The sequence below is a fragment of the Schistocerca piceifrons genome, chromosome 1, assembly GCF_021461385.2.
Source record: "Schistocerca piceifrons isolate TAMUIC-IGC-003096 chromosome 1, iqSchPice1.1, whole genome shotgun sequence".
Lineage (NCBI taxonomy): Eukaryota > Metazoa > Arthropoda > Insecta > Orthoptera > Acrididae > Schistocerca > Schistocerca piceifrons.
Genome location: NC_060138.1, coordinates 1,242,365,266 through 1,242,509,444, shown reverse-complemented (window position 1 = coordinate 1,242,509,444; position 144,179 = coordinate 1,242,365,266).

The window sequence follows — 144,179 nt, the reverse complement described above, 5'->3', positions numbered from 1 at the left end:
AGGAAATAGGTAAGGAAAATGGGGAACCTGAATCTGTTGAAAGTCAGGCTGAAAATAGATTCTGAAATAATAGTTGAACAAAAGCCGAGAACTTCTAGTGATACTTTACGATGAGCCGAACAAGGAATAACTTGGCCGGCCGAAGTGGCCGAGCGGTTCTAGGCGCTGCAGTCTGGAACCGCGAGACCGCTACGGTCGCAGATTCGAATCGTGCCTCGGGCATGGATGTGTGTGATGTCCTTAGGTTAGTTAGATTTAACTAGTTCTAAGTTCTAGGGGACTGATGACCTCAGAAGTTGAGTCCCATAGTGCTCAGAGCCATTTGAACCATTAGAATAACTCGGGTTGGGGAGCTCTCCAGTCGAGTAGAGGAAGCAGAAAGGCAGTTGCTGGAAACAGGCAAAGCCATTAGGCGTACTCGGTTAAGTATATAGCTAGCTTCAACCACAAGCTTCACCCAGAGTTAGCTCAGCTTACCTCGCCAGAAAACTCTGTAAATAAAAAAAAAATGTAATACAGGAGTAAGAGTCATAAATGGAAATTGTGTTAGCCACACTCAACGAATTTCTACACCTGCTGCGAAATATAGGCGACAGGAATTCCGGATGGAGAATGGCAGCGACCTAGCTAACCGTTCCCTGGAATTCAAACTTGAGGGTACAAGCCATCCAATAACTTTCCTGAGGACGTATGAGTACACATTACCTGCCTTATACGATTGTAAAAAGAGAATAAGATTAGTGATCAGTCATTTAGAACAAAGACAATCCAATGGAAGGTCATTAATGATAATCATTTTAATAACTGGAATTGTATGACAGCCATTTCAGTCATAAATACAATTTTTCTAGGTTGTGTGTCTTATAACTAACTGAAGTATAATGAGTGATACTGTGATAGGATGGCACTTAGTAGGCGAATTTTAGTTTTACCCTGAGAAACATCACACTCTTTGTGAACCTGCAGCTGATAACTACAAGGCCCCAAGACAGTCGGTGTATTTCTTCTGCTTTCGGTGTCCGCCCCCGGTAGCTGAGTGGTCTGCTTGACAGAATGAGAAGCGTAAGGCCCCGGGTTCGATTCTCGACTGGGTTGGAGATTTTCTCCGCTCAGGGACTGGGTGTTGATCATTTCATCCCCATCGACGCGCAAGTTGTCGAAGTTGCGTCAAATCGAAACACTTTCGCCCGGCGAACGGTCTACCCGACGGGAGGCCCTAACCACACGACATTTTCTGCTTTCGGTTACCGTAAACTAATCTACCCTCTAACTATAATTGCTTAGGCTTCCGCGGCCAGAGTCAGTCGACATAAAGGTTTTCTGGTTATGGTACCGCGTCATAATGTATGTACCAACTATTCTATATACCTTTTCCGGTAGTTGCTTTGACCATCAGTTTGTATCGTAATTACTTAAAATAGGACATGAGCACAAAATTGAGCACATTAACCCTAAAGAAGAAACGAAGCACAGGAACTATTACACTGCATTGTGAACAAACAAGGTACTGTCAAAATCTGAGGACTTTTTTTGGAATATGTGTGAAACAAGTCTCAAATGTGCGAAAGTGTCGAGAAGAACTTAAACCCTCACAGAAATCCAGTCATTAATATTACAATAAAGGGTAAAGGAATGTTTCGTAATTTCTGTAGCGCCTGTATTAGATGTTAACTTTCAGAGAGCAAGGGTTGTTGTGTAATGTCTTACGGATTATTTGACAGGGAAACACCTTGTCGATTAATACTGTTGTTAAAGCAGGTCTAATGAGTGGATATAACCTGTGTTACGTAAATAGTTAAATAATCTGTGGGGGACGTATTCGATCGATTCAGTTGAGGAAAGGTATGGCGGGAACCACTGTTGAATTATTTCGGAAGGACTGCTGTTATTAGATTGGGAACTTCTACTATTCGGAAAAATAAGGGAATCGTTATACGCCATGAGGCCGATAGCGTTCTAGTTATAGCGGAAAGGATATTTAGCCGAAGGATGGTGGAGGTTTAAAACCGCAGGTGTAGTTTCACACTGTATTAGGTACTATTTTTTCTCTATGTGTAACAGTCTTCCCAGCAATATGACACGTTAAGTTACTATCTGATGTTTTCTGCACGGTCGTAACTACACCACTAGGTGGACAACGCCTGTCAGTAGACTTACCGTTTTACGTCCAGATGTCCACACCTCGAACCTGAACTGAGCCCCAGGGAAGAATAAACATTAATGGCATTAGTGCTTGCTCATGCCACATGTACTTGGAGGTACTAATCCACCTAAGAACCTACCTCTCCGAATAGATATAGTTATTAGTCCTCAAATGATGTAAATACTGATGTAATCTCGTTCAATACATTGTCCTCTCGTCACCAATAAAAAATACCGTTACATCCTGTATATGTACTTGATACCAATTCCCATTCCGAAGTACTGTTGTTAACAGGACACAGGAGTAATTAGTACCTCTAGCCTGTTCCTTCAAGAAACTGAGTAGTATTATAGTCTTCTTAGAAGTAAACATTGTTTGTACGGAAATGCTGCGTGTCGGGTAATGCTTTTACTACGTTTGCACTCGTCGGGAAAGAAATTGGGTGTCCTCAAATTGGGACCGATGCGATTAGTCACAACAATGCTGTTCATCGAGTGGAATGTCGATTGTGTAATCATGTAATTCACCCTTGCTTAACCATCTATTGCTTATATGCTAGAAAGCATAATTTAGCCTCGACATCGTGTGTTTTGAGGATAAAAGATACATTTTGTTAGTAACAAAAAGTTCAGTATGCTTCTCGTGAACAATGGATTCTGATGGTATTCCCCAAATACGTCTGTATTAAAGTGATCACGGGCTGACCTATGTACCAGTGATGGTATACACGTAGTCAGAACTAAAAAAATTTGTAGACAATACCAAACGGTACATAATGTTTTTAGAATTGTCAGAAACAAATCATTAGATTATGTATGTCGCCTCTTCTAAGGAATAATTCACATGGGAATTTAAAGTAAACGCGTGTATAAAATGATATTTCACGTAAGATAATGGAGCGGATAAGGACGAAAACTGAAATGGCACTGACGTAGGTGATCACAGAATTTGCAAATTAACTCGCTCAACCTCTCCGATACTTGAAATGTTTTGTTTTACTTTAAATGGAAATATGTTTCTCTACCAATATTATTCTAACTAGGGCTACTGGAAATTTCAAGATGCCTATGCTTGCTTTGTGCACTATAACTTAACATACCTGAGCAACCTTCACTTTGCTTCTGATACTGTACTGTTTACCTCTGTCACACAAACTTTGGCAGTCAGTGGGCGAGAGTAATCTTGCATGCAGGCTTGAATGTCGCATGTAATATGACTAAACACATAGAAAACAAAATTGTGCAAATTATCAATGAAGCCAAAGTGCACTTTCGCCTTTATTGTTTATTATTGTTATGGATGAAATCCTACAGCAAGTATCAGATGCAATTGGAGATCATAAAATGAAAGCAGTGCTTTTTGCCGATGACCTGATGTTATGGGGAAATTGCGTGAAGGAGGTGCAAGAGCAGTTAGATGCATGGGAGGCAACGGCAGCACAATATGGAATGCATTTCTCTGCAAAGAAAAGTGAAATAATCGTCACAACAAGGAAGAAGAATAGGCCAAATGTGGATATAACTTGTGGAGGGGAAAAACTACAAGTGGTAGAGAACTTCAAGTACCTGGGAAGCGTGATTGAAAGTAAGGGGGGAAACGCAATGGAAATAAATGAAAGATGCAGAAAAGCAGGGCAGTTCTACAAATGCATTAGGGGGCTTATTTGGAGCAAGGAGGTGCCACAGAAATCCAAGGGAATTATATACCGAACCTACTTTGTCCCCATATTGACATACGGAAGTGAGACATGGGTAATGCACAAAAGCGACAAAAGTAGAATACAGGCTAGTGAAATGAAGTTCCAGAGGAGCAGGTTGGGTGTAACAAGACGAGACAGATTGCGTAATTTGTATGTGAGGGAAAGACTAAAGGAGGAACCAGTACAGGACAGGATAGAAAAATCAAGACTGCAGTGGTATGGACACATGAAGAGAATGGATGAGGGACGAATTCCAAAGAGGATGTTTGATCTGCAACTGGAGGGGAAGAGGCCCAGAGGAAGACCAAGAGATAGATGGGTGAAGGGAGTGAAGGAATGTGTGATGAGAAGAGGAGAGAACTGGACGAAGGTGGAAGAGGGGGAATGGTGGAAAGACAGAACACGGTGGAGAGGCTTGTGTTCCCGACAGACCCAGCCAGTGGCTGGAAACTGTCCAAGATGATGATGATGATGATGATCAATGAAGCCAAATAGCTGTTGAGTTTTTTACGTCTAGAGTTGCTGATAAAATAACTAGCCAGCAAAGTAAAATAAGTAAACAGAAGAATGAAAAGGGCCTGCAGTGTGCCCAAAATGCAAAAAATTGGAAGTAGTGGGTACTAATAGATTTTGTTAGGGCAGTGAGACAAGTGCTTGTAATGCCAAACTCATTCAGCCACAAAGGGTCAACCAGCCAGCAATTAAAAGGCCCATGTACACAAGGAGAGTCTGGAAAGCAGGAGGAGATTGTAGTGGAGTGCGTAGCTATAATACTAATGAAAAGAGAAACGGAAACAGAACCGAACACTGTTTGGACTACTTTTGGATCGGCGAAAGGAGCTCCCTGAATTGCAATGTTCTGGACATGGCTGCTTCGCGTGCTTGCCACAACCCACCATGTAACGCGATTTTGTACATGTGTCTACGGCAATACCTCGGTGTTGTCACAGCAGTAAGGGCTACTCTTTTCGCTTACAGCCGTTTGCACTATACGACTGGAAGCCAGCAATGGTGCTGCTAGCTGCCAGGGACCTATACGCCGACTAGAGTACAGAATAAAAGAAAAGATTAACACAAAGTATTTTTCACCTCTTGAAAGAGCACACTGTCACTGTGGAGTGTTTTATATATATATATATATATATATATATATATATATATATATATATATATATATATACACACTGGTCAATGCAACTAACGACGAAGCTATAACCATTTATTTCAATTATAAAACAAGCTGCGGGCTTGTTTTTCACCTGGAGCATACTGAAAGTTCGTAAATCATGTGTAAGTGTCATTCCTTTACATAGAGCGCAGTCAGATGGATCGACACGGGGAGGTGACAGAAGGGTAGAAACGCACTATCGTGTTTGGATGTCCCCAAGAACACAATGTAAGTGTCATGCCCTGCTTGTTGAAGCATCAGTGCGGCCTGTCCAGATTGCCTGCAAGGCATGCTGTCATCACTCGCGGCCACGTGACACCGCGTAAGAACAATTGAAGCGGGAATGTGTGGATATCGCCGGTTACATGTCAGACGTGCAGTGAGCCCACTTCACTGTCGCGCCCACGCACTTTGTCCAGGGTGTAGGCTGTGGGGATGGTGTGGTAACGGGAAATTGTAAGTACACTTGCCAAAATTGTATTTATTCCGCCGAAAGAGTAAATGAACAAGTGAAAAAAATGAAATTACATCGCAGTGTCCATTAACCGGCGATCACGTTAATTGTGTTTGCGTAACAGTGCCACTCGAACACCGACCCCAGAGGGTGTACATTCCTCGGTGACGAGCGCTTCGAGCGATCGCGTGAGCGTGGGAGAATAGTGGACGTCTATCCGGAACTGAAAGAACCTTTGAAAGGGTACAGTACCGCCCGACATTGAAAATAGGTACAACATACTTCATTATTTTTGTCAGAACAACACATTTTTTCTAATAATAACTCAATTTCAATTAATACAGCGAAGCTGGATACCAGTGTGGGAAAGAATGACAATTTAATTATTTAATTGATCACATGTGCACTCCCACAAAATGAATCCCTACATCCAGTTTGGTGAGATCTGTGAAATGAATGAATGTATGGTCGTCTGCTAACCGCAGATTGTGAATGTGAATATATGATCATCTTTGAGACGATCCTTTGGCCACCTTTGGTGGCACCAAAGAGATGAAATTTACCTGAGCTTTGAGCGCCTGAAATGTGGCTGACCAATACGGTAGCAAGGTGCTCCCCCACTTCGACAGAGGTGCGAGAGGACATGAAGAACGGCCATGTTTCAGCACTCTGTCGCTGGATCTTGTGTTGTTAAGACCTGTTTTAGGTGTGCTCCGTAAAGACAAAAGAGTGGAGACATGGTATGCATGTGGAATATTTAAGAGTAGTTTGAAATAATAATTTCTCTATTTCAGGAACTTTTGTGGGGAGAATTAAATGTCAGGCAGGTAATATTAATGGGATCGTAGTAATCTTCGGAAGTGACCAATGGTCACAATGAAACCACGTGTAGCAATAAGTTGAAATACTTCCGTGTGCTTAAGTTAAGCTGAATTACTAGCGTGTGTACAGTAAGTTGAAATGTTTAAGAAATAGCGTGTGTACCGTAAGTTGAAATATTTAAGAAATGGCGTGTGCAGGACTTGAAATTAGAGACGATTACTTCCACGTGGTGAGTACTGTGTGAGTCTCAATCTGTGTATGAGACAAAGGATAAAGAGAAGTACTCGTCCATGGTATCAGTTGAGGACTCGCGTGTGTGATGAATATGTTCTTAATATTACTTTGCATGATATGATTCCGTGTGACGCTAGATTCAAACTCTGAGAGAGAAGCAAGGTGAGTCGGCCGTCTATCCAGCAACGCCACTTGGCTTGCATTGCACAGGAAGACGTGCATATATCTCCAGAGTTCATAGTAGGAAAGTAGAATTACAAAGTGGGGCAGTGTCGTGTGAAACTGGGATAAATACTAATTGAAGTGGGAAAGCTGAAAGTGATAGTGTTGTGACTATTTATTGTATTGTATTCCATGTTGCAGTGTGGTGTATGTCATGTAATTTGGGTATGTGTGGTTTGCATGGGAGAGTAGCAAGGTAGTTTCAAAAGATTAGTGGGTTATGCTTGTTCCTTCGGTACCGCTCGGTCTGGAGAAAAGTTTCGTGATGATGATTGTGAGAGTCGAAGTGTGAGGTATAATAAAAGATCCACCATCCAATCTAGAAAGTGCACTGTAGGGTCAAATAATTACGAGACCATAAGGCAGAGAATCACCAATGTAAAGCCATGCCCACTGGGCGGAATTTCTCATCTGTTATTGTTGTAGGTTATAGAATTTGTGTGTTTAGGTTATAGAATTTATCGGAATAAATAAGACAGTGGAAAGAAAAAGATTGTGGCCTTTTCCTTCGAATTGTATGTTGTCATGATATCCAGAATTTATAATGTGTGCGCCACTCATATTCAGTGCGATGGCCACGTGTTGATAAAAGCTGTTAAATAAAAAAAGAAAAAGAAAATGTGGTATTGCCAGTGCGTAGTGAACAGTCAGAGTTCTGTAAATTACTGATAGTCAGTTGTGCGTTTCCGTTGCGTATTATTCATATAGAAGGATAATTTGTAACTTAGTTGTGAGTACGAGGGTTCATGTTACTCGGTAAATAAGAATGAATCCACTCGCTTGGCAGACCACTCATCTTGCAGGCCTGACTGCTTGATGCCACAGTATGAGCAAGGCATGTGGGTGCCTCTCACCTTTTTCTCGTGATCGCAGGGTGCCGTGTATTTCGCGGTCGCGACGAAACGAATGCGGAGAGCACCAAACAAACTTCCACTTTGTTTTTTTTACTGGTTTGATGCGGCCCGCCGCGAATTCCTCTCTCAGAGTAGGACATACAACTTACGTCCTCAATTATTCGCCGGATGTATTCCAGCCTCTGTCTTCCTCTGCAGTTTTTGCCCTCTACAGCTCTCTGTAGTACCATAGAAGTCGTTCCCTGATGTCTTAACACGTTTCCTTTCATCTCCTTATCTGTGTTTTCCACATAGCCATTTCCCCTCCTATCCTGTGCAGAACCTCCTCATTCCTTACCTTATCAGTCCACCTAATTTTCAACATTGATCTGTAGCACCACATCTGAAATGTTTCGATTCGGTTCCGGTTTCCGCATAGTCCATGTTTCCCTACTATACAACTATGTGCACCAAACGTTAATTTTCAGGAATCTCTTCCTGAAATGAAGACGTCTCTTGGCCAGGATTGCACTTTTTGCCAGTGCTAGTCTGCTTTTGATGTCCTCCTTCCTCCGTCCATCATTGGTTATTTTGCTGCCTAGGTAGTAAAATTCCTTAACTTCATCTGCTTTGTGACCATCAATCCTGAAGTTGAGTCTCTGGCTGTTCTCGTTACTACTGCCTATCATTACCTCTCTCTTTCAATTTACTCTCAATCCATATTCCGCTCTTATTAAACTATTCATTTCATTCAGGAGATCATGTAATTCTTCTTCAGTTTCACACAGAACTGAAGTTACAGACTCGAAAAACATGTCTGTACTGTACGGCCGCTCACTTCGCACTGCCACTACGGGTAGACAGCGACTGTAAAGTGATGCTAACTGACAGAGTCCAGACACGAAGGTCACGCCGTGGAAGTGACAGTCCGTTTCAAATTCGATAGGAATCGCTACTGCCAGTCTAGGCAGATCCGTCTCAGTTTCCAACTAAACAGTGAGAAAAAAAAATTGTACAAAATGATCGTTTGGAGATGGGGAACTCACAAATGGTCATTTCGTGTAGCGGCAAATACAACAGCACGGGTTCAGTAGCCCATACAACAGAGAGACTCAACATTAACTAAGCGGATGCGCATAGTGTAGTCTGATCAGTCGTGATTTTGCGTCCTTTCAAATGATGCAAAGTGTCGAGAGCACCGACGTTCCAAGGAAATGTACGATCCGTGGTGTTTGCAGAGTGTAGTTTAGGACGGCGGTGGTTCTGTGGCGAGGCTTTAGAGGTATTTTTCGTACTATTGTTCGGGCTCACTCGTTCAGATTACTGTGAAGATGAACTAGGATGTTTATTTCAACATTTTAGGTGACCACGTGTTGCCCTTTCTTCTACATTTTCACGATGAGTCTGCTATGGACTGTCCGGTCTTCGAAGACGACAACGTGGTTGCACTTACACGTCCCTGGTTTGAAGAGCGCACAGGCGCCTTATTGCACTCCAGACCTCATGATCGTAATCCCATAGAAAATTTTTGCGACACCTTGGAACAGTGGTTGCAATGCATCCATCAATAAACTCCTGTTTGAGATCTAATCAATGGAAAGCTTCAGCCACTTACGGAACACGCGAAGAAACTGTGTAAGGTGGCGTAATAAATGAAGGTCAATTTCGCACCTTACATAAGAGTTCATACATCGTAACGGAAAGGTGAATATGTCACTTAACTTACTTCGACAGTAATGAGCAGATTTGCCTTTAAGTATGTAATGCATAAGGGATGACACTCAATCGATGGCTTTAACACACCACTCCTAAATAATGCATGTCAATCTACATCTACATCTACATCCATACTCAGCAAGCCACCTGACGGTGTGTGGCGGAGGGTACCCTGAGTACCTCTATCGGTTCTCCCTTCTATTCCAGTCTCGTATCGTTCGTGGAAAGAAGGATTGTCGGTATGCTTCTGTGTGGGCTCTAATCTCTCTGATTTTATCCTCTTGGTCTCTTCGCGAGATATACGTAGGAGGGAGCAATATACTGCTTGAATCATCGGTGAAGGTATGTTCTCGAAACCGTACCGAGCTACTGAGCGTCTCTCCCGCAGAGTCTTCCACTGGAGTTTATCTATCATCTCCGTAACACTTTCGCGATTACTAAATAATCCTGTAACGAAGCGCGCTGCTCTCCGTTGGATCTTCTCTATCTCTTCTATCAACACTATCTGGTACGGATCCCACACTGCTGAGCAGTATTCAAGCAGTGAGCGAACAAGCGTACTGTAACCTACTTCCTTTGTTTTCGGATTGCATTTCCATAGGATTCTTCCAATGAATCTCAGTCTGGCATCTGCTTTACCGACGATCAACTTTATATGATCATTCCATTTTAAATCACTCCTAATGCGTACTCCCAGATAATTTATGGAATTAACTGCTTCCAGTTGCTGACCTGCTATTTTGTAGCTAAATGATAAGGGATCTATCTTCCTACGTATTCGCAGCACATTACATTTGTCTACATTGAGATTCAATTGCCATTCCCTGCACCATGCGTCAATTTGCTGCAGATCCTCCTGCATTTCAGTACAATTTTCCATTGTTACAACCTCTCGATACACCACAGCATCATCTGCAAAAAGCCTCAGTGAACTTCCGATGTCATCCACAAGGTCATTTATGTATATTGTGAATAGCAACGGTCCTATGACACTACACTGCGGCACACCTGAAATCACTCTTACTTCGGAAGACTTCTCTCCATTGAGAATGACATGCTGCGTTCTGTTATCTAGGAACTCTTCAATCCAATCACACAATTGGTCTGATAGTCCATATGCTCTTACTTTGTTCATTAAACGACTGTGGGCAACTGTATCGAACGCCTTGCGAAGTCAAGAAACACAGCATCTACCTGTGAACCCGTGTCTATGGCCCTCTGAGTCTCGTGGACGAATAGCGCGAGCTGGTTTTCGCACGACCGTCTTTTTCGAAACCCATGCTGATTCCTACAGAGTAGATTTCTGGTCTCCAGAAAAGTCAGTATACTCGAATCAGCAGAAGGTGAAACAAGCAGCGAGAGGAAACGTTTGGTGTGGAAGCCAGCGTGGGCAGACGCAGAAGCCGCACCGCGGGAGGCACCACAGAAGCTCTTCAGGGGGCGTGTCCCATGGTGGGTCACCGACCGGACAGGTGAAGCATACTGCAGGGCAAATAACGGGCAGCCAGGAGTAGGACAGAAAGAAGCTTTAGAAGACTGCGTTTCGGAATTCCAATTGGATATGAGCAAAACCAGTGAGGCAGTTGATCATGTGAACAGTGAGTGGTACACATGTGATGTATGCATGTAACTTTTAGGCGTCTGGAGCAGGCACGAAACGTCCGATTGGCGGGAACGCACCAGGAAGGAGTCAAGTGCTGGGATTTCGACACAGTTCAATGGTAGGACCCTTGCCATTGGTAGAGAGAGTTTCCACAAAGTAGAGGGCCGAAAAAAGCTGTGACGGAAAGACGAGAGCGAAATTTTCGTGGACTCTTCTCTGACCTGGCATCAAGTGCAGAATGGAGCACGTAATGCTGTACTGGGTGATCAAAAAGGCAGTATAAATATGACAACTTAATAAACCACGGAATAATGTAGATAGAGAGGTAAAAATTGAAACACATGCTTGGAGTGACATGGGGTTTTATTAGAACAAAAAAAAAAAAACAAGCAAAGTTCACATAATGTCCGACAGGTGGCGCTGGGCAGCAAACCTGCTACCGTGACGGGTGAGAGGTACGCCGATATGTTACAGAAGCGCATCATCCCCAGCCTGGCTGATAAACACCTGCTGGAACGCACGATGTTTATTCAGGATGGCGCACCACCCCATATTGCTAGACGCGTCGTTTGGTGATGATCGTGTGCTCAGCCGTCACTTTCGTCATGCTTGGCCTCCCAGGTTCCCAGACCTCAGTCCGTGCGGTTATTGGCTTTGGGGTTACCTGAAGTCGTAAGTATATCGTGATCGACCGACGTCTCTAGGGATGCTGAATGACAACATCCGATGCCAATGCCTCACCATAAACCTGGACATGTTTTACAGTACTGTTCACAACATTATTCGTCGACTACAGCTATTGCTGAGGAATGATGGTGGACATATTCAGCATTTTCTGTAAAGAACATCATCTTTGCTTTGTCTTACTTTCTCATGCTAATTATTGCTATTCTGATCAGATGAAGCGCTATCTGTCGGGCATTTTTTGAACTTTTGTGTTTTTTTTTTTTTTTTGTTCTAATAAAACCCCATGTCATTCAAAGCATGTGTATCAATTTGTACCTCTCTATCTACATTATTCCGTGATTTATTCAGTTTTCAAATTTATATTGACTTTTTGATCACCTGGTATATGACGCAGAGGAGAAATTTTGTGAACACTGCGTCCACAGCGGCTGACCTCCAGCTAGAAATTAGCTGTAGCATCGTTGGGATCCAACTGTGAAGAAACTAACCAGCCAGCTAGTTAATTGTTCTTGCGAGGACTGAGAGGGCATTATACAGGGTTATTACAAATGATTGAAGCGATTTCACAGCTTTACAATAACTTTATTGCTTGAGATATTTTCACAATGCTTTGCACACACATACAAAAACTCAAAAAGTTTTTTTAGGCATTCACAAATATTCGATATGTGCCCCTTTAGCGATTCGGCAGACATCAAGCCGATAATCAAGTTCCTCCCACACTCGGCGCAGCATGTCCCCATCAATGAGTTCGAAAGCATCGCTGATGCGAGCTCGCAGTTCTGGCACGTTTCTTGGTAGAGGAGGTTTAAACACTGAATCTTTCACATAACCCCACAGAAAGAAATCACATGGGGTTAAGTCGGCAGAGCGTGGAGGCCATGACATGAATTGCTGATCATGATTTCCACCACGACCGATCAATCGGTTTTCCAATCTCCTGTTTAAGAAATGCCGAACATCATGATGGAAGTGCGGTGGAGCACCATCCTGTTGAAAGATAAAATCGGCGCTGTCGGTCTCCAGTTGTGGCATGAGCCAATTTTCCAGCATGTCCAGATACACGTGTCCTGTAACGTTTTTTTCGCAGAAGAAACCGTGAGATTGCACAAAACACGTTAACTTTTGGTGAAATGCGAATTAGCTGCACGAATGCGTGAGGATTCTCTACCGCCCAGATTCGCACATTGTGTCTGTTCACTTCACCATTAAGAAAAAATGTTGCTTCATCACTGAAAACATGTTTCGCACTGAACCCATCCCCTTCCATGAGCTGTTGCAACCGCGCCGAAAATTCAAAGCGTTTCACTTTGTCATCGGGTGTCAGGACTTTTAGCAATTGTAAACGGTAAGACTTCTGCCTTAGCCTTTTCCGTAAGATTTTCCAAACCGTCGGCTGTGGTACGTTTAGCTCCCTGCTTGCTTTATTCGTCGACTTCCGCGGGCTACGCGTGAAACTTGCCCGCACGCGTTCAACCGTTTCTTCGCTCACTGCAGGCCGACCCGTTGATTTCCCCTTACAGAGGCATCCAGAAGCTTTAAACTGCGCATACCATCGCCGAACGGAGTTAGCAGTTGGTGCATCTTTGTTGAACGTCGTCCTGAAGTGTCGTTGCACTGTTATGACTGACTGATGTGAGTGCATTTCAAGCACGACATACGCTTTCTCGGCTCCTGTCGCCATTTTGTCTCACTGCGCTCTCGAGCGCTCTGGCGGCAGAAACCTGAAGCGCGGCTTCAGCCGAACAAAACTTTATGAGTTTCTCTACGTATCTGTAGTGTGTCGTGACCATATGTCAATGAATGTAGCTACAGTGAATTTATGAAATCGCTTCAGTCATTTGTAATAGCACTGTAATGTGCATGCTGCTCCAGCCATGCGCGTGTGTATCATCATGGTGTGAGACTAGTGATGAGTCCATGTTTTCTCGGAAAACGACAAACACAGGGAGAGTTTCTGTTGGAATATACAGCAAAGGCGTAGATTTTACAGAAATTTCAGTGGCAGAGAGCAGCCATGCAGATGACATCTCATCGCAGCTAAGGTAAATACTGCGTGCAGAGGTGTAAACTTGTTGGTTTACCAGCTTGCGTCCACTGTAAACTCGAGTGACCTTGGGTAATCTTTTGCTCGACTTGTCACGAAACTAGCCATCCTCCGTAGACTTGATTGTCATCCTAAAAATAGTACCGAACTTTGAACTGGAATCGGATGATTTATCATAGTACTGGCCAACATCATAACGTAATCGTAAGACTAATTTTGTAAAGTAACTTCTAGTTAAAATATAATATTGTTGTGTGTAGGATTATTAAACTTTCTGAGAGTTACAATTTAATGCTGTTGTGTTTAGGGTTAGTTTACCTTCAGATGGGAAGTGGCCGAGCGGTTCTAGGCGCTGCAGTCCGGAACCGCAAGACCGCTACGGTCGCAGGTTCGAATCCTGCCTCGGGCATGGATGTTTGTGATGTCCTTAGGTTAGTTAGGTTTAACTAGTTCTAAGTTCTAGGGGACTAATGACCTCAGCAGTTGAGTCCCATAGTGCTCAGAGCCAGCGAGCCTTCAGATGGCGAGATGCATCATTTTGACAACTGTCTTAACATTGTCACCTTGTAAACTGTGTAAAAGCGTGTATTTCCGTTACAAAATTGGAACATTCAAATGGTTCAAATGGCTGTGAGCACTATGAGACTCAACTGCTGAGGTCATGAGTCCCCTAGAACTTAGAACTACTTAAACCTAACTAACCTAAGGACATCACACACATCCACGCCCGAGGCAGGATTCGAACCTGCGACCGTAGCGGTCGCGCGGTTCCAGACTGTAGCGCCAGAACCGCTCGGCCACCAGCGGCCGGCAATTGGAATATTAAACAACATCATTACAGCTTATACAGTTGTGTTTCAGTCATAGAATAAGAAACCACCTGCCCATAACCTTACAACTGTGGATTCTCTTCGTCACGAAACTGAGCCGATTATCAAGCCAATAGACTGTGTTACACGGAATTAGCGTTATGTTTCTTGGAATGTTTAATTTTTAGACAGGCGTGGTCTGTTTTCATCTGAATATATACATCAAGCACATGGTGACTAACGCTGAAATCCGCTATTCATGCAACTGGAGAACGCCATTACCCAGAATATGATATCAATTTACTCATGATGTAGCTAATGACTGTAAGAGCACAGTGTCTTTGACTTTGTACTCTTTGGCAGAGCCCTTTGACTTGTCGGTGGGCCTTAGATTTTCTCTTATGCTGAAACTTGGTCGGGAACCCTCGAAGGCTATCGAGTCGAGTCGCGAGTTCGGAATCGGAGCTAGGTCATTGTCCTGCACCGACAATGCTTGCTGTAGCAAGAACGCGAGTAATTAATGGCTCTAGAATGAGATTTTCACTCTGCAGCGGAGGGTGCGCTGATATGAAACTTCGTGGCAGATTAAAACTGTGTGCCAGACCGAGACTCGAACTCGGGACCTTTGCCTTTCGCGGGCAAGTGCTCTACCAACGGAGCTACCCAAGCACGACTCACGATCCGTCCTAACAGATTCACAATCCATTGCAGAGTGTAAGTCTCTTTCTGGAAACATCCCCCATGCAATGGCTAAGCTATTTCTTCGTGATATCGTTTCTTCCAGGAGTGCTAGTTGTGCAAGGTTCACAGAAGAGCTTCTGTGAAGTTTGGAAGGTAGGAGACGAGATACTGGCAGAAGTAAAGCTGTGAGGACCGGGTGTGAGTCGTGCTTGCGTAGCTTAGTTGGTACAGCACTTGCGCACGAAAGGCAAAAATCGAGAGTTCGAGTCTTGGTCCGGCACACAGTATTAATCTGCCACCAAGTTTCAAGTAATGGTTTTAGGTCGGCTGAGTTAACTTATGGGGAGAGCTACAAGAAACAGGTGCGTGAAAGTCAAAATGAGAAGTATTTATGCAGTTGTATGGAGAGGAAACTTTGGACGCTATTAGAACAGACAACAGAAGAAAAATTTGCGGAAACAACAACAAAAACTGCAAATGATATACGGGCCTCAATGAAATCACTAGGGAATTTAACAACTGAAAGCAGGTCCTTATTATCAAACAGACGAGAGGTGATAACCAAAACAAATGTTGACAAGATAGGATACCCTGAAATGTGTATGCATATAAGGAAGGAAAAAAGAAGTATAAAAAGATACAACGAAATTGCCAACACTAAAGATTAAAATGAGCTGTAAGCAAGTTAAACAAAAGCTTATGAATGATAAAAATGAAATGTAAGGTGTGTCTGAAAATAGTAACTGACAGCCATAGAAGGGACGCATAACAGATAAGAAGGAAATTCTGTAATGTATAAGGAATTCCTACAGCAAACTGTATGAAAGAATGTATGAGTCACTAAAGATACCTGATGTAATTAAAGATGACGAAGTCGCTGAGGTCCTTCTTAAAGAAATAAGAAAACCTATGAACGTAGTAGAGAGTGGCAAAGCACGAGATCATGATGGTCTGACGACTGAAACGCTTAAACTTAATAATGAAGAAACAGAAAAACATTTGGCTAAAATCTTTTCGCTTGTATACAAAAAGGCAGCATCAACACCCCGTAGAACAAAGCAAAGATAATCCTTCTACACGAAAAAGAAAGTATTCACGATATGAAGCATTACCGTCCGATCAGTTTACTCCCCGTTTTCTACAAAGTTTCTAAACTCCTGAGAAATGGCGGCAGTACCGTTGTGGAAAAGTCACAACCGATTGAACAAGCTGTATTCCGAAATGTTACAACACGATTGATGGTAAACACACCCTGAATAAAGCAATTAACCGAGCCAATGAATATGAAATACCATTACGCATAACTTTTATTGGCTTTGAAAACGCATTTGATCCTGTCAGACACACGGCTGTTACACGGGCACTGACAGACCAAAGTCTGTAAACAAAGCACATAAACGTGTTATGTAACATCTACGATACCTTGATGGCTTCTGTCAGCGTAGGAAAACAAGCGAGAGATTTTTTTCCATTGGATGAGTAGTAAAGCAGGGTGACCCTATGTCCGCGAATCTGTTTATAACACTCCTTGAGATGGCTATGTCAAAACTTAATTGGAAAGAAAAGCGAATTAGAATAAAATGGAATTACTAACTAACTTTAGATTTGCAAACAGTAGTATAATAGTTCTAGCTATCTCTGTGACAGAACTGCAATCCTCCATAAAGGATTTATTCGATAGTTGCGAAAAAGTAGGCCTGAAAATAAATCGGTCCAAAACAAATGCTGTTCACAACAACTGCAAGACAAAAAATATCGAACAACAAATATCTAAACGAAAGTTATCAAATACGTCTGTCTGTGATAATTAATTACGAGGGCGTGCTGAGAAGTAATGCCTCCGAGTTTTGTATATTAAACAAAAAAATTGTATTAACATTTTACCTCTTTATTCTTCGTGTCTACATACACTACTGGCCATTAAAATAGCTACACCATGAAGATGACGTGCTACAGACGCGAAATTTAACCGACAGGAAGAAGATGCTGTGATATGCAAATGATTAGCTTTTCAGAGCATTCACACAAGGTTGGCGCCGGTGGCGATACCTACAACGTCCAGACACGAGGAACGTTTCTAACCGATTTCTCATACACAAACAGCAGTTGACCGGCGTTGCCTGGTGAAACGTTGTTATGATGCCACCTGTAAGGAGGAGAAATGCGTAATATCACGTTTTCGACTTTGATAAAGGTCGGATTGTAGCCTATCGCGATTGTGGTTTATCGTATCGCGACATTTCTGATCGCGGTGGTCGAGATCCAATGACTCTTAGCAGAATATGGAATCGGTGGGTTCAGGAGGGTAATACGGAACGCCGTGCTGAATCCCAACGGCCACGTATCACTAGCAGTCGAGACGACAGGCATCTTATTCGCATGGCTGTAACGGATCGTGCAGCCACCTCTCATTCCCGAGTCAACAGATGGGGACGTTTGCAAGACAACAACCATCTGCACGAACAGTTCTACGACGTTTGAAGCAGCATGGACTATCAGCTCGGAGACCATGGCTGCGGTTACTCTTGACGCTGCATCACAAACAGGAGCGCCTGCGATGGTGTACTCAACGACGAACCTGGGTGCATGAATGGCAAAACGTCATTTTTTTCGGATGAATCCAGGTTCTGTTTACAGTGTCATGATGGTCGCATTCGTGTTTGGCGGCCTCGCGGTGAACGCACATTGGAAGCGTGGATTCGTCATCGCCATATTGGCGTATCACCCGGCGTGATGGTATGGGGTGCCAATGGTTACACGTCTGGGTCACCTCTTGTTCGCATTGACGGCACTTTGAACAGTGGACGTTACATTTCAGATGTGTTACGACCCGTGGCTCTACCCTTCATTCGATCCCTGCGAAACCTTACATTTCAGCAGCATAATGCACGACTGCATGTTGCAGGTCCTGTACGGACCTTTCTGGATACAGAAAATGTTCGACGGCTGCCCTAGCCAGCACATTCTCCAGATCTCTCACCAACTGAAAACGTCTGGTCAATGGTGACAGAAATACTGGCTCGTCGCAATACGCCAGTCACTACACTTGATGAACTGTGGTATCGTGTTGAAGCTGCATGGGCAGCTGTAGCTGTCCACGCCATCCAAGCTGTGTTTGACTCAATGCCCAAGCGTATCATGGCCGTTATTACGGCCAGAGGTGGTTGTTCTGGGTACTGATGTCTCAGGATCTATGCACCCAAATTGCGTGAAAATTTAATCACATGTCAGTTATAGTATAATATATTTGTCCAATGAATACCTGTTTATCATCTGCATTTCTTCTTGGTGTAGAAATTTTAGTGGCCAGTAGTGTATTTATTTCTCAACAGAGTACCCTGGCGACGAGCCCAGTTCTCCCAACAAGAGACCAGTTTGTTGACACCGTCACTGTGGAGTGTCTGACTTGGTTTACGGAGCCACAATGCCGCCACTACTTGCACCGCTTCATCACTAACAAAGTGAAGTCCTCGAAGGTGTTCCTTAATCTTACGAGACAGATGAAAATCGGATGGGGCCGAGTTGGGACAGTATGGAGGATGATCAATGACGGTGAACCCATGACGTCAGATTGTTGCAGATGTCACAGCACTAGTGAGTGGTTTGGCATAGTCATGCTGAAAGAGAGGGTACTCCATGTGTGAACGAACTCTTCGAATCCGTGATTCCAGTTTTCTGAGGGTCTCACAATACGTAATAGAGTTTATGGTGGTGCCTTTAGGCATGAATTCCAAATGCGCCACACCTCGAACATCCCAGAAGACTGTGGGGATGACTGTCTGCTGATGGCATGATCATGAACTTTATTGGCGTCGGTGATCCTTTTGGATAGGGTGGATAGCAATGTGCGGCTGTTTGCTGATAATGCTGTGGTGTACGGGAAGGTGTCGTCGTTGAGTGACTGTAGGAGGATACAAGATGACTTGGACAGGATTTGTGATTGGTGTAAATAATTGCAGCTAACTCTAAATATAGATAAATGTAAATTATTGCAGATGAATAGGAAAAAGAATCCGGTAATGTTTGAATACTCCATTAGTAGTGTAGCGCTTGACACAGTCACGTCGATTAAATATTTGGGAGTAACATTGCAGAGCGATATGAAGTGGGACAATTATGTAATGGCAGTTGTGGGGAAGGCGGATAGTCGTCTTCGGTTCATTGGTAGAGTTTTGGGAATATGTAGTTCATATGTAAAGGAGACCGCTTATAAAACACTAATTCGACCTATTCTTGAGTATTGCTCGAGCGTTTGGGATCCCAATCAGGTCGGATTGAGGGAGGACATAGAAGCAATTCAGAGGCGGGCTGCTAGATTTGTTACTGGTAGGTTTGATCATCACGCGAGTGTTACGGGAATGCATCAGGAACTCGGGTGGGAGTCTCTGGAGCAAAGGAGGCGTTCTTTTCGTGAACCGCAACTGAGGAAATTTAGAGAACCAGTATTTGAGGCTGACTGCAGTACAATTTTACTGCCGTCAACTTACATTTCGCGGAAAGACCACAAAGATAAGATAAGAGAGATTAGAGCTCGTTCAGAGGCATATAGGCAGTCATTTTTCCCTCGTTCTGTTTGGGAGTGGAACAGGGAGGGAAGATGGTAGTTGTGGTACGAGGTACCCTCCCCCACGCACTGTATGGTGGATTGCGGAGTATGTATGTAGATGTAGTTGTAGATGGTGGAACTCTAATGATGTCCTCTTGTTTTCGGAGACAAAATGGTGAATCAATCATTCATCAGCTGTGACCGTGTCATTATGGAATCCATTACCCTCACGCTCAAAACGAAGATGTTGACAGATGTCAAGTCTCTTCTGTTTCAAAAGAGGTTCAAATGGTTCTGAGCACTATGGGACTTAACGTCTGAGGTCATCAGTCCCCTAGAACTTAGAACTACTTAAACCTAACTAACCTAAGGACATCACATACATCCATGCCCGAGGCAAGAGAACTACTTAAACCTAACTAACCTAAGGACACCACACACATCCATGCCCGAGGCAGGATTCGAACATGTGACCGTAGAGATCGCGAGGTTTTAGACAGTAGCGCCTAGAACCGCTCGACCACCCTGGCCGGCCTCTTGTGTTTCATGTCGAGATTGGATATTCGAGGCTCCCACCTTGCAGACAGTTTTCTGTACATATTGATGGCCTATACACGCTCTCGTGATATGCCACACTTACCTGAGAGCTGCATCTGTGTTATCCGACGATTTTCTCTAATGTATTCGTCAATCCGTTTGCGAAGAGTCTCGTTGGTTGCCGTACGCCGTCGTCCTTTCCAAGCTCTGTCAGACACGTTGAACTTAGGACAACCAAACGTCGCATGTTAGTAATGTCGATACAATCGACACAGTACACAGTTTTCATTCTTCTATGGATTTCAATTGGAGGCACGTTTTCTGCTGCTGGTAATCGTTTCTTATGCTCCGACATAGTTACGTCACAACCACCGTGTTACACGCTACAACTCGGAGCCCTGTAGCGTCTGAAGGTTCGAACTTGCGTCAGCGAAGCGGGGAAGCCGATCAAGCTATATGCATGACATGCTACATTTCAGTCGATTTTAAGAACCGAATAAAAATTCGGAGGCGCTACTTTTCAGCATGCCCTCGTAATACGCAAGGAGACTTAAAACGCAAAATTTTGCGCTGAGTCCAGCTACTCTGGAGGGTTTTTGAAAGAAAGGTATCTTTTTTTTTTTATAAATCTAACACTTCAGCAAACTTAAAAAGTTCGTTTTGGAATAGTGTGTTCAAAAAAATGGTTCAGATGGCTCTGGGCACTATGGGACTTAACTTCTGAGGTCATCAGTCCCCTAGAACATAGAACTACTTAAACCTGACTAACCTAAGGACATCACTCACAGCCATGCCCGAGGCAGGATTCGAACCTGCGAACGTAGCGGTCGCGCGGTTCCGGACTGAAGCGCCTAGAACCGTTTGGCCAAACCGGCCGGCAGTAGTTTGTTCTTCCCATACTAATACATGGCACCGAAACTTGATTTTAAGTGAGTTTTCAGAAGAAAAAGAGACCTATGGAGAAGCCACTCCTTGGACTGAGTAAGACGTATCGGAAAAGGAGTGAAGACATAAGAGCGATAATAGGAGTTGAAAATGTTGTGAAAAAAGTAAAGGCTCTAAAATGGCAATGAGTAGGCTGAAAGATATTGAGCCAACATAAGCAAACTACGGCTTCTCTGGGCTATAGTATGTCAACGTGCTCTATTGGTTGAAAATTAATAAACTAAATGGACAAAGTTTTTCATCACAGTTATTAACCTGTACGGTCATAAATTACGGGCAACTCGCGAGCAACAGGCATACTGTTTCATCCTTTACCAGGCGTCATGTGTTTGTAAAATTGTCTCCCGTCGAAAGATCCGATTGCCTCAAAAATTAAGTGAACTGCAGCATTTCGGAAAAGGTGGTGAACCTTACACGGCAAAGAATGAGATTTTCACTACGCAGCGGAGTGTGCGCTGATATGAAACTTTCTGGCAGATTAAAACTGTGTGCCGGACCGAGACTCGAACTCTGGACCTTTGCCCTAGTAGAGCACTTGCCCGCGAAACGCAAAGGTCCCGAGTTCGACTCTCGGTGCGGCACACAGTTTTAATCTGCCAGAAAGTTTCTTACATGGTAAGGATCATGAAGTTTTAGGTGGTGTTTCACAACAAATTTCCTGGCCCTTGAAATTTCTTCTGGCACGTAACTTGCTTCTGGAAGTGCCGAGTCACAGATTACGTTATGGCAGTTAAGCAACGCGACTCGGCTTTGACAATGGTTGCCAGTGCAAGGCGCTTCCCAGAGGCTCGGGGCCTCACGTAATATGTTCTTCCTCAGGCCTGCTAAAATAAACAGCCGGCCGGACGCCTTCCCGGAAGGCCTCCTCCTCGGGCCTCACGCGACGCTGCCGGCGCCGTCTCTGCGCGTATTAGGGACGCCGTAAGTGGGCCGCGCCGCCGCCGCCGCCACCGCCGCCGCGGGAGAGGAATCGATGGCGCTGCGTGACCGCGGGCGCTCGCTCAACTCGCGTGAGTCGACCGCGACGCGCTTCGATTCGGAACTCGCGAGTCGCGCCGATACCCGCTCGGGGATTCCCCCACGCGTGTCAACGCCGCCCCGCGCCGCTCGCGACAACACAGCGCATGCGCACTCGTCCGCAGCGCTGCTCCCCAACAGTTCCAAACGCGGAGAAGCGAAAACTACTTAGGCGGATATTACACTATCAAATTTCTTTGCAAAGAGTTTTGATCGAAGATGTGATCAAATATTCTGTCAAATATGTTTGACGAAGATCTTCGAAGTAGCACTAGAAGGGGTATTACACTGTCATCATATTTTTCGTCAAAGTTCAAGATGACTGACAACAACAACTTGTTATTAACCGCAGCAGTCGCATTTACCACAATTGCATTGTGTGCACATGCGGAAGAGAAGCGGGGGAAAAAAAGGGAACGTACCTGGGTGAAGCCGTGGGTTTTACGACGACACGATAAAAGCATTCAACAAAACTTGTTGCGTGAGCTTATAGTGGAGGACGCCAAGTCGTAGATCAATTACTTAAGAATGGATGAGCATACATTTCTGTATGTGCTCAATGAAGTGTATCCTCATATCACAAAGCACAATATTCACTTAAGAACTGCTACATCTGCAGAAGACAGGCTCACTGCAACACTCCAATTCCTTGCTACAGGAGAGCGTTAGTTTAGGTCAGGTCTCCAATCTCCGTAATCTATTTTTGTGTTCAGCGTGGTTCACGTTGTAAAGCGCCTCATCAGCTTCATACATCTCTATTAATTTTGTAATAGTCGGCACACACCAATTGTATTTACCGGCAATGTTTATAAAAACACTACAGACGACAGAATGCAGCGATGCTAGCGCTCAATGTGGTAACATGTCACATTGCAGTGAACAGAACAGAAGACAAGCGACTTCTTTGATCAAATCTACAGCGAGGCCCTAGATCTGATCAAATATTGGACGACATATGACAAAGTTCCCTATTACACCATCAAATATCTTTGACAAAGATATTGGACACAGATGTTTGTCAAAGAAATTTGATAGTGTAATACCGGCCTTACGTCTTTCTTTCTGCATCTTCAGTTATTGCACAGAGCGACGGAGGGGGGAGGGGGGGCAGTGCAAAGACAATTACAACGGAAGTATCTTCTAACAACAGAGAACGTGAACCTGCTCCTTAAAAATCAACATCGACTCCGCTCTGTTAGTCCATGAGATCGAGAGCGCATTAGGCAACGACGCCCACGTTGATGCCGTGTTACGTAACTCCTGGAGTGCATTCGATCCAGTTCCCAGAGCACTTTAGTGAACAAAATTGCAGCTTACCCAGTATCTGGCCTGATAGGTCTAGAGATTACATACTAAAATTTTACGATACGAATGTGAATAAACGCTGCAGTACAAGAAAATTTTAACTACAATTAAAAAATTGATATCACACTAAAAAATCATTCGTAAACACCAACACACACGCAAATCATCGAAAATAACATATTTTTCAGATTTAAAACTCACAGTGAAAAAAGGAACTGCCATGGAGAGGACTGGAGTAGTGTAGCAAATAGTTGTGGCTGGCTAACCACTGGAATAAAAAGGACGAGACAGACACTGCAACACTCTAAAATACACACACTATAAGTTTAATAAAATAATAAAATTAATTTTAAAAGCATTGCCACAGCCGTCTAGTCGTTAGCTAAAATTCAGACCAGAACCTGACCTGAATTTGCATCTGCTGTTTCACCAGAACATAAAGTGCACGCTGTTAAAATATGACGTACAGTGATTTGCGAGTATTGGACAAGATATATGACCGGAATCACGACGTCCTTTGCAGATAGAACTCAACACGTCGTTCTTAACGGAAGAAAATTGACAGATGGACAGGTTATTTCGGGAGTAGCCAAAGGGAGTGTCTAGTTAATGACATCTCTAAGAGTAGTCTAGTGCCAATGTAGGCAACCTGCGGTTCGCGAGCCACGAATGGCTCTTTGGATGTGAAGCTGCATCTCTTTAGTTGCGTACGCAGATATTATTTATTTTATAAGAAAAAATTTTTTTAATCGTTCTGAATCGATTAACGAGGATTAGGCACCATTTCTCTCCCTCACAATTAGCCCATTGTCCTCGCTTTTCACCGCACCCCTCCACCGTCACTGTCGCACCGCGGTAAGCACGTTCTGAGTTCTGAGGAGTCCGTTCATGCCAGTCAGTGATCAGCACACACGGCAGGCGACCACAGAGTGAGACCAAACAGTGTTTCGTGTCTGAATTATTCATTTCAATAATTCAGTTATTGGATAATTATTTACTCTATCAAGGTTTGTTGTTGTTGTGGTCTTCAGTCCTGAGACTGGTTTGATGTAGCTCTCCATGCTACTCTACCCTGTGCAAGCAGCTTCATCTACCAGTGCCTACATCCTTCTGAATCTGCTTAGTGTATTCATCTCTTGGTCTCCCTCTACGATTCATACCCTCCACGCTGCCCTCCAGTACTAAATTGGTGATCCCTTGATGCCTCAGAACATATCCTACCAACCGATCCCTTCTTCTTGTCAAGTTGTGCCACAAACTCCTCTTCTCCCCAATTCCGTTCCATACCTCTTCATTAGTTATGTGATCTACCCATCTAATCTTCAGCATTCTTCTGTAGCACCACATTTCGAAAGCTTCTATTCTCTTCTTGTCTAAACTATTTATCGTCCATGTTTCACTTCCATACATGGCCACACTCCATACAAATACTTTCAAAAACGACTTCCTGACACTTAAATCAATACTCGATGTTAACAAACTTCTCTTCTTCAGAAACGCTTTCCTTGCCATTGCCAGTCTACATTTTATATCCTCTCTACTTCGACCATCATCAGTTATTGTGCTCCCCAAATAGAAAAACTCCTTTACTACTTTTAGTGTCTCATTTCCTAATTTAATTCCCTCAGCATTACCCGACTTAATTCGACTACAGTCCATTATCCTTGTTTTGCTTTTGTTGATGTTCATCTTATACCCTCCTTTCAAGACACTGTCCATTCCGTTCAACTGCTCTTCCAAGTCCATTGCTGTCTCTGACAGAATTACAATCTCAGCGGCGAACCTCAAAGTTTTTATTTCTTCTCTACGGATTTTAATGCCTACTTCGAACTTTGTTTCCTTTGCTGCTTGCTCAATATACAGAGTGAATAGCATCTGGGAGATGCTACAACCCTGTCTCACTCCCTTCCCAACCACTGCTTCCCCACTCTGATAACTGCCATCTGCTTTCTGTACAAATTGTTAATAACCCCTCGCGTCCTGTATTTATACGTTGACATAGTAAATAACTGCAAAACTTGTCATCTGCTGTTTTGGATACCAGAATAATGATTTTAAAAATTCTTTATCACGGCTTCACCGCAAGCATGGCGTCTACAGAAAAAAAAGAGAGAAACTGAAGCAGAGCATCGAGAATTCAATCGGGATTGGAAGGAGTCGTTCGCTTTCATATGCAACGCAGATGGCCTTCCGACTTGTCTCATTTACCACGAAAAACTCGCACACAATAAGAAATCACATTTACAGAGACACTTCTATACAAAACATACACAGTTTGCTAGTAAATAGCCGGCCGGCGAAGATCGAAAAAAAGCTGTCGACGAGCTCCAGAAACAATTACAGCAGTCGAGTTCCATGTTAAGTAACTGGACGCAATCTACAATAAATGTTAATCTGGCAAGCTTCTTGGTATCTCTAGAAATTGCGAAAATAAGGCAAACCATTCACAGATTGCGATTATGTCAAAGATTGCTTCATACGTGCATCTGAAGAACTATTTCGTGATTTCAAAAGCAAACCAGAAATCTTGAAAAAAAATCAAAGATCTGCCACTATCCGCTAAAACGCTACAGGATAGAACAAGTAAAATGTCTTCAAATGTGATACATTTGCAGGTGGAAGGCATTCAACTGGCTTCTACCTTATCGCTTGCTATCGATGAGTCTTGCAATATAAAAGACACGGCACAAGTTGCCCTTTTCGTGAGGTATAGGTCCGAAAGAAGAACTTCTAGGATTGTTACCGCTCTTGGGACAAACTAGAGGGGAAGACATAGTGAGTGCCGAGCAGAAATGCCTCGACGATAATAAGATCGATTCAAATACAATCGTTGCAATAGCAACTGATGGAGCCAGAAGCATGACAGGAAAAAATAAAGGGACAACAACGATTCTTCAGAACAAAATAAACCACGAAATTCTTACGTTTCACTGCATAATACACCAAGAAGCACTTTGTGCGCAAACATTTCCGGCCAAAATAGTTGAGGTCACGAATTTAGTAATCAAGATTGTTAACAGCATCTTGTCAAAAGCACTCTACCATCGTCAGTTTAAAGAATTCTTAAACGAAATGGAGAATCACTATTCCGACCTCCTCCTTCACAATAAAGTGCGATGGCTTTCCAAGGGTAAGGGTTGAAAAACATTTTGCTTTGTGCTTGAATGATGTAAATGCATTCCTCAATGAAAAAGGCATTAATCACCCTGACTTAGAGAACAGTCAATGGCTGCAAAAATTTTGCCATATGGTGGATATGATGGCGAAATTAAATGAGCTGAATCTAAAACTACAAGGAAAGGGAAACCAAGCCTATCTTTTGGTAGAAGAATTGGTTTGTTTCGAAGAAAAATTAATTATTTTTTCAGAAGATATTCAGAGCGGTAACTTACTTCATTTTCAATTTCTAAAGCAATATCGCGATAAAACCAGTGCAACTGTTGACTCGAGTTACTTCAGCACAGTTATTAAAAAATGATAGATGAATTTGCTGACAGATTTCAGCAATTCAAAGCCAACATATCCACTCTAGCATTCATAGTAAATCCTAAATCCTCTCAACACAAATAGTAACGAAATCCACATTGAGCCATTTGCAGTTGATAGTGGATCTGCAGAAATGCAACTGATCGATTTAAAAAGTAAGGCTTTGTGGAGTGGAAAATCCACAGAGTTGAAAAGTAGATTGGAAGAATTGGAAGTCCAGAAATGTATGTACGTAACGCAACAAAAGAGGACAGGTTTAAAAGAAATGTGGCGAGTTGAGGCACTTACATTTGACGCATGGAATAGTCTTCCAGATTTCTACACTGAGGTGAAGAAGTTGACATTTGGAGTGCTATCTTTGGATCGACATATTCGTGGGAGCTAGCGTTCTCTTGCAAGAATATAATTAAAAGTAAAGTAAGGAGCCAACTAACGAATGAGAATTTAGCCGTGTTTGAAACTTAAAACAACAAGTTATGAGCCAAATTTCTCCAAACTTTATAAAACCACGCAAAATCAACGCTCCCATTGAATTTGTTCTCTCGAATGTATGTTATCGTTTTTTTTTCAATTTTAAGTACATGTTACATTGTTTAGTAAAGTTTAAATTTTCTACTTGAATAAACATGCAACGCCATCGCTCCCATTACATCTGTTTGCACAATTGTTTGTTATTGAAGTACACGTTAGTGTTGTAAGTGAATGTTTAATTGTTTTAATATTTTACTTGAATAATAAGTGATTATGTAATAATGCCATATATATATATATATATATATATATATATATATATATATGTGTGTGTGTGTATATATATACACTCCTGGAAATGGAAAAAAGAACACATTGACACCGGTGTGTCAGACCCACCATACTTGCTCCGGACACTGCGAGAGGGCTGTACAAGCAATGATCACACGCACGGCACAGCGGACACACCAGGAACCGCGGTGTTGGCCGTCGAATGGCGCTAGCTGCGCAGCATTTGTGCACCGCCGCCGTCAGTGTCAGCCAGTTTGCCGTGGCATACGGAGCTCCATCGCAGTCTTTAACACTGGTAGCATGCCGCGACAGCGTGGACGTGAACCGTATGTGCAGTTGACGGACTTTGAGCGAGGGCCTATAGTGGGCATGCGGGAGGCCGGGTGGACGTACCGCCGAATTGCTCAACACGTGGGGCGTGAGGTCTCCACAGTACATCGATGTTGTCGCCAGTGGTCGGCGGAAGGTGCACGTGCCCGTCGACCTGGGACCGGACCGCAGCGACGCACGGATGCACGCCAAGACCGTAGGATCCTACGCAGTGCCGTAGGGGACCGCACCGCCACTTCCCAGCAAATTAGGGACACTGTTGCTCCTGGGTATCGGCGAGGACCATTCGCAACCGTCTCCATGAAGCTGGGCTACGGTCCCGCACACCGTTAGGCCGTCTTCCGCTCACGCCCCAACATCGTGCAGCCCGCCTCCAGTGGTGTCGCGACAGGCGTGAATGGAGGGACGAATGGAGACGTGTCGTCTTCAGCGATGAGAGTCGCTTCTGCCTTGGTGCCAATGATGGTCGTATGCGTGTTTGGCGCCGTGCAGGTGAGCGCCACAATCAGGACTGCATATGACCGAGGCACACAGGGCCAACACCCGGCATCATGGTGTGGGGAGCGATCTCCTACACTAGCCGTACACCACTGGTGATCGTCGAGGGGACACTGAATAGTGCACGGTACATCCAAACCGTCATCGAACCCATCGTTCTACCATTCCTAGACCGGCAAGGGAACTTGCTGTTCCAACAGGACAATGCACGTCCGCATGTATCCCGTGCCACCCAACGTGCTCTAGAAGGTGAAAGTCAACTAACCTGGCCAGCAAGATCTCCGGATCTGTCCCCCATTGAGCATGTTTGGGACTGGATGAAGCGTCGTCTCACGCGGTCTGCACGTCCAGCACGAACGCTGGTCCAACTGAGGCGCCAGGTGGAAATGGCATGGCAAGCCGTTCCACAGGACTACATCCAGCATCTCTACGATAGTCTCCATGGGAGAATAGCAGCCTGCGTTGCTGCGAAAGGTGGATATACACTGTACTAGTGCCGGTTTGGATGTACCGTGCACTATTCAGTGTCCCCTCGACGATCACCAGTGGTGTACGGCCAGTGTAGGAGATCGCTCCCCACACCATGATGCCGGGTGTTGGCCCTGTGTGCCTCGATCGTATGCAGTCCTGATTGTGGCGCTCACCTGCACGGCGCCAAACACGCATACGACCATCATTGGCACCAAGGCAGAAGCGACTCTCATCGCTGAAGACGACACGTCTCCATTCGTCCCTCCATTCACGCCTGTCGCGACACCACTGGAGGCGGGCTGCACTATGTTGGGGCGTGAGCGGAAGGCGGCCTAACGGTGTGCGGGACCGTAGCCCAGCTTCATGGAGACGGTTGCGAATGGTCCTCGCCGATACCCAGGAGCAACAGTGTCCCTAATTTGCTGGGAAGTGGCGGTGCGGTCCCCTACGGCACTGCGTAGGATCCTACGGTCTTGGCGTGCATCCGTGCGTCGCTGCGGTCCGGTCCCAGGTCGACGGGCACGTGCACCTTCCGCCAACCACTGGCGACAACATCGATGTACTGTGGAGACCTCACGCCCCACGTGTTGAGCAATTCGGCGGTACGTCCACCCGGCCTCCCGCATGCCCACTATACGCCCTCGCTCAAAGTCCGTCAACTGCACATACGGTTCACGTCCACGCTGTCGCGGCATGCTACCAGTATTAAAGACTGCGATGGAGCTCCGTATGCCACGGCAAACTGGCTGACACTGACGGCGGCGGTGCACAAATGCTGCGCAGCTAGCGCCATTCGACGGCCAACACCGCGGTTCCTGGTGTGTCCGCTGTGCCGTGCGTGTGATCATTGCTTGTACAGCCCTCTCGCAGTGTCCGGAGCAAGTATGGTGGGTCTGACACACCGGTGTCAATGTGTTCTTTTTTCCATTTCCAGGAGTGTATATTTTTCTTATGAATGAATAGATTAGTTATTTCCCTCAAAAAACTTAATTTACACAAGTACTATTTATTGTTGCCAAGAAAAATTTTTGTGGCTCTTCAAAAACTTTGAAATTTTATAAATTTTAATTTCTGACTCTTCCGACTCAGAAGGTTGCCGACCCCTGGTCTAGTGGATTACTTCCCTGTGAGGCTATACACGGACGGTGCTGTTGTCTACACAACGATTGCAGTGCCAGAAGAGTAGTGAAATGCAGGAAGACTTGAAGAGGATCGATAATTGGTAAACAGAGTTCAGTTGATCCTTAACGTAAACAAGTGTGACGTACTGCGCATAATAGGCATAGAGATCAGTTACTATTCGGTTACACACTTTGCAATAAATCACTGAAACCTTTAACAACCGTTAAGTAACTAGAAGTAACCTTTCGGAGCCAAATGGAGTGGAATATCTACATAAAACAAATTCCAGGAAAAGCAGCTCCCAGGCTGATATGAATTGGAAGAACCCTCCGCAAATGTAATCCATCCACAGAAGAAGTGGCTCTTAAAATCCTTGTTCAATAGATTCTGGAGTACTGTACAGCATGTAACCGCTCCTTCTATTGAAAATGTCCCTTGATGAAGTTATTGCTCTGGCCAGCTAGCGGTAGAGTGTTCTCACACTGTCTGATAAATAACGTTACAAAAGAAATCTGTCCTGCTGCACCATATTCACGCCGAGTGCTCATTATTTGTACAGGCCAGCTCAAATAATCATACGCTCCCCGACGTGTACAAGCACAGCTACAAGTAGATGCATACAAACTGCTATTATTGCACTAATCATGGTTACAGTCTATATACAGCAATAGCTTCTCCACTACAGTTTTAGTTTACGTAAGCTAAATAGTCTGAATCAGTACGACAACTTTTTTTAGAGCGGCAAAGAATATATATGCAGCGCTCTGTTGTTAATCAGTATCGTTGCACTGATAAAATGTTTCGTAAGCACGTAATATTATTTGGTTTGAAATAACTGTCAAACACGGTAGCTTCACGTTATGCTGGTTTATTATAGTCCAAGCACATCCTATCATTGTCTTAAAGAAGTAACCTTTCCCTAAGCTGCGTGGAATTAATTACGTAAATTTCAGTCAAAGAGTTTGCAATAAGAATCAGATTGCACCAGTTGCTTTAACGAAATCTATGTATTTTCTCAGAATTCGATACTTATTTTCACTTCCCTTTTCGTTAAATTACTAACAGTCTATCATTTTAGGACAAAGTTCAGTCATCCATTGATAACTATCAATTTAAGACAAATCTACATCTACATCCATACTCCACAAGCCACCTGACGGTGTGTGGCGGAGGGTACCTTGAGTACCTCTATGGGTTCTCCCTTCTATTCCAGTCTCGTATTGTTCGTGCAAAGAAGGATTGTCGGTATGCCTCTGTGTGGGCTCTGATCTCTCTGATTTTATCCTCTTGGTCTCTTCGCGAGATATACGGAGGAGGGAGAAATATGCTGTTTGACTCTTCGGTGAAGGTATGTTCTCGAAACTTCAACAAAAGCCCGTACCGAGCTACTGAGCGTCTCTCCCGCAGAGTCTTCCACTGGAGTTTATCTATCAACTCCGTAACGCTTTCGCGATTACTAAATGATTCTGTAACGAAGCGCGCTGCTCTCCGTTGGATTTTCTCTACCTCTTCTATCAACCCTATCTGGTACGGATCCCACACTGCTGAGCAGTATTCAAGCAGCGGGCGAACAAGCGTACTGTAACCTACTTCCTTTGTTTTCGGATTGCATTTCCTTAGGATTCTTCCAATGAGTCTCAGTCTGGTATCCGCTTTACCGACGATCAACTTTATATGATCATTCCATTTTAAATCACTCCTAATGCGTACTCCCAGATAATTTACGGCATTAACTGCTTCGAGCTGCTGACCTTCTATATTGTAGGTAAATGATAAGGGATCTTTCTTTCTATGTATTCGCAGAACATTACACTTGTCTACATTGAGATTCAATTGCCATTCCCTGCACCATGCGTCAATTCGCTGCAGATCCTCCTGCATTTCAGTACAATTTTCCATTGTTCCAACCTCTCGATATACCACAGCATCATCCGCAAAAAGCCTCAGTGAACTTCCGATGTCATCCACAAGGTCATTTATGTATATTGTGAATAGCAACGGTTCTACGACACTCCCCTGCGGCACACCTGAAATCACTCTTACTTCGGAAGACTTCTCTCCATTGAGAATGACATGCTGCGTTCTGTTATCTAGGAACTCTTCAATCCAATCACACAATTGGTCTGATAGTCCATATGCTCTTACTTTGTTCATTAAACGGCTGTGGGGAACTGTATCGAACGCCTTGCGAAGTCAAGAAACATGGCATCTACCTGTGAACCCGTGTCTATGGCCCTCTGAGTCTCGTGGACGAATAGCGCGAGCTGGGTTTCACACGACCGTCGTTTTCGAAGCCCGTGCTGATTCCTACAGAGTAGATTTCTAGTCTCCAGAAAAGTCATTATACTCGAACATAATTCGTGTTCCACAATTCTACAACTGATAAATTTCGGTTCTTTTCCTATCTTGACTTTACGTCATGATATACTCAATGTTGAAGATCTACCTATTTCAAGCTTAATGATTTCTAGCAGATCGCAAATGTCCAAAATGTAAAAAACAATCTCGTATCGCCTAAGTACAAGAGCACACGTTAACTTAAGACACGATGAAGCAAGCGCTAGAAGCACATTAACAATGTATAACTTTATCCTCTGTATTCCGCTGTGTCCTCAAAGAGTACTCACAAGGAGTATTCTTTGAGGTCACTTCTTCTACTCCGTGATCTATAAGTACACAACTTTGCGATCTACTTTTACTTTAATTTGATACAAAAGGGATTCTATTTTACTTTCTTTAGCAAAAATACAAAGTTACTTCACACCTGGACTTCTTTTCTATTTCTTTTTACATTGTTTCTCTTCAGTATACTTGCTACTGTTCAAGTGATGCTACCACAGTGGGACTTCGTTTTCTTGCTTTATGAAATGTGTCGTAACTCATCAAATACAGTGGAATGTCAGGTCTTAAATGGCTACACAGGATAATTGAAATGGCCTGGGAATCGGGACAGGTTCCATCAGACTGGACAAAAGCAGTAATCACACCAATCTTTAAACATGGAAACAAAAAAAATTGTAACAACTACAGAGGTATCTCTTTAATCAGCGTTGTGGGTAAAATCTTCTCAGGTATTGTTGAAAGGAAAGTGCGAGTATTAGTTGAGGACAAATTGGATGAAAATCAGTGTGGGTTTAGGCCTCTTATAGGTTGTCAGGACCAGATCTTTAGCTTACGGCAAATAATGGAGAAGTGTTACGAGTGGAACAGGGAAATGCATCTATGCTTTATAGATCTAGAAAAGGCATATGACCGGGTTCCTAGGAGGAAGTTATTATCTGTTCTACGAGATTATGGAATAGGAGGCAAACTTTTGCAAGCAATGAAAGGTCTTTACATAAATAGTCAGGCAGCAGTTAGAGTTGACGGTAAATTGAGTTCATGGTTCAGAGTAGTTTCAGGGGTAATACAAGGCTGCAACCTGTCTCCACTGTTGTTCATATTATTTATGGATCATATGTTGAAAACAATGGACTGGCTGGGTGAGATTAAGATATGTGAACACAAAATAAGTAGTTTCGCATATGCGGATGACTTAGTTATGATGGCAGATTCGATTGAAAGTTTGCAAAGTAATATTTCAGAGCTAGATCAGAAATGTAAGGACTATGGTATGAAGATTAGCATCTCCAAAACGAAAGTAATGTCAGTGGGAAAGAGATATAAACGGACTGAGTGCAAAATGGGAGGAACGAAATTGGAACAGGTTGACGGTTTCAAGTACTTTGGATGCATATTCTCACAGGATGGCAACATGGTGAAAGAACTGGAAGCGAGGTGTAGCAAAGCTAATGCAGTGAGCGCTGAGCTACGATCTACTCTCTTCTGCAAGAAGGAAGTCAGTACCAAGATTATTTTATCTGTGCACCGTTCAATCTTTCGACCAACTTTTTTGTATGGGAGCGAAAGCTGGGTGGATTCAGGTTACCTTATCAACAAGGTTGAGGTTACGGATATGAAAGTAGCTAGGATGATTGCAGGTACTAGTAGATGGGAACAATGGCAGGAGGGTGTCCACAATGAGGAAATCAAAGAAAAACTGGGAATGAATTCTATAGATGTAGCAGTCAAGGCGAACAGGCTTAGATGGTGGGGTCATGTTACAAGCATGGGAGAAGCAAGGTTACCCAAGAGACTCATGGATTCAGCAGTAGAGGGTAGGAGGAGTCGGGGCAGACCAAGGAGAAGGTACCTGGATTCGGTTAAGAATAATTTTGAAATAATAGGCTTATGAATGTTAGCACTGAATAGGGGATCATGGAGGAATTTTATAAGGGGGACTATGCTCCAGACTGAACGCTGAAAGGCATAATCAGTCTTAAATGATGATGATGATGAAATTTGGATCTTGTGTGTGGGACTTGTATTGGGTTTTGGGTAAGATTTTTATATTTTCATCTTTGCGACCAAAGAAAGCAGCGTTACAAGCATACTGAGATTTTTACCACGTTGGATTAATAGAAGAGGTAGAGAAGATCCAATAAAGGACAGCGCGATTCGTGATGTCATCGTTTAATACGCATGAAAGCGTTGCAGAGATGCTCAACAAAATCCAGTAGCACTTGAAACAAGAGTGTATCACGGTGTGATTGCTGTTGACAGACAATCTGATAATTTATTTTCAGAGACAGCAAGCGATCCAAAAGGAGTGAGGAAAGATATTACTTCCTCCCACATGCGGCTAACTGAAAGACTCTACTAGAAGCTTTACTGGCTCTCGTTCTACTGACACAACATTCGAAAATGGAGCACGGCAGGAGGAATAATAGCTGTACCAAAGTACCCTTCGTCAGATGCCTTAAAGTGGGTGATGGAGTATAGATGTAGATATAGACGTAGATTTAGATGTAGATGTACCTTGAAACGTCTCTGTGAAGTCGTTTCATAAAACGCTTGTCGAATTCGGTGCAACTTATTCATTTTCCTACCTGATTCTAGCTCAATTCATGAGCTCTTCCAGAAAGACTGAGCACTCAAATAAGGGCTATTGAATATTATATGTGTGATATAACGTGGGGTTTCAGTTTTGTTTTGTGGGAAACGGTAAGTTGGTCATCGTCTGCTGGGAGCAGACGCCGTTGTTTCTCGTTCGAAGGAGAGCACAGGATGACCAACCTAGGTTTCCAATACCTGAACAGAGAGGTTTACCCATCTTAGTCGAAGGCTGTTTTTGTGTGTGAGGTTGGTGATGGAGGGCTACCCCTCTGGTAGCTTCCGCTGCACTGGGAGCTAGATAATCTCGTGAGAGAAAGGGGCACTCTTCGGTGAACGTTTGGTGAGTACGGGTCGTAGCTCTTAAGGGGGGTTTCAGGTGATAGGAAGCAGGCTGAGTTAGGACTTCGTTATGTTTAAGTGTGAAGAACTTCAGCTTAACTGAAGCGTGTGAAGCTAGTAATTTTTTTAATGATTTTTAATCTTATATTTTGTGGAAATTGCTTTTGTCTTTGTGTGTTGATTTTGTGCCACGTGTTTGGTAATCAATGACCCTTCTGGTCCACCACGGCACCCCAATAGGCTTTATTTTAACAGTTTGATTGTTTAATGAGCTACAATTTCTGCACGAATATCTGTTCTTCCGTGCGCTTTCTACAAAGCAGCACAACAGTTTGAGTCAGTATGCACCACGTACTCTAGTTCGGCTGTTTGCAAGCAGCAGACGCAGTTAGTATGTTAAATAATTATCGCACGTGTATTGGTTAAACCTCTGTCCAGAATAGTGCATGCGTAGAATGGTAATGCAAATCTCCCTGAGAAATCTTTATGGTATTAATGCAAAGGAGATGATAGTATAATTGTCTCTCATCCCCGTCTTCTGTGTTTCTTCTCGCTGTAGTTAAGTTGTGCTCTGTTTCATTCTTACGTAATTCTAACTTAAATTTTTCGAGTCAGGCACCAGTTATGTGTAGTTAGGATGTGCAACCAAATATTTAGTTGCAATAAATAATCTACGTGAAAGATAAATTCTTTGGTGTCGATCTTACCCCCTTATTTCGATTTCCAGTCCTGAATTAAGTTACTTCATGCACGACATCGAGTGCTATTTATCTGGCTGCTTAAAGAAATTTGGGTACTTGTAATCAAATTATTAAAGTAATTAAACTAATAATTTTCCAGCTCCGTTTCTTTCCTAAATGGTTACTAAGGGCTTGGACTGGTGGCGACCCTGAATTTCTGAATTTTTATCATTAATTGTGTGAGAGAAGCAGCTATAAATGCGAGATAAGGTACATGGCTCTATGATGATCGGCGTTAACATAGTAATACGTTACAACCTTTCAAGTGTGAGTGCGAGTTACAAGCCCGTCGGGCTGGTTGTCTTTAGAGGAAAGAGGGAAGAAACGTATAAGGTGAAACTGAGAGGCGACTGGGAAACGGTACCAAACCTAATTTAAATACCGTGTATGCGTTTCCACATTTACGTAATTATTCTACAGTCCACTGCATGATGTATCGTTGGAAATACACTCTGTACGCATATTATTAAATCGCACAACAATTCCTCTCTGAGATAGTGTACTGGTAACAGGTGATGAGACAAAGGATTCATATTTGTTAAAACTACAGCACTCCCAAATGAAGTAAGTTGCAGTACATTTGTTCGTCCGCTGCTTGAATACTGCTCACCGGTGTGGGATCCGTACCAGACAGGGTTGATAGAAGAGATAGAGAAGACCCGACGGAGAGCAGCGCGCTTCGTTACAGGATCATTTAGCAATCGCAAAGGCGTTACGGAGATGATAGATAAACTCCAGTGGAAGACTCTGCAACAGAGACGCTCAGTAGCTGGGTACCGGCTTTTGTTGAAGTTTCGAGAACATACCTTCACCGAGGAGTCAAGCAGTATATTGCTCCCTCCTACGTATATCTCGCGAAGAGACCATGGCGATAAAATCGGAGAGATTAGAGCCCACACAGAGGCATACCGACAATCTTTCTTCCCACGAACAACACGAGACTGGAATAGAAGGGAGAAACCGATAGAGGTACTCAAAGTACCCTCCGCCACACACCGTCAGGTGGCTTGCGGAGTATGGATGTAAAAGTAGATGTAGACGTCCTTTCACATCAACCAGGTATTATTATCTTTCATTCTGCGTACACGTCTGGTAGACAACGATAAACCTCTTCAGCCTTCTGTACACGGGGTACCATAAAGAGCATAAATATTTTACTTATCATAATACGTCACATAGTCGATATAAAGTTTTCGTTTTACCAGCCGAAAACCTCTCAAGACTCCAACGCTCCGTCCAAATCACAGTGGTGCTCGTGTAAGACGGGGTTAGAGCACATCAACATTCGACACGAGACCAGCGGGCCAAAACGGTGTTCACAGATTGCACCATGACGACAACTCTGTTCGCTTGTAGAGGCGCATCATCCCGCAATGAGTTTTGAACGTCACCGCCAATCCGGTGGCTCAGTCGTATTCTGGATAGGTATCATGTAGGGCCGCTGCACACCACTCGTTCCAATTGAAGGCGACATGACTGCTGCAGTGTATGGAAACAACATTGTCCGACCCATCGTTTGTGGTTTTGCAGGTTGGGTTCGAATGGCTCTGAGCACTATGGGACTTAACATCGGAGGTCATCAGTCCCCTAAAACTTAGAACTACTTAAACCTAACTAACCTAAGAAGATCACACACACCCGTGCCCGAGGCAGGATTCGAACCTGCGACCGTAGCGGTCGCTCGGCTCCGGACTGTAGCGGGCCGGAGTGGCCGTGCGGTTCTAGGCGCTACAGTCTGGAGCCGAGCGACCGCTACGGACGCAGGTTCGAATCCTGCCTCGGGCATGGATGTGTGTGATGTCCTTAGGTTACTTAGGTTTAATTAGTTCTAAGTTCTAGGAGACTGATCACCTCAGAAGTTAAGTCTCATAGTGCTCAGAGCCATTTTTAACCAGACTGTAACGCCTAGAACCGCACGGCCACTCCGGCCGGCCGATGCGTGTAGTTCATCGTTTCCAACATATTGACCAAAAAATTACAGAAAAAATAATAACAATAATCATAATAATTTTAAAGACATTCCTAAAAATTTAGAACAATCTACTAACCGTAAATTTGTAATATTTTCTGTCTTCACATTTTCATAATTAAATATACACTCCTGGAAATGGAAAAAGGAACACATTGACACCGGTGTGTCAGACCCACCATACTTGCTCCGGACACTGCGAGAGGGCTGTACAAGCAATGATCACACGCACGGCACAGCGGACACACCAGGAACCGCGGTGTTGGCCGTCGAATGGCGCTAGCTGCGCAGCATTTGTGCACCGCCGCCGTCAGTGTCAGCCAGTTTGCCGTGGCATACGGAGCTCCATCGCAGTCTTTAACACTGGTAGCATGCCGCGACAGCGTGGACGTGAACCGTATGTGCAGTTGACGGACTTTGAGCGAGGGCGTATAGTGAGCATGCGGGAGGCCGGGTGGACGTACCGCCGAATTGCTCAACACGTGGGGCGTGAGGTCTCCACAGTACATCGATGTTGTCGCCAGTGGTCGGCGGAAGGTGCACGTGCCCGTCGACCTGGGACCGGACCGCAGCGACGCACGGATGCACGCCAAGACCGTAGGATCCTACGCAGTGCCGTAGGGGACCGCACCGCCACTTCCCAGCAAATTAGGGACACTGTTGCTCCTGGGTATCGGCAAGGACCATTCGCAACCGTCTCCATGAAGCTGGGCTACGGTCCCGCACACCGTTAGGCCGCCTTCCGCTCACGCCCCAACATCGTGCAGCCCGCCTCCAGTGGTGTCGCGACAGGCGTGAATGGAGGGACGAATGGAGACGTGTCGTCTTCAGCGATGAGAGTCGCTTCTGCCTTGGTGCCAATGATGGTCGTATGCGTGTTTGGCGCCGTGCAGGTGAGCGCCACAATCAGGACTGCATACGACCGAGGCACACAGGGCCAACACCCGGCATCATGGTGTGGGGAGCGATCTCCTACACTGGCCGTACACCACTGGTGATCGTCGAGGGGACACTGAATAGTGCACGGTACATCCAAACCGTCATCGAACCCATCGTTCTACCTTTCCTAGACCGGCAAGGGAACTTGCTGTTCCAACAGGACAATGCACGTCCGCATGTATCCCGTGCCACCCAACGTGCTCTAGAAGGTGTAAGTCAACTACCCGGGCCAGCAAGATCTCCGGATCTGTCCCCCATTGAGCATGTTTGGGACTGGATGAAGCGACGTCTCACGCGGTCTGCACGTCCAGCACGAACGCTGGTCCAACTGAGGCGCCAGGTGGAAATGGCATGGCAAGCCGTTCCACAGGACTACATCCAGCATCTCTACGATCGTCTCCATGGGAGAATAGCAGCCTGCATTGCTGCGAAAGGTGGATATACACTGTACTAGTGCCGACATTGTGCATGCTCTGTTGCCTGTGTCTATGTGCCTGTGGTTCTGTCAGTGTGATCATGTGATGTATCTGACCCCAGGAATGTGTCAATAAAGTTTCCCCTTACTGGGACAATGAATTCACGGTGTTCTTATTTCAATTTCCAGGAGTGTAAATAAAATAACACCTTGTATTATTTGTTTACTCATAGATAAGAAGCAAATACTTTTATACTCTCCGAAAAATATCTGTGTACCGAGTGATTTGGTTGTCTAGGTGTATCGGGTATTCCGAATATTTGTATGTGTCAATGACTATGGTTGTTTGTGTGTATAAAACATAACGAAAACAGGCTACTCATCAGTTCCATTACAAGGGGCTACATTCTGTTGAGATTATCACCATATTCTGGTGAAGACCAATCTTGAGAGATCTTCAACTGTGAACCCCCCCCCACCACTCCCCCATCATGAAGCCTGTTGCGTACAGTCTGGGAACTTACGGTAAGTCCTGTGACTTCTCGAAGCGCTTGGCGCACAGTAGTCGCTGTCTTTGTAGTCTCCATGCAGATATCGTTACGTACCGGTCCTGAGCTGCTTTACGGACTTTGCGATGACGATCCGCTATTGACTGAGTTTCAAAAAAAGAAAGAGCAAATATATGCGAAATCTTATGAGACTGAACTGCTAAGGTCTTCAGTCCATAAGCTTACACCCTACTTAACCTAAATTATCCTAAGGATAAAGACACACACCCATGCCCGAGGGAGGATCGGACCTCTGCCGGGACCAGCAGCACAGTTCATGACTGCAGCGCCCCAGACCGCTCGGCTAATCCCGTGCGGTGACTGAAGTTCCTGGAAATTTTTCCACAGTCTGTCGCCTGATAAACAAAGTAAGAGCCTACGGAATATCAGACCAGCTGTGTGGCTGGATTGAAGCGTTTTTAGCAAACACAACGCAGCATGTTGTTATCAATGGAGAGACGTCTACAGACGTTAAGGTAACCTCTGGCGTGCCACAGGGGAGTGTTATGGGACCATTGCTTTTCACAATATATATAGATGACCTAGTAGATAGTGTCGAAAGTTCCATGCGGCTTTTCGCGGATGATGCTGTAGTATACAGAGAAGTTGCAGCATTAGAAAATTGTAGCGAAATGCAGGAAGATCTGCAGCGGATAGGCACTTGGTGCAGGGAGTGGCAACTGACCCTTAACATAGACAAATGTAATGCATTGCGAATACATAGAAAGAAGGATCCTTTATTGTATGATTATATGATAGCGGAACAAACACTGGTAGCAGTTACTTCTGTAAAATATCTGGGAGTATGCGTGCGGAACTATTTGAAGTGGAATGATCATATAAAATTAATTGTTGGTAAGGCGGGTACCAGGTTGAGATTCATTGGGAGAGTGCTTAGAAAATGTAGTCCATCAACAAAGGAGGTGGCTTACAAAACACTCGTTCGATCTATACTTGAGTATTGCTCATCAGTGTGGGATCCGTAGCAGCTCGGTCTGACGGAGGAGATAGAGAAGATCCAAAGAAGAGCGGCGCGTTTCGTCACAGGGTTATTTGGTAACCGTGATAGTGTTACGGAGATGTTTAATAAACTCAAGTGGCAGACTTTGCAAGAGAGGCTCTCTGCATCGCGGTGTAGCTTGCTCGCCAGGTTTCGAGAGGGTGCGTTTCTGGATGAGGTCTCGAATATATTGCTTCCCCCTACTTATACCTCCCGAGGAGATCACGAATGTAAAATTAGAGAGATTAGAGCGCGCACGGAGGCTTTCAGACAGTCGTTCTTCCCGCGAACCATACGCGACTGGAACAGGAAAGGGGGGTAATGACAGTGGCACGTAAAGTGCCCTCCGCCACACACCGTTGGGTGGCTTGCGGAGTATAAATGTAGATGTAGATGTAGACAACACTTTGATTAATGTGAAAAATATTCGCAGCGTCAACTTGTCTCGTGTTTTGTTCTACCAGTGTGATGATTTCGGTACGTTCTGCCATGGAGAGCCTCTTCCGAGGCATTGTGCTGCACTACGAGCCACACAGGCAACTGTGCATTGACAAGAATTCAGTTCTGGCGTACAACGTTTGTTTATAAGCTGTGATTGCAATTGACAAGAACTCAGTTCTGGCGTACAACGTTTGTTTATAAGCTGTGATTGCAATTGACAAGAACTCAGTTCTGGCATACAACGTTTGTTTATAAGTTGTGATTGCAATTGACAAGAACTCAGTTCTGGCGTACAACGTTTGTTTATAAGCTATGATTGCAATTGACAAGAACTCAGTTCTGGCATACAACGTTTATTTATAAGTTGTGATTGCAATTGACAAGAACTCAGTTCTGGCGTACAACGTTTGTTTATAAGCTGTGATTGCAAGTGACAAGAAATCGGTTCTGGCGTACAACGTTTGTTTATAAGCTGTGATTGCAATTGACAAGAACTCAGTTCTGGCGTACAACGATTGTTTATAAACTGTGATTGCAATTGACAAGAACTCAGTTCTGAAGTACAACGTTTGTTTATAAGCTGTGATTGCTATTGACAAGAACTCAGTTCTGGCATACAACGATTGTTTATAAGCTGTGATTGCAATTGACAAGAACTCAGTTCTGGCGTACAACGATTGTTTATAAGCAATGATTGCAATTGACAAGAACTCAGTTGTGAGATACAACGTTTGTTTATAAGCTGTGATTGCAATTGACAAGAACTCTGTTCTGGCGTACAACGTTTGTTTATAAGCAGTGATTGCAATTGACAAGAACTCAGTTCTGGCATACAACGTTTGTTTATAAGCAGTGATTGCAATTGACAAGAACTCAGTTTTGGCGTACAACGTTTGTTTATAAGCTGTGATTGCAATTGACAAGAACTCAGTTCTGGCGTACAACGTTTGTTAATAAGCTGTGATTGCAATTGACAAGAAATCGGTTCTGGCGTACAACATTTGTTTATAAGCTGTGATTGCAATTGACAAGAACTCAGTTCTGGCGTACAACATTTGTTTATAAGCTGTGATTGCAATTGACAAGAATTCAGTTCTGGCATACAACGTTTGTTTATAAGCTGTGATTGCAATTGACAAGAACTCAGTTCTGGCGTACAACGTTTGTTTATAAGCTGTGATTGCAATTGACAAGAACTCAGTTCTGGCATACAATGTTTGTTTATAAGTTGTGATTGCAATTGACAAGAACTCAGTTCTGGCATACAACGTTTGTTTATAAGCTGTGATTGCAATTGACAAGAAATCGGTTCTGGCGTACAACGTTTGTTTATAAGCTGTGATTGCAATTGACAAGAACTCAGTTCTGGCGTACAACATTTGTTTATAAGCTGTGATTGCAATTGACAAGAACTCAGTTATGAGGTACAACGTTTGTTTATAAGCTGTGATTGCTATTCACAAGAACTCAGTTCTGGCATACAACGTTTGTTTATAAGCTGTGATTGCAATTGACAAGAACTCAGTTCTGGCGTACAACAATTGTTTATAAGCAATGATTGCAATTGACAAGAACTCAGTTGTAAGATACAACGTTTGTTTATAAGCTGTGATTGCAATTGACAAGAACTCAGTTCTGGCATACAACGTTTGTTTATAAGCTTTGATTGCAATTGACAAGAACTCATTTTTGGCGTACAACGTTTGTTTATAAGCTGTGATTGCAATTGACAAGAACTCAGTTCTGAGGTACAACGTTCGTTTATAAGCTGTGATTGCTATTGACAAGAACTCAGTTCTGGCATACAACGTTTGTTTATAAGCAGTGATTGCAATTGACAAGACCTCAGTTCTGAGATTCGACATTTGTTTATAAGCTGTGATTGCAATTGACAAGAACTCAGTTTTGGCGTACTACGTTTGTTTATAAGCTGTGATTGCAATTGACAAGAACTCAGTTCTGGCATACAACGTTTGTTCATAAGCAATGATTGCAATTGACAAGAACTCAATTGTGAGATACAACGTTTGTTTATAAGCTGTGATTGCAATTGACAAGAACTCAGTTCTGGCGTACAACGTTTGTTTATAAGCAGTGATTGCAATTGACAAGAACTCAGTTCTGGCATACAACGTTTGTTTATAAGCTGTGATTGCAATTGACAAGAACTCAGTTTTGGCGTACAACGTTTGTTTATAAGCTGTGATTGCAATTGACAATAACTCAGTTCTGGTGTACAAAGTTTGTTTATAAGCTGTGATTGCAGTTGACAGGAACTCAGTTCTGACGTACAATGTGTGTTTATAAGCTGTGATTGCAATTGACAAGAACTCAGTTCTAGTGTACAATGTTTGTTTATAAGCAGTGATTGCAATTGACAAGAACTCAGTTCTGGCGTACAACGTTTGTTTATAAGCTGTGATTGCAATTGGCAAGAACTCAGTTCTGGCGTACAGCATTTGTTTATAAGCTGTGATTGCAATTGACAAGAACTCAGTTCTGACGTACGACGTTTGTTTATAAGCTATGATTGCACGTTCTCTGATGAGGCAGACTGGCAACGACGAACGAGTTCGTGTTATGCGCACAACCAACTTCCTACATAAACACAAAAACGACGTCCACAGTGACTATTGCTGGATGATTTAGAAATATGCTACACTTTTTTTAAATAGGCATATTAATCGATTCTGAATTTTCTGTGAGCGCAAAACGTCGATTAGTAGTAATTAATAGTCGTATTTCTGGTAATTCATTGTTATTGGAGTTCCAGACATTGTCGCTGTGGGCCACAATTTTTATTAGAAAAAAAGAACAGTGCTATGGGACACCGGATTTGCGGACTAAGAGGATGTACGTTACTCTTGATGGTCCTCTACAGTTAGAAGTCAACAGCTTCCAAATCAGAAGAACGAGGATTATCTCTATTGAGTAACAACCTCGTTCTCCTGAGAAAACTCACCTCCTCCATGACAGCAAATCCACTGTCACATGGCATCACATTTTTACTGGTCATTCGAAGAAACACAATGTAGCAGAAATTGTAGCCCAGACCTCAGTCTTCTAGAACTCCATTACTAATAATGGGTGTCAAAACTATCAACAATGAACGACCAACCTGAAGAAATAGTAACATAGACTACCAGATATACTAACAGTCATCGTACAATCTGTGTCATTAGGGTTGGTTGGAAGGTGCTGGTGGTCATTTGGTATGTATAAACCTGTCAGTGGGTAAATTTGTTACAGAAAGTTAAATTATTAAAACGATTGGATTTCAAAAGCAGAGCAATATATTTTTGGACCCTTTATATTCAAGTCATCCTACCACTACTGCCGTTCTCATCATTTTCGTTATTGTTTACACCATATTTAAGATAATTATTTAACAAAAACTGTGACCCAAGTTGATTTTTATTTTTTTGAATGTGTAAGACATGTATATTTCTATTGTCTATTGTCAAACCACAATTTATGAAAGATGTGTATATTTTATTAATAGGATTAAGTAGGAATAATTAATATTTGTCATTTTGGAAATAATTGTGGTAGCTGGGAATGTCAGCACCAAAGTATTGTTGGTGGAAGAGATAGCACATTGACATAATTTAAAAAAGGCCGGGAGAGACCGCGTATGGATACATTTTAAGACAAGAGCGGGAAAGACCGCGCATTAATACATTTTGTAATGGTAGCAGGGATTTTCGGCACCAGCAAGCATTGTTGGCGGGAGAGGCCGCATTTTAGCGTTCGTGGGAAGACAGTAGCACGCGAGATGTGAAGCGAGTCGGTAGCAGGTCTGAAGCGAAAGGTTGAGGGGAGCGGTGTACCTGCCAGCCACCAGCTATGGTTTACAAGAGAATATAAACGGATGTAAAGAGACGTCAACTAACTATTATCATAAGAGTAACTAATATTATTGAATTATTTTCTTTTCGAAACTCAAGACTACTGAAGGTATGTTTGCGCAATGCTAGCCGTAAGATTATTGTAAAAACTGAGTCCCATTTGAACGTTTGTAAAATAATTTCATTACCAACAGTAAATATTTGAAGAATTGTTTTCAGAATACAATTAAATTTTGCCAGGAATATTGCATTACTGATTATAATCCATCCCAAAAACCATCAACGCAAAACTCTGCAAAATTTTATTGTCGTCAAGAAAAAATTTAACTATGAATTACGTAACTTCAGTCAAATTAATTAAAGAATAACGTCAGCTTTGCTATTAAAGAATAACGTCAGCTTTGGTAATAAATACAGCCACTTGTTATGACAGCCCACCAGCAGCTAATAGAGTATAGTAAAACAGAGTAAGTATATTCATGTCGCAGTTCGATGTAGCAGTCAGATGGCGATCCAGTAACAGTAAAACAGGTAAGGAACAGTTTTGGGTTACTACACGTAACGACTGAGGGCTACGACGACGACACATTCTATGTTTCGCAGAAATGATCAGCAAATCACTTTTAATAAGCAGCATTTAAATTTGTATGCGAAGATTGCACTTATTATTATTGAGAAAGAGAATTAATTTCAAAGGGCAGATTACGTCTGTTATTATTAAGCAAGAGATAGAAATCCTAAGAGAAGGTTTCATAGGTTATTGTAGAAGGGAAGGTTGCGTGACAAAAGAGATATAGAGGAGACGGGAAGGTTCCAAATGTAAGAGAAGAGACGACGTGAAGGTCCTATGGTGATGAAGTAAATAGGAAGAAAATAATTCGCCCCTATGCACTACTCTTACATTGCAGATCAAAAGGCAGTTGTTTTGTCAACATATCGAGCTGGGAGCTATGGTGACGCTTTACAGGTAGGTCAGCAAACGATAAGAAGTGTGTGTGTGTGTGTGTGTGTGTGTGTGTGTGTGTGTGTGTTTCTTCTAAGTAGGCAACGAATTACGAACGTCCTCGCCGACCAAGTAGGCGTGAGAAACGCTTTCTGAGAACCAAAGAGTCGGTCGTCGGCGGTTTCACAATAGTCCGCGATTTGCGTCATGTGACGCGAAGGACGCACGTGTCTGCACTGCCTCGCTGATAATTCCAGCCGCTGGCCAGCTGTGGACTTCCGCAGGTACTCGCTGTGGCGGGCGGCGAGGATGCGCCATGTACTCAAAGCCAGCGCCCCCTGTCTCCCAAAGATAATATCCTTGCCGCGTGCCCAGCGATGCTGGACTAGCCAGCGAGCGAGATCAGTTCGACGTTTCTGCTACGTACCGACGCCGGTGTATGAATGCGTAATCAGACCTATTCATTCTTGGTTTCCCTAAATTACTAATGCCAGATACCGGAATAGTTCACTTTACACGGGGACGTATGATACAGTGTTATCTCTCTAGTGACCTGGATTTCGAAAAAAAATTAAAAAATCAACTGCAGTTGTAAGTAGGCTGTTTAGGTTTTTATGTTGGTAACGCCACGTAGCGCTCTATATGAAAATCACTGACTGGTCTGTGTGCAGTCTGTGGCTGGTTTGCATTGTTGGAATATTTGCTATTGTAGTGTTGGGCAGTTAGATGTGAACAGCACGTAGCGCTGCGCAGTTGGAGGTGAGCCGCCAGCAGTGGTGGATGTGGAGAGAGAGATGGCATAGAGAGCGGACGATCTGGACGTGTGTCCGTCAGAAAAACGAAATTTGTAAGACTGGATGTCATGAATATGATGACTTTTGAACATTATTAAAGGTAAATACGTTGATTGTTCTCCATCAAAATCTTTCATTTGCTAACTATGTCTATCAGTAGTTAGTGCCTTCAGTAGTTAGAATCTTTCATTTAGCTAGCAGTATTGGCGCTCGCTGTATTGCAGTAGTTTTAGTAACCAAGATTTTTGTAAGGTAAGTGATTCATGAAAGGTATAGGTTATTGTTAGTCAGGGCCATTCTTTTGTAGGGATTTTTGAAAGTCAGATTGCGTTGCGCTAAAAAAAAAAAAATGTGTGTTAGTTTAGTGATGATCAGAATAATTAAAGAGAGAAATGTCTGAGTACGTTCAGTTTTGCTCAGCTGTTTGAAAGTCAAATAACGTAGAGGTTTTCCAGCACTGTCATTTATAAAATTTTTCTAAGGGCGTGTTTCACAGGTAGACGATAAAAGAAAAACGTACTGCACCACGGAAATCCTAGCTCACAACATTCCAAGAGCCCATGTTCCAAAGTAAGTGGAGTCACATACGCTGTTTCCAGCGAACGTACAACTCGCATATTGACAGCGAAGCAAAAATTGGAGAAGTTTGGGTTCATAAAGTTGGGTACCGACACTTCATTACTCCGTGTCTTTTTCCAAATTGAATAGGAAGTTGGGAAAATGATAATCGTACAGTCTTGAACAGGTGCAGCGAAATTTATTTCATTATCAGGCACGTGCGACTAGACGCAATCTTTATGTTGCATTGTCATTATTTCAGCTACGTGAGATTGTCTACTATGTTCCTGAGCCGTGGTAAAAATTTGCTGTTTTGAAGGGCGCACCGCAGCGCGTAGTGTGAAGCAGTCGCCCTCCGTTTCTGGCGGTGGCGCCGCTGTGGCAATCGCAGCTTTGGTGTATCCCTCTGGTGGGAAAGGTTGCCTGTTCACGTGCATTTAAGGGGCGCTATGAGCTCGCTCGGCGGCGAGTCTGATAGTTGGTCAGCCGGGTCAGTGTGCGGCAGTCAGTGCCTGTCTGTCGTCCGGAGTGCTAGTACGTGTTAGGCCGCCAGTCTGCTCGAGTTTGTTCAGGCAACGGTCATTGGCGGTTGGATCGATCGGTTGGTCGGTCGCGCACTGGGACACAAGATAACTTGTCCGTCTTGAGCGTCGGCGCGTGTGAGGTCGCCACGTGAGTCCAGTGGGCCGCGCCGTATGGCGAAGGGTAGTGACTTCGCGGCCGACACGAGAGGAACAGAGTCAGCCCACGACATCGGTCTGGCCGGTGCGAGCTGCGACGTCGTGAGACGGGAGATCGGCGCGCCTCCCTGCGTCCGTTGAAGCGGGTGGCAGCGGACGGTTCGGGAGACCGCTTTGGGGGTGCTGCGCCAGGTCATCGCCAGACATCGCAGTTTATTAGAAGTTAAGTGATTAATGATATGTTGTTTCATTTACTTGTTAAAATTCTACTTGTTTTCTTGGTCAGTCTCTCGTCCCCAGTTTGCTCGTCTGTCTCCCGTCCGCATTTGTTAGGCAGTTAGTGTCTGTCAGTCGGTCTGCCGTACGTTAATAGCTGCCTCTGTCATGTTTGTCGGATTCGGTGTTAACGAATTTATTGCTTCAAGTGGAACGGCCGAATTCCTGAAATATGTTTTTATCTTGCCTATCATCTTGAGAGGCGGTATTTGTGTAATGTAGAGCATGTTTGGCCAAACTTGTGTATTCTATGTAAGACTGCATTTCATGGGTTTTTATTTAAATGGTCATTTTAGTATATAAGGTTGCCACCCTTCCACAGTAAGAGTTTTTTTTTTTTAATGAAGTTGCACCTTCGGTGGCATGTTAATCTTTTAATGATAGTGTTTTGTACCACTTCTATCCCTCCTACAGGGTGCATAGTTTATGTGCTTGTGTGAGTGGTTAAAATTTTTAGTTTAAAGTAATCTGGTGTCTTGCAGATTTGCACCAGTGTAGTCTTTCAGAGGTTGTTGCGAGCGGTCGTGGCTGCGGACGTGTCAAAAGGTAGCGGCAAGGTTTTCAGCCCGAAAGCTCACACAGTCAAAAATTTGTTCTTTCTGCCTCTGAATAAATAGTAACTTGATATTTAGAGGGTGCTTTCTGATTATAATTTTAAATCTGTTTCCAAAAAAAAAGGCTTTTAGGTATAAAATTTCCATTTTTGGAAGAAATTTGATTTGTTTTCATCATTTACCCACTGGCAACTACTTCCATGCTCACATAGTATCGTTAAATGTGTTAATGTTCTTGATGAATCGCTAGTAAATAAAGTAAATTCTTAAAAAAAAGTTTTGAAAGTAAAAAGCGACGGTTCAGGTACATTTTTATACATTTTTTGGTATATGAGACTTCCTTCTAGAAGCATATAACTGATCTCGTTTAGCTCTGATTGACCCTATGCTTATGTAACTACTTTTTTTTCGGTGTTCTAGTAAAAAAGCTATTGACATTGAAATATGTATTTCAGATATGTATCGTTCTGACGTAACTTGTTAATGCAATCATTCACTACCTCTCAACCTCTAGCTTACGAGACTTCAACTATCAATCTGCACCTCCACTACAATGCAGCTGTTGTTCAGAAGGGAGCCCCCACCTCTACTGTTTTCCGCTTACCTATCGCGCTGTCTATGCAGGTATGTGCCAAATTACACTCGAAGAGAAAAAGAAAGGAAAGAAGCGGCGCAACAGTTGGAGTTATCCAAATAGGATGGTTAGGTGGTTGATTGATTTGGGGGAGGGGACCAAACTGTGAGGTCATCGGTTCCATCGCATTAGGAAAGGATGGGGAAGGAAGTCGGCCGTGCCCTTTCGAAAGAACCATCCCGGCATTTGCCTGACGTGACTTAGGGAAATCACGGAAAACCTAAATCAGGATGGCCGGACGCGGGTTGGAACCGTCGTCCTCCCGAATGTGAGTATAGTGTGCTAACGGCTGCGGCACCTCACCCAGTAAATAGGATGGAAACCGGTAGATCCGTGCTTACATGCACAGAGAAACAAATGTTCGCAGTTTCAGATTAACTCGATGGTTTATTCAAGAGACATAGCTTCACAAATTGAGCAAGTAAATAATGCTTAGGTCCACAGCTCGTCATTAGGCAAGCAGTTATTCGACTTGGAACTGGTTGATAGATTTGTTGGATGTCCCCCTGAAGGACACCGTGCCAAATTCCGTCCAATTGGCACGTCAGGTTGTCAACATCCCCAACTGGTAGGAGGGCACTGTACGTAATGCTCCAAAAGTTCTCAATTGGGGAGAAATCCGGCCGCCTTGCTGGCCAACGTACGGCCTGGCAAGCACAAAGACAAACAGTAGAAATTCTGGCCATGTGCGGGTGGTTATCTTGCTGAAATGTAAGCCCAAGATGGCTTGCCAAGAAGGGCAACAAAACGAAGCGTAAAATATTGTCGATGTGCGGCTGTGCTGCAATAGTACCGCGGATGACAACCAAAGGGTTCCTGCCATGAGAATAAATGGCCCTCCAGGTCGTCGGACCGCATCGCGGGCAATGGCCAGGCTGGTATCCGACCACTGTCTGGGGTTTCTCCAGATACGTCTTCGCTGGCATCGGGGCTCGTTCCGAAGTGAGAAGATAGTGTTACTCCAGTCAATGAGATTCCAGGCCGAAGACGTGGCTAGAGACGCCCCAGACAATGGTGGGATACCACCCTGACTGTAGCCCACCATACGGCCCAAAAACCAGGACTGATGGCGTTTATCATAGCAGGACCCCTTTCATTGTCATCCGCTGCACCCTTCGACCACAGCAGTACGTGGATGATATTCTATGCACCACTTTGTCGCCCTTCATGGCAAGCCATCCTGGGTTAATATTTCAGCAAAATAACGACCGCACACGACGAGAGTTTCTACTGCTGTCTTCGTGCTTGCCAAATTCTATCTCGGCCAGTAAGTTCTCCGGATCGCTCCCCAACTCAAAACGTTTGGATCGGAAGAAGCGGGCACGCTGTTCCTCAGGAAGATATCCAACAACTCTAAGCGAACAATTACTTCTTATCCCATTACTGACTTGCTCAATTTGTTAAGCTGCTTCTCTTGAAAAAATTATCCAATTTTTCAGAAATTGTAATCATTCTAGGATACACCGCTGACGACAAAACTTCATCGGTAACTTTATACACTGGTGGCCATTAAAATTGCGAAGTTGATGTGCTACAGACGCGAAATTTAACCGACAGGAAGAAGATGCTGTAATATGCAAATTATTAGCTTTTCAGGGCATTCACACAAGATTGGCGCCGGTGGCGACACCTACAACGTGCTGACATGAGGAAAGTTTCCAACCGATTTCTCATACACAAACGGCATCTGACCGGCGTTGCCTGGTGAAACGTTGTTATGATGCCTCGTGTAAGGAGGAGAAATGCGTACCACCACGTTTCCGACTTTGATAATGGTCAGATTGTAGCCTACCGCTATTGCGGTTTATCGTATCGCGACATTGCTGCTCGCGTTAATCGAGATCCAATGAGTCTTAGCAGAATATGGAATCGGTGGGTTCAGGAGGGTAATACGGAACGCCGTGCTGGATCCCAACGGCCTCATATCGCTAGCAGTCGAGATGACAGGCATCTTATCCGCATGGCTGTAACGGATCGTGCAGCCACGTCTCGGTTCCTGAGTCAACAGAGGGGACGTTTGCAAGACACCAACCATCTGCACAAACAGTTCGACGACATTTGCAGCAGCATGGACTATCAGCTCGGAGACCATGGCTGCATCACAGACAGGAGCGCCTGCGATGGTGTACTCAACGACGAACCTGGGTGCACGAATGGCAAAACGTCATTTTTTCGGATCAATCCAGGTTCTGTTTACAGCATCATGATGGTCGCATCCGTGTTTGGCGACATCGCGGTGAACGCACATTGGAAGCGTGTTTGCGTCATCACCATATTGGCGTATCACCCGGCGTGATGCTATGGGGTACCATTGGTTAGACGTCTCGGTCACCTCTTGTTCGCATTGACGGCACTTTGAACAGTGGACGTTACATTTCAGATGTATTACGATCCGTGGCTCTACCCTCCATTCGATCCCTGCGAAACGCTACATTTCAGCAGGGTAATGCACGACCGCATGTTGCAGGTCTTGTACCGGCCTTTCTGGATATATAAAATGTTCGACTGCTGCCCTGGCCAGCACATTCTCCAGATCTCTCACCAATTGAAAACGTCTGGTCAGTGGTGGCCGAGCAACTGGCTCGTCACAATACGTCAGTCACTGCTCTTGATGAACTGTGGTATGGTGTTGAAGCTGTATGGGCAGCTGCACCTGTACACGCCATCCAAGCTCTGTTTGACTCAATGCCCAGGCGTATCAAGGCCGTTATTACGGTCAGAGGTGGTTGTTCTGGGTACTGATTTCTCAGGATCTATGCACCCAAATTGCGTGAAAACGTAATCACATGTCAGTTCTAGTATAATATATTCGTCCAATGAATACTCGTTTATCATCTGCATTTCTTTTTGGTGTAGCAATTTTAATGGCTAGTAGTGTTTGAGTCCGCCAGGAAAGTTACCTGATAATCCCGTCTGAATGTCTCGAAATACCTCAATTCAGTCACCTTGCAAGTAGGCTGTTTAAGTTTTTACGTTGGTAACGCCACCTAGTGCTCTGTATGAAAATCTCTGACTGCGCTGTGTGCAGTTTGTGGTTGGTTGGACTTATTGTTGGAATATTCGCTTGTGTAGTGTTGGGCAGTTGGATATGAACAGTGTGTAGCGTTGGGCAGTTGGAGGTGAGCCGCCAGAGGATGTGGGGAGAGAGATGCCAGGGTTTTGAGAGGTTACTATGAGCTGACGATCTGGACGTGTGTCCGCCAGAAAAAGCAAATGTATAAGACTGCCATGAACTGATATATATATATATATATATATATATAAATGACTTTTGAAAACTATTAAGGTAAATACATTGTTTGTTCTGTATCCGAATCTTTCATTTGCTAACTATGCCTATCAATAGTTGGTGCCTTCAGTAGTTAGAATCTTTTATTTAGCTGGCAGTATTGGCTCTCGCTGTGTTGCAGTAGTTCCAGTAACGAAGTTTTTTTGACGTAAGTGATTCATGAAAGGCATAGTTTATTGTTAGTCAGGGCCATTCTTTTGTAGGATTCATTGAAAGTCTGACTGCGTTGCGCTAAAAATATTGTGTGTCAGCTTAGTGATGATCAGAATACGTAAAGTGAGAACTGTCTGAGTGCGTCCAGTTTGCTCAGCTGTTTGAAAATCAAGTAACGTAAGAGTTTTTCCAGCACTGTCATTCTTTACGTACAAAGGGTTCGCGCTCATACAAATTGCTTGCATGTGGAAGTGACCTTATAGATGAATCGACTGAAGTCTTCTTTCTTCAGGTGGTTCGAGCTGCCTCTCTCAAATTCGAGCACTCGCCTTCATCACTTGGCCTGGTCTGTGACTTCACGCAGAGTGCACTGATCTCTGCACCGCCTGGATGGAGAACTCTTGTCTTGGAGCATACAGTTTCGTTTTCATCGTCCGGGGATATCGCAGTCAGGCAAATTTTTTCTGATCAATCTGTATATAATCAAGATTGATATCCTTATTTCTGGCTAAAACCCTTGTGTCATTGCAACTCTATTTGAAGCAGTTCACAATACACTTCAGCATACGATAGAAATGCATCATTAGATGACCCTTAAATAACCAGAATAACTGCTCCCTCCAAGTACACTAACAATTTTACAATTTATCTTGTTGGTTCGCTACTGCAAACATAACGTTCGACCGATTTTCAGACCAACTAAGAAAATAGGCCAAGCACTGCGTTCCGTTAAGGACAAACGCCCCCCTCTGTCTGCAGGTGGTGTATACAAGATTCCGTGTACATGTGGTAGGGTCTACATTGGAACTAGAAAGAGAAGTGTGAATACACGGTTGAAGGAACACAAAAGCCTTTGCCGACTAGGGAACACGCTCTTCAGTCGAGTGATCACGAAGTGAAGTTTCGGGAAACTGAAGTGTTATGTACAATGAAGAACTTTTATCCACGGCTATATAGAGAAGCCATCGAAATATATAAACATGGGGATAATTTTAACAGAAAAGATGAAGCTATGAAACTGAGCGATATATGGACAGTGGCGCTACAGAATCGATGAGAAGTCTTTAACTTTGACGTACCATGATCGATAGTTATATTTTATCTTTGACAAGGTTCATTTCTGCTATCACGTGAAATCCAGACCACGCCCACTTTCCACGGTATTTATGCCGTTCTTCGACGTCCGACTCGTCAGTTGGCAAGACTCAACACAACTAGGAGCACCTCCGAAGGTGTCCAACGTAGCTTTGGACGAAACGTCAGGGATAGAAGAGTTCCACGGACCAAGGCCATACAACCCGAAAGAATTATCGGCAATTATGACAAAATTATTAAATGTGGAGGATCATTTACCGTGTGTTTCTTGCACCAAATTGACAAGCATTTTGGACACTAATCCTGAAATCCATAGTATATCACCTTGTACGCCTATCTGTGTTGTCAAGGCGACCACGCGCGGTGCCCGTAAGTGCAGCTTATCGCCCACGGAACACGTCGGTTAACGTCCCGCAGGGAAAAACTCTTTGTCGTAATTGCAGTACCTATCTTTGTGACACTGAGTAAAGTCCTACATCGCGGAAGGTAATGCAAAACTTTAAACACCAAGTATGCAAGACGTACTTCGATTTAGTGTGATAAGAAAGTAACCCAACACATGTTAATTTCATTTTATACGTAGATGGAAAAAAGATCGCATCACCAAGAGGGAGTACCGCGACGTAAACGTAAATTGGCAGGCGTGTAACTGCATCTGAAAGATGATGTCTGTTCAAACTTCGCGCCAGTCTCATCAGCTTGGTGTTAGTAGCCCCATTATGAAGATGCAACTCAGGTTTACTACACACAGTGTAATGGTCGTGAGCGTTAGCTACCTCTGTGACTGGACGTGGTGAGTTGATTTTAGACAAGAATGACTTTAACGCGACGCTCGTTGAGTTCGAAAGAGATCACAAAATACGAGTGTCGACTGAAAAGTAATACCTCCACCTTCGTAACTCTTCAACAGTTGGCAGCATTGGTATGCGGCAGGTCTGGCTTGTTCCGTAGTCTCTTCTCTACAGCTCCAATTGGCGGGAAGCCTTAGCACGGAACGGTTGTGTCGTTACTGTGTAAAGTGTGGAACCCTGCGCAGACGATCGGTCAATGCGATTTAAGCAACGTGCAGTCGTTGAAATCTTGACAGCATAAGGTGTCACCCCAAAGGAGATTCATCAGAGAATGATAACAGTTTATAGTGATTGTGTTGATGTGAGTACTGTGCGTCGTTGGGCGAGTAAGTTTAAAGATGTTGAGGCGGGAACATGTGACCTGCGTGACTAACAAAGAGTTGGACGTCCTGTGACAGCAACCACCGAGTTTCACAAGCAAAATGTTGACAGATATATTCAGGGTGATCGTCAGATCACTCAGAGAGAAATTGCAAGCACAATCGACATTTCACAATAACGTGTGGGTCACATTATTGCTATCGGAAGATCTGTGCACAATGGGTACCCCGGACGCTGACTCATGAAATGAAAGCGCACATACCTGAGATTTGCCACGAAATGCTCTCGCGTTACGAGAACGAGGGTGACGCCTTTCTCCATTCGGTTTTGACAGGAGACGAAACGTCGGTATACCATTATGACTCGGAGACCAACATCAGTCTATGGAATATCGACACAAAGACTCGCCCCAGAAAAAGAAATTCAAGATGCAGTTCTCAGCTGGAAAAATCATGGCCACCGTGTTCTGGGACGCAGATGGTGTCATTCTTGTTGATTTCCTTCATCGTCGAACAACAATAAATTCAGAGCGTTACATCACAACGCCGCGAACTCTGAAATGACGGCTAAAAAGGGTGCAAAAGGAAAAGGGAAATGTTTTCCTGCAGCGTGACAATGCCAAACCGCACACTTCACTTGCCACAAGAGCAGAACTTCAGAGACTGAATCTCACCACCATGCGGCATCCTCTGTACAGTTCAGATTTAGCACCGTCTGGCTTCATCTGTTCCCGATAGTGAAGGACAATCTGCGTGGACATCATTATGCGTCTGATGAAGATGTTGAGCTGTGAGACAATGGTTGCTGAAACACAGTGTCGACTTTTTCCGTGACGTTTTCTTCCTTGGCAGAAATGTATCCAATTGGCTGGTGATTATATGGAAAAGTGAATATTGGTTGTTGAAGATCGCATTCTAAGGATTATTACTGCATTTGATTTATTAAAATATTCGCAAGCAAACCCAGTTAATGGAGTTGGAGGGATTACTTTTCATTCAACCCTCATAGGAGTACAGGAGGCTGGATGCTCCTTTTGCAGTAATACAAAAAGACTTGGCAGGAATGTAGCCACTGTACATAAATGCCGGTACCAGTGGTAACGAGAATGTACAGTCTCAAGTAGGCCTGGCTCCAGAGGATCAGACAAGTTGGATTACAATAAAAAACATAACTGAGGTTTCTCCTAACAAAATTACTAATCCTGGCAGGGTCGCTATATGTAACACCCCACCCTTTGCTTGTCCGATTTTGCGTGTGACAAACAACTTACAGAGAAACTGGGAGTGGAACTGTACAGAAAAATGGATAACGCTAGATTTAAATATGGCCCAGTCACCCCTTATTAATCTGCGGTGGTAGTGTTGACGATAAATCACAGCTATTTTTCCTTCCAAACATGAACGATCACGAACACTTGTGTTCAATGACATCAAACACATACAAAAATATAAAAAATAAGCATAAGGGTAAATTCTGGATCAACTACTGAAAGTAAAGGCTCTACTGAATCACAATAATTTTATTATAACCTTCAGATCAAAGCTGAATAATACACAATGAATAATTTACAAATTGCCCTACTAACTAGCACTGGCAGTGAACTGTGACAAAATCGGTACAAGACGGGATCTCTTATAAACTGGCTGACCAACTGGCATCGACACAAACGTAAAATACGAAGAACCACTAAACCCCAAAGTATCGTAAAACCTCTGTGGAAACGGCAGTTGCAATTGATCCAACTGTTTAACGTTACTCCAACACAGGCCGAAGCGGGAGCGATCTCACCGTAATATTCCTGTTGTAGCGGCGGTCTCCGACGGTGACGGCGCGGCCGTGCGGTCGGCGTGTGGCGTCTCGGAAAGCACAATCCTACAGTATTCGGACAACAGACTGCTGCCCATAAACTTCTCTTATTGTTCCCGTCAGCAATGATCTGGCGTGGCTAACGTCCTCTCAGGACGGAAGACCAAGAGGGGAGACGACTTGGCTAACGTCCTCTCAGTATGGGAGGCCAGAACGGAAGACCTGTACCGAGAGTCAAGTAAGATCGCTCTTCACCTCTGTTTTCTCACCTCAACTTTTGGCGAGCGAATCACATCACTAGAAGCTCTCAAAATACCCAGTTTGCCAGTGCCGACCAATGTACGGCCTGGTAACAGAACTCTTTTCCACAATTCTTCCCTTTCTAGAAAATTTCACAAGTAAACTCCGCCCACGCCGGCTTCCGAACCACAGCTATGGTTTACTGGAATTTTTCTTCTAAGGGACTACTCGAGATTTTCCCGGCAAGATTCACCGTCGTAGCGAACACAGACTGTTGCATTGAAAGTTTTTGTTATTCGGAACTCCTGGCCTGCCCCACTTGAGTTACTCGAAGGCGTAAGATTTCTGGGACATAGGCGAGAACAAGCACAGGAAAGCCTGTCCAGCTATCCACAGCTCTGTTTTGGTAAACACTTGAACACCTGCAGATGTGCGTCCCTCAGAGGCCAGTGGCCGCTGTGGCCTCTCTAAACGGATTACAGAATTTCCCCAGGTCACCACTCATCCCGTCAGGCTGTGACCTTCGGCCGCTAGCCGGGGGGGGGGGGGGGGGGGGGGGGCGGGCAAGGGGTGTCCGAGCTCTGTCTCGCTTGCAAAATCTTATAATTACAAAATCGCGGAATTCTCGCTGTATTACCTAGCCAGCGTGCCGATGCGTTTCAACATACATTTCCTACACCGTAATTTAGGGTATTACTCCAACAAACCCTAAAGTGTCACGTTAAATGGACTCATGTATGGTGCAAGACCATTGCCACCTTACACCACTACCTTGCGGGTAGACCATCGTGTTCGATATGTGGCTGTGGCGCATCGCGCTGCATCTGCAGCAGCAATGTGAGCAGCAGTTGGCACCACACAACGAACTGTTACGAATCGGTTACTTCAAGGACAGTTCCGTGCCAGACGCCGTACAGCGTGCATTCGACTGACCCCAAACCACCGCCATATGCGACTTGGTGGCGTCAAACGAGAACTCATTGGAGGGCAGCGTGGAGGTCTTTCATGTTTTCTGATGAAAGCTAGTTGTGCCTCGGTGCCAGTGATGGCCGTGTGTTGGTTGGAAAGGGGCCAGGCGAGGACTCACAATCAACCTGTCTGCGCTCTAGAAGTACTGGATATACATCTGGAGTTATGGTCTGGAGTGCGATTTTGTGTGATAGCAGGAGTGCTGTGCGCCACGACAGCAAACTTGTACGTCAGCCTGGCGATTCGACCTGTTGTGGTGCCACCGTGAGCACAATTGCAGGGAGTGTCTTCCGAGAGGATAACACTCACCCATATACCACTGTTGTAACCCAACATGCTTTGTAACCCAGCATGCTCTACAGAATGTCGACATGTTGCCTTGTCCTACTCGATCATCAGATTGAGAGGTGGCATGAGCCCCCCCTCATATTTCTATCTTACGATTTTCGTCTCTAATTGCATGCGGTGAAAAGTTGCTATTCCTTCACACGCGGACTTCCCACGCAGCGTCTCTCGTCACCCAGGTGGTCCGGTGACAGGTGGGCTCTGCGGATCTCGAGAGGGTTAAGCCGACGAGTGTGAGGGAGTCGAGTGAATGCTTTCCAGACGCCGACATTGTCAAGAGACACGCCTGCAGGGGCCTGAAGTAGCGGCTGGGCTAGAGGTTCCGTTACTTCGCAGAAACTTAGCGAAAACACTTTCTGGCGGGCTACCAGCGAGGCGTGGGAATGACTTGTGTACCCAGGCAATTGTGGCGGGAAAATTCCCGCGCTTTCTGAAAAATAGTAACTGTGATTGGCTTGCTCAGGGCATAGCTCCGTGACGTAGCAAAATCAGCGCAGAAATTGGCGCCAAAAATCTCAATTGATGGAATGGTAGTGCTCCGGCAATAGAGTGGAATTTTCCGCCGGTTTTCGAGTTGCTGATTGGAACGTTTAACCACGGCCACTGTCGTGGTGGCAGGAATGTTGTGTGTTCGGCCTGTACGGGTGCTCTTGTGTGTAGTCGTCTCTCGGCTTTCGGTGGAAGTAGGTTACAAGACTGAGCTCTCGCTGCTCGGGTGAGCCTGCCTTCTGTGGGCTGCCTAATATACTTTTATTTAATTGTATCTGTTTGACGAAGTTGCTGAAGTTTCAACTTCAACGTAACTTTCCGTGTACAGTTGGCAATTGAGCGTTCTGTGTACAAGAGGCCTATGTTGTCTGTCTTGAGCAGTTTTGGCTAATGTTGACTGTATCGGAGTTACTGGGTGACTTCACTTGTTAAAATCAATCACTGTACTGTCAGTGATTGTGTGGCGAGCTTTCTTCGTCTCCCTCAGAGGCGCATTTGTATTGCTAGGAAGTCTTTAGTCTGGAACAACCAGGCCAGGATAATTTGTTTCGGGCTATACTCGCGACGTTATCATCACCACGACGGGCTGTCGAAGCAACCAGCCATCGCCTCCGGTATGCCAAATCGTGTTCTTGCAGTTAAGAAGACAGATTGGTAATGTATGTCCGCAGCACCGGCAGACAGGGATTTTCCTAGGTGATAATCAGAGCTCAGCAGAGTGCGCCTGTTCGTCTTTTTCTAACTTTGTTCTGTCTTGGGTAACAGCAATTAATGTTGGGTTGGCTATGTGTTTTCTCTTAAGATTTGAGTTGCAAGGAATTGGCTCCACATACCACTTCGTCATAATCCTCACAATCTAGTTTAGGCACAACTTGACATTCACGGCGTTTGTTTGAGTATTTAATTTGAGCCAATTTGATGTATTGTAAATGTTTCATGTGTTTTTGTTTATTATTTTGTGTTTAGTCTTAATAAATCATATTGTTATTTTGGACAGAACTTTCATTCTGTTAATCGATAGAGCAACCCTATTATTCCTCACTATGTTAATGAAACCTTCGTTTATTTAACTTATTTATCAAATTAAATTATTGCAGGTGCCAAACTCTCTTCTACTCCACTGGCAGGGTTGATTAGAGTCAGTCCGCGTATTTTTTTTAATCCTTGTGCAACAGCAAAAGTCGGAGTTAGAATAGGGGGGCTTAGAGCATCATTTACATATGTAGATCCTAGAAGAATTTAGTGTTAAATACACTGCTAGCCCCGGCACCTCGCAAGATATGTCTCCAATCGAGCACATATTGGACACCATTGGACGAAAACTCCAGCGCCATCCCCAGACAGTATCAACCGTGCCTGCATTGACCGTCCAAGTGCAACAGGCATGGAACTTCATCCCACAAACTTACATCCGGAACCTGTAAAACACAACGCGCGTACGACTGCGTGCTTCCATTCAACACTGTGGCGATTACACCGGTTGTTGGTGTATCAGCATTTCACATTTGCAATGGCTTATTTCGCGCTTACTTTAACTTGTGATCTTGCTATGTTGGTGAGTTAAAAATGTATTTCCGAAATTTCATTACACTCCATTAATTATTTTTTGGTTTTGCGGTCTTTTTCCGTCAGTATATTTGTATAGTATCTCCATACTTAACTCGTGACGTTTACCATCAGTAGTGACAGCCCCGACCAAGTGAAGTGAACTTAGATCAGGAGGCTCTGCCTTGTTTGGGACACTTAATTTTACGAAAAATACGTACGAAAGTTTTAACTTCTTTGTAGGTGTTGCAGATTGTGCCAGGGAGCTCAGAATTCTCCTGCAGCTCCATGTTATTTTAAAAGCTTCTATTCTTCATTTGTCTGTATTTTTTTTTATCGTATACAGTTCTCTTCCGTTCTACGCAATGCTACAGACAAACACTTCCACAAAAGACTAGAGTTTCACACATTTCACTTTTCCGGAAAACTTGCGTTGCATGTCCGAATTTTATATTCTCTTTGTTTGTAATATGGTGGGCCAAACCAAACAGCAAAACAAATTGCTTTCAGTGTCTCATTTTGTAATATAATCTAATTTTAACGATATTCGTTTTATAATCTCTGTTGAGTACAGTATACATGCTGATGAAATGATCTTCCATGTCCTTTGCTGTCTCTGATGGAACGCCAATGTCTTCAGCAATTCTTATAGTTCCTATTTCATCACTGTGAACTTGAATTCCATTTTCAAAAATACCACTTTAGTTTGCTTGAAACTTCCCCTTTGAACAATTTTATATATGACTGCGCTTAAACTGACACACAATATTTTTAGCGCAACGCAATCTGACTTTCAAAATTCCCTACAAAAGAATGGCCCTGACTAACATTAAACTATACCTTTCACAAATCACTTACCTCACAAAAATCTTCGCTGCTCAAGCTACTGCAATACAGCGAGCGCCACTACTGCCAGCTAAATAAAAGATTCAAACTATGGAAGGCACTAACTACTGATAGGGATAGTTAGCAAATGAAAGATATTAATAGAGAACAAACAATGTATTTACCTTGATATCATCATATATAAATATAGCAGTTCATGACAAATTACAAAACTCCGCCATCTCTCTCCCCACATCCACCACTGCTGGCGGCTCACCTCCAACTGCGCAACGCTACGCGCTGTTCACAGCCAGCTGCCTAACACTACAATGGCGAGTATTACAACAATGCAAAGCAGCCACAGACTGCACACAGCACAGCCAGTGATTTTCATATTGAGCGCTACGTAACATTGCCAATAAGAAAACATAAACAGCCTACTTACATAGAGAAAACATAAACAGCCTACTTACATAGCCCCCATGCTCCCCACAAAAAATTTTACAAAATTTTTTTGGGCAGTGGCCAATAATGATTTGATAAAATTTTTCATAATTACAATAACAAAGAAATCAAATGCACACACTTATTGATACAATGTTGGTCAAAAGCTAAAATTTTCTCACAGTCCATAAAGATAGTCCTGATCATTCATTACAGTAGAATAGCAGTGTTTTTGTCAAAGTCTGAGCAGTAAAAGAAAATGCACACGGAAGTAGTGGATTTCCATGCAGTCTTGAAGAAGTAGTGTTGTCCTTCCAACGGAAAGACAGTGCTGACTCTCGACATGCAGACAAGTATTGGGTCACAACAGAGCAAACCCACTGCAGAGTCAGTCGAAGTTTTGATGAATATTGGTAGGTAGGTCATCACAGAGCAGACCCACCGTAGTCCTGGTAGAGATTACGATATTGGTGGGCCACCAGAGGTGCAGACCCACTGCAGTCCTAGTAGAAATAATGGTATTGATGGATCATCAAAGATGTAGACCCACTGTAGTCCTTGTAGAGATAATGGTATTGGTGGGCCACCAGAGGTGCAGACCCACTGTAGTCCTTGTAGAGATAATGGTATTGGTGGGCCACCAGAGGTGCAGACCCACTGTAGTCCTTGTAGAGATAGCCAGCAGCCATCTGTTGCGATTGTGCAGGTGCACATTCACCATTGAAGAGTCTTGCGGAGAATATAGCAAGTCCATAAACCACCACTTGTGCACTCACAAAGTTTCTGGAATTGTCCTTAGATCCAGCAATGCTGTTATCCAGTCTCTTGCTGAATCATTAACACACGTGCAAACACTATCAGTCCCTACTTCTCACATATTGTCCATGTACTATGACCAACAGAAACGTGTGCAGTGAAATGTTACTTAATTTGAAGAACTGGTAACAATTACAATTTTATAACATGAGAATACAATAACAAAGGTACACAATACATCATTAAAAACCTAACAATATAGATAACATTTGTAGTAATAGGGGCTTTACAAAAGAATAGAAATAGACATATACGTCAGTGTTACAGAAATTATGACATGAGTACATACATAGAAGATCAGAATAATTATTGAAACATCAACTTCACACATGAGCATTTAAACAGAATGAATAATGTCTAACATCTTTACAAAGTAAATAACATATTATTAATGCCAATTATATTTGAGGATAACAGTATTCCTCATCATAGTGAATGTAGCTTAATATTAAAAGAGAAAAAAATTCTATGAAACTACACAGAGACAGGAAGAAAACAAATACACAAGGGTACACAAACACATACTGGGATAACACAAAAGGAAAGGACAGGGTTCGTTTTCAGTGTAACATTTGGTACTGCAGTCCATCCCAAAACTTCATTCCATAGATCTTTCGTCTTATTTCAACCTTTGCTTCCACCAAAAAAATCTTATCCAAGCATGCTTTCTGTATTCTGTTCATATTTCTTTCAAAATAATTATTTCTGATTGTACAATACTCATTTGGGCCCAAATCCTTTTTATATAACTTCGCAATGCATTCTTTACCTATTCTCCATAGTCAGTTTCTCATATAGTCTACCCCCTCTTAAGCTAACTTAAATCTACTGAGCTCAGATGCTAAACTAAGGGACGAGGCAATGCAGCAGCACGTAAAACAATTATTATAAACAGCAATGAAAAAAAATGGAAAATTGCAAAGCAAGCTACAGTATAAATTACCAAAAGTCAAATTCAATAGCACTATGCCTGGCAAACAGCAGCAACTTATACCTAAACATGACATAGCGCAAGCAGAAAAAATATTACACTAAAATGGCCATGTCTAATACCTATGTCACATCTTAACATTAGAGTGATGCATCACAATTTATTCTACAAAAGAAATTACCAAGTACTTGAAAAGAAAATTATGAATGCAGTTCCTGTGAAGGTAAATGTCGCTTTGTGCTCCCTCATTTTTTTGAAAAAAATTATTATATACTCGATCTGTAGACAGAAAATATTTATATTAGTAAATCTATAAAATTTTATTTTAACCAATGCTGCAGTGCAGCTAGAAACTTGATATTAAACAAAATGTGTAAATAAATATATAAAGCAAGCCATATGGCATTTTTCTTAACTAGCAAGGCAATAGCTGTGAAATGTTTCTCATCGTTTCATTAGGCATTTCAGTAAATATCATAAATTACGAGCTCCACAGTATGCTTTCAACAAGGAGATGTCAGTAGCGCGGACAATGGCCTTTCGCCATATGAAACTTCCCCTTTGAACAATTTTATATATGACTGTGCTTAAACTGACACACAATATTTTTAGCGCAACACAATCTGACTTTCAAAATTCCCTACAAAAGAATGGCCCTGACTAACATTAAACTATACCTTTCACAAATCACTTACCTCACAAAAATCTTCGCTGCTCAAGCTACTGCAATACAGCGAGCGCCACTACTGCCAGCTAAATAAAAGATTCAAACTATGGAAGGCACTAACTACTGATAGGGATAGTTAGCAAATGAAAGATATTAATAGAGAACAAACAATGTATTTACCTTGATATCATCATATATAAATATAGCAGTTCATGACAAATTACAAAACTCCGCCATCTCTCTCCCCACATCCACCACTGCTGGCGGCTCACCTCCAACTGCGCAACGCTACGCGCTGTTCACAGCCAGCTGCCTAACACTACAATGGCGAGTATTACAACAATGCAAAGCAGCCACAGACTGCACACAGCACAGCCAGTGATTTTCATATTGAGCGCTACGTAACATTGCCAATAAGAAAACATAAACAGCCTACTTACATAGAGAAAACATAAACAGCCTACTTACATAGAGAAAACATAAACAGCCTACTTACATGCTATACTACTTGAACAAAGTACATGTAGAATGGCCCAGGGTATGGTTACAACCCCGTCTTAGTCCCTTCTAAATTAGTGAGCGATTTTAAGTACATCGCCTATGTGAACTGCAATCTGATTTCTGTAATTAGAAAGAACCTTTCAGCCCCCTGGAGTTTACACCTGAGAATTTCAGAATTCTATAGAGATTATTCCAGTCATCGTTGACAAAAGCCATATGTTAGAGTCTAATTTACCGATTACAACTGTCTCTAATTGCCTTGGTTTGTGCAACGATGCAATAAATATATGAAGTGAAGTGAAAAACAAGCAGACTCAGTTTTTGTCAGCCTGTTACTGCAGTTCACTGTCGAGGTCTGAAATAAAACAGTAGAATAGTAACTGTTTTTCGACTAGTTTTGAATTTGTTCAGCTGCTCTTTTCCAGAAATCTGGAACATCCGATGGCAATAATTTAAGTAGGCGCAGACTGATAAAATAATTTTACTGGAACATCGTTTCTTGCCTAACTACTAGGGACAACCAATAATTAATGCAACACATTTGTTTTCTAAAAGTAGGTTGGTTTTATTCAGGATTCCAGTGCAGCATATTATTCTCCATTCTTTTGGCTATAAAACCCGGTTTTCAACACAATCTCTGTTCAGTGCGCCGACCTTACGCCATATTACAAGGAGGCCCTTTAAGCCAGCATTTTACCATTTGTAAGTAGGCTGTTTATGTTTTCTTATTGGAAACGTTACGTAGCGCTCCGTATGAAAATCACTGGCTGTGCTGTGTGCAGTCTGTGGCTAGTTTGCATTGTTGTCTGCCATTGTAGTGTTGGGCAGTGGCAGCTGGATGTTAACAGCGCGTAGCGTTGCGCTGTTGGAGGTGAGCCGCCAGCAGTGGTGGATGTGGGGAGAGAGATGGCGGAGTTTTGAAATTTGTAAGACTGGATGTCAATTATGACTATTAGGGTAAATACATTGTTTGTTCTCTATCAAAATCTTTCATTTGCTAACTATGCCTATTAGTAGTTAGTGCCCTCAGTGGTTTGAATCTTTTATTTAGCTGGCAACAGTGGCGCTCGCTGTATTGCAGTAGTTCGAGTAACGAAGATTTTTGGTGAGGTAAGTGATTTGTGAAAGGTATAGGTTAATGTTAGTCAGGGCCATTCTTTTGTAGGGATTTTTGGAAGTCAGATTGCGTTGCGCTAAAAAATATTGTGTGTCAGTTTAAGCACAGTCTTGTATAATTGTTCAAAGGGGACGTTTCATATGGCGACCCTGCCAGGATACCTCACTGGAATGTTCTGATATTTTTCTTGTAGTTTGTGTAATTAGTGTAGCTATTGTTTATTGCTAATGCATAATTATAGAGAGAATTTCCTTTGTAGTTGCAGTCTTTCATTGTTGTACAGCAAAACAGGTGTGGCATGCATGTAGATTTGCACCAAGTATTTTGCAGCTGCAATTAACTAGATATTATTTTCAGTGCTATGTTAATGTGTTCTCTTATTTTTGCTCTTCAAATTGAGCTTTTCTGTGTTGTCATGTGAAATATTGTGACAATAATGGCATGTGAAAAACGTAATACTAGGCTCCAAAGTAAACTGAGAAATGACAGTGAAGACGAAAGCAGTGTGTTAGCGCCACCATGTAATGAATTAACTAATATTCAAAGTAGTAATTTGGTAACTGTGCATAGGGAATTGGAGCGGGCGTCAAATAATGGTGTAGACAGTGAAACAGGTAGTGAACAGGGAAGCATTATCGATCGGTCGGTCGGCAACAGCTTGCCTCAGGAATCGGGAATGACAGAACACAATATTGCAAATACTGTAGACTCAGGTTTTGGGTTCTCACCGTTTTCTCAAATGAGTCAAGACACATTTTCTGCTTGTCAAAATGTGAATGTTGCCGGTGCAAATTCACTGCCGAAAAGCACTCAGGAACATGTTTCAGACACCAGTGCATTGTTATTACAATTAATGCAACAAATGGGACAAAAGCTTTAAAAGTTAGACACAATGGAACAACACCAGAGACAAACACAGCAACAGTTAGACACAATGGAACAAAATCTTCAAAAGTTAGACACAATGGAACAAAAACTTCAAAAGTTACACACAATGGAACAAAATCTTCAAAAGTTAGACACCACGCTTGAACAAACATGTGAAGATTTAACTACTGAGTTACATAACAGTGAATCGAAATGTCAAAAAGTCTGTAATGACGTAAAAACACAAATTTGTGAGCATTTTCAACCTATTTTTTCGCAGCATGAAAATGCATTACAGAATCACGAAGCAGCCATAAAAGAACTGCAAACTATTGTTCATGAAAATCATGAGACCTTACAAGCTAAAATTCACTCAGTTGCATCTACCTATTTGGTTATGCAACTTGCAAAAACTCAGGAAAACTTAAAGGACACAGTAGATACTCTGAAAATTGGTTCAGAAAGACACATGGAGGAAATTAGTTCATTATCAAATAAAGTAGTTGAACTTTCGGATCAGCTAAATAATTTATCTATGAAGGTAGATGATAATCTGAATGACACAAAACCGGTAGTCTTTAATGACACAGAAGAGTGCGAACAAATTAGAAAATTCAAACAAAATCAAAATCAAATCAATACACAGTACAAAAGAAAAATCCGGGAAGCACAAGATCAGCTGACACAGGTAATACAAGAATTACATATTTCAGAGGACACTCGCGCCCCAATACGGGAAGAGGGACATAGAAATACGGAACAGCCACAAAATAATAACACAGGACACTTCGGAAATTATGAAAGAAATTGGCAATGTGCGCCGAATTTTGAGATGGAACCGCCGAAACGAAGTAACAATGACCGACATGCGACTCGCCGACATGATGATTTTGACTATAAGCTGTTCATTACTACACGTAAATTCAAAACATTTAAGAATTCTGACAACGACATTCATCCACAAGCATGGCTCCATCAATTCTCTCAGTGTTGTCATCCCAACTAGTTATTAGAGCACAGATTAGAATTTATGTGTGGCTATTTAGAGAATGAACCAGCTGTAAGAATGCGATCGGTCATTCACGATTGTCACAGTGAAGGAGAATTTTGTCATGCCTTCCTCTCAGCATATTGGTCTCAAGCTACACAAGACCGTGTAAAACATAGCTTCATAATGATGAAACATTTCGAACAATCTGAATTTTCCAGTCTTGTGAAATATTTTGAAGACATGTTGCACAAGAATCAGTACCTGTCAAACCCATACAGCCCCTCAGAACTCATCCGCATTTGCTTAATCAACTTACCTGAACATTTACGACATATTAATTGGTAGGACGTTGCAAAGACGACATTGATGCTTTTCAGGGACTCTTACAAGAATTAGAAATTGACACTGACAATCACGGAATGCGAAAACAGGAAAACAACAATTACAGGTCACATCCGTCGCAATTCCGCGATGAAAGAAGTAATAACTGGACGCGACAAGGCTATTCTCGCAACACAAATCGTGACCAAAACAGACACCACCCATATGACAACCGTTGGCAGAGTAGTAATAATTACAGGGATAGATCACCCCTCCGCAGTAATGACTATCACAGAGACAATCAGAGAAACAGACAATATAGGAACCAAAATAAATATTATCAGGAGAGACAGAATAACTTTAGACGCAATGGTCCAGCGTGCAGTTACGATTCAGCGAGAAATTCTCCACCACGTGACCGACAAGAAAGAAACTATGGAATCTACCGACATGAGGACACACAATATGATCATAACGACAGACCTGAATTGCATCAGAACTGGCGGGATTCAAACAGAGCAGGCCCCTCTCGACAAGGTGAATTTGTGTAAGTTAGGTCTCCGAATCCCAATAACGACGCGCGCCAACAATGAGACAATAGGCAATGACTCATACCGCTGGCAGCCACAAAACGTACGTATGAAACTGACGACGCAGCTGCCGTAGCTAGTAATTACGTAAAAATGGAAGACATTAGGGACATCTTACTCAAGGAACACGACGTAAAACATAACAACATTGCATGTCCTGTGATTCACATTACAGTAAATGACGTAAAATTTACGGCAGTACTTGACTCTGGCAGTCCCATTTCAGTAATTAGTGAAACAGCCTTTAGCAAATGCAACAAATCGAACGATTGCCCCACATTTCCGTTACGTAAGATTAAATTACAAGGTGCAATCGTTGGAAAAAGTGTAGATGTACGCCAAAAAACCAACTTAGAATTCTTTTGTCAAAGCCACAGCTTCTCTATGAACTTTCTTATTGTTCCATTATTGTCGACGGAAATTATACTGGGAGTAGACTTTTTGAATGAATACAAAGCAATCTTAAACTTTCACGATGCTGAAATAAGTTTAGAGAAAGAAGGTAAGTCAATAGCTTTGAAATTTGAAGATTGGCTCTCAAACCATGACGAGGAAATTAATCGGCTTTGCCTTCTGTTAGACAACAGTTCGGAATTTGCTACGGAACTAGACACTAGCAATTACTCTGCAAGTACTGATAGGGAGGATATCGACGACACATTTGATACTAATGAGTTAATTCAGAATAAAATTCAAACAATTGAGAATTGTAATGACACTGATAGGCAGCACCTTTTTGAGATTTTACAAGCACATTCCAAAGTTTTTACTCACAAAACAGGAACAATCAACGGATTTCAATACCAATTTCGTGTTCGTGAGCATACTAAATTTTGTGTTAGACCATACGTAATTTCAGCACATTATTGGGACCGTGTTAGAACAGAAATACAAACTATGCTTGATGAGGGCATTATTGAGCCTGCAGTAAGCTCATACAACAATCCATTACATGTTGTTGAGGAAAAAAATGGATCGATCAGGCTTGTCTTAGATTCGACACAAATCAATACTATCATTATTCCTGAAACAGAGAGGCCGCAAACGTTGGAAGAACATCTTCAAAATTTTAATGGTGTAAAAGTGTTGTCTTCCATTGAGCTCAGATCCAGTTTTTATCAGATCGAACTTCATCCAGAATGTAGAAAATACGCAGCTTTCCTTTGTTTCGGCGTTTGTTATCAGTTTCTTGAACTTCCTTTTGGTTTGAACATTTCTTCGGCAGCATTCATTCGTGGGCTAAATTCCATATTACCTGAGTTCTTAAAACGTCACATCACCTTATATGTGAACGATATTCTAATAGCAGAAGCTTCATGGGAACATCATAATCGCATCCTCAACAGTTTGTTACGTATTTTTGCAGAATCTGGAATTACAGTAAACTTGGAAAAGTCTGAATTCGGTAGGTCAAAGGTGAGGTTTTTGGGACATATTATTTCTTCTGAAGGCATTCAGCCGGATCCTGAAAAGTTTGAAGCAATCAGAGCCTTTCCAGTTCCATCCACAAAAAAAACAAATCCGCAGTTTTCTAGGTCTCGTATATTTTTACCGTCGTTTTCTGAATATGCAAATTCTTGTTACACCAAAACTTTGTTCTCTCACTGGAAAAAATACTATTTGGAACTGGGACGAACAATCACAGTTGGAATTCAATTCTTTGAAAGAAGTGTTACTTAACGCCCCAATACTAGCTCCTCCAGATCTGTCACAAGATTTCTGCCTTAGCACGGATTCTTCTAAAGTCGGTCTTGGTGCCCATTTATTTCAAGAAGCCATAGAAAATGACACTACCGTTCAGAAAACCATTGCTTTTGCTAGCCGAGTGCTAACAAAATCTGAAAAAAATTATTCTGTTACTGAATTAGAAGCTTTAGCTATCGTTTGGGCATTTAACTAATTCCGTTTCTTTCTTTCTGGTAAGCACGTAAAAGTATACAGTGATCATCGTGCATTACAATTTCTTATGTCTTCAAAATTAAATCATTACAGGTTAAAACGTTGGGCATTGTTTCTGCAAGAATTCCACTTCACAATAGTCTACATTCCCGGCAAGGAGAACATTGTTGCGGACGCACTGTCACGCGCACCGGCTGGGCTTGAGAAAAGTAACACAGAAGGCAACCTCGAGAAAAATTTCAGTATTCTTTACATTCAGAAAGTCGCCTTTGAAAACTTCATCACCACATCTTTAAAGGACATTGCTCATGAACAAGATAAAGATCCGATTTGGAAAGACATCAAAAGTAAATGGCATGAAAAGACACACACACAGATTCAGCATTATTATCTGGTGAGAAACAACATACTGTTCAAACGCTGCACTGTTGATGACAAGCTATGGGTTATTTGCGTTCCAGATGATTTTGTTAATAAGCTCATTTGGTACATTCATTTAAGCTACGCACATTTTGGTCCACGAAAATGTTATCATATTCTTCGGACGACTTGTTATTTTAACAATATGGAAAAGAGAATTCGAAGAGTCTTGTCTATTTGTAAACTTCGTCAAAAGGCGAAACCATCTACTGTCTCACATCATGCTCCGTTGTTTCCTATTATTCCTTCTAAATTAAAAGAATTTGCTGCTGTTGATCTCTTGGGACCGCTTGTCAGAACATCTAATGGATTTTCGTACGTTCTAGTCACTGTTGAACTTACTTCAAAATTTCTTTCTTTCACTCCGTTACGTAAAGCCACTGTACGGTCTGTATCCGACGCCTTTGTTAAAAATTTCTTACGTGAAGTTGGACACGTTAGTAAAGTCATTTCAGATAACGGACCGCAATTCAGATCTGCTGTTTGGTCACGCGTGCTTCGGAATCATAAAATCAAACCCTTTTTTTATTTCATTGTACTCACCACATTGTAACCCCTCCGAACGGATTATGAAAGAAATCAATAAGCTTTGCAGACTTTATTGTCACAGAAAGCATCAGCATTGGGACAGATATTTACACTTATTTCAAAACGTGCTGAATGAAATGCCTCATGACTCCACTGCTTTACCACCTACTCTTGTACTGAAGAATGAAGAACCACTGAACAGAATCAGAGAGCTTTTTCCTTTCCCGAATAAACGTAAACTTCGACACAAAGACATAATTGACTTGGCTCTTAAAAATATAAAATCTGCAGCAGACAAAAGGAGTAAACTACACGGTAAAGCAAATGCAAAGAAATTATATATTGGTCAGAAAGTTCTCATTAAAGATCATTCATTGTCACACAAGAAGAAACACTTGAGTCACAAATTCTTTCTAGTTTACAATGGACCTTACAGAATCCGACGTATACCATATGATAATTGCGTTGAAGTTGAAACTCTGCATACTAGGAAGGTTTACACCACATTTCACATGTAAAACCGTTTATTGAAAGCTAATCTGCTTTTTAACTTTGTCTTTGCCATATAACTTGTCACTTTACATTACTAGTATGCTTTGTCAGACTTATAATCTGTTAATATGCAACAATGTTTGAAGTTAAATATCCAGTCAAGAACCAAGAGAACTTATTTAAACAGAAATTACGAATGCATTGCTATTGTGAACAGACGACACAGTGTTCTTGTGTGTGTACATTCTTGCTTGTTAGTTGCACGATTACGTAACGACTATAAGGCTCACATACTTAGAATGTTTACTAGTACTGCTAATGAGATTTTAATGCAACATTTTGGTTTACTTGAAAATACATTCTGGATTTAAAGTACTTTCTGTGAGATACCAGATGACACAGTAGTTAGTTTATGTGACAGCTACACGATTTTATCACGACGCTACTAATAAGTGACAATTTACAATGTTGTTTTTGCAGTGTATCTGTTTTATATCTGCACAGGTTTTCTGAATTATTCTGGAAAGTAAAACATGTTTTAGCAGTAACTTTTGTGGTATAGCTACAATGAGACAGTCTTTTTCATAGCACAACAATATGTTACATTATAGTACTTTCTTGATCACGGTAAGGTACGTAATAACTACGGTATCCATACGCAAAGCATTTCACTTTCGTTTACGATGAGGTAAGTATATTGACTTCAGCAGAACTTTGCTTACAGAGGACGATAACTACGACACTTCCACAGAATTATCTTACAGTAAGATGCACATTTAGTGCTACAGGACATGCATTTGAGAGATTAATTTTGTACTTAAGCCATTTCTTTTTCAATATTTTTGAATTACAAAGAAAGTTTTCCATGATACATTTCATTCCATTGTTGTAATCTGTAACACCTGAGGGTATAATTACATTAATCCTCAGGGGATACACGCCTCCTTTGTGAACCATGTGTTTGGCAAGCACAAGGGGCCCTAGCTAATATGGTATTTGCTTATACAACTTTACACATTGGTACCATATTTCTCTAACACACAAATTACACAGCTATTTGATCATTTAACTGAGAGATAAACATTTTTTTTCTACATCAGTGACATATGTTTACGCAATTACACAGTTGGGTAACTTCACACTTACGAAATTGTATTTTGTCTGTACTTTGTGAACTGTTCATATTTTTTCGGACCCATTGTGATATTATGAGAGCTTTGAATGATATATTTGGTATGGGTCACGATTTTTAAAGTATGTTAGAGGCAGATGACACATTTGACATGAGCAGACAATTTTTTTAGGTTTTGAAGCTATTGGAGGAAGCTACGACGATTTTGAGATTTGACTGAGGTGTTATGATGTTATTTTCACGATGACGATATGTATTATGCTGTTGTGGTATGTTTATGATCAATAAGCTGATGCTGTATGAGTTATTTGATTATGCTACGTATCTGTTATGATGAAATATTGAAGAAGTGTCGACGAATAAAGTAAGGAATAATGAGTAGTGGTTAGGGACTCTGGTTTGTGGAAAAGGATGTTGGAAACCAAAAATCGTACTTTAAGAGTTATGAAATGTGTGTAAATGCGCGAATGTACCACAAGGCCGACGAAAACTTTTTGAACACTGTTATATTCATAGGATTTTGTTTCTACACATTTACAACGCAAATTCTCGACCGGTGAATTTTTTATATGAGACTGTGACTGTAGTGCAAACTGGTGTCGTAAATATTTCGGTAGGAAAGCCAAGTGACCTTGACATAATGCGTCTTGAATGGCCAGCTGTGTCAGATGCCTGGAGAAAAAGCCATTAGTGTGTGCCTTTCCAGAGGCACAGGTAAAAGAAAGGGGGAGGCCATTATCCTCGCTATTGACATTTCTTTGTAGAAAGCATCACAAATACGACACACTCAAACTTGAAAACATATGATAACACTGTGGAACTCTTAATTTATGATATTTACTGAAATGCCTAATGAAATGATGAGAAATATTTTTATGTCTATACACCTGATTATGACTACTGTCTCTCTAGTTGAGAGATTTTTCTACTAACTTATGAAATGCCTCATGACTACTGAATGATGTTCTTATGCTTTACTTTGTACGTAGTTGCTTATTTCATTTGATATCTGGTTTCCAGCTGTCTTGCAGCATTGGTTTCATAAAATAAAATTAAATGCATTTGCTAATGTGAACACTTTCTGTCAACAGATCTATTAAATAATTATTTTATGATCCACATTCTTCGAAAAAGGAGCTCTTGGAATGGAAAGAACAATAAGAAGGGACTAACAACAGTAACTGCATATATAATTTTCTTTTCGAGTACTTGGTAATTTTTTGTAGAATTAGTTTTTGTGGTGCATCACTTTAATGACATAGATATTAAGATGTGAATATACATTTCCCTTATCTGCATTGTTGTCTTTAGTGTAATATTTTTTCTGCTTGAGCTATGTCAAGTTTAGATGTAAGTTATTTCATTTGCTGCTGCTCTTTGCCAGGCATAATGTTAATGAATTTGACTTTGTGTTACTCTGCTAAGCCAGTTTTACTACGGATTTATTTTTCTTGTTTGCTGCACAGTGCCTTATATTAGTTGTAATATTGCAATTGCTTTGCCAATTTGAATTTTTTGTCATTGATGTTTGTGTTAATTGTTTTGTGCTGCTGCATTGCCTTGTTCCTTAGTTTAGCATCTGAGCTCAGTAGATTTAAGTTAGCTTAAGAAGGGGTACGCTATATAAGAGAACGAGTTGCAATAAATTGGAAGAAATGCATTGAGAAACTATAAGACAATGCTTTGGCCAAAAAAAAAGTATTTTGAAAGAAGATACGAATAAAAAAAGTAGGGTTTAGGGACAACAGGTTCAGGTAGGATTTTCTTGGAAATAAATGATGAGGTAAGATAATGGAAAATAAATAATGAGGTAAGAAATGCATGAACATATAAATACAGAAAGCATGCTTGGATAGAACTTTTTTGGTGGAAACAAATGTTGAAATAAGAGGAAAGATATATGGAATGAAGTTTCGGGGTGGACTGCAGTACCAAATGTCACACTGAAAACAAACCGTGTCCTGTATTTTTGTGTTATTACACTATGTGAATTTGTGTTTTCCTGTCTTAATGTGTTTAGCTAATAAGAGTTATGTTGTAGAATTTTTCTGATAATATGTTATTTTCTTTGCAAAGATGTTTAGACATTATTTATTCTTCCCTGTTTTAATGCTCATGTGTGAAGTTGATGTTTCAAAAGTTATTCTGATCTTTTATGTATGTACTTATGTCATAATTCCTGTAACACTGATGTATATGTATATTTCTATTCTTTTGGAAAGCCTGTGTTACTACAAATGTTATCTGTACTGTTATGTTATTTAATGATGTATTTTGTACCTTTGTAATTGTATCCTTATGTTGTAAATTTATAATTGTATAGACACCAGTTCTTCAAATTAAGTATCATTTCACTGCACACATTTCTGTTGGTCATAATATATGCACAGTATGTGAGCAGCTGGGACTGTTAGTGCTTGCACGTGTGTTAATAATTCAGCAAGGGACTGGATAACAGCATTGCTGGTTCTAAGGACATTTCAAAAAAAAAAAATAATAATAATTGTGAGTGCACATCTGGTGGTTTATGGACTTGCTATATTCTCCGCAACACTCTTCGATGGTGATTGTGCACCGGCACAGTCGCAACGAATGGCTGCTAGCCATCTCTACAAGGACTACAGTGGGTCTACACCTTTGATGACTCACCAATACCATTATTTCTACAAGGGCTGCAGTGGTCAGCACCTCCGATGGGCCACCAATATCGTAATCTCTACCAGGACTACAGTGGGTCTACTCTGTGATGACCTATGTACCAATATTCTTCAAAGCTTCGACTGACTCTGCGGTGGGTTTGCTCTGTTGTGGCCCATTACCTGTCTGCATGTCAAGGGTCAGCACTGTCATTTCGTTGGAAGGACAACACTACTTCTTCAAGACTGCATGGAAATCCGCTACTTCCGTGTGCATTTTCTTTTACTGCTCAGACTTTGAGAAAAGAAACGGACGTTTTACTGTGATGAATGATCAGGACCGTCTTTATGGACTGTGAGAAAATTTTAGCTTTTGACCAACATTGTATCAATAAGTGCGTTCATTTGATTTCTTTGTTATTGTAATTATGAAAAATTTTATCAAATCATTATTGGCCACTCCCCAAAACAATTTGTAAAATTTTTTGTGAGGAGCATGGGGGCTATGTAAGTAGGCTGTTTATGTTTTCTTATTGGCAACGTTACGTAGCGCTCTGTATGAAAATCACTGGCTGTGCTGTGTGCAGTCTGTGGCTAGTTTGCATTGTTGTCTGCCATTGTAGTGTTGGGCAGCTGGATGTTAACAGTGCATAACATTGCACAGTTGGAGGTGAGCCGCCAGCAGTGGTGGATGTGGGGAGAGAGATGGCGGAGTTTTGAAATTTGTAAGACTGGATGTCAATTATGACTATTAGGGTAAATACATTGTTTGTTCTCTATCAAAATCTTTCATTTGCTAACTATGCCTATTAGTAGTTAGTGCCTTCAGTAGTTTGAATCTTTTATTTAGCTGGCAGTAGTGGCGCTCGCTGTATTGCAGTAGTTCGAGTAACAAAGATTTTTAGTGAGGTAAGTGATTTGTGAAAGGTATAGGTTAATGTTAGTCAGGGCCATTCTTTTGTAGAGATTTTTGGAAGTCAGATTGCGTTGCGCTAAAAAATATTGTGTGTCAGTTTAAGCACAGTCTTGTATAATTGTTCAAAGGGGACGTTTCGCATTCTATAGATCGATGTCGGAACCAGCGACTTGATGCATCAATAACCTCTCCATCAACCATGTACTGCTTCCCGTGGAGTGCATCCTTCAATGGGCGAAAGAAGAGAAAATATGGAAGGTGCTAGATGCAGACTGCAGGGTGGATGAGGAAGAGCGGTCAAAAGAAGTTTCGCCAGCTCCTCTTGTGTGCGCAGACTTGTCTGAGGTCTTGCTTTGTCATGGAGAAGAAGTACGTTTAGATTTTTGTGACAACGAGCACGCTGAAATCGTTTCTTCAGTTTCCTGAGGGTAGCACAATCCACTTCAGAGTTAATCGTTGCACCACGAGGGAGGATATCAAACAGTGTAGCCCTTTCAGAGAGCCAGAATTTCGTCGCCATGACTATTGGCTGACGTTGCGACTTTGAACTTTTTCTTTGGAGCAGAGTTATGGCGCCATTCCATGCATTGCTGTTTTGCTTCCGGTTCGAAGTGAAGAACCCATGTTTCATCACATATGACAATGCTCGACGAAAAATTTTCACGATCAGTCTCGTAAGGCGCAAACAATTCCGCAAAGATCGTCCTTCGTCGCTGTTTATGGTCTTCCGTCAGGTGGTGAAGAACCCAGCGGGTACAGACCGTTCAGTGTCCAGCTGGTGGACGAATGTGTCAACACCACCAGCAGAGACGTCCGGTTGAGCACCAAGGTGTTCGATTGTGACCTGTTGATTACCTCTAATGAGTGTGTCTGCACTGTTCCGCATTGCAGGAGTCAGATCTGTGTGCGGCCGGCCTGAACTCGGCAGATCGGTCTGGTTTTCACGAGCTTGTTGCGATGAGGACGGACACCTCACCCATGGACTAACCGTGCTTTTGTTGTTCACTGCCAGGTCTTCGTAGACATTCCACAAGCATCTATAAGTATCTACGATTCCCTGGTTTTCCACCAAAAAGAACTCAATGAGTCCTCTCGGCTTTGAAAGAACATCCGCTACAGCCTCCATTTTGAAGGCTGTAATGTTGATGCATTAAGTTGTTCTGAAAGCTGTGCTGATATTCAAGACAATAAAAGCGGGTTAAAAGCTATGAGCTATCTGGGGAAGTTAATCTTGCATTACTGAGCAACTGTTTCACCAGGTATCCAGTCTAGCTTACCAAATTCCCAACCAAACTAACATTAATTATAATCTTTTAATAGTCATCTTACGACAACCGGTGATATAAAGAGAATTTAAATAAAAAGAAATAAATCAGTTTATATTTGGACATTTATTTTAACATTGATCATTGTTCCATTAAAATTTCAGCATATTAAACTTGATTCATATCTAAACTGGTGATTTATTTAGGATTGTGAAAATGTGAGTTTGTAATCTTACGGAACACACCAAATATGGAGCCAAGATTGGGAGACTGCATACAGCACTGCATTCATAAAATAACACACGAAGAGCTTTGAAACATATGCAAGAGGAAATTAACCACAACCAACAGATTCAATTTTCACCCAAAGAAGTTACGTTCGTAGCACAATCCTGTCCGTCATGTAATTACCACACATTGGAATACTAAATTCATACTAACTCCATGTGAAAAGAGTAGCTGAGGGCTACTTTAATGATTACACCACATGCTTCACGTGGTCAGTAGATAGGATATGTATGTTCTGGACCAAATGCCAATATCAGCTATTTAAACCCTATTTTATGGCTATTTTTAGACCATTTTACTTCGAAATCAGCTATTGTTCATATTTTTACAATGATACAACCACAAAATTAGGGAAATTCCAAAATGAGACACTTTTATAATTTTTAACTGTTGATAGCAATGAAAAATCTAAACATATATACAACTATAGATGGTGTTTATATAGTAAATATAATATATAACAACTAATAATTATGTACATATTCATATATACAATTACAAATAATTATGTTTATATAATATATACATATCTACAATATTTAGAATAAACTATAATGTCCAGGTGGTAATGTATTTATTCTGTCATTCAGAATGTGTCTTCTATCATCATTTGCACTTAATGCTATTTTATTTAATTTCACTGTATATATTTCATGTTTATAGCTTCTAATTAAATTCATTGATCTATATAATTCACTATTATTGAATAAGCAGTCTTTATAGTCTTCCATTGATATTTTATTCATTACTACTGATTTCTTAACACCTTTAGATTTTTAATTTTCTTTTTTACCAACACAATATGCATACATTTTAGCTCTCAAACCAACAAATTCAGTCATTATTTTACCATTACATTCATCTTTCATTTTACCTAATACCTTTTTGTTCATTTGTGGTATATTGTACACATTATTTGTTGCATAATCACTTGTATCAAAATGTTCAATCATATTTTTCATATCTTCATAAAAGTCATCTGTTTTTATATTGTATATATAACTATCAGTATCTTGATAACATAACCCAATATTTGTACCATATTTAGATTCCATTACATCATAATGGAAACTATACATTAATTCTTTTGATAAATCTAATATACTCCTACCAACATAAATTGTTTTATTAAATTTAATGTCAGTTTTATTCATATGAATAGCTACCAGATTTTCATTAAATATTTTTCTATGTTTGAAGTTTGGTTTAGCTATTAATTTATCACATTTTTTACCATCTGATACTAATTTTATATTAATTCTGTTCCTTATATTTTCCGTTGTTTTTCCAAGCACACTATTATTCATTAGTTTAAAGAAATCTTTTTCAAAATCATTTTTTGCTTTTGTTCTCATTTCTGTATTTAAGTGAATGTACTTTTTCAACCCATCACTTTGTCTGAATTTTAGTGCACGATGTATTTTTGTTAATTTCAATCCTAATTTTAAATACTGTTTCAAATTTCTGTAATGTACAACATATTTATGTTTATTATTTAATGTTGTTAATAATTTATGTCCATTTTCTGGTGCTAATGGTAAATCTTTATGTTTGTCATGTAATTCAATTGGATATACTAAATCAACTTCTAATATATATCCATATTCAGATTTATCTGGGATGTTCATTACATCGGTATCTAAATTATTTTCCCATTCAAATCCACCATATGGTAAATATTGTGACATTGCATATCCATATAGATTATTAGCATCTAAATATAGTAAATGGTTTGATTCCTTATTTTTATTGTAATCTTTCATGTATTTATTATTTGCTTTAACATATCTTTTACAACATTGTGCTATACCACCTCTAATGCCTTTTTCAACCATTAATATCATATCATAATCATGTAATGTCCGCCCCTCGTGGTCTCGCGGTAGCGTTCTCGCTTCCCGAGCACGGGCTCCCGGGTTCGATTCCCGGCGGGGTCAGGAATTTTTCCTGCATCGAGATGACTGGGTGTTATTGTGCCGTCTTCATCATTATCATTCATCCCCATAACGGTCGGAGGAAGGCAATGGCAAACCACCTCCACTAGGACCTTGCCTAGTAAGGCGGCGCGGTTCTCCCGAGTCGCTCCCCTACGCTCTGTAAAAAAAGTATGGGACTCATCATCATCATCAATCATGTAATAATTCAAGTGGTTGTTTAGTCATTTTTAACATTGCATCCCATGATAAACCAGTTGTTGTATAATATCATGCTGGATCTAAATCATATGATTTCATACATGTAACTCTAAAGTTCTCAAATACATCAGCTAATAATAACACATCTGTTTTCAAATATAAATCGTGGTATTCACCCATATTTTTTATATTAAATTTATTCCATACTAATTTTGCATGCTCATAATCATAATCACTTATATTACATTTATTTATCTCACTATAGAATTCATTGTTAGGTGGTAATTGTGTCTGATTGAATCTATCCCAATTATCCAAAAAATCATACGGATAAACACCTTTTCTAATAACTAGATCTACTTTATCTTTTTGAAAGAATAATTCAATATTTTTCATTTTATCTTTTGACAAATGAGATGATAGTTTGTCTAATGATGATGCCATGAATCTAAATGTATCAATAAATCTCATTTTTAAGTTATTTGTATGTTTACCAAAACTTATATATTTTTCTTCATTATTTGGTATCAATTCTATTTCCTTATCATCATAACCAAATTCTTTTATAAACAAATGCGAATCATAACCAGTTAGATTGTGTAAGAATATAGGCACAAATGTTGGTTGCCGAAGTTTAAGATTACATTCATTACATAATGGTGCTATACAATTACCAGTTAAATGATCATGATGATGTACTTTTATATTATTTTGTGTATCCGGTGATTCACATAATGTACATCTTTTAGATAGGTTATGTATTTTTATTTGATCATGTGTTAACTGTTTCATTGGTTCTATTTGTGAATATACATGTCCTATTTCTTCAACTTCATTTTTAATCATCTCAATAAATTTAGTTTTAGCATTTGGTCCTCTATAAACAACAGGATCTTTGTACTGATTATGAATCTATTTCACATAGTAACAAAATCCAGATGGCTAATATTTTTGATATTTCATTGTGTACGATTCATTTGGATTTGGATCACATGTGTCCATTTTCAATAATAAGCTTTCAAAATCAGCATATTTAACAAATGGAACAGACATTGTATGTTTATAATTCTTAAATGTTATGTATTCATCTTTATTTGGTATTCTAATTTTAACTGATTCATTTTTAGAACAATCTTCTTTATGTGTATTTAGTTTCCTTTCTGAATTAAAGTGTGGTAGGCACATTTTACATAGATGAATATTTTCAGTGTGTTTTGTATACTGAGATCTAATTAATAAGAGATAGATTTTTAATCCAACAATAATGTGAGTTATTATCATTTTTCATGTATAATAAATCAATATGTGTTGATTTTTCATCTTTAGTTATCTTTAATGGATATATTTCATACTTTTCATCATATGCATACACATTAATCTATATATTAAGTTTACATTCATATTTAGGTATATTATCAATTTTAACTGGATATTCTATTTGACTAATTTTAGTTTCTAACTGTTTCATACGTTCTATATAGTTACTAGTTCGATCGACATGTTTATCAGCTGGATTTAATGCTGATGCTATAAACCACAAGAAACACTTTCCATCATTATTCTTAACATTTATACACGCTTTTTTATCTTTCATTGATTTTGGTAGTTCAACATATGATGAACCATTGTTGTTGTTGTTGTGGTCTTAAGTCCTGAGACTGGTTTGATGCAGCTCTCCATGCTACTCTATCCTGTGCAAGCTTTTTCATCTCCCAGTGCCTACAGCAACCTACATCCTTCTGAATCTGCTTAGTGTATTCATCTCTTGGTCTCCCTCTACGATTTTTACCCTCCACGCTGCCCTCCAATACTAAATTGGTGATCCCTTGATGCCTCAGAACATGTCTTACCAACCGATCCCTTCTTCTGGTCAAGTTGTGCGACAAACTTCTCTTCTCCCCAATCCTATTCAATACTTCCTCATTAGTTATGTGATCCACCCATCTAATCTTCAGCATTCTTCTGTAGCACCACATTTCGAAAGCTTCTATTCCCTTCTTGTCCAAACTATTTATCATCCATGTTTCACTTCCATTAAGTGGTGTATATTTGTTAATTCCTAATTGTAAACCAATTGCATTATTTAACATCCAGCCTGATCCTCTATCTTGAAAATTTTGCATGTGTGTTAATATTTGTTGTTTACCTTTTATATAAAATTTTTTTAGATCTTTTTCATTTGTGATTGTATAGTTGTATGTTGAGAATCTAAATTCTTTTATTTCATTAGTAGTATTCAGTTTGAATTCACAGTACAATATTAGATTAACTTTTAATCCATTGTATATTTTAAGATTATCTTTCATTAACTGACATACAATAGGTTTTGCTGATGTCATAATGTGTTGTGGATCTATAATTTATAAGTTGTTTTCAATAATGTATGTTTGTAATCTATTTGGAATGCTTTTTCAGTTGAGTGATAAACATGAATTTTTCGTTCATTAGGATGTTCAAATATATCTGTAGCAAATGGAAATAGTGTTTGACTATTTTTGATTAAATTCAATAGATCACTTTTATGTAATTTAGAATATCCACTTAGATTTAAATGTTTAGCTATAGTTTTAAGTTCATTAATATTCTTTGTTGATGGATCCTTATCTTCTATATCAGCTATAGATACATTTTTAGTTCTTATTTTTTTTTGGTTTGTTATTATCATCAAATATATCTCTAGCATATGGAAATAGTGTTTTAAATTGAATATGCTCTATCAACTCATTTTTACATAGTTTAGAGTATTGTTTCAGATTTAAACTCTTAGCTAAGGCCTTGAGTTCATTAAGCTTCATCGATTGTAGCTCCATTTACTAAGGATAAAAACTATTATTTTTTTTGTCTATATTTGTTGTCTTTTTATGTAGACAATATTCAGTTAGACGTTTATATTTATGTACATATTTATTATTCAGAATATTTAGTAGCAACTAGATATACATTTTTATATATATAATTATTACTCCGATTTTTGTAGTGCCACGATATTGTTATGAATTAATGTGTCTAAATGTCTTTTTAATACAGGTTTAACTAATGATCTACCACACTCACATGTTGCCTTTTCCAAAATTTTATGCTTGTTGCTATCATAATAGTTTTTACTATAATAATATGTACACTGATTACATACACTACGATGTCCATCTTTTTGAAATTTATCATTATGAAATTCATTAATATTTTGTAAATTTTGACATCGACTACACTTTGTGATAGTATACATTTATTATAGAAAAAAATTATTCAATTATTGATGTCTAAATTCCAATACATGTACCTTTTTATCTGATCTGTCAATCATTCCTTTATATACAATGTTACAACAAATTATAGTTGTACAATCATCCCAACCAATCATTTTTGCATATGTATCTGGTAATATTATATTAAATTCATTATTAATTTCAATAAATGTTTTAAAACCTAATTTAGTATTTTTGATATCTACATTTGTAATATGATACACTTTATCCACTTCAATGTCAAATAATTTCACCAATTAAGTCTAGTTAATAGCTCCATTTATATAGTAGAAAAATATTCAAGTTTATGTAATGTGTTGTTTAGTACATCTATTAGTTCTGATATTATTGCACAGTCTATTCCAAATAACGACAAATCAGTTGTACCTGCTCTTACTACCTTCTTCATGAATTCATTATATTCATAAAATGTCTCACCTTTGAAAAAATACAATATTGCATTAATGTACCTAAATACTGAAGTTATACCTGCTGGTAATCCTGAAAATTCTCTGCTTATTATATCACGTACTTAATATTTAAAATTGCATTCATCCAACTCAGTATAGAAGAGTTCATTAAAGAATAAAAATGTTCTACCTGAATATGTGTTGACTATACCATTCAATTTGAAATTATTACGTAATCCTGTGCTTGATAATGGTTTTGGATATCCTGTTATTAATTTCAATGTATCTAAATTCATCATATAGACCATATTGCCAACAAATATTACAACTTCACCACCAGGTCTTTGAAATATCCCATTCACTTTTTGTAAATCTTGTGGTAAGAAGTTTAACCAAATGTTTATTAATTTCGGTTTCATATCATCACCAATCCATACCCATTTCTGATAAAATGTATATAACATTCCATTTGCGAACAGTAAGTGATCGAAATGTTTAATTTCACATAATGATTCAGCTGGTTCAATTGGTGTAGATGGTGTAGGTATTTTTACACTTATTTTTGGTGTAGTAGTTTGTTGTGATGTTTACCATATAAACTTTGAATAGCATCAATATCATCTTGAGATAATTCTAAATGCGATCCATTATAGTATGCATACATTATTGAACCATAATCATCTGAATGTCATAAACCTAATGTATGACCAATTTCATGCACTAACATTTCAAATAGATTCGTTTGATATTTTGGTGTATTTCCATCAATTTCCAAGTACCACAATCCATCATCATCCATATGTATTTTTACAGGATTATTATTCATATCTGGAAAAATGCATGACCTAACACATTACCTTTATCATCTAAATCCTTTGAACAATGTGTACTTCTATCAGTTTCAAATTTATGTTTTGTCTTTTATTTGTAATTAAGATATCAGGATTATTGCTATCATGGTGAAACTGAATATCAATATATTTTTGCCATAAATTAAATGCTGCTTCTGCTACATGTAATACTTTTTTAGTAGCACCTTTATAATGCCACTTGATATGTTTCTTATTCCATTTATACAAACTACTTCTATAGCTACCAAATTCATCTTTTACACCATATCTACGCATGTTCATAAAATTTAAAGTATCATCAGTTAATTCACCACTTATTTCAAGATTATATGTTAACTGAAATAACATTAATGCTTCTCTAAATGTATCATCACTTACTTTACTATTTTCATTATCTGGAATATCCAAGTAACCATAATCATTTAAATACTTCATTGCTTTACTCGTATAATTGGCATATATAATTTTTAACAATAATAAGAATATTATTATTTTCATTTATATAGACTTAAAAAATTCAATCTTAATATTCTCATTCTTATAACTAAAATATAAATCCATAATATGGTTATCTATAGGTGAAGAATATTCCCAATCAGATGATGTAATTGATTCTCTAAAATTTAGAAATACCTTTTCATCATAATTATAAATAATGATTCTATAAGTCATATACAACATTTTTTCATATTTAATATAAACAATCCTAATATTATTATGTAAATAAAAATCAATGTTTAATTCTTCAAGTTTAAATATGACTTCTATCAGCCTCATTTATTATATAAAAAATTTATTTGTACCAATGGATCAAAATCCATAATAAATTTTTTATATATAAATGGAGTCAGTTGTAGATATCTTAAACAAAAAACTTAGATACAATAATATACAAGTGCATGTTTTTGTTGATAATGAACGTAATCCATTGTTTAAAGGTAAAGATGTGGCTATGATATTAGAATATAAGAAGTCTGATAAAGCATTAAAATATATTGATGATGATGATAAAACTATATTAGAAAATTTAGGACCCTCCAATTTGGAGGGCCTTACATACAATGAAAAACAAACCATATTTATCAATGAATCAGGATTATATTCTGTTATTTTACCATTAAAGAAGGATGAAGCAAACAAGCTTAAAAAATGGGTAACTAGTGATGTGTTACCATCTGTTAGAAGACATGGTGAATATAAATTGCAGAAACAAAATGAACAATTACAACTACAACTAAAACAAAAAGATGAAGAATGTTTACAACTCAGGAAAATAATATCTGCTGTAGTAGAAATGAAAAAGATCAAATCATATTTATTGCTACATCTAAAATATATGCTAGAAAAAATTACTTCAAAGTTGGAGGTGTAATATCTAAATTGCATCTACAAGGTAGATTTTCTAAGTATAATAGTGGTAGGCCAGATGATGATAAATTATTTTATATTTTTATTCATGAATGTTACGATTACAAACTAATTGAATGTATAGTTGAGAAATATTTAGGTGTACATCGAATTGATAACAATAAAGAAATGTATCAAATACATTTTAATGATTTATCTCAGTATATTAAACTATTTTGTCAGGATACAGATAAATATGTTGATATGACAAATTCATATAGAAGTACTATATACAGCAATATTTTAACTAAACCACCAATCTATTTTGATCCAATTGCTATTGAAGAAGAAATTATACTACAATTACAGATTGGAAATAAAATGCATAAAATAAAACCTATAGTGTTAGATGACTTAAATCGAGATCAACTAGTTCTGATAATTTCTGAATTGTATGAAGAATATCCTAACAAAGCAAATGTAATTAGGAAATCATTTCAAAATTAATTGAATCAAAAGGATATAAAATTAAATCAAAGAAGAAGATATGGAATGCATCAATTGATATTCTAAAAGGAATAAATTCGGATATAGTTTTCCAGTACTAGGAAAACAAATATCAACTAAATAAAAATGTATGTTAGATATATCAATCAGCCTCGTTTACTACATTCAAAAATAAACAGTTTGTTTCTTAAAATATTCATAAACAACACATATTTCCTCACCATTCAGATCATATACATAATTCAAAGATTCGTCATTTAACTGATTAATGAATATAGATACATCATCTTCAGGATGACAGACAGATAGAGAAAACGGAAGTGCAAACTTCTTCATTTATATATATAAAAATTATTCACACAATTTCAAATAATTCTGTTGACCAATTAGCCGTATATCCTTTTTCAAATATTCCTTTTAGTTTGCTTATTCTAACTTTATCACCAATAGAATATTTTGTTTTAGTTGGATGTATAACAGTTACATTAGGTTTATAATTTTTATCATTAACATCAATTGGTTTCATTTTTATAGTTCGATGTATTGTATTATTATATTCATCAACTAATTTTGAGACAATTCCTATCCACTTATAATTGCCTTGAAGGCTAAATTTTTACCACATTTTTTCTTTTAATGTCCTATTGAATCTTTCTACAACAGATGATTTTAATTCACTAAATGTTGAATAATGATTGATATTATATTCTTTCATTAGTTCTTGAAAATCTTTATTATAAAATTCTTTTCCATTATCCGTTTGTAAATTTTTTGGAGTTCTGTATTTAACTATTTTTTCAAAAGCATAGTCACATTTTTACCCGATTTATCCTTAACTGGAATATCCCAAGCATATTTAGAAAACACATCAATTACAGTCAATAAATACTTATGGTCTTTATTTATTTTTGATATTCCTTTCAGATTTCCTGAATCCATATCAACTAAATCAGCTTGCCATAAATCGTCAATCCCAAATGATACTACTTTTCTTCTGTTGTAATTTTTTCTCATAGGTTTATGTAATTCATTTATTATTTCTTCATGAACATTAGGTTTTTTTCCCTTCACCTACAAAATTTTTTAACAAATTTACTCTTTTTAGTTTTACATACTGTGCAAAGACCTTCAATTCTTTGTCGTCCATTTTTTGATGTTACTCTGTGAGGATAATGGGTTTCTGTAAATTTTTTGCACTTTAAACAATATAAGTGATCATTCATTTATATAGTGGGAAAATGTTATGCTACTAAACTGTCATCTTCACATAAATCAGACAGTTCACAAAATAAAAATATCTTTACATCTACTGGAACTGTTTTAATTGTTTAAGTCATAGATATCAGCATTTTATCCCTCCATTTCATTTCATGTACTTTATCTAGTTGATCAGTATATACATTTTGTATCATATCATTAGATCTTTTAATTTTTACTGTAAAGTTATCAGGATACACTTCACCGTTTATATTGGCTCCAGATATAATAATTTTCTTAATTTTTACATTGTACTCGAACTGATGTACTATTACTTCATTACCAGTCAGAAAAGTAAATTCAATTGTATGTTGATCACAGATTTTATTTTCAAGATTATTTATTTTATTTATGTATGGTGATAAATCTGACTTTGAGAAATAATCTGAAAAAGCCTTTTCAATCTCCTTTTTTGTGAAGAAATTCTTAAAAGTGTTGTAGTTATCTAGATGAATCTGATTAATTTTCTCATTAAATTTTGTATTGGTAACATAGTTATTAAATTGTGTTAAAATAGACATGTATTCAGGTTTCGTAACATATTCTTTCTCTAAATACTGTTTTGTAACTGCATCGTAACCACTAATTGGATCTTTTATATTTACTAATCGTCTACCTTTAAAACTAATATAAGTTTTTGTAACTTTAAAAATCTTAATCAAATCTTTTTGAAATTCCTTAACTAAATTATTTATTTTTCCATTATTTTGCTCATTTTTAGGCCACAGTTTGTTTCCAAAAATGTCCATTTATTAGATTCAAAATATCACTGAATTTGTAACCATCTGATAGTAGTTTTATCATAAATATACATAAATGACCACATACTACTTCATTAAAATTTTGGATTCTTTGATTATTGTAGTATAGATTATCTATCCCCAAATATTTAACTAGCTGTTTAGGTACATTACCACCAAATGAATCAAACACGAATTTCTTACCATTATTCTTATAGTAACAAATCCAATGTGTACCAAGATGATCAGATGTGTCTAGATTAACTATTCCACATTCTACAATTTGTGGTTTATTTGGTAATTCGTCAATCATGAAGACACCTCTAAAGTGTTTAATGTTTAAATGTTTTGCAAGTTTTTCGATGTCAAAGTTACTTAATGCATTTGGACACTTATCGACTACTTTTTGGAACGTTTTTTTAACCCTGTACCTTTCTTTTCCATTTCTAAATTGTGTCTTTTCTGTTCTTCTAATTCAGCATCATTTTTCTTTTTATTCAGAACTGCAGTTGCTACAGCAGCTGTTCCACCAGTTAGTGTACCAATACTAGCTAAATATGACAATGCTGCTAATAATAGTGGTAAAAATCCACCTTCATGTTGTGTTAATCCTTTACCTTCTTTCTTTTTTGTTAGATATTCAATAATCTTTTTCACAACTGGAATACCTAGTGTAATAAGTAAATTACCACCAGTTTTTTTCTCTTTCTTTCGTTTCTGAACATCAGTTAAAAACTGATCAATACTATTTAGTTGATCATTATTGGCTTTAATTTTAAGTGCTTTTGGTTTAATTTTTCCACTAGGAAGTAAAGTATAGTCATTACTAAATGTATTCATTTATATAGATTACAAATCCCATCTATCTCATCAAGATAAAGTCCTATTCCTAATTTCCGTTTTCCATACATTACTCCTCTAACTGCTGTTGCTGCAACTTTTTCACCAAATGAAGCATCAGAGGCATGCATTCTTTCTTTTGCAGCTAATTGAAGTTGTTTATCTGCTTCGTGTCATTTTCTAAATCTATGTGATCACGATAGGCATTGTCATGTTGTTTGCAAGCTTCATCTAATTTATTTATTCCTTCAGCACCACGTGCTAATCTTTCATCTAATTTGGTTCCTTGACCGCAAAATCTATATCCTGGAAGATGCATTTCAAATGGAAGTTTGTTAATCAAAGTGATGACTAATCCTTTACCATATTTTTCACTTTGCCAGAAAGTGGGTGGTAAATTGTTCAAGAATCGAATCAAGTATGGAATTCCTTTTGGATTGTCGATGATGAAATCACTAAATTTGTTTGTTAACATCTGTGTTATGCCAACTTTTTCATTATGATAATTTTTATTTCCAGCTAATTCTTCACCATGAATTACTCCTAATCTATCGATTAATTCACGTGCATCATTCGTCCAAACATATCAACTGGTTTTTCAGTATATTTTTTAACAAATCCTTTGCCTGTTTTTTCAAGTGAACTATCTATAGTTGGTTTCCTTAAACTTGGGAAATAAACATCAACAATTTCTTTTATCAAATTATTGTATTTAAGACCATTACTTGATTTGATTTTAATAGGATTTTTATCGGAATATAGTGCATCTGATTCGTATAGTATATCTGCATAATTTGATATATCAACAGAATCAAATTTATCATTCAAATCATCCATATTAACATGTTTTTTAGTTAAAAGTGTCATCAATCCATCTGTTCCTTCATATTCCTTTCCACCAATAATTAATTTATTTCCATCAAATTTTACTGGTAAATTACCAATATACTTAAACATACCAACAGGCTTTAATCCAAAAACTGGATCCTCACTATGATTGATATATTTTAACATTCTTTCACTTACATCTAGAAGCATTTTTTTATTTTTTTATCATCATTGTGATTAAGCATTTTTTATTTTTTATTTCTTCATCATATTGAGTTAAAACACCTCGTATTTCAGATTCACTTAATATAGAATCATTAATTGGTGCTATGTCATGATGGTGATGATATGGAATCATTTGTTTTTCCACCAATCTATTTTCTTCAATAGCTCTCAGAACATCATCACCTATGCCTTCAAGCCCTTGTTTTACTTGTTCTATAGCATCAGTAACAGGTTGATCTTCTTTCAAATACTGTTCTTGGTTGTTTTTTCCATGTTTTAAATTGTTCTTTTAATTTTTCTACTTTTTTCTATTACGTTTAGCTTGTTTACCAATAGCTGGATCATATTTTGTAAACATTTATTTAGATTGAAAATGTGTTTATGTTGATGTTTGTGTTGGCATTTATGTTTATGATGTTGATGTTTGTGTTGACGTTTAACGTTTATGTTTATGTTTATGTTTATGTTTAACATTTATGTTTTATGTTTATGTTAACATTTATCTTTATGTTTCTATTTAAGCTGAAAGATTCGTTACCCTTATGTTCTTATGAAATGTTGTATTTTATTTCTATATTTTCCATTATTACATTTTCTTGTTATATCTATTGTTATAAAACCAAATTCATCATTCCAACATTTACTACATATTTCCTTAAATTCATTAAATATTCAATCACCACAAACAAATTCATTACAAACATGATGCAGATTTGTATCATCCTGTCTAAATATATTTAAGAAATTCAGATTATCTCTGACTAACTGTTTAGGTATTTTTGAGTAAGTTTGACCTAATTAAAAACAATCAATTCCTTTATGTCTACCTCTAGTAAAATATTCTCTTACTATAACTTGATTTTCTAGTATAAAATCATAAAATATTACAATTGAATTATCATCACAATCATCTAATGGTACAATATCATCATTGCTACCATAAATGATGCTAATGAATCACCTGTTACATCTTCAATTTTATTACATTTTTTAATTGATATTTTGATTGATCTAAGCTTTTAGAATAAATATATACATGGTTTATTTTATCCCAATTTAACCAGCCTGGTGCTAATAAATAGTTATCAATCATTAATGTTGTTTTACCACATCCACTTGGTCCTATAATTGCACATCTAATTTAATTAGGTAACAGTTTACCATGCTTATTTTTTACCTTTTTCTCTGGTATTCTAATTTTTGGTTACCAATCCATTTTGTTCATTTAATTAATAATAAATGAGTAGAATAATTCAACTAAGTGATAATTCATCATTACTCAAAAAACGATTAACTGTTCCTATGGGAAACAACTTTAAAAGTGTAGCATTGGTTGAATTTCATACTACATTTTTAACTCCAAATATTACAACAAAAAATAATAAACTGTACTGTGATGGTGAAACAATAATTATTCCAACTGGGCAATATACTCTGGAAAGTTTGGAAAAATATATTCATACAAAGAACCCTAATATCCACATTAAAGCAGATGAAAATTTAAATAGAGTTACAATTCAGAGCGATGTAAAATTGTATATGGATATAAAAGATAGTGTTGCAAGTATGCTTGGTTTTAGTAATCAGACCATTAATGCAAACGAAAAGACTGTTGCTAAAGATGTTCCTAATATTATTCCATTTGAATTAATAAATGTAAATTTTAATCTAGCCGATGGAATGTATGTAAAGCATAATGATCATTTTCATTGTGAAACAAATATTATCGCTTCATTTAAGCCAAATGTTGAATTTGGTGCGCCAATAATTTATGAGCCTTATCATCCTTTATTTGTTCCAATCCATGATAAAATTCAGGATTTAGTGGTAACTATAACAGATGAAAATGATAATCTAATCGACTTTGTTGGTGCTACTGTAACTGTCATTCTAGAATTTTATTCTTAATAAATGAGGAAAATTGAAAGCTACCAGTTTCATTCATTCCCAGTGAATGAGAAAACAAAAAATAACCTAACTATTCCCAATAAGGATATAGAAATTAATATACATGTTGGTGATGGATGGTTGCATCCTAATATGGCTCAATTGTGCATGAATTTTAGTATTATTAAAAATGATGGAACTAATTGTCCAACATATGATGGAAAATCCAATAAGATGCTAATTGATAACTATGTAGCAAAACTATTTGACTTTATAACCATAAAAAAGGGCAATCATGTTTTATCTAGAATTGAACATCCATTTATTTCATCATCAGTTCTGCTGCATTTAACATCATGTGTTACTGATAAAATAAGTATGGAAGGACATATAGTTAACAATGGAAAATTAAGAAAGAAGAAAAATGAAATATTATATCCATTGGAAATGTTAGGCGGATTTTTTAAAGATTACGAAGAAATGATGTTTGAAGGTGATCTTACTATATGTTTTGCATGGTCATCAAGTGCAAATGATTGTATTTTGAGATGGGCTGATTATAATGATGCTGGAGTTGAAATTAAAGATACACTTCCAAGTGAAGGTAAAATCATAATTGAGAATGTGGAAATTCGTGTACCTGTTGTTAAATTTGAACCTAATTATGAACTTGAACTACGAGAAAATATACTGAAAAATCCAAAAATTCTGATATCATTCTATGAATTGCAAACTGTAGAAGTAGCTGGATTAAATGGTAAGGAAAAATTCGAATTAGACATCACAAATTATTATAACTCAATGGAATTTGATATACCTTACTTTATATTTGTTGTATTTCAAACTAATCGCAAAAATAATCAATTGCTTGATTCATTGTTATACGATCATGTTATGTTACAAAACTTATATCTGAAAAATGGAAGAAATGAAGTATTTCCTCAAGAAATGTGGAATTTAGATCCACCATACGATTATTTGAAAGCTTATGATTCATTTCATGATTTTAAAAGGCTAAAACAAACTGGAGATGGAAATGCTGATATTAATCCATATAATTTTATAACAAATTATCCGATTTATGTAATTAATATGGCACATAGAAGAAATACAGTAGTTACACAAAAAACAACTATGAAGTTATGTGCTACTTTTAAGGATAAAATACCTGATAATACACTAGCCTACATAGTCATGTATGGAAAGAAAAATCTCACTTATGATGCACAACACAGAATGCTGACAGAGAACTTTTAATCCCATATATCAATATCTTCATCTTCTTGTTTCTTATTCTCATTTCTTCATGTTTCGTTTTCTCATTTAAAAATTGTTCCCATATACTATTATTACGTTTTGTGTTTTGTATTTTTATTTGATGTTCAATATTTAATAGTTCAGCTATTTTTGCAATTATGTATTTGTATGGTAATGACTTACCTTTGTAATAGTAATTAAACATTTCAAATAACTCTATAATACGATCCTTTTCATAACCAGTAAACATATCTACTATTGCACCATTTTCTATAATTATACGTAAGTTCATTAAATGTTTATTAAAATATTTAAATCTATATTTTTTATTATTATGAACACTTACTTTATCAGGATTACAAATATAACATCTTGTACCATCAATACTCCATTGTGAACAATTTTGACAATATTCAGGTGAATAATATTCAGATGGATAATGTATATTATCAGGTATATCAATTTGAACTGCTTTTTCGAATTGTTGAACTAGTCTACTATCATCATTTTTTTCATTATTCTGAATGTTACTGGTTTTCTTTGGATGATATCTACTTTTTCTATCTTGATTAATACATTTCTTACATATAGATCTTGATTTACGTAATTTCATTCCATATTCTGATATATCTTATCATCTCACATTTAGTACATTTTTGTACTGTTTCATTTTGAATGTTACCAGTGTTCTTTGAATAATATCTATTTTTTCTATCTTTATTTATACATTTCTTACATATAGATCTTGGTTTACCTAATTTAAGTCTATATTCAGATATATCTTTTACCATATCACATTTAGTACACTTCTTTGATGTGTTGTCCATTTATTATAGAAAAAAATGTAAGAATTTGTTGTCCACTATTTGTTGTCTATGTTTTATATGTGTAAATATATTGTGTATTATTGTTTCATCATCATTCATTGTATATATGTATATATTTAGATTAACCAACACCATCTATAGTTATATATATGTTTAGATTTTTCATTGCTATCAACAGTTAAAAATTATAAAAGTGTCTCATTTTGGCATTTCCCTAATTTTGTGGTTGTATCATTGTAAAAATATGAACAATAGCTGATTACGATGTAAAATGGTCTAAAAATAGCCATAAAATAGGGTTTAAATAGCTGATATTGGCATTTGGTCCAGAACATACATATCCTATGTACTGTGGTCAACTTGGTTTACTCAAAGAGTGTAACTCCACAATAATTTTGATAATTAAAATAAATTAGATCGAAACGCAATTCACAAAAGAAAAACCTCAAACTGGTTACTATCATCATACTATTAACCTGATGGGTCAAACAATTGTATAAGCATGTGGTACTGGTCTCACAAAGTACACCCCATGTCAGTTGAACATAAACAAAAGTTGCTATATTGAAAAATATTGTCAAGACAAGACGTTACAATCTCACACACATTCGCATTTAAGATTGATGATCTTAGTTAGAGTTATGGATCATCAACACGTGGTTCCACTTTGCTCACAAAGTAGTGGCAAAGCAGCTACTGGAAGATGTTCTGAAATTCACACTCGAATTACACTGCGTTGCAATTTAAGATAACATAAGATATTTTAGATCCAAAACTGAAACAAAAGTGATTAAATTTTCAGTTAGACTGAACTAAGAGAAATCCATTGTCCTACGGACTTAGCAGAGACGTGCTTAGCCGGAGATCTTACCACTTCAGATGCTCGCCGCGGACCAACTGCCGTTGGCCCCTACCGAGGGTGCTTCACAGATACTTACAGAAATGACCAGAGAGGCAGCTTCCTATACCAACATGACGAAGGACGGACAGGACCATACTAAGAATAGAAACCTCTTTGCTTTTAGAAAGCATAGCTACCTGTTCCGACGTTGGTCCTACTGTTCTCTAGCAGACCGGCTTGTCTGCTACCATCAAGCATGCAACTAGAAATACACTGCTGGCCACCGTAAATGCAACACCCTGAAGGAAGCATCCGAATCAAGTGAAATTTACACCATGGGTTTGCAGCAATGAGATAAGCAACTGATTAGAATTTCAGCGCAGACGCACATCACGCGCGGCTGTGGCGCCACCTCATAGCGTCATTTAAGGCTTGGCGATTTCGACGAGTGTAAGTTCGGCACGTGTGTTTAACTTGTGGTTGTTTCACAAGACGATCAGTTATGCCTCATAGACAACAGCGAACATCTTTTGATCAAGTATCCAAGTTCGACAGAGGAAGGATAGTGGCTTACCAAGATTGTGGATTATCATACAGAGAAATCGCTAGTCGTGTTGGACGAAACCAAATAACTCTAATGCGGATATGTGACCGTTGGATGCAGGAGGGTACGACAGACCGACGTGGTCGATCGCATTCACCTCGGTGCACCACTGCACGTGCTGATAGGCAAATTGTGCGCATGGCAGTGACAGATCGCTCAGTGACATCCCGAACCATAGCACAGCACATTGCGTCTGTAACGCATCATCCAGTGTCTGCGCGTACCATTCGACGCCGTTTGCATCAGAGTGGTCTGTCCGCAAGACGTCCATTGCTTCGTCTACCATTGACGCAGAACCACAGACGTCTCCTTCGCCAATGGTGTGATGACAGACGGATATGGACGGCAGAATGGAATGACGTTGTCTTTACTGACGAGGCACGCTTCTGTCTGCAGCACCATGATGGTCGGATTCGAGTGTGGAGACATCGTGGAGAGAGGATGCTGGACAGCTGCATTATGCACCGCCACACTGGTCTTGCACCAGGTATTATGGTATGGGGCGGTATTTCATATTACTCTCGCACGCCTCTAGTACGCGTTGCCGGTACTTTAAATAGCCGGCGCTACATATCCGAGGTGCTGGAGCCAGTTGTCCTTCCTTACCTTCAGGGCTCGGCCACAGCCATATTTCAACAGGATAATGCGCGACCACACGTGGCACGCATTGTCCAAAGGTTCTTCGTCAATAACCAGATTGAATTGTTTCCCTGGCCGGCTCGCTTTCCGGATCTTTCGCCGATAGAAAACATGTGGTCCATGGTTGCTCAACGAGTGACCCAGATTACATCCCCAGCTGCCACACCAGATGATCTTTGGCAACGTGTGGAAGCTGCTTGGGCTGCTGTACCCCAGGAACACATCCAACGTCTCTTTGACTCAATGCCGAGACGTGTGGCAGCAGTAATCTCCAACAATGGCGGCTACTCTGGCTACCGATTCTGGCAGGAACCACATGTCACAGACGTCTGTTAACGCAATCATTTGATACTTGGTCAACATGTTATCTACAAAAGAAATTTTGTTGTGCTACCTCTTGTCTTTCTTGGTTAGTTAGTTAGGTTAGGTTAGTGTTTAACGTCCCGTCGACAACGAGGTCATTAGAGACGGAGCGCAAGCTTGGGTTAGGGAAGGATTGGGAAGGAAATCGGCCATGCCCTTTCAAAGGAACCATCCCGGCATTTGCCTGAAACGATTTAGGGAAATCACGGAAAACCTAAATCAGGATGGCTGGAGACGGGACTGAACCGTCGTCCTCCCGAATGCGAGTCCAGTGTGCTACCACTGCGCCACCTTTTCTTGGTGTTGCATTTACGGTTGCTCATTCATCCATTCACACAGAAGGGAAGGGGGATGACAGCATCTTATCATATATACTATATAAAAAAAGCGCATGTAGGTTCCATATCAGACTGTGTGACATGAATTACATATAAACTGTGTTTTAAAGTGCAGTAGTGTGACAGATCGTTCTTGATTATGTGTAAAAGTAACACGTTCCACTGCTCAGTCTCCTCCCAGATAGAGTCAGAAACACCACAGTAAATTTGGAAGTGGAATGTATGCCGTAAATGCAACAGATTTAAGAAATTAACATGAAAGGAATCCAACAGAGACCTTTCAAGGTTACGTATAGCGCTGCCACCTGTCGGAAAGTCATGCAACCGTACGGGCTGAAGCGGCAATATTCCGCGATGTCCCACAACAAGTTCCACACTTTTTCAACCGAAATCGGCCGGTAAAAAAAATGTGTTGTATTACATATTGAAAGCGCTTGGTACAAGGCGAGGTTATGTCGCCAGCAGGCTCAGACAGCCGGTTACGGTAGGGATCACTTTGGAGAGTTTGTTCCCCGCGGTGAAATGAACCGTGGCGAGCGGTAAGAATGTCGGAGTCGGGCGGTGACGGGGAGAGTTCACGCCGCCATATCGGTCCCTGCGTCACTTTCACGGCGGGCCGGGCACCTGGCTTCGCGTGCTGTGTTTGATTTCTGAACGACGAGCGCAGCGCGCCGTTACGTAAGCCGCCAGCTAGCTAGCTACGCAGACCCGGAAAGCGGTGCGCGCATGCGCCGTCCGCTGTCCGCGTTACGTGCAGCTCCGATTGTTGTGTAACTCACCGACACGCGCCGTTGTCGTGTCATAACGCCTCGTGCTGTGCGCTCTCGGCCAAAGCGACGTCTGTGTGGTAGGTCGAACGTGCGCAAAGCGCGGTTGTCAGTGAGAAGCGCACTGCAGTAAGGATTGTGTCACCAAACCGAAGGTTGGATTGAGCACATCACAGTGCTTTATAACGCGAGTTCCTAGTGAAGGTGGTGTGCCTTCGATCTTCAGACTGACTTCCCCCGCCAGTTATAGGGGGACCTAAACGTTAACGAGGGCTCCGAGCTACGGCGAAATATGTAGGACAAAAAAAAAAAAAAAAAAAAAAAAAAAAAAAACAGAACTAATGGGGGGGGGGGGGGGGAATCGAATCCCGGACCTTTGAGTTTTGCTATGGAGAATAAGAACAATGAATTCTCTTACTAATTTGTCTCCCCTCTCTTCTTCACTTTTTTTCTATCGATTTCAACGCTGTAAGGTGCCCGGGAATAGACAACATTCCATTAGAGTTACTGATAGTCTTGGGATAGCCAGCCCTGACAAAATTTTACCATCTTGTGAGCAAGATGTATGAGACAGGAGAAATACCTTTACACTTCAAGAAGAATACAATAATTCCAATCCTAAAGAAAGCAGGTGTCGACAAGTGTAAAAATTACCGAACTGTCTGTTTAATAAATCATGGCTGCAAAATACTCACACGAATTCTTTACACACGAAGGGAAAAACTGGTAGAAGACGAAATCGGTGAATATGAGTTTGGAGTCCATAGAAATGTTGGAACACACGAGAAATACTGACCCTACGACTTACCTTATAAGATAAAGGAAAGGCAAACCTACGTTTTTAGCATTTGTAGACTTGGAGAAAGGTTTTGAAAATGTTGACTGGAATACTCTCTTTAAAATTCTAAAGGTGGCAGGGCTAAATAGAGGGAGCAAAAGGCTATTTACAATTTATACAGAAACTAGATGGCAGAGGGGCATGAAAGGGAATCAGTGGTTGAGAAGGGAGTGAGACAGGGCTGTAGCCTCTCCCCAGTGTTATTCAATCTGTATATTGAGCAAGCAGTAAAGGAAACAAAAGAAAAATTTGGAGCAGGAATTAAAACTCATGGAGAAGAAATAAAAACTTTGAGGTTTGCCGATGACATTGTAATTCTGTCAGAGACAGCCAAGGACCTGGAAAAGCAGTTGAACGGAATGGACAGCGCCTTGAAAGGAGGATATAAGATGAATATCAACAAAACCGAAACGAGCAGAATGGAATGTAGTCGAATGAAGTCTGCTGACGCTTAGGGAATTAGATTAGAAAATGAGACATTTAAAGTAGTAGATGAGTTTTGCTATTTGGAGAGCAAAATAACAGATGTTGGTCGAAGTAGAGAGGATATAAAATGTAGACTGGCTATGACAAGGAAAGCGTTTCTGAAGAAGAGAAATTTGTTAATAGCGAGTATAGATTTAAGTGTCAGGAAGTCGTTTTTGAAAGTACTTAAGGCGCTCAGTCCGGAACCGCGTGACTGCTACGGTCGCAGGTTCGAATCCTGCCTCGGGCATGGATATGTGTGATGTCCTTAGGTTAGTTAGATTTAAGTAGTTCTAAGTTCTAGGGGACTGATGACCACAGAAGCTAAGTCCCATAGAGCTCGGAGCCATTTCTAAAAGTACTTGTGTGGAGTGTATGGAAGTGAAACATGGACGATAAATAGTTTAGACGAGAAGAGAATAGAAGCTTTCGAAATCTGGTGGTACAGAAGAATGCTGAAGATTAAATGGGTAGATCACAATGCTAATGAGGAGGTATTGAATAGAATTGGGGAGAAGAGGAGTTTGTGGCACAATTTGACAAGAAGAAGGAACCTGTTGGTATGACACTTGCTGAGGCATCAAGGGATCACCAATTTAGTATTGGAGGGCAGCGTGGAGGGTAAAAATCGTAGAGGGAGACCAAGAGATGAATACACTAAGCAGATTCAGAAGGACGTAGTTTGCAGTAGGTACTGGGAGATGAAGAAGCTTGCACAGGATAGAGTAGCATGGAGAGCTGCATCAAGCCAGTTTCAAGACTGAAGACCACAACATAAACACGGTGTCACCTTTAAGCACATTGACTTGCTAATCGATGTCGTCTCTGAAGATGATGCATTAGAACTTCAGAATCGGTATCAGATAGACCAGAAGCAATAAACGCGGCTAATCCACGGAAAAAAGTAAGATAATGATGGATAAAAGCAGCCAATCGGTTGCACAAATGTTATTACATTGACCTGGCATCGATACTGACTAATGGTATCTTCATCACAACAAGTTATATATATATTTTTAATCAACATAAGATAATACAAACATTTCAGTCTGAACCTAATAAATTGCTGTTTCATTTTTATTACGCTTGTGTTACCTGTTGTTTCAGAAACGTTTGTTATTCTCTTACTCTGATTAAAATGTTTTTAGCGGTAAGTGTAACTTCTTGGGATAAAGATACCTTTAGTCGATATTGAAACCAGATCAATGCAATAAAATTTGTGCAACTGGTTGGCTGTTTTTATCCTTCGTTAAAGTTTAAATACGACTGCTGAACATCAGTCACGTTCAAGATTGTGAGAGTAAGATACCACAGATTTTATCCTCAACAATGAAGTATGTAACAGCTGACGTCCTAAAATTCCACCACTTCGGAATTCCGCTTTGCAGTCTCTCTCTCTCTTCCTCTCTCTCTCGCACGCTATTTATTATTTTCTGTTTGAAGGTATGTTTACTCATCTCTTGCAGCGTAACCTTGTGTTGCGCTACACGAAGAGGAGTCTCCCCGAAGATTGCGATAACTTGCGATCAAGACAATAAAAGCAATCGCGAGTACCCTGGCCTGGGAAGCGTCAGGGAATGATAGCTAATCCTTTCACACTAAAAGAATCCACTTATAATATGTCTGTTTTTGATACTAGAGGAACTGGTACACCTGCTCAATATGGTGTAGGGTCCCCTCGAGCACGCAGAAGTGCCGCAACACGACGTGGCATGGTGAAGTAGTCCTGCAGGGAACTGACTCCATGAATCCTGCAAGGCTGTCCATAAATCCGTAAGAGTACGAGGGGCTGGAGATCTTTTTTGAAAAGGACATTGAAAGGCACCCCAGATACGCTCAATAATGTTCATGTCTGGGGAACTTGTTGGCCAGCGTAAGTGTTTCAACCCAGAAGAGTTCCTGTAGCCACTCTGTATCAATTCTGGACTTGTGGGGTGTCGCATTGTCCTGCTGGAATTGCCCAGGTCCGTCGGAATGCACAATGGACATAAATGGATACAGGTGATCACACAGGATGCTTACGTACATGTCACCTGTCAGAGTCGTATCTAGACGTATCAGGAGGTCCCATATCACTCCAACTGCATACATCTCACACCGTTACAGAGCCTCCACCAACTTGAACAGTACCCTGCTGACATGCAGGGTCCATGGATTCATGAGGCTGTCTCTATACCAGTACACGTCCATCCGCTCGATACAATTTGAAACAGGATTCGTCCGACCAGGCAACATGTTTCCAGTCATCAACAGTTCAATGTCGGTGTTGTCGGGCCCACACGAGGCGTAAAGATTGGTATCGTGCAGTCATCAAGGTTATACGAGTGGGCCTTCGGACAGAAAGCCCATATCGATGATGTTTCGCTGAATGTTCCGCATGCTGACACTTGTTGAGGGCCCAGCATTGAAATCTTTAGCAATTTGCGCAAGGGTTGCACTTCTTCATGTTGAACGATTATCTTCAGTCATCGTTGGTCCCTTTCTTGCAGGATCTTTCTCCGGCCCCAGCGATGTTGGAGATTTGATGTTTTATCGGATTCCTGATATTCACGGTGTTGTTGTTGTTGTTGTGGTCTTCAGTCCTGAGACTGGTTTGATGCAGCTCTCCATGCTACTCTATCCTGTGCAAGCTTTTTCATCTCCCAGTACCTACTGCAACCTACATCCTGTATATTCACGGTACACTCGTGAAATGGTCGTAAGGGAAAATCCCCACTTCATCGTTATACCGGAGATGCTATGTCTCATTGCTCGTGCCTCGACCATAATTCACTTAAATCTTGATAACCTGCCGTTGTAGCAGCAGTAACGCATCCAACAACTGCGCCACACACTTGTTGTCTTATATAGGGGTTGCCGAACGCAGCGTCGTATTCTACCTGTTTACATATCTCTGTGTTAGAATACGCTTGCCTATGCCTGTTTCTTTGCCGCTTCGTTATACACCTTGTGTTCTCCCTTAATGCTTTTTCGGTTTACATTGCTCTTTTTTTTCGTTGTAAAACAATGTCTTCGTTCTTAGTAATATAAAAATATTGATTCTCTTAAGGTTTATAGAATCCTCTTAAGAGCTGCAACCGTGCGTTGCAAACCTGAAATCCGCCTGGGTACTAGATTAAAATTACAAACAGGGTAAAAGACATCTTACGTCGACCAAAAATCTTTATTAAACTAATGGTCTTCTTTCAATTTAATTATGCTATTATTCTGGTGTTGCGTTCTGTTTCCTCTCTTCTAGTCTTGTCATCTGACATTAGCACTTATACTTAACATCCTCTGTTGTTTGATGGCTACATTCCAGTCACCCTCTTTCCCTACAATTCTTACACCCAATAGCTCCCTCTAGTACCGAGGAAGCTATTCCCTGTATTCACTGATTCTCAACACGTGCCTTGCTTTAGTCTGGAACCGCACGACCGCTACGGTCGCAGGTTCGAATTCTGCCTCGGGCATAGATGTGTGTGATGTCGTTAGGTTAGTTAGGTTTAAGTAGTTCTAAGTTCTATGGACTTACGACCTCTGATGTTAATTCCCATAGTGCTCAGAGCCATGTGAAGCATTTGAACCAACACGTGCCTTACCATACTTTCCCATCTTTCTGTCGGAATTTTACACATATACCTTTACCCGGCGATTCTGCAGAACGCCTCTTAATTTATTGTCCAGTCAGTCCGTATAAGTTCTTCTGCAGCGCCAAATCTCCAGTATGGTCAGTTCCCTCTCCCAGCTTTGCCCCAGTCTATCATTTACTTCCGCTGCGCTCCAGACGAACAGTCTCAGAAAAGTTTTCCTCAAATTAAGTCCACTGTTTGATACAAGTATTCTTCTTTTAGGGACGAATGCCCTCTGTTCCTGAGTTAGGCCGGCTTCGTCCATTCTGCGATCCCGTCAGCGTAATGTTCACAGTGGCTCGCTCTCTGCCCCACCTTCTTATTTGTAACGAATCCTACTCCAGTTATAACATCTTCTGCTGTCGTTCATATTACTCTGTATTCGTCCAAAAGCCTTGCGTTTCATTTCTCTTCACTGTCTCCCATTGTATCTAAACTGGTGATTTGCATTTGCCTTTTCAGATCCAGCTAGCCTACCACATTCAGACTTCTGACAAACCACGCTTGACTTGTCGAATGTTACCGTTTAACTGAATTTTTTCAAGATATTTTTTTCAGCGTCACCACCTCCTAGACAGTTTACTCTCAGAGATTGGAGCAGGTGACTAATTCTGCACCTTTCTCCAATTTCAAGACCATCATGACACTTTTTGCTGTTAACAGCCAACCATCCTGTGGATAAACGTTATTTGGCTTTAAGGCTTTGGTGTGCAACCCCATTCCGTTTATCACTGTTTTTGCTTCCACCTTTTTAGGAGAAGTCACCCCCCCCCCTCTCCTCTCAAAGGCAAGATTGTAATGACTGGCCGCTCTTCCCTCCTCTCTAAGGAGGCCGTAAACAGACGCCTCACGTTAGCTGTCTTCGATTGTCACAGCTCTGGCTGTGATCGAACCTAGGTCCCAGAGATTTTATGATTACCAGCTAAAAATACTGTCCTCAGACCACGGTGACTGTGAAGGTGTTCGTTTACACAATTAACTTCGAGTGAATCAACGACAGAAATTAGTCATTATGACGTATCTGGTTACAGTCCTTGCCACAGGAGCTGAAGGATGCGTGGCGCAAGGTTCACACGGCGAGATACACTACTGGCCATTGAAATTGCTACACCACGAAGATGACGTGCTACAGGCGCAAATTGAACCGACAGGAAGAAAATGCTGTGATATGCAAATGATTAGCTTTTCAGGGCATTCACACATGGTTGGAGCCGGTGGCGACAGCTGCAACTTGCTGACATGAGGTAAGTTTCCAACCGATTTCTCATACACAAACAGCAGTTCGCCGGCGTTGCCTGGTGAAACGTTGTTGTGATGCGTCGTGTAAGGGGGAGAAATGCCTACCAACACGTTTCCGACTTTGATAAAGATCGGATTGTAGCCTATCTCGATTGCGGTTTATCGTATCGCGTCATTGCTGCTCGCGTTGGTCGAGATCCAATGAGTGTTAGCAGAATATGGAATCGGAGGGTTCAGGAGGGTAATACGGAACGCCGTGCTGGACCCCAACGGCCTCGTATCACTAGCAGTCGAGATGACAGGCATCTTATCTCCATGGCTGTAACGGATCGTGTAGCCACGTCTCGATCCCTGAGTCAACTGATGGGGACGTTTGCAAGACAACAACCATCCGCACGAACAGTTCGACGACGTTTGCAGCAGCATAGACTATCAGCTCGGAGACCGTGGCTGCGGTTACCCGACGCTGCATCACAAACAGGAGCGCCTGCGATGGTGTACTCAACGACAAACCTGAGTGCACGAATGGCAAAAAGTCATTTTTTCGGATGAATCCAGGTTCTCTTTACAGCGTCATGATGGTCACCTCCGTGTTTGGCGACATCGCGGTGAACGCACAGTGGAAGCGTGTATTCGGCATCGCCATACTGGCGTATCACCCGGCGTGATGGTATGGGGTGCCGCATGTTGCAGGTCCTGTACGGGCCTTTCTGGATACAAAAAATGTTCGACTGCTGCCCTGGCAGGCACATTCTCCAGATCACTCACCAACTGAAAACGTCTGGTCAATGGTGGCCGAGCAACTGGCTCGTCACAATACGCCAGTCACTTGGTATCGTGTTGAAGCTGCATGGGCAGCTGTGCCTGTACACACCATCCAAGCTGTGTTTGACTCAATGCCCAGGCGTATCAAGGCTGTTGTTACGGCCAGAGGTGGTTGTTCTGGGTACTGATTTCTCAGGATCTGTGCACCAAAATTGCGTGAGAAGGTAATCACATGTCATTTCTAGTATAATATATTTGTCCAATGAATACCCGTTTATAATTGCATTTCTTCTTGGTGTAGCAATTTTAATGGCCAGTAGTGTATCACCCCAGGCGTTCAGTTGAGCTGATATTTAGCGAGTTCAGAAAAGTTTAGTGTTTTTACAATGAGACTGAAATAGGAAGTCTGTCCAGGGAATGCAGCCATCATCCACAGGCAGATGAATTCATGAACTAATTGATTCAGTATGACATCCTCGATTCTGGAGAGAATGCATTCTTGTGGAACATTTAATGAGATATGGGGATGGATCGCAAATTTTCACACATACAGAAAGCGTAACGTTATCTTCGAATGGGAGTCACCCGACGACTTTGAAATAATATGTAGTACGTTGCTGTTATAGGTGTACCACATTAACGACTCACCGGATACTATGATTTGCAACGTCACGCTTCTCGCCGATGATGAAGTTATCTATAAGGAAATTCTATCCGCCAGAGCACTGCAGTAATATCCAGTCTCGATAAAATAGGTAAATAGCTCTTAACTTAGAGAAATGCCAGATTGCTCGCTTAACCAAACTCAAACGCATGGTAAGCTTTGACAATAGGATTAACGAATAACAAGCAGAGTCAACTATGTCACACAAATAATTTGACTAACAGTATTTCGAGATTCGAACTGGAACAATTATGAAGATCCAGCGGTGAACAAAGCCAATGGCAGACTACAATCATTGCTATAATACTCGGAAATCGCAATTTGTCTACAAACGAGAATGCCTTCATCCAACAGTACGACGCATAGTTGAATACTGCTGATCTGTAGAGAAGTCGTGAAGGATCGGCCTAACAGATATCGTTGAACGTTTTCAGCGCAGAGCAGTTGTTTGTGCACTATTGCACACCATTCCATTTCCGTTCATGAAGTCTTAAATGTGCTAAAATATAAATTTACCCAATAGGGAAACTTCAGTGAGGAACGATTACGCGGACTTGTCGAAATCCTGATCACGTAACGAGGCTTCTTTCTTTTCTTTTGTGACTGCGTCAAAGTATTGCATACTTTGTAGATGAGTGTGTCTTTCGAGGAATGGTACCCAACCGAAATGGTTCAATGACGTACATCTTCCCAAAGAAGTTGTTTACTAACGCAAATTCAGTAATATACTATCTCCCACTAACAAAATTGTAAAACAAGTAAATTTACTCTTCATGTCCCATTGCAAATTATTTCTCGGTCATAAGTCATAAATTTAGTGTGCTGTCTAACCTTAGAAACCATAACGAATTATACACTGTACGAAAAAGACAATAGATGATGAAGATTTACGCATGTCAATCACTACGATAAATTTTTCGATGTGACGAAAAACAAGAATTTTGCGGGCAATGTGTGTGCGAGATGATACCGGTAGAAGCAGAGAAACATGTACCAGTCACAGGGTGTGTTGAAAAATACGGAAGAGATTACTTCTGAGAACTCGTAAACCTTAAGCAAACGAAAACATATACTCCGTCATGTATGTCAGACAGATGTCAACCAGACGAGAAACACAGAGCCACTTCTGTGATAATTACTACCGCACACGTCTAACGATATAATGAATTCTCGAAATTTTAAAAGTTTTCAGGAAACGGCAAATTCGCTGTTGAATCCTTTACTGAAAACACTTCTGTACGACATACAGGCAGAATAGTGCAACATCCACTTTAGGACGTTTGGCGCCTGATATTACAACAGGAAGTTATCCACATACAGTTCTGCCAATACTCTTCACGGTTCAACACAGCACACAATCTCTTGCGTCATTAAAGTGAATATTTTGACGCGAACAATACTGGTTTTCAATTTTTTCGAAATAGCCATAGTATTTTATCAAAATTTCCTTTGTTTATGATAGATCCCACTCTAAGATTAATCCAGTACAGCCAATGTTGCTTTTTTCTTGTGAATGGCTTCTGTATCTGATGTCAATTCTGGAAGGTCCGGATTTGAATGCGAACATTTTAGATTAGCGCTAACTTTTGTTGATTTTGTTACAACGCGTTCTGGAGGCTTTTGTGTCTGTCACCTACTGGAATTACTCTGTATTAGCAAAATATAAATGATATGTACATCCCCTGACCTCTATACAACCTGGATGTAGAAGTCTGGTCTCTGAGTATAGAACTGCGGCGTGGCTGCAGATCCATCTGCTTTGCGTCATCCGCCATGTTGTAATTTGGCACACAAATTTCCATCGGTCTGTACGTGACAAAGAACTGCAACCTGATTTCTTGTTTTGAACTTCACGTCCACATGTAACGTAATAGCCTGATGTGGGAGCGGAATCGAAATGTATTTTGTATTCTTGTTGTAGTAACTTTTCTAGCAGCCATTTTGTAGTTTGGCAAGAAACGATGTACGAGAATCTATGGCTGGCACAATTACAGAGCTGAAGTTCAACGTCCAGGTAGTATAGAGATCAATGGTTCATACGGTTTTTGTGGGCAACATCCGGCGCTGTCTGACAACCGACAAGAGAAAGATTATATTCGTGGATTGTAGTTACGTTTGTGTACTGACTGCATAAATAAGTTCAATGTAAATATCTTCCAGTGGTGAAAGTCTGATTTTGCAGATGGTATATGTGGAACGTATAAACGGAGTTTAGCAGCCACAGTTTTTCAGTAATCATAAAAGTTCATTTTTTTTCTAAAGAAACGAATTTTTAATAATGCAACCATTTGATAACGTAATCCACATTTCACATATTCACAAATATTTGTTTTGTAAATGATGTCCTGTAAAACTAATAATGTGATAGCTTTGTGTCTTCTTTGAAATGCTGGCCTGAGTGACCGAGCGGTTCTAGGCGCCACATTCTGGAGCCGCGCGACCGCTACGGTCGGAGGTTCGAATCCTGCGTTGGTCATGGATGTGTGTGATGTCCTTAGGTTAGTTAGGTTTAAGTAGTTCTAAATTCTAGGGGACTGATGACCTCAGACGTTAAGTCCCATAGTGCTCAGAGCCATCTGAACCATTTATTCTTTGAAATAACACTTGTCTGTTTGTAGAAATGCTGTATCTTTGCATTTGAGATAGTTTGACGTGTTTTGACTTGTGTTTACAAAATGTGTCGTAGAATGAAAAATACATTAACATGTTTACTCATACCGTGCTCCAAAACCACGTACCCACTGCTGGAAACAGTAAGTTATTTTTCGATTTCTGTTAGTTCTGTAAAGTTATATTCACAGTGTGCCACTTTGTAATATACAACTGTAATCTTACAAGGACCAGAACTACCTGAATCTAAAATTAAAAAAAAAGAACAATTTAGATTGTCAAAGCACTCGGGGTTCTAAATGCATCGTTCGTTGAAATAAAATCACGACTGTGACGGAAGGCGGTTGTTGCATATTTGACAGCAATGGCTTAAATTAAGGTACATTTCTCTCTTTCAACATTTTATGAACTGAATTTAGTGTATATTTCCAGGATGAATTTTCGTTCTCTAATGGAATGTGCACTGATTTGAAGCTCCCTGTTAGAACCAAACTGTGTGAAACAGTCCCCTAGGCGGTCGCAATAGCCCTTCTTCCGGAAGTGCTAGACCTCAAAGTATGCGGGAGAACTTCTGCGAACTTTGGAAGGCAAGAGAAGAGCTACTGGCGGAAGCGAAGCTGTGAGGGCTGGGATAATTCAGTCGGCAGGACACTTGCCTCCGAGAGGCAAAGCCTCCAAGCTCCACTTCCAGTCCGGCACACAGTTTTTAATCTGCAATAAATTTTCTAAGCGTATATTGTGTACCAGGTGTGACAAGTGTAAATAGCGCATTGCATAATAAGGCTACCAATAGTGGCGAATTTACATAAATCATTTTCTGTGTTTACAATAAAATTAGCTTCCTTTGGGTCTCTAATGAGTCAGGTAAGAAGATTACATCAGATGGGGCTGATACCTGCTGTTCTCGTGCATCCAGTCTGACACGTTTGAGGCTAAATAAACAGCTATTAATAACGAATGATACTGTATGAAAAAGCCTTCGTCACCTAGAAAACTCTGTTCTTTACACGCTCCTTGATCCTTGGATGCACAAACTGGTCTACTTGTTCCACGTCATCATGCTGAGTTTCAAGCTTACCGGACTGTAATCGCCATTTCTTCTGCTCCTCTTCGTCTTGATTTTTGTTTAGCCTTTGACATAAATTCATTAACCGACAGATACAGGACAGAAAACAGTGTGCATGAGTTACATGTCGTTCATGTAGCAACACGCATTCGAATTTGCAACAAGTAGGTTGTATCTTATATAAATGAATGATCTTTACCATGCATTGTCAGAAAATTTAAAACTTTGGCGTGAGTACAGAAAGGAGAGCCAGTAACCCTAACTACAAAGGAAGCAACTGTAATGTTTTTAAACAACGGTGAATGGTTCAAGGCATGTACTTTATCACCAAATTTTGATAACAGTTTCTTCTCAGAACTCATCAAAATAATCTACTCAAACAATGAAACAACAAAAAGCAGCGTTACGTTTAGGGACTACTACGAGATTTTAACCTTAATTTCATAGCTCATACGCTATTCTCGAGGTGCATGTGGGGGTCTACTATAGGTGATTTAAAAACGAAAGCTGTAGTTTATTCTGCACTATTCCGTTCACTAATGAGTTACTGAATAGTCACTCAGAGACAACGCTAATAGTTTTTTTTTTTTTTTTTTTGAGAGCGCAAAAGCGTGTTGTAAGAATTTTATTTGGTGTTAATTCTTCAGCATACCAAAGAATCATCCTGAAAATTTGATGTTCTGACGACTGGGGTGTAATACACATTAATAATTGCTGTTCTTCGATGTTAGCAATAATTCTCTTTTCTAAAAAATAACGCACAGCGTGAACAGAATACTAGGGCCAAAAACAACCTCACCAGAGACTTCACATTAGATCACAAAGGAGTCAGATACGTAAGTAGGCATATGTTTGCATGGATACTCTGTAAATCACATTTAAGTGCCTGGCAGAGGGTTCATCGAAGCATCTTCACAATTCTCTATTGTTCCAGTCTTGTACAGCGCGCAGAAAGAACGAACACCTATATCTTTCGGTACAAGCTCTGATTTTCCTTATTTTATAGTGGTGATCGTTTCTCCCTATCTAGGTCGGTGACAATAAAATATTATCGCATTCGAAGGAGAAAGTTGGTGATTGGAATTTCGTGAGAAGATTCCGTCGCAACGAAAGACGCCTTTCTTTTAATGAGGTCCATCCCAAATCCTGTATCATTTCCTTGACACTCTCTCCCATATTTCGCGATAATAAAAGACGTGCTGCCCTTCTTTGAGCTTTTCCGATGGACTCCGTCAGTCCTTTCAGGTAAGAATCCCACACCGTACAGCAGTATTCTAAAAGAGGACGGACAAGCGTAGTGTAGGCAGACTCCTTAGTAGATCTGTTACATTTTCTAAGTGTCCTGCCAGTAAAACAGTGTTTGGTTAGCCTTTCCCACAACATTTTCTATGTGTTCCTTCCAAATTGTTGTTCGTAATTGTAATTCCTAGGTATTTAGTTGAATTTACGACCTTTATATTAGACTGATTTGTCGTGGAGCCGAAGTTTAAGGAATTACTTGTTGCACTCCGTGTGGATGACCTCACAGTTTTGGTTATTTAGGATCAACTGTCAATTTTCGCACCATACAGATATATTTTCTAAATCGTTTTGCATTTTGTTTTGACCTTCTGATGACTTTATTAGTCGATGAACGACAGTGTCATCTGCAAAGAACCGAAGACGGCTACTCGGATTGTCTCCCAAATTGTTTATATAGATAAGGAACAGCAAAGGGCCTATAACACTACCTCGGGGAACGCCAGAAATCACTTCTGTTTTACTCGATGACCTTCCGTCGATTACTGCGAACTGTGACCTCTCTGACAGGAAATCACAAATCCAATCACATAACTGATACGATATTCCATAAGCACGCAATTTCACTACAAGCCGCTTGTGTAGTATAGTGCCCAAAGCCTTCCGGAAATCCAGAAACACGGAATCGATCTGAAATCCCTTGTCAATAGTGCTCAACACTTCACGCGAACAAAGAGCTAGTTGTGTTTCACAAGAACAATGTTTTCTAACCCCATGTTCACCGTTTTCTTCGAGGTAATACATAATGTTCGAACACAATATATGTTCCAAAATCCTGCTGCACATCGACGTTGATGACAAGGGCCTGTAATTAAGTAGATTACTCCTACTACCTTTCTTGAACCTTGGTGTGAACTGTGCAACTTTCCAGTCTTTGGGTACGGATCTTTCGTCGAGCGTACGGCTGTATATGATTGTATGGAGCTAATGCACCAGCATACTCTGAAAGGAATCTAATTGGTATACAGTCTGGACCAGAAGACTTGCTTAATAACCTGTTACCACGTATCCTGCTAATCATTAATAGTTTTTCTCCATGAAGGCAGCATGCAACGTAAGTCAAATGGTATAAAGTGTACAGCATGCTAAGATATGCAGATTATTAAAATGTGGCCACAGTTCGCAAAGTGAGTAGTTAAAACCCCATGTGCCTTATCTATTTGAGCAATGATTGTGCAGCGGTTTTATACCCCACAAATAGAGCTTGAAAGTTGTTTGTGAATTATGCCCCATCTAAGAAGGGGAAACGATTGAACAACACCTGTCCGAATTCATCAGTGGCAGAATCTTGGCCGGTCGCAAGTGAGATTTATCGTTGTGAGATACTGATTCTCGCGTTGGTTCAGATGCCGCGACTGTCTTGCAGTTATGGAATCTATGGGTTCGGGAAGGCATTTCCAAAGTCGTATAAGGTCTCAACCGCCGACCCTAACTAGAGCCGTGAGGACAGACGCATAGTTGACTCAGACGGCAAAAACGTACTGTCATCTCACTTATCCGAGTCAGGAAATGGGATTTTTTGCACCAAGTGTCCCCAGAGCCAGTGGCAGAATGTATGGAGCATCACGGAGTGTCGGCAGTGTGTCCGATGATAAAGGCTCCCCTTAACACGGAAGCAGAGAAACAGTGCTTCGGCAGTGGTGAGCCCAACGACAGCACTGAACACACGGATGATACCATGTCATCTTTTCACACTATTCCCGATTGTGCAGGCAGCACCACGATGAAAGTCGTATGCGAAGTCTCCGAAAAGAATGAACTTCTGTCAGACTGCATTCGTTATATGGGACCATCAGGTAGTACAATCGCCGCTGTGCCATTCGTTACACAACACGATCATCTCTGCTTCGCATGCTGGGACTTATTTTTATTCATAATAAATACGGTGGAAGCTTTAAAATTCTTAGGCGTCCGTAATTAAGAATATTTAAACTGGAAAAATCACATTTTGGAACTCCTAAAACAACTTAGTTCAGCCACGTTTGAACTTGACTAACTGCAAATCTTTGTTAGAGACGAATCAGTAAGATGACATATTTTTCATATTTAATGGAGTAACTCTTCTTTAAGAAACAAAGTCTTAATTGCTCAAAAATGGGCTATAAGAATTGTATGTGCTGCTGCTCACCAGCAATCTTCTTGTAGACATCTGTTTAAGAAGATTGGCATTCTCGCTACTGCTTGACAGTATATTTATTCCCTCGTGAAGTTTGTTGTGAATAGTCCACTACAGTTCTCGAGGAACAACGAGGTACATAATTACAATACCAGAAGGAAAACTGACATTCATTTCTCCACATTAAGAATGACGGTAGCACTAAGAGGTGCACAATACTGCAACAAAAATAGTTCATCATTTACCCAGTGCATATAAATGGACGGACAGACAGCAAACTAAAATCTGAGAGCAAATCAAAACGGTTCTCCTTGACAACTCCTTCCATTTCGTAGGAGAATTGAGGGGTTTGGCGCAAGGAGGAGGCAGCTCCACTTTTTGGCTCTATTGTGTTGAACATTCTATCACATACAAAAAAAGCACCTTCGTTTGGTGCAAGAAAGAGGCAGCTCCACCCACTAGTTTCAGAGAAATCCAACAGTTGGAGCTGCCTGTACTCCGAGTTTGCATGAAAACAGAAGCAGCTCCGGGAGCTGCCTCGTTCTTCCCCCATACAATAGCATGGAGGAGGTTGCGTTACGTGTTGTTCAGCAGACCGGTGTAAACATCGCGCGTTTCATGTCACTGAAGTGGACCAGAGATTTATTTACCACTTTGTTGACACTTTAAAGAAATATTTTGTAAAGAACGCTTACGTAACATTATCGAACAAGAAAAGAGGAAAATATTTAATCACTAAGTACAAAATATTCCTCTATGAACAGCCATACATCGAAAAAGGGATTATTTAATGCAGTGCAACCGTAGGGATGACTGTCTTCGATAATGCGCAAATTTGCAAACAAGGACCTGCGAGTCTCATAACAATGGACCACCTTCATCAAGCATATGATTGTCTCCTCCCGCCTACGGGCCAAAAGCTTAAAGATGTCAAAGAGCTGTTCAAAATGTATGTTGGGCAAAAAGAAATGTGGTTTTACGACCAGTTGACTTCAGATGCTTCAGACGATCCTGAGGTGACAGAAGGGGAGCTGGAAGACCGAATAAAAACTGTAGAATTAATGTATTATGCCAATAATGTTGTACTTTCTTTATCAATAAACGTTTTTTAAACTCAAATATGGTTAATTATGAAGAAAATGGTCCTACAAAGAGTTTTTCATTCACTTTGGAGCAAAATGGAGGCAGCTCCAAAATTCAAAACTCTATTGCACGTACCTGAGTGCATGCATTGAAAGGTGGCTACACTGTGCCACTGCGCCAGAGAGTGCGCCAAAGAGTACTATTAAGCCGCCTCCACAGTGCATGTTAAGAGTTCGTGGCAGACAGTGGTAGTAGAGAGCTCGTAGAGGACAGTGCTTGTTGTGACATCGGAGAGGACAGTATGTGTTAAGAGTTCGTACCGAGATGTGCTAGTGGGCACTGCTTGTCGTGAAATTGGAGGGATATGTTGTAGTAAAGAGTGTTGTTCCATGTTGTATGCAGTTATTTGATGGGAGAGATAGCAGTTGATATTGTAATGAGTGCATTTCGTCAATATATATGAAGGTAAAATTTATAATGTTCCTTTATTAGTTGTGTATCTGAAATAATGCGTCACTACAGGTTCAGTCAACAAAGCATCTGGCTCGTGTTCTTGCATTAGAGTGTAATTCTGGTTTTCTTGCGTAATTATAGTTTTTCTAAATTTCTTTTGTCACGTCAGTATAATTGGTATTTAAAAATTCTTGTCTTGTTGGAAAAGAACCGTGCCAGATGCATACGTTGAGTCACACTCCCACATACAGAACAGTTACATTTGTGCTTGGATTTTGTAGGTTTTTTAGTTGCTGGGGACTTAATTAATTAACTGTGTTTACGAAAATTTTCTTACATTGTTTGTTGCAGTCAGATAGCGTAATAATACTAGTCAGGGCCAACCGATTACGAGACTTACGTAATCGGACATACAGTTACTAAAACTAAAAATATTTTCAATCATAAAATTTAATTAAGCCCCCATGCACGTGGCGACCGCTGCTTCGGATCGTCCCTTGGAATTTTTCTGATTGTGAAAATTATAGACTGTAGTATTGTTGTAGTAATTTTGAGTTTAGTGATTGTAGTCTGTATTGAGTGTGTAGATTTGGTAATTGGCATTCTTCTAATGGTATTTTTCAAAATTTAATTTTTATTGCCTTGTATACGCGTTTGACAATTTTGTGCAATTATTTCAATTGTTCGATTGATCGTGTTTGAGGGAGACATTGCATGTGAATGGTATTGTTGGAGATAAGGAGGCATTGTGTGATTTTCGAACAGTGACGAATTTTTTTTATATTTTGTAAATGATTACGCGATCAATGACAAAGGCAAAAATGATGAATAGTGAGAATGACGAAATTGTTAACATGGCGAACTCGCCAACAGAGGAAAACAGTGTGATGAATAATGAAGTGGAAAACAATGTAATAAGTCGGGAAAATAGTCCGGAACCATTTCAAAATTTTTCTCAATCAGAAAATTCACAGAATCTGAGATTAACGACAGAAGATTCTGAAATAGTATTGAACACAGATAGCTTTACAGATATGACGAAGGAAACTGGTTTTGCGGGAAATGTTAGGGGCGAAAATAATTTTGAAACAGTTACCATGGGGCAGTTGATGAGTGCTATATTAAAAATGGAAACACGGTTTGGATCGGAATTAAAAGCAGAGATAGGAACAATTAAAACTGAGATGGGAACAATTAAAACTGAGATGGGAACTTTGCGATCTGAAATTAAAACTGATATGGGAACAATGGAAACACGGATGGGAACAATGGAAACACGGTTAGGATCTGAATTTAAAACAGAGATGGGAACTTTGGAAACACGGATAGATTCACGAATAGGGACATGTTTCAAAAATATGAAAGATGAATTAAAGAAAGAAATCAGGGAAGAAGTACAACCGATTCTGAATTCTCACAATAATAGATTAATTGCAGTAGAAATCAGACAAAGGGAACAGGATAGGGAACAGGAAGAAAGAGATCGCGTGATAGTACAAAAATTTTCAGAGTTAAATTTACAACGTGCAAACGATAAGAAAGAAATATTTGAAAGAATCGAGGAATCCGTACCAAATGACAGAATAAATAATCTAACACGACAATATGAACAGTTAACTACCAAATGTGACAATACTGAAACCCGAGTCGCGACACTTACGGAAGACGTAAATAAACAGAAAGAACAATTAGGTGACTTATCGGAAAGAGTTGAGGAAATTTCAGATAAATTGACAAATCTTAGTTTACATGGGGACAGAGATTCAGATGATACAGCCCCATTGCCATTTGCAGAAACCGAAGAATACCAGAACATAAATAAGCATGTTGAAAATCAGGGAAAATTTAATGAACGCGTGAAAAAGGAATTTGAGGCATTGCGGAAGCAAGTCAAACAAATTGAAGGCGAAATAGTAGGAAAGGACAGTAGAAGGAATTTAGAATCACAGGTAGCAGAGGGGTTTGAAGAAAATAATTTGTTTCATTTACGGGATGCAACAAGAGAGCGCCAGGCGCGTGAACTTGACAATAATCGACATTCGGACTGGGACAGACGCGGTAGGTCTTTGTCGCCACGAGGCGAAAACTTTGATTATAAACACTTTTTGACTGTCCGGAAATTTAAGATCTTCCGCAATTCTAAGAATGACATACATCCATGTGCATGGCTAGATCAATTTATGTACGCACTTCCACCAAATTGGCCACTAAGTCACAAACTAGAATTCATGTGTGGATATTTAGAAAACGAACCGGCGACGCGGATGCGCGCACTCATTGGAGATTGCAATAATTTGAATGATTTTTATCATGCATTTCTATCGGCATATTGGTCCGAAAACACACAAGACAGAGTCAAACATAGTCTGATTATGCAGCGTAATTTTAAACAGTCTGAGTTCCGCACGCCGGCAGAGTACTTTGAAGACATGATTCGAAAGAATCAGTTCCTGTCCAACCCTTATAGCCCGACTGAATTAATTCGCATTTGTTTAACTAAGTTGCCACAATCCATAAGACAAATTGCTTTAGCTGGAAGATGTAAGGACGACATCGAGACTTTTAAGACTTTGTTGCAAGAACTTGAGTATGACAACGACGACGGGACCTCTTGTAACTTTTTCAGTAACAGTATTTACAATAGATTTCCAGAGAAAAGAGATAGTGATCGGAACGGGCGTTATGTGAGTAACTTTGAGAACGATAGACGTAACAGACAGGACAATAGATACCAGCTCTATGACAATAACAGACGTTCTAACAGAAATTACACAGACAATAGCGGTAATTCGTACCGGAATGATCAATCATACGGAAACAGTAATCGGTATCATCAGGACAGAAATTATTCAAACAGTAATAGAAATTCTTACTACAGAAATAATCAGGGTAGTAGATACAACAATAATTTCAGAAGTGACAGTCGAAATTACACAAGAAGTAGTTATGCAGACAGACCGGAAAACAGAAATTTTAATAACAGACACAACCAAGAATTTGCATCTAACAGACAGGAGGGACCTAATTGGCATCCTCCACGTGACAGAAATTCAGAAAGACAAGTGCAAATAGTAGAAATTGATCCGCGAAATGACGCGAATACTCAAAGACGTGACGCAAACAATCGACAATGACTTGCAGCTTCGGCTTCTGGCAGCAATATAGACGGTTCAGAAAGTAATGACACTACGACTTTACACTACGTACGCCTGGAAGACATGAGAGACATTTTGTTAGATGAAAAGGAAAATAATGTAGACGCATTTTTACATCCTGTTATTGAAGTATGTGTGGGTAGGAATAAGTTCACTGCAGTTTTAGATTCTGGGAGCCCATTGAATGTCAGTAGTGAATCAGTTTTTCGTATATGTGAAAGAACTATTGCCTGTCCTGTGTTACCTATTTCTAAAACTACAATTCGTGGAGCGATTTCCGGAAAAAGTGTGGAGGTCAAACAACAGACCAATTTAAATTTCATTTGTCAAGGATACGAATTTTCTGCTAATTTTATCATTGTTCCATTACTCAGTACACAAATTATATTAGGTATGGAGTTTCTTAACGCACATAAGGCAATTTTGAACTTTAAAGAAGGAAGTGTAAATTTGACTGTTGCTGGAATGCCGAAATGTTTAAAATTTTTCGAGTGTTTGACAAGATCTGAGTTAGATACAAAATGTTTAAGGTTTCTTACTTCTGATGTTTTCGTTGAGCATTATGACGACAGTGTGTTTATTCATGATAATGACAATAGATACAGAGACGCGATGGGTGATATAATTAATAGCGAAGAATTAATTAATGAAAAGGTTAAGAAAGCTGAAGTGCCAGATGACGTTGCAAGAGAAGAGCTGCACTACATTTTGACTTCACATGCTACAGTGTTTAGTCATCACACAGGAACTATACAAGGCTTACAGTATTTATTTAAAGTGAAAGAACACACACCATTTCGCGGGAAAACGTACGCTATTCCTTTGGCTTACAGAGACAAGGTTAAGAATGAACTTCAGTACATGTTAGATCAGGGCATTATTGAGCCTGCAGTCAGTCCTTATACTAGCCCATTACACGTTGTTCTTAAAAAGGATGGATCAATTCGTCTGGTTCTGGATTCCAGACAGATAAATAATATCATTATTCCTGAAACTGACCGCCCACAAAATTTAGATGAACTTCTTCAACATTTCCATGGAATTAAAGTTTTGTCCACGATTGACATGCGCGCAAGTTTTTGGCAAATAGAACTCCACCCTGATTGTAGAAAATATACTGCCTTTTTAGCCTTTGGTAACTGTTACCAGTTTCGGAAATTACCGTTTGGACTTACTGTATCTTCAGCAGCATTCATTCGTAGTTTAAATGAAATTTTACCTGTTTATCTTCGTGACAACATTACTTCTTATGTTGACGACATTCTTATTGCTAAACGTTCTTGGAGTGAGCACAACAAAATTTTGGATTCATTATTACGTATTTTTGCACGAGTTGGCATGACAGTGAACTTGGAAAAATCAGAATTTGGTCGTTCACAGGTGAAATTTCTCGGCCACATTATTTCTACAGAAGGTATTCTTCCTGATCCAGAAAAATTAGATGCTATTCGTAATTATGCTGTTCCTACTACAAAACGTGATGTTCGTAGTTTCCTTGGTGTCTGTAATTTTCTTAGACGCTTTGTTAGATTGGACGATTTGGCCACACCTCGTTTATGTGAACTATCCGGAAAGAAATCTAATTGGTGTTGGGATGAGGAAGCTCAGTCAGAATTTGAACAGCTACGTGATGCTTTAGTTGCTGCTCCACTTCTTTCACATCCGGATTTATCAAAAGAATTTTGTTTGGCGACGGACTCATCATACAAGGGCCTAGGTGCACATTTATTTCAAGAGATAGAAGAAAACGACGTTGTAGTACAGAAGACTATTGCATTTGGAAGTCGTGTCCTTTCTAAATCCGAAAAGAATTATTCGATTACGGAACTTGAAGCTTTGGCTGTTGTTTGGGCTTTTACAAAATTTCGGACATTTTTGTTTGGCAGACATACTAAGGTTTACACCGATCATCGAGCTCTGGAATTTCTTATGTCAACAAAATTAACTCACGGCAGATTGTCACGATGGGCGTTGTACCTACAGGAATTTGACTTTAGTATTGTTTACATACAGGGTTCTTCTAATATTGTTGCCGATGCTTTATCACGTGCACCTATGGGTTTGAAACAAAGTGCTGAAGAGGACTGCAAGGAAAACAATTATTGTTTGATGTATATTCAAGGCGTTGCGTTTGAGAACTTTATTTCGTCTTCGCTCCAGGACATCGCTAAGGAGCAAAATAAGGATCCAATCTGGAAGGACATTAAGGTGAAGTGGAGGAGAAAGGAAAGTGTGGCGATTAGACAGCATTATTTAGTTCGCAATGACATTCTTTTTAAACGAAAATCGATCGACAACTCCGTTTGGTTAGTTTGTATTCCTGATGAGTGGGTCAATAAATTCATTTGGTATACGCATCTCAGTTATGCACACTTTGGTCCCCGAAAATGCTTTCATAAATTACGAGAAAATTGTTACTTCAGTAATATGGAAAAACGTATTCGATCTGTTCTTGCCAAATGCAAATTATGTCAAATGGCTAAGCCTCCAACGATTTCTCACAGAGCACCGTTGTTTCCCATCATTCCAGCGAAATTAAAGGAGATGGCTGCAGTCGATTTGTTTGGTCCAGTGGTTCGATCTACTAATGGTTTTGCGTACATTTTCGTAGCAGTGGAGTTGACGTCAAAATATGTGTGTTTTACACCTTTACGCAAAGCAACAGCTCGTTCAGTATCTAACACTTTCATCAAACATTTTCTTAAAGAAGTCGGTCACGTTGATAAGGTTATATCAGATAATGGATCACAGTTTCGTTCTAAAATTTGGCTTCGTACTCTACAGCGTCGTAAAATTAAACCAATTTTCATTTCACTTTTTCACCCTCAATCTAACGCTTCAGAGAGATGGATGAAGGAAATCAATAAATTGTGCCGTCTTTATTGTCATCAGAATCACAGAACTTGGGATCAGTATCTTCATATTTTTCAAAACATTCTGAATGAACTCCCTAATGATTCAACTTCTTTACCGCCTATAATGATACTAAAAAACAAAGCACCGACAAATCGCATTTCTGAAATCGTTCCTTTTCCGCCTTCACGGAAACTGCGGCATTCTGAAGTTGTCAACCTGGCTCTACGAAATATTGCGTCTGCGGCAGCAAGAAGAGAGAAATCAGCTAAACGTCCTGGTCGTTTAAAAATCTTTTCAGTTGGTCAGAAGGTATTAATTAAGTCCCACCGTTTGTCTCATAAAGGAAAAGGCTTGTGTCGCAAATTTTTTCTGCTTTATAACGGTCCATATAGGGTTCGCAAAATTATTCATGATAACACTGTTGAAGTAGAAACTCTTAAATCTCGACGCTCTAAGGGAATACATCACATATCTAACGTAAAAATTTTTGTGGAATGACATACTTTTGAGGAACCAACAGCTACATGTAAACACGCAGAGAGTACAAGGATACCGCGCTGTGTTTTGGCGGCGGCACATACTCAAAGCAACAGTCAAGTCTGCGCGCCGCACAAGGCAGTCGTTGACCGCAAACAATTGCTTCCTACGTCACGCGTCCACAGCTGATCGAGCGCTCAGTGCGAATGCACTGACAGCCGTAAACAAATACACAGTCTAATTTCTCCGACTAAATTCAGTATAAAGCTATAGTGACTTGATGAATTCTGTTATTAACATTTAGTATTTTGCAGGATACGGTTGTATAAAGTATTTAAGAACTTCAGGTAAATTCTGTGCGTGTCCGACGTTAAGACGACCTGCTATCGAGAAAATTTCAGGAAGAATGTAATTTCGAAGAAGAAAGTAATAAACTAAAAAGGTGACTATTAACTGAGTTCATTTTACAGGTAACCTATTTCCACTTAGGTACGTACTTTAGACGTAATTTGCTGCTCGCGATTACGTGATTCATACTTTGTGCTAATTTCATGTTCTATGAATTTACTTGTGAAGCGACGTGCTTGTGTACATTTACTGATTTTGACAATTATTGATTAATGAACAGGGTTGTTATTTGTATATATTATGCATCGCTTGGCTGCACTGCTTTTTCACTGATGTCATATTTTTCTATTATGTGCCTGCTGTGCTTATTTATTTAAATTATAATTGTCACCTGATTAGTTGTGATGATATGTATGTAAGTTATACTTTGTGATTTATCTGCTTGCGCCTTCATGTTTACTTATTAAGATGACATATGAACATTTATTTGCTCAGGCTGATATGATGCTAATGACTTGTTTATTACGTAAGATATATGTTTGCTGCTTTTTGTATGGATTACATATTTACACATTTCTGTTTTGTTGTCATAACTGCTCTTTAATTTGGTGTATAGAAATGCTGATATACTGTGTATGAACATAGAGTTTAGGTCACATTACTGTATTAATTATAGATTGTTCGCTTGGCAGAGCCTCGTTGTAGGAATTGTGCTGCATCCACTTGTTGACATTCTGTTCTTTACTGGTCTATTTACTCGCTATTGCTTGTTTTGCTTACGCTCAGTGCCTTATATTTTTAAGATAAGAAAATTCACTGCTATAATTCGACGAACGACATTAGTACAAGAAAGTCATTGAAGTCACATGAGCTGAGGTTTTATGGAAGCTGTATAAATTTATGCTAATAGGAAGGAAGCTAACGACATGACATACCATTACGAGGTTTAGACCATTGACAATTATTACACTGCATTTTTCGTGAGCAATTGAAATAGGAAGTGACACTTGACACAAAAAATACTCCACATGTTTGCTTCTGCTATGATTCTTGAAGTGGTGTACACACTGTGAAATATTATGATCATTCACACTCCGTAATCGTACTTAATTACTGAGAGTTATTCGAACTAAGTCTGTTAGAGGTCAGGTATGCATTTCTTTTATTTAATGATGGACAAGGAACCAAAATGTATCTTATAATTTATAATGAGTAGAAAATTTGGGTCAGATGGATTACACAGAGGTTGTGTGTTGACAATGTGTCTTCGGATTGTATGGGATGCTGACTTGAAGTTGCATTAGGATTTTATCTGTACTTGTTCGAGGAGACCGACTAGAGGAAAGAGTTGTGATGGAAGTGAGATGATATTGGTGCTGAGGTTTATATTTATCGACGTATTATTGAGGTATAGAGATTATATGAAGTTGAGTTGTTATGGAAGTGAAATGATATTGGTGCTGAGGTTTATATTTATCGATGTATTATTATAGGTATTGAGAGTATATGAAGTTGTTTGTGGACAAGAGGTAAGGTAAATGATATTGATGATAAGACGTATTGAAGAGGTATTATTGAGGTATCATTGAGATTATGTGATGCAGATGATTATTGGAGTTTTGGTGGATAAGAGGTAAAGTAAGTGAGGAGCATTTTTTTTTTTGGTTGGTCTTATGGAACAAGGAGGATGAAGATAGCAGACTAGAACACTAAAACAGAAGGAAGATAGTCTACACACACACTTTGTTAAATAACTAAGCAGTATATACTTTTTTTTGGAGAGAGGAAGTAATTGCATATCTTGGCTCACTGACAGTTGTTCAACAACAGTACATTTTGATCTGGCTTGCCAAACATTGGTCTTGACATGATGACTATGACGTTGACTTAACTATTAGTGACTGTTATACATTGCTGCCAGTACTACTTGATACACATGATGAACATCAGATTTTGACAGAATTACATTTACACAGTTAACACTATTCAATTACACAGTAGTACTTAATGTGGATGAGAGATGAGTGAGTGTGTTCTGTGTGTTTTCCTTTACTAATCCTACCCACCTATCTCCTAAATATTATTTTATTTGTTTGTAGTGGCTTGCACTGACACCCATAAATATTATAGGTTTACTGGTATTTGTGTATTGTAATAGTTAATAGGATAATTATCTGATATCATTTGTGTGTTTGTTATGATTTGTATCTTACTGTAAAAGCATTTGTATGTGCATTCAAGCTATTGTTCATGCCTGAACTGTCTGATTAGTGAAGATAAATATTCTGAACTGTTACCTGCACTTTTTCAACATGATGTGTGACATTTAGTCATGTTTAATTTCTGCTGATGAACTGTGTGATCAGTGCTAGTGAATTTTATCGAACTGCTTCTGCTGAGAGATGTGACCTTTTGCTGTCTGCACCTACTCAACATTGCTGGGTGCCTCTGATGGATTGCTTCTACTGAACTAATGTGACTTGTTGCTGTGTGTACCTCTGCAACTTTACTGGGTGCCACAGATGGAACTGTTTCTACTGAAATAATGTCACTTGTTGCTGTCTGCACCTGCTCAACATTGCTGGGTGCAACTGATGGACTACTCCGACTGAAATGGTGTCACTTGTTGGTGTCTGCACCTGCACTCAACATTGCTGGGTGCAACTGATGAACTGTTTCTACTGAAATGAAGTCACTTGTTGCTGTTTGCACCTGCTCAACATTGCTGGGTGCAACTGATGAACTGTTTTTACTGAAATGAAGTCACTTGTTGCTGTCTGCACCTACTCAACATTGCTGGGTGCCACTGATGAACTGTTTCTACTGAAATGAAGTCACTTGTTGCTGTCTGCACCTACTCAACATTGCTGGGTGCCTCTGATGGACTGCTTCTACTGAAAAGATGTCCCCTGTTGCTGTGTGCACCTGATCAACATTGTGGGGTGCAACTGATGGACTACTCCTACTGAAATGATATCACTTGTTGCTGTCTGCACCTACTCAACATTGCTGGGTGCAACTGATTGACTGCTTCTACTGAAATGATGTCACTTGATGTGTCTGCACCTGCTCAACATTGCTGGGTGCAACTGATGAACTGTTTCTACTGAAATGAAGTCACTTGTTGCTGTCTGCACCTACTCAACATTGCTGGGTGCATCTGATGGACTGCTTCTACTGAACTAATGTGACTTGTTGCTGGGTGTACCTGCTAAACTTTACTAGGTGCCACTGATGGACTGCTTTTACTGAAAAGATGTTACCTGTTGGTGTTCTTTTTTGTATAAACTAATCATTGAAAGCATTTTATGTGAACATTTGTATAAACTGATTTTTTGTATATTGTGTAAACTATTATGTAAAGTCACATGTATGAAAAGAAGTTGTATTGCTTACTGTATTTCATATATTAGGTTAGTAAAACGTCAGTGCAAAGCCAAAATTTTAACTAATATTTAAGTATTAATATGATCTTTTATTTTTGTCTGTATTTTCTGGACGAATTTGGTGGTATTTTCACCACCAATGCTGGCAAAAATACCATCAAATTCTGGCCTGTGGAGGAGGGGCATATGAAAGGTGGCTACACTGTGCCACTGCGCCAGAGAGTGCGCCAAAGAGTACTATTAAGCCGCCTCCACAGTGCATGTTAAGAGTTCGTGGCAGACAGTGGTAGTAGAGAGCTCGTAGAGGACAGTGCTTGTTGTGACATCGGAGAGGACAGTATGTGTTAAGAGTTCGTACCGAGATGTGCTAGTGGGCACTGCTTGTCGTGAAATTGGAGGGATATGTTGTAGTAAAGAGTGTTGTTCCATGTTGTATGCAGTTATTTGATGGGAGAGATAGCAGTTGATATTGTAATGAGTGCATTTCGTCAATATATATGAAGGTAAAATTTATAATGTTCCTTTATTAGTTGTGTATCTGAAATAATGCGTCACTACAGGTTCAGTCAACAAAGCATCTGGCTCGTGTTCTTGCATTAGAGTGTAATTCTGGTTTTCTTGCGTAATTATAGTTTTTCTAAATTTCTTTTGTCACGTCAGTATAATTGGTATTTAAAAATTCTTGTCTTGTTGGAAAAGAACCGTGCCAGATGCATACGTTGAGTCACACTCCCACATACAGAACAGTTACATTTGTGCTTGGATTTTGTAGGTTTTTTAGTTGCTGGGGACTTAATTAATTAACTGTGTTTACGAAAATTTTCTTACATTGTTTGTTGCAGTCAGATAGCGTAATAATACTAGTCAGGGCCAACCGATTACGAGACTTACGTAATCGGACATACAGTTACTAAAACTAAAAATATTTTCAATCATAAAATTTAATTAAGCCCCCATGCAGCATTTGTGTGTATTCTCGTCAGTGGTATTAGATACCACATAGCCTAAAACAAGGCTGACAACTTTTTCGTTTTGGTAAAACCTGAATTTTTAAAACCTTTTTTTTTTAATTTTCCACAAACTGGAAAAAGTAGACCAGCCTCCTTCTTGCACCAAACCTTTCAATTTCTATTATTGTAATGAGTAAGACGTGATGAGTAGGAATCACTAAGTCCCATTGGCACATTTCAAAAAAATAAAAAAAAATTCTTATGAATGCTCAGCATGTAGCCGTAATTACAAATTAATTTCCGATGTGAATGTAAAATGACTCGTTCCAAATCATTACTATTTATCGTGCAAAATAATCCATGAAACACGAAACTAACTACTCATCAACTAGAAATTAAGACATTCTCGTTTTTGCGGTACTAAATTGTACAGTTGATGGATATAAAGTCCGCCTGTTATGTAAAAAACTGATTTCTTATGACTTAAACATGTTTCAATACCTCTGTCCCATCATCAATGGATTTTATTTATTCAAATATATAAAATGTGAACATATTCTAAGTGTCAACTACCCTACGGAAATTAGATACAAAAACAGTTGTTTTCATTACCTTAGTTTTACATTATACGGCTGTGAACAACCATTTGTACGTCATCGTCGTCATCTGCAACGAAATAATATTAATGTGAATTTGCTTGACGAGTTATCACAAGGCTACTTGTTTAATCGCAATTTTGTTGTGTCAGGTTACTTTGAGCATACGCATTGGTGTCCAAAATTAAAGCAACAAACGGAAATTTTGCAAGGTTGCGTTTATTTTGGCAGAAAACAGTATAAACAGATAAAAGTAAAGTAGAAACAACGTAAAGAACACAGAACGTAAACCGCAGCAACTTGCATAACGATAGGCAAAAATGTTAATCTTTTTTTTTTCACCTTCACGGATTTGCACACACGTTGCAGCAACTTGTTAATGTGCTCAGTATGGGATGTGACCACCACTGGCGCCTGCCCTGTGGCCGAGAGGTTCTAGGCGCTTCGGCCCGGAACCAAGCTGTTGCTACGGCCGCAGGTCCGAATCCTGCCTCGGGCACGGATGTGTGTGATGTCCTTAGGTTAGTTACGTCGAAGTAGTTGTAAGTGTAGGGGACTGCTGACCTCAGATGTTAAGTCCCATAGTGCTTAGAGCCACTTGAACCATTTGAACCACCTCTGGCAGCTCTATAGGTCTCATAACGTCGGGGCATGCTGTGAATGATATCATCCGTCTCACGCTGAGGCAATAACGCCCATTCTTCCTGCACAGCTTCTGGCAAGTCATAGAGAGTGGTTGATGGATGCTGATGTGATGCAACCCGCCTCTCTAGTGCATCCCACACATGGACTACGGGATTTAAATCGAGAGCGCGAGCAGATCACGCTACGCGGGCAACATCTTCTCCGTTTCCAAGAAAACTTCAACCACCTGTGCTCTATGGGTTCGAGCAATGTCGCTCATCAATATGATGTCTCGACCCACGGCACCGCGCGACAACCGCACATGATGTCCCGAGATCTCGTCACGATACTTGACACTAGTTAAACCTTGCCGATTCACCCGACAATTTCAAGAGGAGATGTTTGAGTGATCGACACAATCCCTGCCCACACCCTAAGGGTGTGATATCAGTCTCCTTTCAAAATGTTTGGATCCCGAAATCGTGGTCCGCCTTCCCTCCAGATGCGAATCGGTCGAGAATCCAGACCAAATGGAGAGTCATCTGTGAAAAGAATATTGGCCAGTGTTCGAACGTCCAAGTGGTATGTTGACGGCTCCACTCTAGACGTTACCTTCTGTGAAGTACATATACAGCAGGTATATAAGAATAAAGGGCACTCTGCCGAAGCTTTCTGTACACCGTCTGCCTCGATGCAACACTCCAGTGGATGCTGCAAGGTCAAATACCATTTGCCGTACAGTACTAGGCAGATCTGTGGTACCCTTACAGCCAAATAACAGTCCTCTCTTTCTGATGTCACAAGTGGCCGGCCCTGTACTGGTCCCTGGGGTACAGTTTCGGTCTCTATAAACTATCGACACATTCGAGAAGCAACAGAACGATTCACATTAAGCCACCGGACCATATCAATTTGCGACTGTCCTGCTTCCATTCTTCCAACGGCCCTCCACCGCAGAGAGTCGGGTACGCACCTGCTCTGTGCCGTACTGCACCGTCTGTGACTGTTTACACAGCGATTGGGTTGTAGGACTGCCCAGCAAACACTACCCCATTGGTATGTGCCCTGACATCAACGTTGGCGTGGTTATCCGCCGACTGTGATGCTATGTTCCGTGCAGAACAGGATCGTACAGACATCTTCTGACAGTTTGTATGGTTATGTCGTGAATTAGACACGGAGCGGGCATATAGCGGTTTGGTTCTAGGCGCTACAGTCTGGAACGGCGCGACCGTTACGGTCGCAGGTTCGAATGCTGCCTCCGGCATGGATGTGTGTGATGTCCTTAGGTTAGTTAGGTTTAAGTAGTTCTAAGTTCTTGGGGACCGATGACCTCAAAAGTTAAGTCCCATAGTGCTCAGAGCCATTTGAACCAAACAGCGGTGTGTTACTACAATTTTGGGCACGAGTGTATTTGCTATTACTTATATTTTTCTTCGGCAGGTCATATTTATTTTGTGTTTTCGTGAACCGCTAATACTAAAATTCTCACACTAACGCTATAATTCTCAATAGCTCATGAACAAACAGTGTCTCGCAAGTACTACAGTTTTCAGCTGCTTATGAAAACACAGTAGTCTGCCTTATAACTCCTCCCTAACAGGACATAAATGCCCAACGGCACCGACCGGCCGCCGTGTCAACCTCAGACCATAGGCGTCACTGGAAGCGTATATGGAGGGGCATGTGGTCAACACACCACTCCCCCGAACGAATGTCAGTTTCCGAGACAGGAGCCGCTACTTCTCAATCAAGTAGCTCCTCAGTTTGCCTCACAAGGGCTGAGTGCACCCCGTTTGCCAACACCGCTCGGCACACCGGATGTCACCCATCCAAAAGTGCTAGCCCAGCCCGACAGCGCTCAACTTCGGTGATCTGACGAGAACCGGTGTTACCACTGCGGCAAGCCCGTTGGCGCTCTGCGTTTTAGGCGGTCCTCATATCCAATCCAAATGATGAGTATTACATTGTACATACACAAAAAATATGAAGAATTTCTTAGTATTTTAACAAAATTTTAAAGAAGTTTTAACTTTAAAATACCTGTTAATTTAAAACCAATCAAGTATCGGAAACGCTCAAAATTAACAGTTTATGTATTGAGAACATGAGAAGTAAGAAAGAGCTTAGAATTATAGAACGCCTCCACCGATGTTGTCCAGGAGGGAGTACCTCAGACAGACATCTCTCGCTCCTGGGCAGCCATTGCCCAATCTATTACCGCTCGCCATTCGAGCACGAAGACCTCGACAATAGTTTGAACTCCTCGCCTTCACGTGACATTATTATACACCTATGCTAGGTTATTCTACAATCCACACTGTTGCGTTTGCTATCTCTGTTTCTGCGAGGGCGTGCTGAAGAGAAATGCCTCCGAAATTTTTTATGCTGTTTTCGATATCGGTTGAGGAATTACACGACTTACATTTTACTTGGTCGACTTTCTTGCATCGCTGGAACAAGTTACAACGCTCCCCCATCGCAAATTCATATTCCAGAGTGGTAGAATTTGGGGACGTCAGCTGTTACATATTGTATTCTTGAGAATAAACTCCATGTTACATTACTTTCACAGTCTTGAACATAATTTACGCTCAGCCATCTAAGTCGAGAACTGCATCCACACGTCGAGCACTCTCATCTGCAGCATGACAATGCCAGAGAACACACGAGAACTGCTACATCTGCAACAACCCGAAGCTTTGTGTTCATTGTCAGCGATTATACTCCTCCCAACATGGCCCCACCCGATTTTTATCTGCTTCCGCAATTTAAGGAACACTTTCGAGGGCTCCACTTTGACAGTGACGAAGCAGTGCAAGCAGAAGTGAGGCTGTGGCTCTGTCAACAAGGTCAAACATTCTACGTCTACATCTACATCTACATCCATACTCCTGACTGTGTGTGGCGGAGGGTACCTTGAGTACCTCTATCAGTTCTCCCTTCTGTTCCAGTCTCGTATTGTTCGTGGAAAGAAAGATTGTCGGTATGACTTTGTGTGGGCTCTAATCTCTCTGATTGTTATCCTCATGGTCTCTTCGCGAGATATTCGTAGGAGGGAGCAATATACTGCTTGACTCCTCGGTGAAGGTATGTTTTCGAAACTTCAACAAAAGCCCGTACCGAGCTACTGAGCGTCTCTCCTGCAGAGTCTTCCACTGGAGTTTATCTATCATCTCCGTAACGCTTTCGCGATTACTAAATGATCCTGTAACGAAGCGCACTGCTCTCCGTTGGATCTTCTCTATCTCTTCTATCAACCCTATCTGACACGGATCCCACACTGCTGAGCAGTATTCAAGCAGTGGGCGAACAAGCGTACTGTAACCTACTTCCTATGTTTTCGGACTGCATTTCCTTAGGATTCTTCCAATGAATCTCATTCTGGCATCTACTTTACCGACGATTAATTTTCTGTGGTCATTCCATTTTAAATCACTCCTAATTCCTACTCCCAGATAATTTATGGAATTAACTGCTTCCAGTTGCTGACCTGCTACATTATAGCTAAATGATAAAGGATCTCGCTATGTATTCGCAGCACATTACATTTGTCTACATTGAGATTCAATTGCCATTCCCTGCACCATGCGTCAATTCGTTGCAGATCCTCCTGCATTTCAGTACAATTTTCCATTGTTACAACCTCTCGATATACTACAGCATCATCCGCAAAGAAACCTCAGTGAACTTCCGATGTTATCCACAAGGTCATTTATATATACACTCCTGGAAATTGAAATAAGAACACCGTGAATTCATTGTCCCAGGAAGGGGAAACTTTATTGACACATTCCTGGGGTCAGATACATCACATGATCACACTGACAGAACCACAGGCACATAGACATAGGCAACAGAGCATGCACAATGTCGGCACTAGTACAGTGTATATCCACCTTTCGCAGCAATGCAGGCTGCTATTCTCCCATGGAGACGATCGTAGAGATGCTGGATGTAGTCCTGTGGAACGGCTTGCCATGCCATTTCCACCTGGCGCCTCAGTTGGACCATCGTTCGTGCTGGACGTGCAGACCGCGTGAGACGACGCTTCATCCAGTCCCAAACATGCTCAATGGGGGACTGATCCGGAGATCTTGCTGGCCAGGGTAGTTGACTTACACCTTCTAGAGCACGTTGGGTGGCACGGGATACATGCGGACGTGCATTGTCCTGTTGGAAAAGCAAGTTCCCTTGCCGGTCTAGGAATGGTAGAACGATGGGTTCGATGACGGTTTGGATGTACCGTGCACTATTCAGTGTCCCCTCGACGATCACCAGTGGTGTACGGACAGTGTAGGAGATCGCTCCCCACACCATGATGCCGGGTGTTGGCCCTGTGTGCCTCGGTCGTATGCAGTCCTGATTGTGGCGCTCACCTGCACGGCGCCAAACACGCATACGACCATCATTGGCACCAAGGCAGAAGCGACTCTCATCGCTGAAGACGACACGTCTCCATTCGTCCCTCCATTCACGCCTGTCGCGACACCACTGGAGGCGGGCTGCACGATGTTGGGGCGTGAGCGGAAGACGGCCTAACGGTGTGCGGGACCGTAGCCCAGCTTCATGGAGACGGTTGCGAATGGTCCTCGCCGATACCCCAGGAGCAACAGTGTCTCTAATTTGCTGGGAAGTGGCGGTGCGGTCCCCTACGGCACTGCGTAGGATCCTACGGTCTTGGCGTGCATCCGTGCGTCGCTGCGGTCCGGTCCCAGGTCGACGGGCACGTGCACCTTCCGCGGACCACTGGCGACAACATCGATGTACTGTGGAGACCACACGCCCCACGTGTTGAGCAATTCGGCGGTATGTCCACCCGGCCTCCCGCATGCCCACTATACGCCCTCGCTCAAAGTCCGTCAACTGCACATACGGTTCACGTCCACGCTGTCGCGGCATGCTACCAGTGTTAAAGACTGCGATGGAGCTCCGTATGCCACGGCAAACTGGCTGACACTGACGGCGGCGGTGCACAAATGCTGCGCAGCTAGCGCCATTCGACGGCCAACGCCGCGGTTCCTGGTGTGTCCGCTGTGCCGTGCGTGTGATCATTGCTTGTACAGCCCTCTGGCAGTGTCCGGAGCAAGTATGGTGGGTCTGACACACCGGTGTCAATGTGTTCTTTTTTCCATTTCCAGGAGTGTATATTGTGAATAGGAACGGTCCTACGACACTCCCCTACGGCACACCTGAAATCTCTCCATTGAGAATGACATGCAGCGTTCTGTTATCTATGTACTCTTCAATCCAATTACACAATTGATCTGATAGTTCATATGCTCTTACTTTGTTCATTAAACGACTGTGGGGAACTGTATCAAACGCCTTGCGGAAGTCAAGAAACACGGCATCTACCAGGGAACCCGTGTCTATGGCCATCTGAGTCTCGTGGACAGTGACGAAATCAACAAAATGGTCTCTCGTTAGGAGAAATATGTTCGTCGCAAGATTGATTGTGTTGAGAAATGAAAATGTATACATGAAGAGTAAAGATTTAGAATGCTAATAAAATTGGTTTTACTTAAAAATCTTTCAGAGTTTTCACACAAAAAGCTCGGAGGCATTACTTTTCAGCGCACATTCTACATTCGTCAACAGTGTCAGGTTTGGAGTGAACGCATTAAGGCCAGAGGCCATGCCCTATCTGCAATATCTCTATGATGACACAATACAGCATATTGCCCGTGCTGTTTTAACACACCTCGATACAGATGGCGTTCGACTGTTGCTTGGCTAATACGTTTCCCAGCTCTTTCACTCGTTGACAACATCTGGCCATGGACTGCTAAGAGACTAGCATGCCAGCGCTTCCCAGTCTTGAAGCAGTGTGGAATGACGTACACATGTGTCATTCAACTTCCATGCTCACACCGTTGCTAGCAACAAAGGTGGCAGCGCAGCCAACGGAATTTCACATTCAGTACACCCTCAAATCGTCATTGGCCTTGCCGCAGTGGTAACACCGGTTCCCGTCAGATCGCTGAAGTTAAACGCTGTCGAGCTGGGTTAGGACTTGGATGGGTGACCATCCGGTCTGCCGAGCGCTGTTGGCAAGCGGGGTGCACTCTGCCCTTGTGACGCAAACCGACATACGGCCGGGAGAGCGGTGTGCTGACCACATGCCGCTCCATATCCGCATCCAGTGGCCCGTGTGGGCTGAGGATGACACGGCGGCCGGTCGGTACCGTTTGGGACTTCATGGCCTCTTCCGGCCTTTTAGTTTTTACACCCCCAAATCACACACAGATTTAATCGTGTGCTCTTCCTGCAAATACACTTCTTCTTCTTCTCCTCAGCGATCACAGGCCGTGTAGGCCACGCGCTGCATCAACTATCTGCTTCCACCGCCTTCTATCTATCGCAGTCTCTCTCCAACCTGCGTAAATTCCTAATGCTGCGATGTCCTTCTCTGTGTCACCTTTCCACCTTGTACGGGGTCGGCCCAATGGTCTTGTTACCTGGAGTGTTCCTTCAAATGCTTTTTTGGTGATTCTGTTGTTTTCCTTTCTAGCCACATGTTCAGCCCATTGCAGTCTCCTACTTTTTAATTTCCTGATGATAGTGGGTTGCTTCATTAGCTGATAAATTTCATTGCTCCTTCGAATTCTCCATACGCCATTCTCCAACACAAGTCCCCAGATTTTTCTCATTACTTTTCGTTCGAAAACAATCAGTTTTTCTCTTTCATTCTTTGTAAGTGTCCAGCTTTCTGAACCGCACTACGGGGCAGATGATGGTGTTGTATATTTTCATCTTTGTGGTGACTGACAAAGCTTTACTTTTGAGTGGGATGCTTAGTCAGTACAGACATCTTGACCCTGAGGCTGTTCCTTCGTTTATACTCAATTGTTATGATATTTTCACTGTTGAAACGCGATCCAAGGTATTTAAACTGAAGAACTTATCTGAATTTAGAATGTCCGGACGTTGTGGCCGAGCGGTTCTAGGCGCTTCAGTCCGGAACCGCGCTGCTGCTACGGTCGCAGGTTCGAATCCTGCCTCGGGCGTGGATGTGCGTGATGTCCTTAGGTTAGTTACGTTTACGTAGTTCTAAGTCTAGGGAACTGATGACCTCAGATGTTAAGTCCCATAGTGCTAACAGCCTTTTGAACCATTTTTGTTGGCCAGTTTCAAAGTATGTGGATTTATGACTCGACCTATTTCCATGTATTCTGTTTTCTCCTGGTTAATCAAAAGCCCCATTTTACTGGCACTGTGACTGATAGATCTGTACAGGTCTTTCAGTTCTTGTTCAGTTTCACTCAGCAACACTATATCATCTGCATAAGCCAGGAGTTTTACTTCTCTGTTTCGAATCGGAGACCATTGTATAGATGTAAATTACTTTCCCGAACCACTTTCTCTAATGCAAGATTGAAGAGGACACATGAAAGAGCGTCTCCTTGTCGTAAGCCTGTTTTAATTGGAAAGGCGGGGGACATGGATGCTCTGAACTTCACTGCTGCCTGTGAGGCATCCACGCACAGGTGTATCATCCTAATGACTTTACTGAGTATACTGAATTCCCATAACGTGTTGTAGAGGCTACTTCTGTGTATGCTGTCACAGGCTCTCTGGAAATACACAATAAGTAAAATTTCATTTGCTATGGATCCTGGTCCTCCAGTTTTAATATCCAGAAATCTGTTAAAGGGATAATGGCTATTGCTGTGTAATTTAAAAAGTTTCCTTTCGAAGGGCGTACATTCCAGAATCTGAATGCCAATCAGGCAAAATCGACGTGAGCACTGAGGCAATGATCCCACCGACGCACCAGCCTGAAGATAGTCGTTTGGTAAAACACCAATCCTTGCTGCGTTAAGAAGTCGGTAACTGCCTGCCTAATCTCGTCCGCCAGGACTCGTCGACACTTCGAGCAAATTTTTTTTAGGGACCAAAGTCTCAATAATCGCATGGGGAGAGATGAGGACTGCAGGGCGGGTGCTGGAGCGTCCATTTGAGTCGGCGTAACTTGTGTGTTACGACATATATGCTATGGGGAAGTGCGTTGTGTTGAATCGCGACCAGCACATAACATGGTTTTCGACAGACATGCTGCCCATTACACATTCTTCACTCTGCGATGGATGTCTATCTGTGTTTATCCTTCGGCAGCCAAGAAAAGAATAACAGCGCGTTGGTCCTGTTTGGACGCATGTAAAGTGGCTATAATTTCGCATCTCACAAGCACTCATCCACATACTTTGCCGTTATCTACAAACACAATTAGGTATCATGTGATAGGTTGTACATCGTATATATGAGTATATAAAGGAGACCGACATTGTCCCGTACGTCTTGTTAATAATTGTTAACGCTTATTACATGAAAGGTGACGGAGTGTCTTTATTATAAAAACGGCGAAATGAATGATTGGCTATTCTAGTAGAGGTTGGAACGCCAGTGGAAATGGAATGGCTGGTGGAACTGAAGCCCTGGGTGGAAGGCCCACACAGGTGCTTAAACACAGGAAATAGCAAGACGGACGTTGTAGCACCTAAGCGCTGGAGCACAATAGAGTCGCGACCGGCCGCTTTTGTAGCAGAACTGGAAGGATAATACTTCGCAAACTACAAAAATCATGAACGCAGCTGAGAGGAATAAAGAAGCGGCACATCGGAAACCACACAGGCTGGGTTATTTCCAAGGATTTTTACTCAGAAGTGTACCATTGTAGGAGTATAAGTTTATCCTCGCAAACTTTCCGCACTGGATGACAAAAGACTAAAATACGGTTGGTCGGCGTTCGGAGGAGTCTGTAGAGAGGGAGAATATTCCGTGGTTTCGGGAATATGATTCGTTTTCGGAATTACGAGAGTGGGGAGCGGAGTCTCACTGGGAAGCCAGCGGTGGGGAGACAAGGTCTTCCGTTGTGAGCGCCCATGTGTGACGGTCACTCGACATCAGCTTCTTGTTGGTGTGGACGGACTTGCTGTCTTTGCTTTCACGAGATTTTATAGCTAAAACGGTTAGGCACTGTTCTGTTGTGAACTTACACGATTCTGGACTTGGCCTCTGGGTTGGAAGTTGTCACTGAGTACGCAGCGTTCAGTAATTGAGAGCACCTCTTCTGCATATACTTAGGTTAAGACGTTATCTGAACTCCGTCCTTGCGGCTGAGAGTTCGCGTTTCTCATCTGTAGAACGCAGAGAGGAGAAGACAGTATTAGAGTATAGTAGTCAGAGGACTGCCTGCAGCCGTCCTACTCTTTGAAATAGTTTATTTTGTGGCTGGAGTTCTTCCACTGTCGCAGACGTGTACGAGAACCATCACTTCGACGCACCGGACGTAGTACACACGGTGATATCACAAATTGCTTTGGCTTATTAGGAGCTTTTAAGGCTAAACAGCTGAGATCACGTAGGATTTATTTCCACTGACGTTGCACTCCATTGTGGATCATCTTTAAAAGTAGTGTCTTCTTGTGTTTTGGTACGTAGATGATGTCAGTCATTTCGCGTTATTTATATTAGATCGCGCAGTCATAATAAAAGGGCAGAGTTGTTCAATGGATCAGTAATTTCAGTTAGGAAATATAAAAATTTGTAATAAAGATTGTTTTCAATATACAATAAATGTATAAGCAGCAACAAAGTTTATCGGTTAGTAGAATTAGTTCCCTTAATCATTGTTTTCTGTTTAGGTTGGAATTTATATGTTAAAGTGCATTAAGAGATCCTAAAATCTGCTTCAAGGGGTAGTCAGAGAGGGCCAAATCTTCATTTTAGCTTTTATGATTTTCCGTTGCCCACAGTCATTTAACACCCGCCTGCAGTTAGCATCATGGACGCATTTGGTGATAATGTCATAGTTCACGTTTGCGCAGTAACCTCACGCACGTCGGAGAGACGCGCATGCCACGCTAGTCCCTTGCCTACACGCGGGTGCTTATACAGGGTGTTACAAAAAGGTACGGCCAAACTTTCAGGAAACATTCCTCACACACAAAGAAAGAAAATATGTTATGTGGACATGTGTCTGGAAACGCTTACTTTCCATGTTAGAGCTCATTTTATTACTTCTCTTCAAATCACATTAATCATGGAATGGAAACACACAGCAACAGAACGTACCAGCCTGACTTCAAACACTTTGGTACAGGAAATGTTCAAAATGTCCTCCGGTAGCGAGGATACGTGCATCCACCCTCCGTCGCAGGAAATCCCTGATGCGCTGATGCAGCCCTGGAGAATGGCGTATTGTATCACAGCCGTCCACAATACGAGCACGAAGAGTCTCTACATTTGGTACCGGGTTGCGTAGACAAGACCTTTCAAATGCCCCCATAAATGAAAGTTAAGAGGGCTGAGGTCAGGAGAGCGTGGAGACCATGGAATTGGTCCGCCTCTACCAATCCATTGGTCACCGAATCTGTTGTTGAGAAGCGTACGAACACTTCGACTGAAATGTGCAGGAGCTCCATCGTGCATGAACCACATGTTGTGTCGTACTTGTAATGGCACATGTTCTAGCAGCACAGGTAGAGTATCCAGTATGAAATCATGATAACGTGCTCCATTGAGCGTAGGTGGAAGAACATGGGGCCCAATCAAGACATCACCAACAATGCCTGCCCAAACGTTCACAGAAAATCTGTGTTGATGACGTGATTGCACAATTGCGTGCGGATTCTCGTCAGCCCACACATGTTGATTGTCAAAATTTACAATTTGATCACGTTGGAATGAAGCCTTATCCGTAAAACATTTGCACTGAAATGAGGATTGACACATTGTTGGATGAACCATTCGCAGAAGTGTACCCGTGGAGGCCAATCAGCTGCTGATAGTGCTTGCACACGCTGTACATGGTACGCAAACAACTGGTTCTCCCGTAGCACTCTCCATGCAGTGACGTGGTCAACGTTACCTTGTACAGCAGCAACTTCTCTGATGCTGACGTTAGGGTTATCGTCAACTGCACGAAGAATTGCCTCGTCCATTGCAGGTGTCCTCGTCGTTCTAGGTCTTCCCCAGTCGCGAGTCATAGGCTAGAATGTTCGGTGCTCCCTAAGACGCCGATCAGTTGCTTCGAACGTCTTCCTGTCGGAACACCTTCGTTCTGGAAATCTGTTTCGATACAAACGTACCGCTCCACGGCTATTGCCCCGTGCTAATCCATACATCAAATAGGCATCTGCCAACTCTGCATTTGTAAACATTGCACTGACTGCAAAACCACGTTCGTGATGAACAGTAACCTGTAACCTGTTAATGCTACGTGCTGATGTGCTTGATGCTAGTACTGTAGAGCAATGAGTCGCATGTCAACACAAGCACCGATGTCAACATTACCTTCCTTCAATTGGGCCAACTGGCGGTGAATCGAGGAAGTACAGTACATACTGACGAAACTAAAATGACAAACTGCCTATTGGCTTCTGTCTCGGGTTCTTCGGCCGACGTTCATCTAATGATTTTTCTGACGTTTCGCCAGCACAAGTGGCTGGCATTGTCAAAGCTTCACCCTCCATTGCCGGTGGTGAACTGGAGCCGAGCTCGCGGCAGCAGAGTATATGTACCTGGCGCGCCAACGTCCGAGGGCTTCTCCGCGGTCATTTGCGGTGCGGTTCTCCTCTTGCTACCTGCGACGGTCGTTCGCTGCAGTACGGGAAGCCAGGATCCGTTGACCTTAAGGCTTTCCTCTTTCTTGTTCAAACTGTTTGCGTGTTTCTGTATTTCTACAGCTTCTCTGAACAAGCGCGTGTGATAGTGCTTCTCTACAGCCAGAACTTCCATAGAGAAGCACTATCACACGCGCTTGTTCAGAGAAGCTGTAGAAATACAAAAACACGCAAACAGTTTGAACAAGAAAGAGGAAAGCCTTAAGGTCAACGGATCCTGGCTTCCCGTACTGCAGCGAACGACCGTCGCAGGTAGCAAGAGGAGAACCGCACCGGAAATGACCGCGGGGAAACCCCCGGACGTTGGCACGCCAGGTACATATAGTCTGCGCCCGCGAGCCTGGCTCCAGTTCACCACCAGCATTGGAGAGTGAAGCTTTGACAATGCCAGCCACTCGTGCTGGCGAAACGTCAGAAAAATCATTAGATGAACGTCGGCCGAAGAACCCGAGACAGAAGCCAATAGGCAGTTTGTCAACAAGTGGCCACGAAAGCCTTAACAAACTAAAATGAGCTCTAACATGGAAATTAAGCGTTTCCGGACACATGTCCACATAACATCTTTTGTTTATTTGTGTGTTAGGAATGTTTCCTGAAAGTTTGGCCGTACCTTTTTGTAACACCCTGTATACGCGCATCGAAGTCGCGCTAAGTTTCACATACGCTACAGCAACGTCTTCAAACGGAAACTTTGTCATCACCCCCTATAGTACTACCTGTAGTACAGCTTCACAGAACCACGTAAAATTAATGCTTTAGGTTATTTTTTAATTAATATTAGAATAGTGACAAAATATATTTTAATAATGTTAAGAGATCTCTCAGCGGCTTCCATGCATGTTGACTAATGTGAATTTAGCGTAAACTGTAATCTCTCCTTGCCTAGAACGGACCGACGTGTGGAACTCAACAATGACCCACGAGGAAGTGAGGGAAGTTAGAAAGGAGAGATTGCAAGAAAAAGACATGCTGAGACGTGTCGCACTCGACTGGCCTCGAATGATGTCATAGGCGATGTGTGCCGCGTAATTATCTGCAGATTACGTCCCACAGGCGCTCTCTGACACGCTTGCTACTCACAACCTGCGAACACGGCTTCATAGCCGCGTCGTAAACTCAGTGCATGGAGCCGACAGCCCATTAAGCACACCTGTGTGGCACAACACGGCGGGTAACTCCACTTACGCGCTACGTTTCGCATTGCTGCTGTCGTGTGGCGTACTATTCCATCATTGTCGTCTTATCGATCTTGCGGAAGTGGCTCTGCGCCACTACGCCTGAAAAGTACCTTTCTTGTAACTGGCAGAACCACCGAGGATTGGCAGGAGTGTGACTAGCGATAAATGTAACAGCAATATTGGGAATCAGCTAGTAGATGGATTGAAAGAATACTGCTTGGAAGAGAAATAACACGTGCCAATTTAAGCAAGGAGAACATTAGCAGTTCGGCACAGCCAAAGAGAGCATTCCACATGAACACATATCTAACAGTATCAAACACAGGCCTCAAATTGAAGAAGACTAGAATGTACGCCTGGTGCAGAACACAGTATGTAGAGAAACACTGACTGTGTGAATACCGGAACAGAAAAGAGTCGGAGCAATTGAGGTGTCGTGCTACAGAATAATCTTGAAAGTTGATAAGGTAAGGAATGAGAAGATTTTCAGCACAGTTGGCGAGGAAATGTATACGAGGAAAACACTGAGTTGAAGAAGAGGCAGAATGATAATACATCACGGAATAACTTCTATATACAGGAGGTATGCCGACTGTTGTGGCCGAGCGGCTCTAGGCGCTTCAGTCCGTAACCGCGTTGCTGCTACGGTCGCAGGTTCGAATCCTGCCTCGGACATGGATGTGTGTGACGTCCGTAGGTTAGTTAGATTTAAGTAGTTCTAAGTCTAGGGGACTAATGATCTCAGATGTTAAGTCCCATAGTGCTCAGAGCCATTTGAACCATTTGAACAGGAGGTATTCGGATTGGGCACCAGCAGACAGATATTGAAAGACATAAATAATGCAAGGGTCATGACCCACGTAAAAAATCAGAATATTACTACGGCTGTAATTACAGATCTGAAAGTAAACACGGCAACAAAAGCTATTCGAAAACAACTGTTACCTTCTAAACGCTTAAGCTAAGAGACCTCAGTTGCTATAAAGTGTATGATTACTGACCTTCAGTGTTGTCTGTTAGCATATGGGATTCCAGAGCTTGATGTACTTCCTCAGGACTTCTGTCACTGAAGACCCCTGAATTTAATCCTACTTTGTTAAACTCCGTGAATGCTAGGCTTATTTTCTTCTTTCTCTACATGGTCTGTGCACGGAAAGTCGAATGGTATAGATATACTCAAATAGTTGCGTAATCCTACTTGTTCTACAGTTTGTTAGAAGTACAAGAAGGTTGGTTATAATATTAACACTGACTACAATTACGTCGCGAAACTTGTCCATTATTCTTATCAACTGAGACATCCACCAAGTTAGCAAGGTGGACTGTTGGCAACAGCATCTGATCAATACGGTATGTGTTGCTATTTTTTATATTCTTTTATTTAGGCTTTGACTTATGGCCTATAGCCATAATCGTACTGTTTATGTTGGATTATTTAATGGTTTTTACAAACAGAGGCATGGGTAGAGCAGCAAACTGTACGAAACCTCAAGAAGAAACAATCATACTGGTAATTTTTTTATTTCCTATACACCTTAAGAAATTACCACAATTCAGAAAGCAAGTAATACAACGTGGGCGAGTAAACTAGGAGACTCTAGGGAAATTAGGAAGTGAGACACTAATGGTAGTAATTGAATTTTTGCTATTTGGACGACGCAGAAAGGATATTCATCGCTGACTGCCAATAGCAAGAAAACTATAAAAGAGAGTAACATTTTAACACCTACTGGAATTAAGAATTTAAATTTTTTGTGTAAATAATCGTAATCTTCTACGAACATAAATCGTGGACGATAGAGTGCACTGTCGACAAGAGACTACAAGATTACATAGCAAAAATCAGTGACAGCTTCACGCAGTGCTTTAGTGCAACTGACAACACAAAATCAACACCTACCACATTAGTAGAAATTTTTGCGCCCACTAGTTGCGCAGATGATGAAAATTGGAAATTTCTGGTAAGTTGCTATGGGGCCAAACTTATGAAGTCATCGGTTCCTAGGCTTACACAATACTTAATTTAACTTAAGCTAACTTACCCTAAGGACAACACACATACCCATGTCCGAGAGAGGACTCGAACCTCCGACGGGGGGAGCCGCGCGAACCGTAGCAAGGCGCCCAAGACCGCACGGCTACCCCGCGCGGCCTACGCAGATGATGAGGACATGCAAGGAGTGTATGATGAGATAAAAAGAATTATTAAGGCATTTAAAGAAGACGAAAATAGTAGAGGGTGGACTGGGGGGAAAGAAACGAAGGGTTCAATTTCAAATGGTTCAAATGGCTCTGAGCACTATGGGACTTAACATCTATGGTCATCAGTCCCCTAGAACTTAGAACTACTTAAACCTAACTAACCTAAGGACAGCGCACAACACCCAGCCATCACGAGGCAGAGAAAATCCCTGACCCCGCCGGGAATCGAACCCTGGAACCCGGGCGTGGGAAGCGAGAACGGTACCGCACGACCACGAGATGCGGACAAACGAAGGGTTCAAATGGTTCAAATGGCTCTGAGCACTATGGGACTTAACATCTGAGGTCATCAGTCCCCTAGAAATTAGAACTACTTAAACCTAACTAACCTAAGGACATCACATACATCCATGCCCGAGGCAGGATTCGAACCTGCGACCGTAGCAGTCCCGCGGTGCCGGACTGAGCGCCTAGAACCGCTAGACCACCGCGGCCGGCAAACGAAGGGGGAAGCCGCCTGGCAGAGTTTTCCTAACAGCATAATTTAATCATAGCGTACACTTGGTTTAAGAATCCTGCAAGAAAGCTGTAAACATGGAAGGGACCTGGAGACACTGGAAATTTTTAGACTGATTATAAAATATTAAGACAGAGATTTCGAAAACAGATTTAAAATTTTAAGACATTTACAGGAGCCTATGAGCACTGTAACTATAATATATTGGTTATGAACGGCAGATCGCAAAAAGGTACCACACTATGCAGATGAGAGAAGCAAAGGTTGTTGAGTCTTTCAGAGAGAGCATAACCCAACAATTGCCTGATATAGGAAAAAGTAATACAACACAAGATGAAACAGTAGCTTCGAGAGACTAGATAGTGAAAGCAGCAGAAGATCAAATAGGTAAAAAGACAAGAACTAGTGTATATCCCTGAATACGCAGGAGATTCTGGTTTTAAGTGACGAAAGGAGAATATGTAAAAATGCTGCAAAATGGTTCAAATGGCTCTGAGCACTATGGGACTCGACTTCTGAGGGCATCAGTCCCCTAGAACTTAGAACTACTTAAACCTAACTAACCTAAGGACATCATACACATCCATGCCCGAGGCAGGATTCGAACCTGCGACCGTAGCGGTCGCGCGGCTGCAGACTGTAGCACCTAGAACCGTTCGGCCATTCCGGCCGGCAAAAATGCAGCAAATGAAGCCTGTGAAAGGGAATACTGGCCTATAAGAAAAGAATTCGAATGGCTCTGAGCACTATGGGACTTAACTACTGTGGTCATCAGTCCCCTAGAACTTAGAACTACTTAAACCTAACTAACCTAAGGATATCACACACATCCACGCCCGAGGCAGGATTCGAACCTGCGACCGTAGCAGTCGCGCAGAGAAGAATTAAAACGACTCGGAGAAACCTTGAAAATGCTGAGGTACCAACACCATGTTATAATGGGTCACCTTTCCAAACAGAATACCAGGTTTGGAAGAGTTTGAAGAGGAAAGAACTAAAAAGACAGAAGAAAAAAAGCAACAGCATATCCACTGCGTGAAGGAGTATCCGAAACTCCCGGATAAAAAGGACAAAATGAAACTGTAGCATGATCCTACGTGATAGATCCGCCAATAAAAAAAAATGATGTTGGCCTTGAAGTGCAGAAATAGCCAGAGGACAAATGCGAACCTGTAGAAGCAGGCACAATTATGGTAAAGGTAGACGCCGCCTACAGGAAAATTAAAGAGACCTTTGGAGGAAGGAAACCCATCTCTGCGAATTACAAGAGCTCAGGCGGCAAGCTAGTGCTAAGCCAAGAAGAGAAAACTAAAAGGTGAAAAGAACATAAAGAAGAACTATTAAGGGAAGTGAATTTTAAGACAGTATTGTAGACAGGGAAAAGGAAATTCCTTATAATGAGGATGAGACGTTTGGTATGATACGAGAAGAATTTGACATGGCACTGGGAGACGTAGTTCGAAAAAATACCCCTGGAGTACGTGATATTCCTTCAGAATTATTGAGTTTCTTGGAAGACCCACCAATGATAAAAATTATTCCACCTCGTTTGTAAAATAAATGAGGCAGCTGAAATAGCTTCAGATCCTAATGTATTACTGGCTTTGGCTGCGAGTGGGCACCGATGTAAACCAATGGGGAAAGTTG